Source organism: Ictalurus punctatus, chromosome 24 (assembly GCF_001660625.3).
Source record: "Ictalurus punctatus breed USDA103 chromosome 24, Coco_2.0, whole genome shotgun sequence".
NCBI classification, from domain to species: Eukaryota; Metazoa; Chordata; class Actinopteri; order Siluriformes; family Ictaluridae; genus Ictalurus; species Ictalurus punctatus.
Genome location: NC_030439.2, coordinates 1987843 through 2092842, shown reverse-complemented (window position 1 = coordinate 2092842; position 105000 = coordinate 1987843). Strand labels below are relative to the sequence as shown.

At 42.1% G+C, this 105000-nt stretch overlaps 5 protein-coding genes, 1 long non-coding RNA gene and 7 other non-coding genes across 13 annotated transcripts; 8 read left to right on the top strand and 5 right to left on the bottom strand.

Annotated features, from left to right (window-relative positions):
• The first annotated feature begins 12658 nt into the window (after positions 1–12658).
• LOC128629030 (E3 ubiquitin-protein ligase TRIM35-like) lies at positions 12659–100930 on the top strand. Its single transcript, XM_053675103.1, has 7 exons — positions 12659–13289; positions 97232–98289; positions 98679–98774; positions 98867–99097; positions 99226–99248; positions 99335–99453; positions 99956–100930. Exons 2-7 carry the CDS (start codon positions 97891–97893, stop codon positions 100498–100500), a joined length of 1413 nt encoding a protein of 470 aa, XP_053531078.1. The 5' UTR covers positions 12659–13289; positions 97232–97890; the 3' UTR covers positions 100501–100930.
• LOC128629032 (E3 ubiquitin-protein ligase TRIM35-like) lies at positions 13299–17017 on the top strand. The gene is made up of 6 exons (XM_053675105.1): positions 13299–14338; positions 14728–14823; positions 14916–15146; positions 15275–15297; positions 15384–15502; positions 16030–17017. The coding sequence occupies exons 1-6, from the start codon at positions 13940–13942 to the stop codon at positions 16572–16574; spliced, it is 1413 nt and encodes a 470-aa protein (XP_053531080.1). The 5' UTR covers positions 13299–13939; the 3' UTR covers positions 16575–17017.
• trnal-caa (transfer RNA leucine (anticodon CAA)) lies at positions 17718–17831 on the bottom strand. The gene is made up of 2 exons: positions 17794–17831; positions 17718–17763 (listed from the first exon to the last, which is right to left on the bottom strand). It is a non-coding gene; the product is annotated as a tRNA-Leu (tRNA).
• Positions 34997–35961, top strand: LOC108261122 (uncharacterized). Its single transcript, XM_017461993.3, has 2 exons — positions 34997–35256; positions 35351–35961. The coding sequence occupies exons 1-2, from the start codon at positions 34997–34999 to the stop codon at positions 35700–35702; spliced, it is 612 nt and encodes a 203-aa protein (XP_017317482.1). The 3' UTR covers positions 35703–35961.
• trnal-caa (transfer RNA leucine (anticodon CAA)) lies at positions 38145–38258 on the top strand. Its single transcript has 2 exons — positions 38145–38182; positions 38213–38258. It is a non-coding gene; the product is annotated as a tRNA-Leu (tRNA).
• On the bottom strand, positions 38959–42827 carry LOC108262636 (E3 ubiquitin-protein ligase TRIM35-like). The gene is made up of 6 exons (XM_053675139.1): positions 41371–42827; positions 40886–40981; positions 40563–40793; positions 40412–40434; positions 40207–40325; positions 38959–39945 (listed from the first exon to the last, which is right to left on the bottom strand). The coding sequence occupies exons 1-6, from the start codon at positions 41767–41769 to the stop codon at positions 39401–39403; spliced, it is 1413 nt and encodes a 470-aa protein (XP_053531114.1). The 5' UTR covers positions 41770–42827; the 3' UTR covers positions 38959–39400.
• On the bottom strand, positions 63256–64656 carry LOC124627484 (uncharacterized). The gene is made up of 3 exons (XR_008393367.1): positions 64456–64656; positions 64129–64333; positions 63256–63998 (listed from the first exon to the last, which is right to left on the bottom strand). It is a non-coding gene; the product is annotated as an uncharacterized LOC124627484 (long non-coding RNA).
• trnaf-gaa (transfer RNA phenylalanine (anticodon GAA)) lies at positions 80182–80254 on the top strand. Its single transcript has one exon. It is a non-coding gene; the product is annotated as a tRNA-Phe (tRNA).
• trnaq-uug (transfer RNA glutamine (anticodon UUG)) lies at positions 80392–80463 on the top strand. Its single transcript has one exon. It is a non-coding gene; the product is annotated as a tRNA-Gln (tRNA).
• Positions 81730–81802, top strand: trnaf-gaa (transfer RNA phenylalanine (anticodon GAA)). The gene has a single exon. It is a non-coding gene; the product is annotated as a tRNA-Phe (tRNA).
• Positions 81938–82009, top strand: trnaq-uug (transfer RNA glutamine (anticodon UUG)). The gene has a single exon. It is a non-coding gene; the product is annotated as a tRNA-Gln (tRNA).
• Positions 86853–90077, bottom strand: LOC128629037 (transmembrane protein 59-like). Its single transcript, XM_053675133.1, has 4 exons — positions 89938–90077; positions 89652–89766; positions 89394–89511; positions 86853–88699 (listed from the first exon to the last, which is right to left on the bottom strand). Exons 1-4 carry the CDS (start codon positions 90053–90055, stop codon positions 88541–88543), a joined length of 510 nt encoding a protein of 169 aa, XP_053531108.1. The 5' UTR covers positions 90056–90077; the 3' UTR covers positions 86853–88540.
• Positions 100931–101631: 701 nt separating the features above from the next.
• trnal-caa (transfer RNA leucine (anticodon CAA)) lies at positions 101632–101745 on the bottom strand. Its single transcript has 2 exons — positions 101708–101745; positions 101632–101677 (listed from the first exon to the last, which is right to left on the bottom strand). It is a non-coding gene; the product is annotated as a tRNA-Leu (tRNA).
• Positions 101746–105000: the final 3255 nt, after the last annotated feature.

Here is a 105000-nt window from a genome sequence, read left to right as displayed (position 1 = left end):
CTCAAATGCTACAAGGTCTTTCATCTCTTGGTGAAGCTTAAAATCGATTAGTATCCTAGATTTTAAGAGAATCGCAAGAACCACTAAAACGCTGTCCCCTGAATTTGACTCAATTCTGTTTCTCCTGCTGACATATATGGCCATCTTTGCCTGCCCTATGATCAAATTTATCAACTGACACTTAAACCTTTTTTTTTGAGAGTATTTAAAACCAAAGATAAAAGTTTCGATTGTAAAACTCTCATTAAAATGGCCAAGCAGTCTCTGTAAAACAGTAAAAAGAGGCTTCGATCTCACACAGTGCATAAACATGTGAAACACAGATTCTCTCACGGCACAGAAAGGACATTCATAACTCACATCAGGGTTTAAAACACAGATAAAAGAATTAACAGCCACTGCACCGTGTAAAATCCTCCACTGTAAATCCCCACACTTTTTTATTAATGGTGACTTGTACAAAGCCCTCCATTGTGGCTTTACATGTTCCTTTATTTGTAGAACAGACCGCCAAGGTGTGTCGACTCTTTTGTCCAGAAACTTTTTCTTTAGGGATAGTACGCACATTTTATACAGTTCTTTCCCAGATGGTACCTTGGGACCCACAAAACTTAGTTTTTCAGATTTAAAAAACACACCTGAGCACTCATGTACATTCGCCGAGACACTAAAATCTGGTAAGGGATCTTGGTCATTGGGACTGTTTAGCCCTCCGGAATATTCCTCCAGCATTTTCAAGACCTCTTCAGTCAAGAGGGACCTCCATTCCACAAGGAACTGCGTGACTACACGGACTGACCTCATCTTTATGTGCCCAGCAACTGCCACCGCATTCCCAAAACCCGGTCCTGCTACGGTCAGTAGGTCACCCAGAGTGACGACTCCAGCCCTGTGGAACCCCTCCGTGAGCGCAGGAAACGGCTTCCTCTGAGAGACATCAAAAATGGAACCCTTTATAATCGGCTCCTGCAGCAGCCAGTAGAGAGAACTTGAGCATTGTACTCTCTGCACTGTTAAAAGTCCCCACACTTTAAAAACATTTCGGTAAAAAACAGGAAGTTTCCTGATGTCCATCTTTTTCAGGTCCATCCAGAAAAGAGGTTTATGTAAATCCAGCCCTTCAAGTGTCCGTAAGATGGCACATGCTACACCCTTCCAGTTTGCATTTACAGGTCCTTGTAGCAGCCTTTGCACAAAACGTAACCGAAAGGCTGCAGTCCTGCTCTGCAGGTGTACCAGTCCATGTCCCCCTTCATCCTTGGGGAGAAACAGAACACTCTGTGGAACCCAGTGTAGACTATCCCAGAAAAAATTAACTAAAATTGACTGGATTTTAGATAAAACATGTATTGGAGGATCGATGCACGCAAGCCTATGCCAGAGCGATGATGCTACCAGGTTGTTAATTATAAGTACACGCCCCCTAAAGGACACTTTTTTAACTAAAAAATTCCACTTCTCCAACCGACCCTTTACCTTCTCGACAGTCCCTTCAAAGTTTTTCCTCATAAACCCTTCATCTCCTAAAAACACCCCCAAATACTTAAAACCACCTCTACACCATAGTAAGCGGTCTGGGAGGTTTGGGACGCCGCCTAACCATCCCCCGATTAAAAACGCCACGCTTTTCTCCCAGTTTACCTTGGCAGAAGAAACAATTCTAAAATCGTCAGTGATCTTCCGTATCGTATCAACATCCCTCTGGCTGCCAACAAGTATCGCCACATCGTCAGCGTATGCTGATAGTTTAAAAACACGCTCACACTTTGGAATTGTTATACCTTGTAGTTCAGTTCTCAGTTTAGTTAAAAGAGGTTCAATCGCAAGGGAATACAACATGCCTGATAGTGGGCATCCTTGTCTTATTCCCCTATGAACTTTAAAAGGAGCACACAAGTCACCATTAACCTTCAGTATGCTTTCACTGTCATGGTACAGAACTCTTATTTTTTCAATAAAATCCGAATTAAAACCAAAAGCAGACAAAACGTTCCATAAGTAGGTATGCTCAACCCTGTCGAAAGCTTTTTCCTGGTCTATTAAAATCAAACCACATTCCAAATTAAAAATCCTTCCGACCTCTACAACATCCCTAATGAACGAAATGTTATCGTGAATAAATCGACCCGGCACACAGTAGGTCTGGTCCGGATGGATCACCTCTTCCATGACTTTACTAAGTCGGTTTGCCAATACCTTGGAGAGCAGTCGGTATTCTACACAGAGAACTGAGACAGGTCTCCATGATTTTATGTCGTGTAGATCTCCTTTCTTGGGCAACAGAGTCAAAACTGCTCTGCGACAACTGAGTGGCAGCCGCCCCGTGACTAAACTGTCACCCAGTACTTCCAGTAGGTCTGCACCCATTTCAGGCCAAAAGGACTTATAAAATTCAGCCGGTAGACCATCGATCCCTGGTGCCTTGCCACTCTCCATACCCTGGAGGGCTCGTAGCAGTTCTTCTAGGGTCAACTCCCCTCCGAGGTCTGCATGTGCTTCCTCTGACACCTGAGGGAGATCTTCCAAGAAGACGTTATCATGGGCCTGCTCAACGGAGATTTCACTCATGTACAGTTCCTTGTAGAACCCGACTGCTCTCTTTCGAATTTCTCTGTGGTCCACTAAAAGTGTCCCATCATCAGAAAACAGGCCATGTATCATCTTATTTTGACCATTCTTTTTTTCCAAATTAAAAAAGAATTTTGACGGTGCATCCATACACTCTACAGTCTGAAATCGCGACCTGACCAGAGCTCCTTGTGCGGTAACGTCTAGCAATTTGGTCAATAAATTCTTCTTTGTCCTTAAATTTTCTATGCATACCTGCCATCCTGTGTTTTTCATTGGCTCCATTAGCGCCATTATTTCATCTTCCAAGGATTTCATACGTAGAGTTGTGTCTCTCGTGACACTGGAGGTATACTGTTGACACAGCTGTTTAATTTGCGTTTTGGCAAAATCCCACCACTGTTGCACCGATTTAAAAGAACGCTTTGTTGTTCTAAAATCACTCCAAAAATACTTAAACACATCCTTAAAATGACCGTCTTGCAATAAACTGGTGTTAAAATGCCAATACACACTCTTATGCTTGAGTTTACTTAAATACACAGTAGACAGAACCATACAATCCTACCTCCGGTAAATCCTACCGGTATAATTGCACAACTTCTAAAAGCACTTAACTGGTGTTTAAAACCATAAAATTTATCCAATCTGGCCATAGAGAGCATATTATTATAGGAGTGCACCCAGGTATATTGTTTCTGCATGTGGTGGAAATTTCTCCAAATGTCCACAAGGTCACAGGAATTCATTAATTCGACTAGCCTTCTACGCGATGGCATATGGGGCTCTACATGATTCCTGTCCATATCCAGCTCTGTACAGTTAAAATCCCCCCCTAGAATCAAAAAATCATCAGAGTCACAATTTTTTAGGACATTATCTAGGTTTCGTAAAAATACCATTCTGTCAATGGCCGTGGTCGGGGCATAAACACAAACAAGAACGACCCACCTATTCTCATATTGAGCTCTAACCTTTAACAGTCGACCCTTTATGATTTCATCAACTTGATAAGAACAGGGGATAAAATTATTGGAAAATAAAATAGCTACTCCCCCACTGGTAGATGTCTTATGACTTAAAACGGATAACCCTTTAAACTCCCTGGCCCAGTCCGCAGCATTATTAGCGTCTGTGTGGGTTTCCTGAGCAAAGATTACGTCAATTTTCTTTTGCTTCACCGTTTCAAACAACAAAAATCTTTTATTTCTTTCCCTTGCTCCATTTAAATTCAACGAAGCAACTCGAAACTCACTCATAAAAATGATGAAAACTAATAGATTTACGTACATGATGTCTAGGATTGACTATCACTATCATTATTGTCCAGCATAACATTGACTTTTGTAAGGATTTTTTTTAGACGGTACCCCTCCTGATCAGTGAAACCCCCTTCTGACATAAACCCACGTGTTTTTCTAATGAACTGTTCCACATCTGGGAAAAACTCGTCTATCCTCACATTCCTAGCATGCTTAGTCTTTCTCAGAAACACCTTGATGTCGTCCACGCTATATTCATGGCTTGAAAAGCCACTTAGATTTACACTACATGTTATACTGCAGTCGGAGGCTTCACTCTCACTCTCTACCTCCCCAGAATTCAGCTCCTCTACGCCATCTTTCCTCTTAGCCTGTGCATGAGGGCGATTTCTCCGTCTCTTTCTCTGGGGCACCTTGAACACATTTTCTTCCGTCTCCATATGAGAGCTATCATCCGCAACTTCATCACCAAGGGACGGATCCACACTATCTAGTGACGCCGTACTATCCTGTGTACCCTTATCACCTAAATCCGGCTCAGTCTCAGCCTTCTCTTCTTCACCTGGTTGAACACTGATACCCTGGTGAGAGGGAACAGCTTCAGGTGCCTCCACCTGAGAGGGTACTGCTGTTCCCTCTCCCGGTGTGTGAGTCCCATCCACCCCAACACCCTCTCCAACAGTAATTTCGTTACCAGCGGCTACGTTAGCATTATCACTATTTTCGGGATTTACCCGTTTTTCTGGACAGGCCCTCACCAGATGACCAGATAAACCGCACCCAAAACACTTCATTGTAGTAGTAGTGGCATAAATTACATAATTAAAATCCTCCACCTTTACATTGAGTGTCAGCTCCAGCTCATTATTGTCCTTCAGGACCATGTACACAAATCGTCTAAAAGACACGATATGTTTTACATGAGGGGATTTGCTTGTAATTGCAATCCTCTTGATCTGGGAGACCAGTTTACCATAGCGGGATAGAGCTTGGGACAGAACCTCGTCCTTAATAAAAGGAGGAACATTCGACAGGATTATTTTTTTTGACGGGGTTGACAAAGGAAGCACTAAGTGGAACACATCATCAAGCACAACTCCACTGTCCACCATTTCGTTTACCAACTCCACCGTTTTCAGAAACAGCACAACAGCACTATTCATCCGGGCCGCAGACAGAATGTTGTCGTATCCTACACTCTCTCCCACGGCCAGACACATCTCCTCAACGCTGGCGGTAGTGGCTACTTTAATAGCATGCCGCCGCGTGAGGGAATCATATTTCCCGGTACCTGGGACAGCCATGTTTCCCAAAACACCACGGAAACAGCCGCCCAGGCCAGCGAGAAACACACACAAACACACAGACAAACACACACACACACACGCGCGCGCGCACAACAAACAGTAGTAATTTGAACTCTCTCAGAAACCAAAGACCTAAAGGAAATCGTATTTCTTAAGAAAAAAAAAGATAGAAAAAAGAGATAGAAAAAATGAACAAGCGAACTTGGAGCAGCGGCCTCGGCCACGCTCCGCACACACTCACTCACTTCCGCTCCGACTCCGCCCACTCACTCAGTCCATGAGCACACGAGAGAGAGAGAGAGAGAGAGATAGATAGAGAGAGAGAGCTAGATAGATAGAGAGAGCTAGATAGAGAGAGAGAGAGAGCTAGAGAGAGAGATAGATAGATAGAGAGAGCTAGATAGAGAGAGAGAGAGAGCTAGAGAGAGAGATAGATAGATAGAGAGAGCTAGATAGATAGAGAGAGCTAGATAGAGAGAGAGAGAGAGCTAGAGAGAGAGATAGATAGATAGAGAGAGCTAGATAGATAGCTAGATAGATAGAGAGAGAGCTAGACAGATAGATAGAGAGAGAGAGCTGGATAGATAGAGAGAGAGAGAGCTAGATAGATAGAGAGAAAGCAAGATCGAGAGAGAGCTAGATAGATGGAGAGCTAGATAGAGAGAGAGCTGGATAGAGAGAGAGCTAGAGAGAGAGAGAGAGCTAGATAGATGGAGAGAGAGCGAGCTAGATAGAGAGGTAGATAGATGGAGAGAAAGCAAGATCGAGAGAGCGCTAGATAGATAGAGAGAGCCAGACAGAGAGAGATAGCTAGAGAGAGAGAGAGAGATAGATGGAGATAGATAGATAGATAGATAGATAGATAGATAGATAGATAGATAGATAGATAGATAGATAGATAGATAGAGAGAGTGTAAAGCTCTTCAGGTTGCTCTGGACGGCTGAAAGTACCTGGTTGTTCTGGGGTGACTCTTTCCTCCTCCATGTCTGTGGCGGTTCCTCTCCTGCCGCTCCTTCACTGCACTCTGGGCCCAAGTCCTCCAACATCTCAACATTACGCTGTGCTTGTTCAGACGATTCCCCCACCTTGTCCCTCTCCTCGCTTATTATTTCCGGTTTAGTTTTATTCTTCTCAATGTTCTTGTCCTGTAGCTTCTTCTGCTGCGGTTGTGTGGGGTCACTGTCTCCACCGGTGATAGCGGTGTAGGGCTTGAAGTGAAAACTGTCTGTGGTGTCGGTGTTACTGCTGGTACGGGCGCGGGTGTCGGCGTTACTGCTGGTACGGGCGCGGGTGTCAGTGTTACTGCTGGTACGGGCGCGGGTGTCGGTGTTACTGCTGGTACGGGCGCGGGTGTCGGTGTTACTGCTGGTACGGGCGCGGGTGTCGGTGTTACTGCTGGTACGGGCGCGGGTGTCGGTGTTATCCCTGCTCTCCCACCGCCAGCAGAACCTCCTCCACCTGTTCTCCATTCCCCAGTACACACCTGACGCCATGGCGGAGAGACAGCGTCTCCCCTCCGGCCTTGGAGGCCATGGCGTCCCGCTCACTCTCTCCTGCTCTAAGCTTTCACCGGCCACTGATACTCACATAACTTAACATTCAATAAATTAATGAAAAAAAATTTAAAAAAAACAACAAACTCACAAAAAAGACGAGACGCCAAACAGCTCTCGACTACCATGCATGTCTTGGACTGGGGGAGGAAACCGGAGTACCTGGAGGAAACCCCTGCAGCACGGGGAGAAGATGCAAACTCCACACACACACACAGGGCCACGGTGGGAATCGAACCCCCGACCCTGGAGGTGAATGTGCTAACCACTAAACCACCGTGCGCCACATAAAACTAGTTCTTCTTAAATTACATCTTTTTCTTTTTCATTTGGACCCCCTTATTTCACTGACCCTGTATATCAATAAATGAAAGATACTTTCTAATTCAAAGAGCAACATATTTTAACATCATGAAAAAGTGAGTGTGAGAGTGTGTGTGTGTGAGAGAGAGAGAGGGGGGGGGGGGGGGGATAGATATATTTAGATAAGATATTACGTATATTAAAACTATTTACTTAGATTAATTTTAAAAAGATTTAAACCAGATAGTCACATGTATTTGTTATCTGGCAACCCTACAACTCTCACGTTCCGGAGGCAGTGCGAAGCGATGACGTCATCTGAAAGAGGCGAACCGAAGGCAGGTTTAAAGGGCACTGCGCATGCGCCTCCTTCCTACTCTGCTCTGTGTGTGTGAATGGGTCGCGGTGGCACATAAAGAACCAAAACACACACTCTGACTCTTTAAATCCGGTTCCGTTAAAACCGAGATCACTTCACGAACCCTTTAAACATCCTGAAATCAAAAATATCGACTTTATAAATGGAGAAAGCGTGTGAGTGACCGTGTGTATGACTGGATAAATATAGGAAGTGGACGGAGCGCGGGAGGACACGGACACGTCCGTGGAGAAAAAGTAGTGTGAATCATAGATGTTTAAAGTGTGAGACAATAAGATAACCAATAAGAGAGAGAGAGATAGAGAGAGAGAGCTAGATAGATAGAGTGAGAGAGAGAGCTAGATAGATAGAGAGATAGAGAGATGGAGAGAGAGATAGAGAGATTTGGCCCACCCTTTTTCCACACCAAACCAGCTGGTAATGTGGGCTGCCCACCACCCCACTCTCCAACTAAAATGGCTTCGCTTTTGGCCCAGTTGACCTCTGGTCATGGTGAGTGATTTGCTCCATTACTTTAGTCAGTCTTGAAGCTAGCGCTTTTGAGAGCAGTTTGTAGTCCGTGCACAACAGTGAGACCGGGCGCCAGTTCTTCAAATGCGTCAGGTCTCCCTTTTTCGGCAGTAGGGTCAGGACGGCTCTCCTGCAGCTCAATGGGAGTTCACCTCCCTTCACACTGTCTAGCAACACTTCTAGCACATCCTGCCCTACAACTGCCCAAAAGGCTTTGTAGAACTCTACAGGGAGAACTCTACTGGCGCTCTTCCATTTTCCATCCCTTGGAGAGCCTCATAGAGCTCTGCTAGCGTCAGCTCCACGTGCATGCCTTTGGCCACATGCTCTGGGAGTTTCGGCAGGTTCTTAAGGAAGCTCTCCTCCACTATCTGTGCCCCTGACCACTCCGTGCTGTACAGCTTCAAGTAGAAGCTAACTGTCTGCTTGCGAGTTTCAAATTTCTGACAGAAGATCCCCTCATTCTGTTCACACAGCATTTATGAATCTCTTCTGTCCATTCTTCTGCTCTAGACCAAAAAAGAACTTAGAAGGAGCATCCATCTCATTCATGCTTTTAAAGCGTGAGCGGACCAGCGCCCCAATAAAACATTTAGTAAAAAGTGTCAGCTGATGTTTAAAACCATAAAAGCGATCTAGTCTTGCCAGGGAGAGTGTGTTGTGTATGGAGTGGGCCCACATGTACTGCCTCTGGTTTCTATTTAAATTTCTCCAAATATCAATCAGTTCGTGAGCCTCCATCGTCTCCCACAGGCGCTTACGGGAGGCCACATGAGGTTCTGTGTGGTTCCTGTCAAAGTTATCTGTTGTGCAGTTAAAATCCACACCCAGAATTAAAATATCGGCAGTGTTGCAGTCAGCAATTACCTTGTCTAGTTTATTTAAGAAAACCATTCTCTCCACTGCACTGGAGGGAGCGTACACACAAATAAAAACAAAGCTCTCATTCTCATAGATAGCTCTTACTTTTAAAAGCCTCCCATTTAAAACCTCATCTACTGTATAAGAACTGGGAGTAAAATTGCGAGCAAACAGTAGGGCAACCCCACCACTAACTGATGTATTGTGACTTAAAATTGCCAGCGCACCGCACTCCTTCATCCAGATAGTAGCACTGTTAACATTACTATGTGTTTCCTGCAACATCGCTACATCAATACACTTCTGCTTTAGTAACTCATAGTTTTACACGTTTTTCGTGTTCTCTTGCCCCGTTAACATTTACACTTGCAATACGAATCCCAGTCATAAGAACAAGGTGTAGATAAAACAAGCAGATGATAAAACCCATTCTAATATAAAACACACCAAACACTCTACTGGTCATCATCAGGAGTTTCTCTGCTGACTTTAGTAATGAATTTCTTCAGACGATAGATCTCAGTGTCAGTAAAAGCTCCTTCCCTTCTAAAATGTTTGACATCATGGATAAACTGCTTCAGATCTGCGAAGTGCTCTTCTACTACAACGTTCTTTTGCCATTTGGTATTCCATAAGAACTCCTTAATGCTCTCGGCACGGTATACGACTTCTCGCTTTTCTGTAGATACAAAAATGCTGGAGCCATAGCTTTCTACACTGAATTTAAACACTAGGTTCAGTTCCTCTACACCATCTTTCAGAATCATAAAAACCATTCTTCTAAAAGACACCAAGTGCTTAACTAGTGGGGATTTACAGCCAAGGGGGATTTTCTTTATGGGGAGACCAACCGCCCGGATCTAGACAGTTCTGTGGATATGATCTCATCGGAGATGAAGGGAGGGACGTTAGACAGTATAACCTTTTTGGATGGGGAACGTAGGGAAGAGACCATCGTAAGCTCATTATTGAGTACAGTTCCTTTCTGCACTAGCTTGTTTGCCCTATCAACGTCATTCACAAAGACTACAACTGCATTGTTCATGCGGGAGGCAGAGACAATGTTCTCATGTCCCACCACTTCTCCTCCCGCTAACACACACTCCTCCACACTCGCCCTGCACGCCACCCTCACACCGTGCCGGCGACTCAAACTCTCACACAGCCGCGTGTTCGGAGCCGCCACGCTCCTCCACCGCGACACACACACACGCACGCACTTACTCGCTTTCACACTCGTTCACACACACACACACACACACACGCACTTACTCGCTTTCACACTCGTTCACACACACACACACGCACTTACTCGCTTTCACACTCGTTCACACACACACACACACACTCGCTTTCACACTCGTTCACACACACATTCTTGTGCAAGTCTATATTGGGGACTACATGCTGGATCCTCCAATGCGGGGACCCGTATTTCTAAAAGGTTTAGGAGCAAACCAAAGACAGATTCGTGTTTCTGTTGAAGCTGTAAAACCGTCTGTCACTTCAAATTAAAGAAAAAATGTCAATAAAGCAATGTGACATTTTTCCACATTCTGGGGACAATTTCTGGTAGACCAAACGTTTGAGGACGAGCAGACACACACACACTATTATTCTGGTATTTCTAAATTGTAGGTACTTGTGAACAATCTGGGGACGCAATTTACAAACAATTGGGAAGGTGCTATAATGCATATTTCCAAGATAATTGATTAAGTCACATGAATAACAACATGCCTTTTATTTTAATCTGAAACATCTTGCCATTTGCAATGCAGTATTTTCACACAGATAGTATTTTCACACAGATAGTATTTTCACACAGATAGTATTTTCACACAGATAGTATTTTCACACAGATTGTATTTTCAGGCAGTTACTAATTAACACTCAAATGTTTCTCACGAATGAAATGTAAAAAAGTAGAAAAAATAAAATTGTACAATACAAAATTCCAGCCATAAACTTAATAATAATAATAATAATAATAATAATAATAATAATAAACTAAAATTACCAATGATCTGTGCAAATAAAACCAAATGAAACCATGCAGACTTTTTCTGGGTTACATTTTCCTTTTAAGAGCAGTGATTCGATTTTTTACAAAGAACTTACCGGACAACCGATCCCTGCCTTTCAGTGCAACAGCTCAGCTTTAATACAGGCCTCACCATGTTTTTTTCCTGGCACTGTGCAAGTTTTGATGAACCTGTACAGATGTTTTTCAACTGCTTTCACTTCACTGGTCTCCCATTTCTTTTTCTTTACCACCTTAACACCTGAACAAATGCAAGATGAAGTTAGTCAAAACATATAATGTCTTTCAATTTCATGAAAACAATCATGTTTGTTTATCAGACAATACCTTTGGGAACAGATGTGGTACTGGTTGATTATCAAATTAATTCATACTTATTTCTAGCTACATAGTTACATCCAACATAGATGCCCCTTGCACATGATCTTAGGGCTTCCCAAACTAAACCATGTAAACCAATTAACCCCACATGGGGTCATGACCCCTAATTTGGGAACCCCTGAGATAATGTGAAAAGGGCACTGTGTGGCCAAAAGTATGTGGACACCTGACCAACACACCCTGATGTGAGGGTAATTGGTTGTTCAGTTCAGTTCAATTCAATTTTATTTGTATAGCGCTTTTTAGAATGGACATTGTCTCAAAGCAGCTTTACAGAAACATAAGCCACGGGATACGGATTTTAAATGTGTGAATTTATCCGAATTGAGCGAGCCGGTGGTGAGGGAAAAACTCCCTAAGAAATGTTGTTGTCTGCGTTGTGTGTTTACTTTTAACCAAATAAAAAGGCGGAAGGCAATTGGGCCGACTCTTCATTTACTCTGACAAAGAGATAATACAGTCTTATACAGTGTGTGCATTCTCCCTCAACATTTCTGTGAAATAAATTTCAAGTTCACTGCAGTTAACACGTGCTTCAAGTTCAGCGGGGAGACCCCAATTGATTTCTAGTCCTTCCCTTAACCACTCATCCACAGCTACTGAAAATACCTGTCTCTGCGTGGGCCAATGTCTAAACCTGCTTCACTGTGCGTCTGTTCAGAATTGTCTACAATGACTAGTTTTCACCCATCATCTGGCAAACAGAAATTCAGACCTACTCTTCAGCATTCGAACCTCTGCTGGGAAACCTGAAAGGATTTTTTTTCCATTTCTGAACATGTTTCACTGGGAGTCAGTTCAGAAGTTCTAGGCTTCTGTTGGGACCATGACCCTGATGAGGTTACCTGGGCTGACCTGTGAACAACTTCTTTTGCATATTCGGTGTAGAAAGCCATTAGCCCTCCCACTGCCCACTCTTGATCCAAAACAATAGGCACATGCACTCTTAGATGTCTATTTAATCGTCCATATCAACGGAGCACATGAAAGTGTTTGTGGTTGATGTATACTCAAGACTTAACAGAATCACCTCAAATGACCGAAGTGGTTCGTCACATAAATCACCGTATTTATATTTAATGTACATCATGAAACACATACTACTTAGATATTTTTGTAGGGGAACTTGTGCTGAAGACTAAAAAGTCATGTGACTTTGAAAATAGTGCTTACATTTGTTCAAATTGACAACAATATCAGAGCGTGCCAAAATCATCAGTGTCTGAAAATACCTGGGGTCCCCCAGAGTAAACTGAGACAGAATCCTTTCCTCCAAAGATCAGAGCACTGTGCACGGTGATGTATTTACCTCTGTTTCAGGTCTGCGTGTGTATTTATTAAAGCACGTCTGTAGTGTCAGGATGGCCGAGCGGTCTAAGGCTCCACACTCCAGGTTTAGACCTTTTCCCTGGTAAAAGGAGGATTCTGGTCTCTAAATGGAAGCTTGAGTTCAAATCCCTCTTCTGACATTAATTTTTTAAATGAAAACACCATTAAGATAATGGCTTTTAATTCTTATGAATAGGTTGTCAGATATGGAGCGGGTGGAATTTTGGCCCACTCTCCTTTGCAAAAGTGCTTTGGTTCAGACACATTGGAGGGTTTTGGAGCATGAACTGCCTGTTTAAGGTCCTGCCTCAGCATCTCAGTTGGTTCAAGTCAGGACTTTGACTAGACCACTCCAAAACTTTAATCTCAGAGGTGGACTTACTCCTGTGCTTTGGATCATTGTCTTGCTGCATCATGCAGTTCTGCTTGTACTTCAACTTAGGGATTGAAGACTGGAGATTCTCCTTTAGGATTTTCTGATAGAGAGCAGAATTCATGTTTTCCTTGACTATTGCCGAGGCCCTGAAGCAGCAGAGCATCCCCACAAGTGCCACCTCCATGCTTGACTGTAGGTATGATGTTCTTTTTGTGGAATTCTGTGTTTGGTTTACGCCAGATGTAACGGGACTCCTGTTGTTTAAAGAAACATACCCGGATTAGGAAATGCTTCACAGTTTGTCAAATTTCAGTCGTAGTCGGCAGGATTTGAACCTGTGTGGGGAGACCCTAATGGATTTCTAGTGCATCGCCAAGTCCATAGGGAACATTCTGTGAAATGTTCAACCCTGGAGGTGTGTGCTATCAAAAGTCTTGCATATGTTAGTAGTTTTGTTTTGTGTCATAAAGATGGTTTTAAGATATTGTCGAATCTCAGTAAGAAAAACATCAAACATAGACTACATGTATAGACTACAAACAAAACTTCTTTCCAGTGTAAACAGAAATAAACTTCAATATATTGTTATTAATTTGAACAGACTTTTCCATACGAGCTCAGAACCTAAATAAATGCTCTCTGGCTGTTTACACAGTTAACATTCTGTATTAATATCTCTTCTAAATTTCTTGATATAAACATTGACTGGGTCGACACGATGAATTATCAGAAGTGATCTTTATCTGCTGTTTCTGCTGTCAGTGTTGAGTGGAACAGGTCATATCCTGTCTCTCTAAAACTCCTCCCATTAAGGAAGTACAGAGTCCGAGACGACTGCAGTCCTTTTGCAGTGTTCTGCTCTGGTGAGTTTAGTTTTATTCTCGGTTTATGGAGAATTCTGAGTCTCATTTTCAGCTCTGTGAAAGGAAGTGATTACTAACTGGACCTGCAAACTCGTATATTAACTTTAAACAAACCTGAAATCAGGGTGTGATTACTTTTGATCAAAGTGAAAGTGAATCTGAACATTCGGACCGGAGAGAACAACAGCAGCAGCAGAATAAAATGGCTTCTAAGTTTTCAGAGGAGGAGTTCTCTTGTCCTGTGTGCTGTGAAATCTTCACGGATCCTGTTCTCCTGCGCTGCAGTCACAGTGTGTGTAAAGTGTGTTTGCAGAAGTTCTGGGAGAACAAAGGATCCAGAGAATGTCCTGTTTGTAGGAGGAAGTCGTCTATGGAGGATCCTCCCATATGTCTGGCCTTAAAGAACCTGTGTGAGACTTTCTTACAGGAGAGAAGTCAGAGATCTTCATCAGCGTCTGAAACAGTCTGCAGTCTGCACAGTGAGAAACTCAAACTCTTCTGTCTGGATGATCAACAGCCGGTGTGTTGGGTGTGTCGGGATTCAAAAATACACACCAACCATAAATTCTGCCCCATTGATGAGGCATTAACAGACTGTAAGGTAAATAAAACGTTCCTGTAAAAGGTACATGTAAAAAAGAGTTTATTCTACATATCAATATCTACAGGTTCAATATAAACACAGTGTAATAATTCAATAATAAATGATAATTGCCTTGTGATAAATTTAGTAAATAATAACAAATGTGAGTCTGCTATTCCATCATCTTCAGATTTTCAGCATCTGAAGTGTCTCCTGTATAAACAGGAGCAGATCTTCCATGTTAGACTAAAGCAGTGTACACCAATAAACCCACATCCTATAAGTCTACACTTTTCATTGTTTCTTCTGTACTTGGTGCATTTGAAAAGCTCTAATGAGTGCTTGTAAGAGAGAATACAGCTATTACTAAACACAGAGTCTCCATGCAGTGTGTTGATTTGTTCCAGGAGGAGCTGAAAACTGCTCTGAAGCCCCTACAGGAGAAACTGAAGATCTTTAAAGACTGTAAACTGCACTGGAGTCAGACTGCAGAACATATAAAGGTTAGAATCAATAAGATGGGTTTGATATTAGAATGATATTTTGCATCACTGCAGAATCAGTTCTATTTCATTTGATTTCCTCTTCACTGCAGATTCAGGCCCAACACACAGAGCAGCAGATTAAGGAGGAGTTTGAGAAACTTCACCAGGTTCTACGAGATGAAGAGGCAGCCAGGATAGCTGCACTGAGAGAGGAAGAGGAGCAGAAGAGTCAGATGATGAAGGAGAAGATTGAGAAGCTGAGCAGAGACATATCATCTCTTTCAGACACAATCAGAGGCGTAGAAGAGGAGATGAGAGCCGAAGACGTCTCGTTCTTACAAGTGAGGATCATTTAGTCAGTGTTTATACTGTGAGAAAGTAAAACTTCTTTCCATCATCAGAAACGTCACATTTCAGTGGTGTAAAAATGTCAATCAGATCCACTGATGTTTGCTTTGTTGTTTTACAGAACTACGAGGCCACAGTGAGAAGGTGAGTGATGTGCTTCCTGTCTCTCTCGTTCTCTGTGTTTCTGACTCCAAACCCACAGCAGCACTGACTCCTGAATGTTTTTGCAGAGCTCAGTGCACACTGCAGCATCCAGAGGAGCTTTCAGGAACACTAATCCATGTGGCAAAACATCTGGACAACCTGAAGTTCAGAGTCTGGGAGAAGATGCAGGACGCGGTCCAATACAGTAAGAATCTTCCTTCCTTCCTTTCTTTCTTTATTTCTGTTTCTCTGCCTTTGTTAATTACATTAAAGTGGTCTTTATAGTGATGTTTCATTTGTGTAATGTTTTGGAATTGTTGTTGTTGTTGTTGTTATTATTATTATTATTATTATTATTATTATTATTACACACATATGTGGTGACCTTTTGAACTGATGTAATGTAATATAAGGGAACTTTTATTTTGAAAGGCTTCTGATGCGTCAGACTGTTCAGTGGTTGAAGCGCGAATGTAAAAATGGATTAAAAAAGTTTTAGATTTACAATTCTTTTAAAGATTGTTTACATTTGTAATTTAAATACACCCGGTTATATATGTTTATTCATTAATATTGTAATCACAGTTATCATCTCTTTGGATTAGGCTAATGTTAGCTAGTTCCATACTAACGTAATGCTTAAGTTAGCTTAGCTTATGTGTGTGTGTGTGTGTGTGTGTGTGTGTGTGTGTGTGTGTGTGTGTGTGTGTGTGTGTGTGTGTGTGTTTTCAGCACCTGTAACTCTGGACCCCAACACTGCTCATCCTAAACTCATTGTATCTGATGATCTGACCAGTGTGAGAGTCAGTGGTGAGAAACAGAAGCTTCCTGATAATCCAGAGAGATTTGATTATCGTTGCTGTATCCTGGGCTCTGAGGTCTTTAACTCAGGGACACACTGCTGGGACGTTGAAGTAGGAGACTGTACAGTGTGGTATGTGGGTGTGATGACAGAATCTGCTCAGAGGAAGGGAAAGATATTCTCCAGAAGTGGAATCTGGTATGTGTGGTATTATGGTGGTAAATATGGAACATGTTCTACACCACAGTCACCCACTCTCCTCTCAGTAACACAGAATCTCCAGAGGATCAGAGTGCAGCTGGACTGGAACAGAGGAAAGCTGTCGTTCTCTGACCCTCTCACTAACACACACATACACACTTTCACACACACATTTACTGATAAATTACTGCCATTTATAAGAGTTACTTGTAATAAATCTCCTGTAAAGATCCTCCCACTTCAGTGCTCTGTAAGAGTGAATCAGATCAGTTAGAGCTGATATTGTTTTATTCCAATTCATTAATGAAATATTGCTGATGAAAAGATTCATGTTCTCTGTGAAAGTCTGTTTTTACTGAACACTTCATTGTGGAATTTATTTTGAAGTGTTATATTATTATTTCGACTCACCTTAACAATTACATCAAAATAATAAGATAATATCTGGAATATTAATATATCTTGAAATTCCAAGTTATTAAATGAAATTTTTAAAGTGAAAATAACGACCTACTGTGTTGAAATAATGAATTATTAAATAAAAATAATGTGATAAAGTTCAAATAACTCCATAGTACATTTTCCCCACAATGTTCAGTTCAGGGCTTCCAGAAACAAATAAACCACAGAATGATGTGTAAATGTAGATCTCTATGAGTTAGATTATTACATTTTATTCCTGAATTTAAATCACTGTAAATAAACTGAGGCTTTGAAGACTGGTGTCTTTACTGTATTTGTATTGTTAGCGCTATGCTGTTAATCCTGGGTGAAATGTTTAGCTGGATGTGTGTGTTGTGTGAAACTGTGCAGTGGAGGAGAATTCAAATTGAGCTCTAAGTTTCCCTCCACCAGCAGTTTGTACTTGTGTAAAGATCAGATGGATCTGTACGTTAATCCTGCATTAGGTGCCGATTCACAATTTAAAATGCGATTCAGAATGAAATGAAATCACTTTGTTCACAGTGAGAATGTGGGGCGGATGTGGAAGAGAGAGTGGTGGGGAGAGAGTCAGACATTAAAGGGGCTAAAAACAACAATTTTATAATAATACCGTTCTCTAGAGTCATTTAACCACACGTTCTGTTCAAGTGTCATGTTATTCATCCATATTTCCACAGAGATCATCCAAGAATTAAATCATCTCCAACCCTCAAAAACACAAATGACATCCTGAGGAGATCCACAACTCCTCTTAATGTGTGTATTTATCAGCATTTATCTGAAAGCTACATTCTGAACTACTACTACACTCAGCACAGAACCTCACATATAAATAAGTTCCCTCTCATTTAAACTTCTCCAGTGTTGAGTGTTTTCATCTTTAATTTACTGCATACGTACAAAATACATTTTAGAATCCTAACTTCATTCATTTAATATTCACACATGGGGGTTTTTAGAGGGAATAAAATCCTGTCAGAAGTGGGATTCGAACCCACGCCTCCATTTAGAGACCAGAATCCTCCTTTAACCAGGGAGAAGGTCTGAACCTTGAGTCCGGCGCCTTAGACCGCTCGGCCACCCTGACACTACAGCTGTGTGTTCCCTCCCTTTTTTCCACCTGTTTACAAACATACTCATTAGACTTGCTGACCTGAAACAGAGTGAATACATCACAGTGCACAATACTCTGACCTTTGGAGAAAAGGATTCTGTCCCAGTTTTTAATAAGATCTTCAATAACTACCATGTCAGCTTTTTAAATGTTTAGAGAAGAGGGTTATCACTGCTTGTGTTTTTACATTTTTTTAAACCATTTCCATGGGGTGTACTTGTTTTTTCACGTGATTATAGATAGATAGATAGATCACTTTATTAATCCCAGAGGGAAATCCACATATTACAGCAGCACAGAGAGGTAGAAGTATACTAAAGTTATTTAACATTATAAATGAAGCAAATAAGAATAAATATACGTGTGTATCGACGCGCTCGCTTCGTCGGTCATCATCTTCCAGGACTGAGCCGTTATAAAAGTGAGGGTTGTTACGTTCGCATTCAGACACTGCAGCGTAGGGCGAGAACCGCGACCTCAATATACGAGATATAAACTAATTATTAAAACTACATACATTCATTACTATTTAACAATAACGCAGGAACGCCACCGAGTGTAGAGAAGTAAAGGTACATTTCTGTAATTAAAAATGAACTTGAGTAAGAGTATAAGTACGGCCAGTTAAACCTACTCTTAAGATCACATTGTTTTTGTATATAGAGTGTTACTTCCCACCTCTGGAAATACTGCAGCTGGAAAATATAATCCTTTCTTTTCTCTTTTTGTTTGTCCGGAACATCCAGAGCACATCACATTCATGCAGCACTACAGCTCTGTCCTTTGGGTCAGAGAGAGAGATAGTTTGTATATATTGTAACCTTAGTTTTGACAGGTATAGGTCAAAGGTCAAAAAGATACACATTCTAACTCTCTATATCTAGATCAAAGGTCATGATCATAAACATATTTATAGTTATGTTAAATCTGGATCACATCCATTCGTTACCATACATGGTCCGGTCATGTGTTTTCCACCCACACACGTTGCACACATGTTCTTTCTAACACTCTGTGGTAGGTCATAAGGAGACTTTAATCTTTTGATGGACTCAGTCCTTGATCATAGTGTTACAAAAGTGCGTACGCCCCCTAGAGCAACAGTGACGCTTCACAGGATGTGTAAAAATCTTGGTCTTGCAGATATCTGGAGACTTTTCAACCCATCTGGTAGGGACTATACATATTTTTCATCAGTCCATAAGATTTATTCTAGAATAGATTTTTTTTGATATCCAAATCGCTCATTTCATCTGTTGCCGATTGTTCAATCGGAAAGATTCTAGTCTCACGCCCTGGTGAGTTTAGAGGTGTGGCCACAAACGGAGAAGAAGAAATCATTTAGTTGGCTCTTTAATGTATCCCTTTTACAAAATCCTGATTTCCAACAAATGTTAAAGACTGAACTTGATGTTTATATGGAGACCAACTGGTCCTCGGTATCCTCTGTGGGCGTGGCGTGGGAGGCACTTAAGGCGGTTCTTAGGGGTCGGATCATACAGTATGCCTCATTCATTAAAAAATCCAAAGCACGAGAACTCGTGGCCCACTGGAAGTTTGTTTTGTGATGATAGTGACACCTACAGGTTAAACTAGTGAGCTGCATTTAATTGAAGTTACTGTGGTCATGTGATTAGCCTAACTAATAGCAGTGCTAACATGTGCATGCAGTTTTTTGGTGCTACGCTGTACACGGAGTTAGGTGCTGAAGAAGAGAATAATTAAACAGTAAAGCGTTGCAGCTACTCCTAGATTTCTGGTCGGAAGGCACACACGGTATGTTGGATTGTGATGTTGTGCGTTTCATGTTTGTCTCGTAATGTAATAGTGCAATGTTTCCTGTGGCCATTAATGCTAGTTTAATACGTGAGCAAGATGAATGAATACTCAGGGACTCTTAAGAACATGATTATGTACAATATGCTCATGTGAGAATGTTATGCACTTTATTTCAGTTTTTCACGGTGTTTGATGGTGATTGACGGTGATTGACGGTGTTTGATGGTGTTTTATGGTGTTTTACAGTGTTTGATGGTGATTGATGGTGATTGACGGTGATTGACGGTGACTGATGGTGTTTGACGGTGACTGATGGTGTTTGATGGTGATTGACGGTGATTGACGGTGATTGACGGTGACTGATGGTGTTTGATGGTGATTGACGGTGATTGACGGTGATTGACGGTGACTGATGGTGTTTGATGGTGTTTGATGGTGTTTGATGGTGATTGATGGTGTTTGATGGTGATTGATGGTGTTTGATGGTGTTTGATGGTGTTTGACGGTGATTGAATGCGCTTAAGTTGTGAAGGAATGCAATAAAAGAAACAACAAACATCAGTTGAAGTGTACGTTTTAATCTGACCAGAAGAGTAAGTTTGGGAGCAGCTACACATGGGCAGAAAGTCTTTACGTATACGGGCCAAAGTACGTTCCAAAAAATAAAGCTGTGCTTCTACTAAATTTTATAACGGGCCGAGCCAAGCTCGCTATCTGGCTTTCAAGAAAAAACAAAATGCAGGGAGGAGGCACTCAGGAGATATCTCCCTCTATCTATCTATCTATCTATCTATCTACCTGTCTAGCTCTCTCTCTCTATCTAGCTCTCTCTATCTTTCTAGCTCTATCTCTCTAGCTATCTATCTAGCTCTCTCTCTCAATCTCTCTATCTATCTAGCTCTCTCTCTAGCTCTCTCCATCTAGCTCTCTCTCCATCTAGCTCTCTCTCCATCTAGCTCTCTCTCCATCTAGCTCTCTCTATCTTTCTAGCTCTATCTCTCTAGCTAGCTCTCTCTCTATCTATCTGTCTAGCTCTCTATCTCTCAATTTCGCTATCTTTCTAGCTCTATCTTGCTCTCTCTCTAGCTCTCTCTAGCTCTCTCACTCGCTCTCTATCTCTCTATCTTGCTCTCTCTCTAGCTCTCTCTCTCTAGCGCTCTCTCTTTCTCCATATAGCTCTCTCTCTATCTCTACCTATCTCTCTCTCCCTAGCTCTCTCTCTCACTCTCTCTCTCTATCTCTCTATCTTTCTAGCTCTCTCTCTATCTATCTAGCTCTCTATCTCTCTCTCTATCTAGCTCTTTATCTTTCTAGCTCTCTCTCTCGCTCTCTATCTCTCTATCTTTCTAGCTCTATCTATCTAGCTCTCTCTCTCTAGCTCTCTTTCTCTCTCTAGTGCTCTCTCTCTCTATCTAGCTCTCTCTCCATCTAGCTCTCTCTATCTCTCTATCTTTCTAGCTCTATCTATCTCTCTCTCTCTCTCTCTCTCTCTAGCTCTCTTTCTCTCTCTAGTGCTCTCTCTCTATCTAGCTCTCTCTCTATCTCTCTATCTTTCTAGCTCTCTCACTCTATCCCTCTATCTTTCTAGCTCTCTCACTCTATCTCTCTATCTTTCTAGCTCTATCTATCTAGCGCTCTCTCTCTCTCTCTAGCTCTCTTTCTCTCTCTAGTGCTCTCTCTCTATCTAGCTCTCTCTCTATCTCTCTATCTTTCTAGCTCTCTCACTCTATCCCTCTATCTTTCTAGCTCTCTCACTCTATCTCTCTATCTTTCTAGCTCTATCTATCTAGCGCTCTCTCTCTCTCTAGCTCTCTTTCTCTCTAGATCTAGCTCTCTCTATCTATCTAGCTCTCTCTCTCTCTCTAGCTCTCTTTCTCTCTCTAGTGCTCTCTCTCTCTCTCTAGCTCTCTTTCTCTCTCTAGCTCTCTCTCTCAATCTAGCTCTCTCTCTCAATCTCTCTATCTAGCTCTCTCTCTCTCTCAATCTCTCTAGCTCTATCTATCTATCTCTCTCTCTATCTCTCTCTCTCTCTCTCTCTATCTAGCTCTCTTTCTCTCTCTAGTGCTCTCTCTCTCTCTATCTAGCTCTCTCTCTATCTATCTATCTGTCTAGCTCTCTCTCTAGCTCTCTCTCTCTCTAGCTCTCTCTCTCTCAATCTCGCTATCTTTCTAGCTCTATCTTGCTCTCTCTCTCTAGCTCTCACTCACTCTCTATCTCTCTATCTTGCCCTCTCTAGCTCTCTCTCTCTAGCGCTCTCTCTTTCTCCATATAGCTCTCTCTCTATCTCTACCTATCTCTCTCTCCCTAGCTCTCTCTCTCTAGCTCTCTCTCTCACTCGCTCTCTCTCTCTCTCTCTCTCTAGCTCTCTCTCTCTATCTCTCTATCTGTCTAGCTCTCTCTCTCTCTCTCTCTCCATCTGTCTAGCTCTATCTCTCTCTAGCTCTCTCTCTATCTATCTAGCTCTCTATCTCTCTCTCTATCTCTCTATCTAGCTCTCTCTCTATTTCTCTATCTTTCTAGCTCTCTCTCTCGCTCTCTCTCTATCTCTCTATCTATCTAGCTCTATCTATCTAGCTCTCTCTCTCTCTCTAGCTCTCTTTCTCTCTCTCTCTCTCTCTCTCTCTCTAGTGCTCTCTCTCTCTCTCTCTCTCTCTCTCTCTCTCTCTCTCTCTCTCTCTCTCTGGTGTATGCTGGGAGTGGGTGTGGTTAGCGCGAGAGCTGCGTGTGTGAGAGCATTTGTCCTTCCTTGGACGCTTTATTCTTTAATCTACTTTCTCTATTATTTCTCTTTGTTGTGAGCGAGTGTGCGCGGTGAGGTTTGTAAGTTATCTGATCCTTTTTTTTTCTTAAGGTGGTGTGTGTGTGTGTGTGTGTGTGTGTGTGTGTGTGTGTGTGTGTGTGTGTGTGTGTGTGTGTGTGTGTGTGTGTGTTTGGTGGAGTCGGCGGCTGCCGGCGTGGCCGGTCGGCATGGCGGCAGGTGAAAAGTTTAGCTTTCACAAACTGACTCGCAGACACGCCGTTAAACTGTCCCCACCTGACGGAGCTCGGTGGAGGAGTGTTATTAAACTGTCCCCCCCTGACGGTGCTCGGTGGAGGAGTGATATTAAACTGTCCCCACCTGACGGGTGCTCGGTGGAGGAGTGTTATTAAACTGTCCCCACCTGACGGAGCTCGGTGGAGGAGTGTTATTAAACTGTCCCCACCTGACGGAGCTCGGTGGAGGAGTGTTATTAAACTGTCCCCACCTGACGGAGCTCGGTGGAGGAGTGTTATTAAACTGTCTCCACCTGACGGGTGCTCGGTGGAGGAGTGTTATTAAACTGTCCCCACCTGACGGTGCTCGGTGGAGGAGTGATATTAAACTGTCCCCACCTGACGGAGCTCGGTGGAGGAGTGTTATTAAACTGTCCCCACCTGACGGAGCTCGGTGCAGGAGTGTTATTAAACTGTCCCCACCTGACGGGTGCTCGGTGGAGGAGTGTTATTAAACTGTCCCCACCTGACGGAGCTCGGTGGAGGAGTGTTATTAAACTGTCCCCACCTGACGGAGCTCGGTGGAGGAGTGTTATTAAACTGTCCCCACCTGACGGGTGCTCGGTGGAGGAGTGTTATTAAACTGTCCCCACCTGACGGAGCTCGGTGGAGGAGTGTTATTAAACTGTCCCCACCTGACGGGTGCTCGGTGGAGGAGTGTTATTAAACTGTCCCCACCTGACGGAGCTCGGTGGAGGAGTGTTATTAAACTGTCCCCACCTGACGGAGCTCGGTGGAGGAGTGTCATTAAACTGTCCCCACCTGACGGAGCTCGGTGGAGGAGTGTTATTAAACTGTCTCCACCTGACGGAGCTCGGTGGAGGAGTGTTATTAAACTGTCTCCACCTGACGGGTGCTCGGTGGAGGAGTGTTATTAAACTGTCTCCACCTGACGGAGCTCGGTGGAGGAGTGTTATTAAACTGTCCCCACCTGACGGAGCTCGGTGGAGGAGTGTTATTAAACTGTCTCCACCTGACGGGAGCTCGGTGGAGGAGTGTTATTAAACTGTCTCCACCTGACGGGAGCTCGGTGGAGGAGTGTTATTAAACTGTCTCCACCTGACGGAGCTCGGTGGAGGAGTGTTATTAAACTGTCTCCACCTGACGGAGCTCGGTGGAGGAGTGATATTAAACTGTCTCCACCTGACGGAGCTCGGTGGAGGAGTGTTATTAAACTGTCCCCACCTGACGGAGCTCGGTGGAGGAGTGATATTAAACTGTCTCCACCTGACGGAGCTCGGTGGAGGAGTGTCATTAAACTGTCCCCACCTGACGGAGCTCGGTGGAGGAGTGTTATTAAACTGTCCCCACCTGACGGAGCTCGGTGGAGGAGTGATATTAAACTGTCCCCACCTGACGGAGCTCGGTGGAGGAGTGTTATTAAACTGTCTCCACCTGACGGAGCTCGGTGGAGGAGTGTTATTAAACTGTCTCCACCTGACGGAGCTCGGTGGAGGAGTGTTATTAAACTGTCTCCACCTGACGGAGCTCGGTGGAGGAGTGTTATTAAACTGTCTCCACCTGACGGGAGCTCGGTGGAGGAGTGTTATTAAACTGTCTCCACCTGACGGAGCTCGGTGGAGGAGTGTTATTAAACTGTCTCCACCTGACGGAGCTCGGTGGAGGAGTGATATTAAACTGTCTCCACCTGACGGAGCTCGGTGGAGGAGTGTTATTAAACTGTCCCCACCTGACGGAGCTCGGTGGAGGAGTGATATTAAACTGTCTCCACCTGACGGAGCTCGGTGGAGGAGTGTCATTAAACTGTCCCCACCTGACGGAGCTCGGTGGAGGAGTGTAGTCTAGCGGTCGGCGAGGTTGTCGGTTATGAAAGTATTAAAGCTGCGTCTAGAATGAACAGCGCGGTTGTGATCTTTCTAGATAACATGGATAAAGTAAATCAGCTACTTGTGAACGGAATAGTGATTAAAGGCTCTCACGTGTCAGTTTTGTCCCTCGTAAATCCCGCTAAAAAGGTCATGATCTCAAACGTACCCCCGTTTCTAGAAAACGAGCTTCTGGAGAAAGAGCAGGAGCGGTACGGTAAACTAGTGTCTCCGATAAAGATGATCCCTATCAGCTGTAAGTCTCCCCACCTCAAACACGTCGTGTCTTTCAGGAGGCAGGTTCATATGATTCTTAAAAAGAGCGATGAAGAACTGAACTTGGTGTTTAAGTTTAAAATCCATGACTTTGACTACACCGTGCATGTAACGTCAGAAACCATGAAGTGTTTTGGGTGTGGCGCTGTAGGACACGTGATCCGCTCGTGCCCGGAGAGAGCAGGCGAGAGCCGGCCAGCTGCTCACGCAGAGGAACCCCTGCCCGTCAGAGCCGAAAGCAGGGCCTCGGTGCCGGACGAACCGCAGGGAAGCGTGCAGGCCTCGCAGGAGGAAACCCGAGACCGTAGCGATCAGGAGAATGAGGTGACGGGGAACGTAGAGGGAGAACAGAACGAACAGGGTGGGTTAGATGTGGAGGTGAACGTTGGTCACACCGCAACCAGGGTGGCAGAGTCAGTGTTGGCTAATGAGGAGGAGGTTCACATGGACGCTGACCTCCCTAAATTATCCACCAAGAGGAAAAATCCGGAAAATAAATCAAACACTGAAAAAATTGCAAAAGTGTCAAAGATTAAATCAATGGGCTGTTCGTCTCAGTCAGAGGACGGTCTTACAAACACACAAGAGGGTGAAAGTGTGGAAAGTGATGTAGGCGGAGACTCTCAGATGGAGGTGGAGGGCGCTTACTCTTCCACTGAAATTCAGTCGTTTTTAGACAGGACAAAAGGCATGCGTTTCGTTAAAGTTGAGGATTCTTTCCCAGATTTAAAATTGTTCCTTAATTCTGTTAAAATGTTTATGAAGAACACAGAAAGCACCGATCAACCAACTTTTAGTGAACAAGACGGTTATCGTCTCAAGAAACTGATGACGAAAGTTAGAGAGAAAATGGTGAAAGATGGTTAAATGTCTCACATTCTGTTTCTCCCTATTTTGTCTCAATCTCACGTTTCTGTTCGAATGCAGTTTATCATTTGCCATGTGCGACATAAAGCTGGGATCCTTGAATATTAATGGTGCTAGAGAGGATGTGAAGAGAGCGTCCCTTTTCAGCTTGTTTAAGGCTAAGAAGCTAAATGTCATATTCCTACAAGAAACACATAGCACAGCTGATAATGAAACTGCGTGGAAGAAGGAATGGGACGGGGAAACATTCCTCAGTCATAAGAGCAGTAACAGCGGAGGGGTTGGGATCTTGTTTTCTAGAGATTTTTTACCCATCTCTTGTGTAACTGAGGAAATCATTGAGGGACGTTTGTTAAAGATACAAGCTGTATTCGAAAATGTCAAATTAAATTTGATCAATGTATACGCTCCAACTGTAGGCACAGAAAGGGTGGTCTTCTTAAACACTTTAAACACTGTTATCAGTAATTGTGGTGATGACGGATACATGTTCCTGGGTGGTGATTTTAACTGCACTGCAAACGCAGTGCTGGATAGAAACCACCCGGAGCCACATGGAGCCAGTAAGGGATGTCTGGTGGCTACTGAAGGAACCAGTGGTGCATGGGACTCGCTTCAACGTGGAGCGCGTAGCAGGACCCTCTGTGATGCAGTTGTTCATTTCCGCTGGGATTGTCACGCTTGGACATGTGGTCGAGCGATGTGGACCCGGCCTGATCAGCGCTGCAGGTCTAGCCTCTCATGTAGGAATCACTTCCACCAGGGTCTTAAGCCAACTGCTCAACACATGGAAGCGCGAGCTCACAAAAACGGAACTGTCTCTGCTGAACAACTACTGTAACGGACGCCGTCACCCAAATGCTGACGAGCCCTTCCCTGAAGTGACTCTCCTTCCTGATTTTAAAGACTGCACAGGACAGCTGTTGGAGTCCAGAGAGACCTTCACAAATAGGCTGGAAACCATGGGGGGGAAAATTATGTACTCTGTATATGTAAAAGTGTTGAATAAAGGCAAACTACGTGACAGGGTTGACACTCCTTGGAGAGCCCATTTAGGGCTCGACAGTGAAGTCAAACCTGCATGGAGAGCGCTATACAAACCACCGGTGACAAAAAGGGTTGGAGATTTACAGTGGAGAATTTTACACGGTATTGTTGCAGTGAACGCTTTTATTTCTGTGATCAACCCCAGTGTGAGAGATAACTGTCCTTTTTGCTTGCAGAGGGAAACGGTCTATCACTGCTTTTCAGAGTGCACCAGACTACACACCCTGTTTCAGCTGCTACAACAAATGTTCATGATGTTTGGGGAAAAGTTTTCCAAGCAGCTGTTTATTTTTGGGTTTAGATACAGTCAGAAGGAGAGAAGGAAAGGTCAACTGTTTAACTTCGTGCTAGGCCAAGCAAAAATGGCAATTTACCTTACTAGAAGAAACAAAGTTGAGGAGTCATCAGATTGTGACGCAAACACAGTTTTTGTCAGAATGGTAAAGGCCAGATTAAATCTCCATTTTGCTTTCTACAAAACCACAAATAATGTAGAGGAGTTCACTCATATATGGTGCCTCAAAGATGTCTTATGTTCAGTAGTGGAGAATGCTCTTATTTTTGGGACTGTGTTGGACTAAATCATGTCAATGCTTTGGGGTGTGTGTGTGTGTGTGTGTGTGTGTGTGTGTGTGTGTGTGTGTGTGTGTATATATACGCTCTGCATCAGAGCATCAAGCATGTACATAGTCCTGCTTTGATTCAATAAAGAGGTATTGAATCTCTCTCTCTCTCTCTCCATCTCTCTCTCTCTCCATCTCTCTCTCTCTCTCTCTCTCTCTCTCTCTCCATCTCAATCTCTCTCTCTCTCTCTCTCTCTCCATCTCTCTCTCTCTCTCTCTCTCTCTCTCTCTCTCTCTCTCTCTCTCTCTCTCTCCCCATCTCTATCTCTTACACTCTATCTAGCTCTCTCTCTCTCTCTCTCTCTAGCTCTCTCTTTCTCTCTCTCTCTATCTTTCTCTCTCTCTCTCTCTAGCTCTCTGTATCTCTCTCTCTCTCTATCTAGCTCTCTCTCTCTATCTAGCTCTCTCTCTCTGTCTATCTAGCTCTCTCTCTCTTTCTCTCTCTCTCTTTCTCTCTTTCTCTCTCTATCTAGCTCTCTCTATCCATCTCTCTCACTCTCAATCTCTTTCTCGCTCTATCCATATCCATATCCATCTCTCTCTCTAGCTCTCTCTCTCGCTCTCTCTATCTATCTATCTCTCTATCTAGCTCTCTCTCTGTTTCTCTCTCTCTCTCTCTCTCTCTCTCTCTCTCTCTCTCTATCTCTCTATCTATCTCTCTGCGCATGCGCGGTAGTGGAGCGAGTGTGGCGTGTTGAAGCGGTTGGTCTACAAGTCAATTTTCCAATCTCCCAACAACCAATTAAACTATCTGCATATGCGGATGACGTCACGGTCCTAATTAGAGGTGAAGGTGATGTTGAAGAGGTAAAATGCGCTCTTGAGTGCTATGGAAAGGCATTATCATATAAAGATAACTGGCTTAAAAGTGACGCTGTGTGATGTGGCAGAGTCACTGAAAGTCCATTACTTCCTGGTGGCCTGCATTGGGGAAGGGCAGGTTTTAAATATCTGGGAGTTTTTGGGGGACAAATGAGTATAGACAACAAAATTGGGAGGGCCTGCTGGAGAAAATACGTGCGCGACTGTCTCGTTGGAAATAGTTGATACCGTTGTCATACAGGGGAAGGGTGCTGGTATTTAACAACCTCATAGCCTCTTCCCTTTGGCACAGAACAATGATCCTGCAGCCTCCAGAAGATCTCGTGAGGCAAATACAGAGATTGGCTAAAGGCACCAGTGCTGTATCTACCCAGACAAGAAGGAGGATAAGGCCTAGTAGATGTTGGGTCCAGAGTGAAGACATTCAAACTCCAAGTGGCTCAGAGACTTCTCTACAGGCAGGATGTGAGCTGGGCTGGGATAGCGTGCACCTTACTGAGGAAATCAGGTAATATGGGCCTAGATTGCCACTTGCTCTTGATGGACGTAAACAAGATGGATCTTACAGGACTAACACCATTTTATAGATGGTTAATGAAAGCATGGACACTTTTGGTGTTGTCCCAGTAATAGCAGCGGGCTGTGTGTAGTGCTCTTCTGCATTATAGAACAGTTACCAATGTACTTTAATGCTTTTCCATGTCTGTTTTTTTGAGTGAGAGAGTGCGCTACGATACTCAGTGTCCACTGGTTCAGTTTGTTCTGACTTCAGTCCAAACCTGACACCTTCACATTCATCAGGCACTTGGAGATGTTTTGGGCTCAGCTGGTGCTTTGGGAAATGGTATAGACACTGGCCTATGTGCTGTTTTTGTGGGCAAGGGGTCTCACTGGGGACGCTATTTGGAATGCTATTGTGTAGCTGTGCCTTTACCATTTTGACTCTTGTCCTGGAGTCAGGATCATACTGCTGGTACTGGCAGTGTCAGGTTCTTTTAAGAACACACTTACACATGCTACGCTACTCACGGTAGGCCATTACCATTCCGTTTCTTTCCAACAAAAAACAAGCTTTTTACTGCATTAAAACTCATGTTGTGTTTCAGTAAAAGGAAATGCTGCATCCATGGAATTGTCATTGCCATGTCATTGCACATAGGATTAAAACAAATGCTCTGTTTCTACTTATGTTGCTTGTAGCATTTTAAGATATATTAAGGTGTAAGAGGCTGTGCTACACCCCGCAAAGCCAGCAGAGGGCAGCAGCAGCACACAGTGAGAGTAGCCGTGTGGGGGAACTCAGTTACCCAGATTTCTCATGGCTTATTAACCGGGACTGCCTGCATCTGCCAGGCAGGATACTTAAGGCAAGACTTTGACGCTTCTCCTTGTCATACCTTTGCAGAGGAGTGACTGGTATGGTATGTCAGGGCTTTGCATGAGGTAAGAGTGAAAGGAGAAAGAAAAGGTGTAAAAGAAAATATAAATTAGAAAAGAAACAGGATTGGAAAGTGGAGGAAAAAGAAAGATGAAAAATTAAGATCTAAGACAACTGAAAAGAATGAACTAATGTAGTTTTCATCTTTAGAATTATAAATATTGTGAATCCTGAAGATCGCCAAGTTGTGAAAGATCACTGCTATTGCTGACTTTGTGTTCCTATCTAATTATGAAGACTACGTTGTTTTGATTTTGCCACTTGTGTGTGTGGTCTTTGTTTAGTGTTCCCCACCTTTTTTCTCCTCACTCTGCACTGTACTAAGTTCTGTCCAATCAGTAGTAAGTCCACCTAGTGGCAGGGTAGAAAAGCATTTAATTCAATTTTATTTGTATGACACTCTTTACAATAGATGTTTCAAAGCTGCTCTACAAAAATATCAACACGGTATACAGATATTAAGTGTGAATCAACTGAGCAAGCTGGTGGCGAGGAAAAACTCCCTAAGATGTTTTAAGAGGAAGAAACCTTGAGAGGAACCCGACTCAGAAGGGAACCCGTCCTCATCTGGGTAACAACAGATGGTGTGAAAAAGTTCATTATGGATTCATATGAAGTCTATATGGCGTTAGGAGCAGCCGTAGTCCCAGCAGTCTGGAATTGGAGTAGGTGAGCGCTCCATCCAGAGGTAGGACATCTGAATTGTATCAGGAAGGTCTGGAGAGCAGAAAGGATCAGGATCTCTAGTATCTCCATGAAGTCGCGTGTGGCTCGACAGAACTAGAGAGAGAGAGAGAGAAGATTGGGACTGTGCTTAGCGTAACAAAGTCTAGTCAGGGTTGGCTTGAGTAAACAAATACGTTTTAAGCCTGGACTTAAACACCGAGACTGTGTCTGAGTCCCGAACACTAACAGGAAGACTGTTCCATAACTGCAGATCTGTCATGTCTGCTTTCTGCTGGGCAGCACTGCGAGCAATGCTACGGGCAATACGGCTGGATTCCCCTTCTGAAGGATCAGTGCTAAATAAAAAAAATAATATTTCACATGGATTCATATGTTTACAAATTGTGGATTCTATTAATTGTGTCGACAAGTATAAAACATGCTTACCTCGACTGACCAGCCAGCAAATCCAAGAGCTGACTAGCCCTCACTGCGTTGTCCACCTGCTTCATGCGGTAATGTTTCATTTTCACTTAGGGGTGTACTCACTTTTGTTGCCAGTGGTTTAGACATTAATGGCTGTGTGTGGAGTTATTTTGAGGGGACAGCAAATTTACACTGTTACACAAGCTGTACACTCACTACTTTACATTGTAGCACAGTGTCATTTCCTCAGTGTTGTCACATGAAGAGCTATCATCAAATATTTACAAAAATGTGAGGGGTGCACTCACTTTTGTGAGATCCTGTATATAGGATGAGAATGGTGTCCACTTGTTACTCAAATTCTTTTTCAGCAGAAGGGCTGTCCATCGTCACTGAAGACTTTTGAGTTTGTTCCTCATATAGAAGACACTTCACTCTGTTTTGTTCATATTCTTATTCTGCTCCTGCATTTGCTTGATTTTTTTTCTTGGTGATTATAACATCGTGTCCTTAACTGCATTTTGTGTTACTGGTGTTTTCTTCCTTGTTTCCTTAGTCGTGTTTTTCAACATTGTCCTTCCTGCATCTTCCTGATAGATCTGCTTTACTGAGTAATGGATCCCATTCCGTAAGTGAAGATACATTTTCATTAGTCTACTTGCAACTGTAGAAAATATTGACTCTTAAAAATCCTCCCATCTATGTACGTTTTAATTAAAACCCTTTTAATGTGTACTAAGGCTTGGAAAAACTTTTCTCTGAATAAGATTTAAATGAAGTGTCTTTCTATTTCCAGGAAATTCAAAAGGAACTACCTTCTCTGTCCTGTCTGCAAGAAGACCTGGGACTGCCTGTCAGTGCATCTGCACAGAGTCTGCATGAAGACCGATCCTGAAGAAGCCATTGAAGCAGTAGTGGAGAGGGCGACGGCGGAAATGCGTGTGCTTCTGGCAAAAGGCAGGGTGATTAATTACGACCGGCTGGGTCAGATTTTGGGCTCTGCTGACCCAATGAGCAGGTTGGTGGAAAATCTTTTCAGTCCTTTGAAAACTTCTGGTCTCCTTCTGTCTGAAATGTATTTACAGGCAATCTAAACCTTGTATCTAAACCTTGCCTTCTTGGTTTTTGAAAGGCTGATTGAGGAACTGGAGTCACTTTTGGTGGTGACCGATGTGCCCCCAGCACTACCTACTACCACTGCAAGGGCAGAGCCTTCCTCCTCCAGAGCCACACAGCCAACAGAGTTGGACAGTGAACAGTCAGAGCTCCTGTCAGCGGTGGCAAGAGCAGTTTTGAGACCTTTCAATGGTGAGAATCTCAGTTTTAATAGCTTTACTGATTGTGTTTTTGAATAATTGTCAGACATATGCAGTTTTATAACCAAACACTTTCCTCATTGCAGTAACCCTGGTGTGCAGTGGACCAACCCGGGAAGAAAGCTGATGGCAGAGAAGGGGCTTTACAAGAAGCACTCTATCGACCATGCATTGCTGAAGGGTTTTTCTTCATTTTTGTGGAAAGGCCTTCAAAACCCTAAACAGGAGGTGAGTACTACCATAAAAACATTTTAGAGTTGATTAAAAGTTTGATATCCAAGAACAATATTTTCACAATGCAAACTAGTCATGATGACAAGGTCATCTAACGTGTCCTTTTTTCCAGGTTGAAAACGTTGCACGTTTTCTGTGTTACATGGACCCACGGGCTCCGTCCCTGGAATTTGTCAGACAGAGAAGACGCAGCAGTTTCTCAGGGAGCTGACTGATGTGGGGCTTTCAAAGCAGACTCAACTTATCTACAGGAAAAACCTGAAAAGGTTGGTAGAATTTGGTGTTTTCTTTTTCATATTAAAACTTGCACACACAAGAACTTAATTGCGCTTGAATACATGTACATACTTCTTACTTGTGCTTTCCATACAGATTCCTCACCTACCAGACCATCAACACCAACCTGAGGCATGATGACAAGGACCTGCATACAGACTGTAGGGAGTTCATAGACTACCTCAGACTGCTGCAGAAGAGCTGCAGTGAGAAGGTCAGCGAGGAGATTACCCAAAAAAGGCAAGTTTATTTTTGCACCCATTTGACTGATTTACACCACCTATATGTAAGCACTGTGACAAATATTATGATGTGTTAGTTTGATCTTTTTCACAGGCACGAGAGGTTGACAGCAGATGGAGAACTGACAACGCATGACTGCACAGCTGTGTTCAGGGCCACGTGTGTGCGGCCAGGACTCCGGTCCTGCATCAGGAAGCGGAAGAGGGAAGATCTGGATGGGACTGAAGAGAGATTCTTCATCTCATCCGCGCGTGGAAGAATACACAATCCCTCCAATGACCTCCGACGGCTGCACATAAGGTAAGCTGACCATCACGATTCATTTCACACACACTATGTACGGCGTCTGAGGGTAGATGTGTTTTATATGTATATAAATAAACATCAAATTAATATACGGTTTCGACTTGCACTTTAGGTATGGCGTCAGACCATGGGTGACCAGCCAGAGAGCACGCCGGGCCTTCGAGACAGCCACCAAGAGTCTGACTGACACAGAAGTATCTGGTGGCTGACTACGTAACACATTCGACTGCTACAGCGGAGAAACATTACCGCGTGAAGCAGGCGGACAACGCAGTGAGGGCTAGTCAGCTCCTGGATTCGCTGGCTGGTCAGTCAACGTAAGCATGTTATATATTTGTCGACACAATTAATAGAATCCACAATTTGTAAACAAATTATCACACACACTTTGAACACTAGCCTTGTACTCTTCTCCTAAAAAATCATTTTTACATTTTTTTTTTTTTATTTAGCATTGATCCTTCAGAAGGGGAATCCAGCCTGTAGCATTGCTCGCGGTGCTGCCAGCAGAAAGCAGACACGACAGATCTGCAAACGGATCTTGAGGCAGCGTACGGCCGACTTGTCGAACAGCACCCGGTGACTCTGGGGGGTGAGGCGCCAGATAAGACTCTGCGTGCTGAAATCTCAGCTAGCTTTCAGCGGAAGCTGTACGAGCGATTGTTTGAAGGCACAGATGAAACTGCACAAGCAGCATATTCACTGTATTCACAAGTATTTTTTGAAACTATATTTAAAGATATTTACCAAGTAACATGAAAGATTGTTAGTTAAGACTATACTTGACAACTTTGAACATGGCATGTTTTCTTGATGGCGCCCTTTGGCCCTCGTCTACCCAGTGAGGAAAAGGTCAGCAAGTGGAGGACCAACATACCCAGTGCAGCCCAGTTCATGAAGAATGGAAGCCCCCTGGATACATGGACACAGCAATGGATGCTAAACAAAGCCAGACACGCACCAGGACCCAGAAGTGAAAGGACTTCTTGTGACAGAAGATGAAGGGCAAGGGCATTATTGCAATGTAAAGATTTCTGGCTGGCGAGGTGGTGTGTGACCATCACGGGCAGGTCATGACAGCCTCAGAGGGACACAGCGCTCACAGCACTGTAAGTGTGGAGGACGGTCTTCAGGTTTTTTTCAAGAACATGAATGGACAGGCTAGGTGCATCTATCAAGACTCTAAAATCATGAATCTAATATCACTGTGCCCTGCGAGGGACTGGCACCCTGTCCAGGGTGTACCCTGCCTTGTGCCCGATGCTTCCTGGGATAGGCTCCAGGTTCCCCCGCAACCCTGAAAAGGAGTAAGCAGTTGAGGATGGATGGATCTAATATCAGGTTTATAGTAGCACTTATCGAATATCATAGCTACTATATTGTATCGAATATCGTGAGTCTTAATTGGTCCCATTAGAGCACAGTGAAATTCTTTTCTTTGCCTCCCCTTCCTACCTTCCTGTCAGGAAGCTGGAGATAGCAGACAGGATTAAGGACCTTGCTCAAGGGTCCAACAGTTCCAGCTTGGCATTGCTGGAACTTGGCATTGCTGGAACCACCGACCTTCCCATCAGTAACCCAGAGCCTTAACCGCTATGCCACCAATGCCACATCAATAATAAACTTTGAGCACAGCTTGACTGTAAACTTAAATTCTTGTTATAAATTGTATTTATACACTCATGCACATTTTGTTTACAGAGGAATATTTACACACATTCACACATTTGTAACCAAAGGAAGTCTAACCCCATTTCCTATAAAAGATTTTCTTTGAGCACCGTAATCAAACGCTTGTTTATTTGTGTTTCCTTCAGTGGATTTTCTCTGTATTTTGATCTTCAGAGTTCCTTATTGTACTCATGGTCTCATTTTGAAGGTTTGCTGAGCGCAACATTGTCCACTGCTTGCGGTGCAAGAAGCCGCAGAAGCATCTCGCTGGCCACCTGCTAGAGTGTGTATGAAAGACAGCACAGCAGAAGAAAGGCAAGCTGAGATCCAGAAGGCCAAGGTATCTTCCAGACGGTGGGTCTGCAGGAACAGGACCTGGGACTACCGCCAGCTTTGTTCTATCCTGCCCCACAGTCCGTGTGCTTCTTTACTGGTGGAAGAGTTTCAGAGGCGTGGGTTCTTTATCACCAACATGCCACAAGAGTCAGACATGGCTATGGACTCCGGTGATGCCGCCTCCTCACAACAGGGTTCGCCTTCTGATCAGAGGTAACTACAATAAGTAAAGTGTCCTATATTACAAATTCTGTATTATTACAAATGTCATCGTTCACTACTACAACGCTGAGTACGTTCAAAATAGATATGATGACAGTGTTCGCACCCTGACACAGTACCAGGCCATTTTGGAGGTAGCCAGGATCGACTTCCTGATAATCTTTCGGAAGCTGGTCTCAAGCACAGAGGTCCTCTCGACAGAGGAGACCGGCTATCGCCGCTACTGCACGGCACTTTTGGTGTCGCGTCACTTTCAGTGCCCGGCAGCTGCGCAAGGCCTGACCGTGAGTGCATCTATTAACGGTCTAAATGACTTTTCTCCTTTAATATGCTGTGGTGGTTATTCGGAGATGTGGTCACTAACAAATTCTGCCTTTTCATTGTTTTTCGGGTGTCGGAGCGGGTCAACAGGAAGGAAGTTGACGACAGGGTGGTGATTGGCTTCGGCCGAGACGGAACGATGCAGCAGGCTGCCTGTTTTGCCTTTTAACTTTCCCCAACTTTCTTGTTATTTTAGTAACGAGGGGAGAAGTTGTTATTGCTTAAATGATGGTTTTGCTATTTGTAATTTACCTTCCAACCTAAAAGAAAAAATAAAAACAAAACACTGCTTGTAAACCTGTTGATTTCGTCCTTGTCATCTGATGCATATTGTTTTGTTCTCTTTTGCAGGAGTTGTTGCAACCCAACCCTTTTCCAAGGGTGACATCGTGTGTGATGACCGTGGGAAGGTAATCACAGCGGCCCAGGGAAAAGTCATGATGCAGAATCTACAGGATGAAGCACCAGAGTACCTGTTTTTCTTCAGGACCGGGCAGAGGCATCTCCGCATCGACGCCCAGACTTTTCCCTGTGAATGCCACCCCTGTGCAGACACTGTGGGCAGAAGACTGAAGCATTCATCCAAGCAAGCCGACCTGTGTTCTAAATAAAAACAGCTTTTTTTACTTAAATATACTTGCCTAAAAGGTTTTTTTTTTGGTATCAGTATCCTGCCTTCCTGACCAATCATTAATAAAGTTTATCTATATATTACAGGGTAAACTTAAATTCTTGTTATAAATAGCTCTCTCTCTCTCTCTCTATCTATCTCTCTCTAGCTGTCTCTCACTCTCTCGCTCTAGTTGTCTCTCTGTCTATCTCTCTCTCTCTCTCTATCTAGCTCTCTCTATCTTAATATTTAAATAAGAATGTATATCGATAAGATAAAATTGTGTTGAAACTTCGCGTGTGTGCGCGTGCACGCTACAGGAGATCAATAAAGGTACGTCTTATCTGAATCGTGCTCTTTATAACTTTATTCAACTTCTGAGCTCCTGCGGTTTCTCTGCCTCAGTTACTTCACTCGAGTTTATAATCGCTTTCAACCAAACGCTCTGTTGAACTTTCTGCCATGTTTTCTCTGTAAGGTGGAAGCTATAGGGTCCTGTCTTTCAAAAAAAAAAAAAAAACTGTCTTTCCCAAATCAGGGCACTGTTGTTTATAATTAACAACGATAGCCACCTAATAATGTTTTATCAGATTTCCTTCAGTCTTTGTGTCTTTGACAAACCCAGGCCTACAACCTTTCTCATTAGAGATCTGCAGTGTCCCGTACACATTCTGTGCACCAGCCACGTTGTTGAAGATTATTGCTGTCAGTGAAATTGCTAACATAAAGTTCTCTGGGATCACAGTGTTGCAGCAAAGTGACTACAGTATTCCGCCATCGAGCAATACAATTACAAAAACCATGCCGTGTATTTTGGGGTGTGGGAGATGTTCCATACTGTTTATCTGCTGAGCAAACCCTATTTCTATTGGAGAGACCCTTCTGCTATTTGAGCAGAAATACCCCATGAGCCACACTGACTGCGTCTGCTCTTCCCCTGTCTCTTAGCCTGGGAACACAACTCTCATAGCACTGCTATACTAACAAGATTTAATGGATTATTGTCAGATCAAATAATACGACGGGCTCAGATTTAGTATATGAACAGTCTGGGAGCTCCTCTACTATACTGTGCTTATGGGATCTATAACTTCTGGAACATTTCACAACTGTGTCTGGTCCAAGCTGCACTGCAATCATCTGGCAGTTCCTCCACTTGGTGAACATTTTATACAGAATTGTTAGTGTCAGGTTCTTCCTGCACAGATGAAATGTTTTCTTCAGAAGTGTGCATCTGTGATACGCACAGCTGAGAGAGATCAGCGGTTGTAGGCAGCATTTTTCTGTAGATGTTGAACTGAGCTGCTAAACTGACCTGCGAGGTGAAACTGACCCAAAGGACAGAGCTGTAGTGCTGCATGAATGTGATGTGCTCTGGATGTTCCGGACAAACAAAAAGAGAAAAGAAAGGATTATATTTTCCAGCTGCGGTATTTCCAGAGGTGGGAAGTAACACTCTATATACAAAAACAATGTGATCTTAAGAGTAGGTTTAACTGGCCGTACTTATACTCTTACTCAAGTTCATTTTTAATTACAGAAATGTACCTTTACTTCTCTACACTCGGTGGCGTTCCTGCGTTATTGTTAAATAGTAATGAATGTATGTAGTTTTAATAATTAGTTTATATCTCGTATATTGAGGTCGCGGTTCTCGCCCTACGCTGCAGTGTCTGAATGCGAACGCAACAACCCTCACTTTTATAACGGCTCAGTCCTGGAAGATGATGACCGACGAAGCGAGCGCGTCGATACACACGTATATTCTCTAAACATTTAAAAAGCTGACATTGTAGTTAAAGATCTTATTAAAAACTGGGACAGAATCCTTTTCTCCAAAGATCAGAGTATTGTGCACTGTGATGTATTCACTCTGTTTCAGGTCAGCAAGTCTAATGAGTGTGTTTGTAAACAGGTGGAAAAAAGAGAGGGAACACATAGCTGTAGTGTCAGGATGGCCGAGCGGTCTAAGGCGCCAGACTCAAGGTTCAGACCTTCTCCCTGGTTAAAGGAGGATTCTGGTCTCTAAATGGAGGCGTGGGTTCGAATCCCACTTCTGACAGGATTTTATTCCCTCTAAAAACCCCCATGTGTGAATATTAAATGAATGAAGTTAGGATTCTAAAATGTATTTTGTACGTATGCAGTAAATTAAAGATGAAAACACTCAACACTGGAGAAGTTTAAATGAGAGGGAACTTATTTATATGTGAGGTTCTGTGCTGAGTGTAGTAGTAGTTCAGAATGTAGCTTTCAGATAAATGCTGATAAATACACACATTAAGAGGAGTTGTGGATCTCCTCAGGATGTCATTTGTGTTTTTGAGGGTTGGAGATGATTTAATTCTTGGATGATCTCTGTGGAAATATGGATGAATAACATGACACTTGAACAGAACGTGTGGTTAAATGACTCTAGAGAACGGTATTATTATAAAATTGTTGTTTTTAGCCCCTTTAATGTCTGACTCTCTCCCCACCACTCTCTCTTCCACATCCGCCCCACATTCTCACTGTGAACAAAGTGATTTCATTTCATTCTGAATCGCATTTTAAATTGTGAATCGGCACCTAATGCAGGATTAACGTACAGATCCATCTGATCTTTACACAAGCACAAACTGCTGGTGGAGGGAAACTTAGAGCTCGATTTGAATTCTCCTCCACTGCACAGTTTCACACAACACACACATCCAGCTAAACATTTCACCCAGGATTAACAGCATAGCGCTAACAATACAAATACAGTAAAGACACCAGTCTTCAAAGCCTCAGTTTATTTACAGTGATTTAATTCAGGAATAAAATGTAATAATCTAACTCATAGAGATCTACATTTACACATCATTCTGTGGTTTATTTGTTTCTGGAAGCCCTGAACTGAACATTGTGGGGAAAATGTACTATGGAGTTATTTGAACTTTATCACATTATTTTTATTTAATAATTCATTATTTCAACACAGTAGGTCGTTATTTTCACTTAAAAAATTTCATTTAATAACTTGGAATTTCAAGGTATATTAATATTCCAGATATTATCTTATTATTCTGAAGTAATTGTTAAGGTGAGTCGAAATAATAATATAACACTTCAAAATAAATTCCACAATGAAGTGTTCAGTAAAAACAGACTTTCACAGAGAACATGAATCTTTTCATCAGCAATATTTCATTAATGAATTGGAATAAAACAATATCAGCTCTAACTGATCTGATTCACTCTTACAGAGCACTGAAGTGGGAGGATCTTTACAGGAGATTTATTACAACTAACTCTTATAAATGGCAGTAATTTATCAGTAAATGTGTGTGTGAAAGTGTGTATGTGTGTGTTAGTGAGAGGGTCAGAGAACGACAGCTTTCCTCTGTTCCAGTCCAGCTGCACTCTGATCCTTTGGAGATTCTGTGTTACTGAGAGGAAAGTGTCTGGCTGTGGTGTAGAACATGTTCTATATTTACCACCAGAATACCACACATACCAGATTCCACTTCTGGAGAATATATTTCCCTTCCTCTGAGCAGATTCTGTCATCACACCCACAAACCACCATGTACAGTCTCCTACTTCAACGTCCCAGCAGTGTGTCCCTGAGTTAAAGACCTCAGAGCCCAGGATACACCAATAGCCATCAAATCTCTCTGGATTATCAGGAAGCTTCTGTTTCTCACCCCTGAGTCTCACACTGGTCAGATCATCAGATACAATGAGGAGAGGGTGAGCAGTGTTGGGGTCCAGAGTTACAGGTGCTGAAAACACACACACACACACACACACACACACACACACACACACACACACACACACACACACACACACACACACACACACACACATATTGGAGCTAAGATAACTTAAGCATTACGTTAGTATGGAACTAGCTAACATTAGCCTAATCCAAAGAAGTGATAACTGTGATTACAATAATAATGAATAAACATATATAACCGGGTGTATTTAAATTACAAAGAAAGAAAGAAAGAAAGAAAGAAAGGAAGGAAGATTCTTACTGTATTGAACAGCGTCCTGCATCTTCTCCCAGACTCTGAACTTCAGGTTGTCCAGATGTTTTGCCACATGGATCAGTGTTCCTGAAAGCTCCTCTGGATGCTGCAGTGTGCACTGAGCTCTGCAAAAACATTCAAGAGTCAGTGCTGCTGTGGGTTTGGAGTCAGAAACACAGAGAACGAGAGAGACAGGAAGCACATCACTCACCTTCTCACTGTGGCCTTGTAGTTCTGTAAAACAACAAAGCAAATATCAGTGGATCTGATTGACATTTTTACACCACTGAAATGTGACGTTTCTGATGATGGAAAGAAGTTTTACTTTCTCACAGTATAAACACTGACTAAATGATCCTCACTTGTAAGAACGAGACGTCTTCGGCTCTCATCTCCTCTTCTACGCCTCTGATTGTGTCTGAAAGAGATGACATGTCTCTGCTCAGCTTCTCAATCTTCTCCTTCATCATCTGACTCTTCTGCTCCTCTTCCTCTCTCAGTGCAGCTATCCTGGCTGCCTCTTCATCTCGTAGAACCTGGTGAAGCTTCTCAAACTCCTCCTTAATCTGCCGCTCTGTGTGTTGGGCCTGAATCTGCAGTGAAGAGGAAATCAAATGAAATGGAACTGATTCTGCAGTGATGCAAAATATCATTCTAATATCAAACCCATCTTATTGATTCTAACCTTTATATGTTCTGCAGTCTGACTCCAGTGCAGTTTACAGTCTTTAAAGATCTTCAGTTTCTCCTGTAGGGGCTTCAGAGCAGTTTTCAGCTCCTCCTGAAACAAATCAACACACTGCATGGAGACTCTGTGTTTAGTAATAGCTGTATTCTCTCTTACAAGCACTCATTAGAGCTTTTCAAATGCACCAAGTACAGAAGAAACAATGAAAAGTGTAGACTTATAGGACGTGGGTTTATTGGTGTACACTGCTTTAGTCTAACATGGAAGATCTGCTCCTGTTTATACAGGAGACACTTCAGATGCTGAAAATCTGAAGATGATGGAATAGCAGACTCACATTTGTTATTGTTTACTAAATTTATCACAAGGCAATTATCATTTATTATTGAATTATTACACTGTGTTTATATTGAACCTGTAGATATTGATATGTAGAATAAACTCTTTTTTACATGTACCTTTTACAGGAACGTTTTATTTACCTTACAGTCTGTTAATGCCTCATCAATGGGGCAGAATTTATGGTTGGTGTGTATTTTTGAATCCCGACACACCACACACACCGGCTGTTGATCATCCAGACAGAAGAGTTTGAGTTTCTCACTGTGCAGACTGCAGACTGTTTCAGACGCTGATGAAGATCTCGGACTTCTCTCCTGTAAGAAAGTCTCACACAGGTTCTTTAAGGCCAGATTTGTGGGAGGATCCTCCATAGACGACTTCCTCCTACAAACAGGACATTCTCTGGATCCTTTGGTCTCCCAGAACTTCTGCAAACACACTTTACACACACTGTGACTGCAGCGCAGGAGAACAGGATCCGTGAAGATTTCACAGCACACAGGACAAGAGAACTCCTCCTCTGAAAACTTAGAAGCCATTTTATTCTGCTGCTGCTGTTGTTCTCTCCGGTCCGAACGTTCAGATTCACTTTCACTTTGATCAAAAGTAATCACACCCTGATTTCAGGTTTGTTTAAAGTTAATATACGACTTTGCAGGTCCAGTTAGTAATCACTTCCTTTCACAGAGCTGAAAATGAGACTCAGAATTCTCCATAAACCGAGAATAAAACTAAACTCACCAGAGCAGAACACTGCAAAAGGACTGCAGTCGTCTCAGACTCTTTACTTCCTTAATGGGAGGAGTTTTAGAGAGACAGGTATGACCTGTTCCACTCAACACTGACAGCAGAAACAGCAGATAAAGATCACTTCTGATAATTCATCGTGTCGACCCAGTCAATGTTTATATCAAGAAATTTAGAAGAGATATTAATACAGAATGTTAACTGTGTAAACAGCCAGAGAGCATTTATTTAGGTTCTGAGCTCGTATGGAAAAGTCTGTTCAAATTAATAACAATATATTGAAGTTTATTTCTGTTTACACTGGAAAGAAGTTTTGTTTGTAGTCTGTACATGTAGTCTATGTTTGATGTTTTTCTTATTGAGATTCGACAATATCTTAAAACCATCTTTATGACACAAAACAAAACTACTAACATATGCAAGACTTTTGATAGCACGTTCACCTCATACCTCCAGGGTTGAACATTTCACAGAATGTTCCCTATGGACTTGGCGCTGCACTAGAAATCCATTAGGGTCTCCCCACACAGGTTCAAATCCTGCCGACTACGACTGAAATTTGACAAACTGTGAAGCATTTCCTAATCCGGGTATGTTTCTTTAAACAACAGGAGTCCCGTTACATCTGGCGTAAACCAAACACAGAATTCCACAAAAAGAACATCATACCTACAGTCAAGCATGGAGGTGGCACTTGTGGGGATGCTCTGCTGCTTCAGGGCCTCGGCAATAGTCAAGGAAAACATGAATTCTGCTCTCTATCAGAAAATCCTAAAGGAGAATCTCCAGTCTTCAATCCCTAAGTTGAAGTACAAGCAGAACTGGATGATGCAGCAAGACAATGATCCAAAGCACAGGAGTAAGTCCACCTATGAGATTAAAGTTTTGGAGTGGTTTAGTCAAAGTCCTGACTTGAACCAACTGAGATGCTGAGGCAGGACCTTAAACAGGCAGTTCATGCTTCAAAACCCTCCAATGTGTCTGAACCAAAGCACTTTTGCAAAGGAGAGTGGGCCAAAATTCCACCCGCTCCATATCTGACAACCTATTCATAAGAATTAAAAGCCATTATCTTAATGGTGTTTTCATTTAAAAAATTTATGTCAGAAGAGGGATTTGAACTCACGCTTCCATTTAGAGACCAGAATCCTCCTTTTACCAGGGAAAAGGTCTAAACCTTGCGTGTGGAGCCTTAGACCGCTCTGCCATCCTGACACTACAGATGTGTTTTGTGCCCTTATACCCACCTGTTTACAAGCACAATAAATACACACGCAGACCTGAAACAGAGGTAAATACATCACCGTGCACAGTGCTCTGATCTTTGGAGGAAAGGATTCTGTCTCAGTTTACTCTGGGGGACCCCAGGTATTTTCAGACGCTCTGATGATTTTGGCACGCTCTGATACTGTTGTCAATTTGAACAAATGTAAGCACTATTTTCAAAGTCACATGACTTTTTAGTCTTCAGCACAAGTTCCCCTACAAAAATATCTAAGTAGTATGTGTTTCATGATGTACATTAAATATAAATACGGTGATTTATGTGACGAACCACTTCGGTCATTTGAGGTGATTCTGTTAAGTCTTGAGTATACATCAACCACAAACACTTTCATGTGCTCCGTTGATATGGACACTTAAATAGACATCTAAGAGTGCATGTGCCTATTGTTTTGGATCAAGAGTGGGCAGTGGGAGGGCTAATGGCTTTCTACACCGAATACGCAAAAGAAGTTGTTCACAGGTCAGCCCAGGTAACCTCATCAGGGTCATGGTCCCAACAGAAGCCTAGAACTTCTGAACTGACTCCCAGTGAAACATGTTCAGAAATGGAAAAAAAATCCTTTCAGGTTTCCCAGCAGAGGTTCAAATGCTGAAGAGTAGGTCTGAATTTCTGTTTGCCAGATGATGGGTGAAATCTAGTCATTGTAGACAATTCTGAACAGACGCACAGTGAAGCAGGTTTAGACATTGGCCCACGCAGAGACAGGTATTTTCAGTAGCTGTGGATGAGTGGTTAAGGGAAGGACTAGAAATCAATCGGGGTCTCCCCGCTGAACTTGAAGCACGTGTTAACTGCAGTGAACTTGAAATTTATTTCACAGAAATGTTGAGGGAGAATGCACACACTGTATGAGACTGTATTATCTCTTTGTCAGAGTAAATGAAGAGTCGGCCCAATTGCCTTCCGCCTTTTTATTTGGTTAAAAGTAAACACACAACGCAGACAACAACATTACTTAGGGAGTTTTTCCCTCACCACCGGCTCGCTCAATTCGGATAAATTCACACATTTAAAATCCGTATCCCGTGGCTTATGTTTCTGTAAAGCTGCTTTGAGACAATGTCCATTCTAAAAAGCGCTATACAAATAAAATTGAATTGAACTGAACTGAACAACCAATTACCCTCACATCAGGGTGTGTTGGTCAGGCGTCCACATACTTTTGGCCACACAGTGCCCTTTTCACATTATCTCAGGGGTTCCCAAATTAGGGGTCATGACCCCATGTGGGGGTAATTGGTTTACATGGTTTAGTTTGGGAAGCCCTAAGATCATGTGTAAGGGGCATCTATGTTGGATGTAACTATGTAGCTAGAAATAAGTATGAATTAATTTGATAATCAACCTGTACCACATCTGTTCCCAAAGGTATTGTCTGATAAACAAACATGATTGTTTTCATGAAATTGAAAGACATTATATGTTTTGACTAACTTTGTCTTGCATTTGTTCAGGTGTTAAGGTGGTAAAGAAAAAGAAATGGGAGACCAGTGAAATGAAAGCAGTTGAAAAACATCTGTACAGGTTCATCAAAACTTGCACAGTGCCAGGAAAAAAAACATGGTGAGGCCTGTATTAAAGCTGAGCTGTTGCACTGAAAGGCAGGGATCGGTTGTCCGGTAAGTGCCGAGAGCATTAAGGAGTTCTTATGGAATACCAAATGGCAAAAGGACATTGTAGTAGAAGAGCACTTCGCAGATCTGAAGCAGTTTATCCATGATGTCAAACATTTTAGAAGGGAAGGAGCTTTTACTGACACTGAGATCTATCGTCTGAAGAAATTCATGACTAAAGTCAGCAGAGAAACTCCTGATGATGACCAGTAGAGTGTTTGGTGTGTTTTATATTAGAATGGGTTTTATCATCTGCTTGTTTTATCTACACCTTGTTCTTATGACTGGGATTCGTATTGCAAGTGTAAACGTTAACGGGGCAAGAGAACACGAAAAACGTGTAAAACTATGAGTTACTAAAGCAGAAGCGTATTGATGTAGCGATGTTGCAGGAAACACATAGTAATGTTAACAGTGCTACTATCTGGATGAAGGAGTGGGGTGCGCTGGTAATTTTAAGTCACAATACATCAGTTAGTGGTGGGGTTGCCCTACTGTTTGCTCGCAATTTTACTCCCAGTTCTTATACAGTAGATGAGGTTTTAAATGGGAGGCTTTTAAAAGTAAGAGCTATCTATGAGAATGAGAGCTTTGTTTTTATTTGTGTGTACGCTCCCACCAGTGCAGTGGAGAGAATGGTTTTCTTAAATAAACTAGACAAGGTCATTGCTGACTGCAACACTGCCGATATTTTAATTCTGGGTGGGGATTTTAACTGCACAACAGATAACTTGGACAGGAACCACACAGAACGTCATGTGGCCTCCCGTAAGCGCCTGTGGGAGACGATGGAAGCTGACGAACTGATTGATATTTGGAGAAATTTAAATAGAAACCAGAGGCAGTACACGTGGGCCCACTCCATAGACAACACACTCTCCCTGGCAAGACCAGATCGCTTTTATGGTTTAAAACATCAGCTGACACTTTTTACTAAATGTTTTATTGTTCCAGTGGGCCTCTCTGATCACAGCATGGTGCAGTGTATCGTCAGTAAAGAAAATGTAAAACCAAAAAGTGCTTACTGGCATTTTAATACTACACTTTTAGAGGATACTAATTTTAGAGAATCTTTTATTTATTTCTGGAATGTTTTTAAATATGAAAAGATGGCTTTTAGTTCTATACAACAGTGGTGGGATGTGGCCAAGGCTCAAATTAAAGCATTTTGTCAACAGTACACTCTTAATGTCACAAGAGACATTGTCAGATCTCTGAGAGCCCTGGAGACTGGAATAGTGGAACTCCAGTGTTTGGAGACCGCAGGAGATCGAGGGCAGGTTGAAGCCCTCAAAAGTAAAAAAGCTATAATGAATGACCTGTTGGGCATCACAGCACAGGGGGCGCTGGTCCGCTCACGCTTTAAAAGCATGAATGAGATGGATGCTCCTTCTAAGTTCTTTTTTGGTCTAGAGCAGAAGAATGGACAGAAAAGTTTCGGACATGCTGTGCGAACAGAATCAGGAGATCTTCTGTCAGATCCCGCTGAAATTCGCAAGCAGACAGTTAGCTTCTACTCGAAGCTGTACAGCAGTGAGCAGTCAGGGGCACAGACAGTGAAAGAGAGCTTCCTTAAAGACCTGCCAAAAGTCCCAGAGCTTGTGGCGAGCGATCTGGACATAGAGCTAACTCTAGCAGAGCTCTATGAAGCTCTCCGAGGGATGGAGAATGGAAGGGCGCAGGCATAGACGGTCTCCCTGTAGTGTTCTACAAAGCCTTCTGGGCAGTTGTAGGGCAGGATGTGCTAGAAGTGTTGCTAGACAGTGTGAAGGGAGGTGAACTCCCATTGAGCTGCAGGAGAGCCGTCCTGACCCTCCTGCCGAAAAAGGGAGACCTGACGCATTTCAAGAACTGGTGCCCGGTCTCACTGTTGTGCACGGACTACAAACTGCTCTCAAAAGCGCTAGCTTCAAGACTGACTAAGGTAATGGAGCCAATCACTCACCATGACCAGACGTACTGTGTGCCCGGCAGGTCTATATTTGATAATGTACACTAAATTTGTGACATTTTGGACGTCTCCAGGCTATTGGGATTAAAGACTGGTCTTATTTTTCAAGATCAGGAAAAGGCTTTTGACCGGGTTGAACATGAATACTTGTGGAAGGTGCTGGAAACCTTTGGTTTCAACCCAGGTTTCATAGCCATGATCAAGACTTTGTAGAGTGAAATTGCAAGTGTATTGAAGGTTAATGGTGGTTTGTGTGCCCCTTTTAGAGTCTACAGAGGTATTAGACAAGGCTGTTCTCTGTCAGGCATGCTGTACACCCTAGCGTTTGAACCTCTTTTATGTAAACTGAGAGATCAACTTTCTGGTTTTACGATATCTCACTCCAGCGCTTCTCTGTGTCTCTCAGCATATGCAGATGACCGAGTCGTAATGCTGGGAACACAGACTGATGTGAATATTTTAACTGATGTTTTAAAAGATTTTGAGAGTTTATCATCTGCCAAGGTCAACTGGGCCAAAAGCGAAGCCATTTTAGTTGGAGAGTGGGGTGGTGGGCAGCCCACATTACCAGCTGGTTTGGTGTGGAAAGAGGGTGGTTTTAAGTACTTGGGTGTTTATCTAGGCAGCACTGAGATTTTAACTAAAAATTGGGAAGGTGTCTTTGAGAAGGTGAAGGGCAGGTTGAACAGGTGGAAGTGGTTGGTCCCAAAAATGTCTTACAGGGGACGCACACTGGTCATCAACAACCTGGCAGCATCAACCCTGTGGCACAAGCTGGCATGTGTGGATCCGCCACCAAACCTGCTCTCGAACATCCAGGCCCTGCTAGTGGACTTCTTCTGGGACAGACTACACTGGATCCCTCAAAGTGTCCTTCACCTGCCCAAGAAGGGGGGTCGCAGGGGCTGGTCCACGTAGGCAGCAGAACTGCAACGTTTAGACTCCAGTTCATCCAGAGACTCCTCACTGGACCCAGGAGTTTGGTATGGAGAGCAGCAGCCTGTAGACTGTTATAGAGAGTAGGAGGACTGGGGTTGGACAGAACTTTGTTTTTAATGGACACAAGAACACTAGACTTTGCTGGATTACCAGTTTTTTTTATCGTGGGCTTTTTAAAATATGGAACCTTTTTAAAAAACAAACCAAGGGCTGCAGAACACCACACTGGCTGCTGGAAGAACCCCTGGTTCATGGTGGGCAATTTAACATCTCTGGTGTGACCACTCCTTCATTATCTAGGGTTCTGGTCTCCTCAGGGATTGTGACACTCCGGCAGCTGGTGAACATCACAGGGACAGACCTGTCACGGGCTGAGGACTTAGCAGCACACCTGGTACTATGGTCCCTACACGTTGTGAATAAGCTCCTACATCTCTGGAGGTCCACCCTAACGTCAGAGGAGCGTGCTCAACAAAACAAGCGAGACTGGGCCTACAGAGGAAGAACCTTTTCCCCAGCTGGGCATCGCTCCAGATCTAGATGGGTGTGGGGGCCCCTCCTGGAGTTCACAGGTGACATGAACATTGAGACAGTGTCCGGTAAGCTTCTGTACAAAGCCTGCGTGAAAGTTTTAAATAAGAAAAAACTGAATGGGAGGGTGGACACCCCATGATGAAGTGTACTGGGTTTTAATGATGAGTTAACGATGATTTTAATGTTAACCACCGTTAACCAAAACATTTTCTGACCTCCAATGGAGGATTTTACATGGAACTGTTTCTGTGAATTCTTTCATCTCCATTTTAAACCCTGAGGTCACACAGGAATGTCCGTTCTGTTCACAGAGAAAGACTGTTTTTTCATGCGTTTATACATTGCTCCAGGTTGCAGCTATTGTTTCTGTTTTTAAAACAATGACTTGAGGTCATTTTATGTGGATTTTACTTTTCAGATTTTTATCTTTGGTTTTAAGCATGTTAGAAGAACCAGATTCAAGTGTCAGCTGATCAAGTTGATCAAAAATGGCGATATACCCGAGCAGAAAAAACAAAGTGGCACAGAACATAGACTGCGATGCCATAAAAGTTCTCTCCAGACTGATCAAATCCCGGATTCTGATGGATTTGAACGTTTACAGTAGTATGGGAGACGTGGAGATGTTCAAGGCGGTGTGGTGCTGCGAGGAGGCTCTGTGTTCTGTAGTGGAGGGAGAACTTTGTTTTACGCCAGCATTAGGCTGATAATGTTCTTAACGACTATCCGTTGTTGCGCTGACTTATTTATTTATTTTATTTATTTATGGTTTTTCTTTTTAATGCTCCTTTAAATATTTATTTATTTATTTATTTATTGCGTCACCTTTGACTTTAATGTGTATAGTGTGACGTTTGATAAATAAAGGATTGTAAAAAGTCAAAAGTCTCTCTCTCCCTCCAAGGGTTCTCTCTCTCTCTCCCTCCAAGGGTTCTCTCTCTCTCTCACTCTGTGTGTGTGTGTGTGTGTGTGTGTGTGTGTGTGTGTGTGTTGCATGCTGGGAGTGTGTGTGCGGAGTACGGAGTGTGTTTCTGAGAGCGATTTAAAAAAAACAGTTGTTTATTTCTGTTACTTTCTTAATTTTTCCTTTGTGTTTTTCCTTTCTTTTCCCTCGTTACTCGACTGAAATTAGAACATGTACAAAAGTTTCTATCGTGTGCCCGGGAGAGTTTAGACCCTGGGATGGCGTCTATACCCGGGCAAACACCACCTAAACTAACACTCCGAAATGGGTGCAGGTGTGTACCAGAGCCTGGAGTGACGGTAGATGACTTACTTGTAGTTATGGGAGAGCAGGTAGGATTTGATCATGTAGTTTCAGCCTCACAGATGAGAGAATACACCTCTTGACCAAATTAGAGACTTTATAAGACAACAACATACAGAAGACTTTATCATCCTAGTGGGAGGTTTTAATTGTACTCTGGATTTTACACAGTGTAGAAACAGTGTGAAACCCCATGCAAGTGTTTAACCAATGTTATTAAAAATCTAGACTTATCTGATGTATGGAGAGAACATAACCTGATCACACGTCAGTGTACGTGGGTAAAGATCAGTAACGAGAAGATCTCTGCTGCATGGCTGGATAGATTATATGTATCACGCAATGTGAGGAATAGAGTCTTAAAGTCAAAAATCTTCCCCACCTCAATGTCTGATCATAAACTAGTTACCTTGGAGTGTACCCTACGAAAAAAAAGCATAAGAGTTGTCATTGGCATTTCAATGTCAAATTACTAGAAGATAGAAGTTTTTATGAAACTTTTAAGCTTTTTTTGGACTCATGGAGGAGCAAGCAGAATTATTATGAAAACTACATTCAATGGTGGGAAACAGGGAAGGTACAAATAAGACATTTCTGTCAGCAATTTCATCATATTCTATGTTCTGTATAAAAAAAGTCATTGGAATGTCTTGAAAGAGAAATTATTGGCATAGAACAAAGTATCAATAAAAAGGACTCTGTAAACCTCAAAGATCTAACTTGCTCAGCTCGATTCTAAAAGAATGAGTGGAACAAGCTCTTGTAAGAAGTTGGTTCTTAACAATGAAGGACATAGATGCTTCCACTTCTTTCTTTTTTAACCTGGAGCATACGGAAGGACAAGAGAAATTGATGTACTGTTTAAAGGATTGTAATGATCGAGACACCTCTGACCAAATGGAATGCACAAAATTCCTGTGGATTTTTACTCAAATTTATACACCACTGAGGAAGGGGAGTAGAAGTCGTTCCTGATGGTCATGAAGAGCTGCGGTCATCTGCATCTAAGGGCAAGAAATAATTTTGTTGTAAATAAGCATTCAGATAAACAGGTAAAAAAAAATAATCTGTCTTACAGTACCTTTTCTCTTTTTACTCTGTGGAAGAAAGAATGAGGAGATGGTGCTCTGTTTCGTCACAGGCATTTCCATCTTGGTTTGCGTAAAATTCAGAGGCACTGCCATGCTGTAGCCTCCGGACCGAGCCAGTGGATTCAGGAGTTTAGATATCGGTCGTGCCAGTTTCTGTTAGAAAGAAAACCTTTTCAAAAGATTGCTTACATTTTCACGCCGAAGGTGCGGCATTTTTACACCAGGCGCACTTATTATTGAGTACACAGCAAATACTGTGATTAAATATATATACACCGCCGCTGATTCATGAAGCACAGCCAGGAGGTCCATGATATTTTTTTGTTGATGTTCTCACACTAGTGCACAGGTTCGCAACACAGCTTTTAAAATTAAAAACTTAATTTTAGTTTTTTTCTGCGCACACAAGGCATTCGTATCGCTTCATAAAAATTGGGATTAAACCACTGGAGTCACGTGGATTACTTTTACGACGCCTTCATGAACTTTCCGGAGCTTGAAAGTTTTGGTTACACGGACTGTATATGGAGGGACGGAAATCTCCCAGGTTTCATTAAAAAATGTCTTGATTTGTGTTCTCAAGATGAACGAAAGTCTTATGGGTTTGGAACGACATGAGGAGGAGTAACCGATGACAGAATTTTCATTTTGGGGTGAACTATCCCTTTAACTGTATGACTTGCGGTCACTACATATTACACACGAGGTTAATATAAGACATGTATAGTATTTAGATACTCTAAATATACACATAAAAAGGTACCAAACTGTACTTTTCCTTGAGCTAATACCATCAAACCTACATCATTTGTATGTGTTTTTTCACCTTCACCCTTTTCACCCTCATAGAATTTGTAATGGTTTTAATGGCAATTGTATTGGTTTCGATGGAAACTGTAATGGTCCCTGTGGGTCTTTACTGGTAATTTGTTGCCTTCAAGTGGTGGCATGTTATGTCTAGTGGATACCATTACGGACCAGTAGTGGTATTGGTTTTAATGGTTAGCTGATGGTTTGTAATGGTATGTGTACTGGAAACCATTAGAATTTCAGTGATGGTTTCTATTGTTTTTTGTGTTTCTTTTTTTGCAAGGAACATAATTCACCCTCAAATAAATGATATATGTAGATATATATCAATATTTATTGTTTTTAAACAACTTTTTCCCCAGGTAACAGATACATAATAAAGGGTAGATACATACAGCCTTGATGGTATCACTATAGCAACAAGGAAAGGACAGTGTGATAGATTAGGATTTGTGAGAGAGTAAGAACGTCAGTGGGGTGATACTGATCTGTAAAATCAATGTTAGTGTGTGGAAATTTAAAACGTACTCTCTGTTTCTTCGCCCTTAGTTCATCAGCGTCCAGCCAAACTCCACACTCCTGCTCTGAGGAGAGAGCTTTACATGTCTTACTCTTACTGCTCTTCATGTTTCTTCTTCACCCCACACCACCCAGCAGTGGCAACCTTTCTACACCGTTAACCTTCAACAGAAAAAGATTTACTCACTGAGCAGTGTTACTCATTTTCTGCGCAGATAAGCGAGCTTAATCTGTCTAAAAACAGAGCAGTAGTAGGTCTGACCAAATAAATAAGCTAGTAATAGTGCACTCTAGTTTTCCCGCCCAGTATTTGTTTGAAAGTCTTCGGGTTGCCAAGTTCTCCAAAATTCCTCTTCTTTTTTCTGTATAGTTTTACATCCATTCTGTGGTATTGGCGCCCTCTTCAGCCTATTAGGCTATAACAACATTAATTGAATATGCACCAGGGGTGGAAAATATTCAAATTGAATACTTGTACTCTAATTTAATTACATTTCCAAGTTAAAAAACAAAACAAAAAAAAAAACATTTTTTAAGTAAAAAATACTTTTTGTTTCTTAATGGTATATCTTATGTAGGAAGGAACTGTTCCACAACCTTCCAAGCTTAACCCCGGGGCATAAAGACTTCTTAGAAGCTGGAATCACATACAAAGAAATCACAGCGGTGGCACTGGAACTGTCTGTGGGCCATACACCTGGAGTTGACAGCCTGCCTGCCGAATTTTACGAGGCTTTCTGACCCATTCTTCCACATGATTACTTCAGAGTTCTTCAAATAAGCAATACTGAAAAAGATCCTTCCTAAGAGCGTTCAGCATGCGGTTCTGACACTGCTTCCTAAGAAGTGGGATTTAACACTCCTAAAGAACTGGAGACCTGTGGCAGTCTTGTGCACAGATTACAAGATTATCTCCAAATGCTTGGTAAACAGACTAAATGAGGTGCTGCATGCAATTATACATAAAGATCAGTCTTATTGTGTAAAAGATAGACCCATTGCAGATAACTTGCATTTAGTAAGAGACTTATATGATTGTGCGATTTAAATGGGGTTCTTGTCAATAGACCAAGAGAAAGCCTTTGTTCAGGTAGAACACACATTTATTTTCGATACCTTAAAAGCTTTTGGGTTTGGTGACAATTTTATCTCCGTGATAAGGTTGTTGTACGCTGACTACGTTTACATGGACAGCATTAATCTAATTATTGACCTTACTCTGATTAAGATAATAATGTGATTAAGGTGTTTACATGGGTCACTTTTAGAATACTCTTGTCATGTTCCCGTTTTACATGTTATAGAACATAATTAGATGAACAGCCCGCGTCATTACGTCACCGCGCCACGCCGTCCGACGTCCCTCCAGAATTTCACCTATCAACATACAGTACATCTTCGTTATGGTACCGTATACAGTTTTGGGTGTTTTTATTTAATTTTTTTACGAATGCTTTAAGTGCAGTTAATTATTTGTCATGCTGTATGTGCTAATAGACAACTGCTTGAAGCGGTGGGTGTGTCCCAAATCACGTAGTTACCGTCTATATAGTAGCCGAGATGCATGTATTTTTCCCCACTACAGGCCTATAGTAGGAAAGTATGCGATTTGGGACACAGCCGAACTCTCTTGTTCGCCGTAAAATGTAAAACTGCCGTGTGTGATCGTGTCCTGTCGCAAAATGCGGTGAAAACTCCCACATGACGTTCATAATGTGATTAAGGTGTGTATATGTCTGTAATACACGTCCATAATGCGACTAAAACAGGAGTACTCCACCTGTCTTAATTAGATTATTGCTTACTTCGATTATGACCTTAATTAGATTAAGGTAAGTAAAAATTGCTGTTTACATGGTAGTTTCTTCATTAGAGTATGGTCTTATTCGGATTAAGAGTGGATTATTGTTGTCCATGTAAACGCAGCTACTGATGCTACTTTCATGATAAAAATGGCTGGTGGCCTGAGTACTGCTGTGAAAGCCCAGAGGGGGAGGCTGTCCCCTCTCGGGTCAACTCTATAGTATATTCATTGAGCCTTTGCTACATAAACTTAGAAAAGATCTAATGGGTCTACAAGTCAATTTTCCAATCTCCCAACAACCAATTAAACTATCTGCATATGCGGATGACGTCACGGTCCTAATTAGAGGTGAAGGTGATGTTGAAGAGGTAAAATGCGCTCTTGAGTGCTATGGAAAGGCATTATCATATAAAGATAACTGGCTTAAAAGTGACGCTGCGTGATGTGGCAGAGTCACTGAAAGTCCATTACTTCCCAGTGGCCTACATTGGGGAAGGGCAGGTTTTAAATATCTGGGAGTTTTTGGGGGACAAATGAGTATAGACAACAAAATTGGGAGGGCCTGCTGGAGAAAATACGTGCGCGACTGTCTCGTTGGAAATAGTTGATACCGTTGTCATACAGGGGAAGGGTGCTGGTATTTAATAACCTCATAGCCTCTTCCCTTTGGCACAGAACAATGATCCTGCAGCCTCCAGAAGATCTCGTGAGGCAAATACTGAGATTGGCTAAAGGCACCAGTGCTGTATCTACCCAGACAAGAAGGAGGACAAGGCCTAGTAGATGTTGGGTCCAGAGTGAAGACATTCAAACTCCAAGTGGCTCAGAGACTTCTCTACAGGCAGGATGTGAGCTGGGCTGGGATAGCGTGCACCTTACTGAGGAAATCAGGTAATATGGGCCTAGATTGCCACTTGCTCTTGATGAATGTTCTAGCAACTGTTTGAAAAAGTAGGTTTTTAACATGATTAAAAATGGTGAACAGAATAAATCTCACTGTGGAAAAGTGTAAATCATTGGATTCTGTAGGACTTTTTTCTTAGTTTTGTTATCTTTTGAACATTAGGTGGCACTGGCCCCAAACTTTTAGGGTTCCCTCAGAATATGGTGCTAATGACACATACCAAGTTTCATAATGTTATGCCAATGCAGTCGAAAAATACAGTATTTTATAGCCAAAAATAGCCGACATGGTAATACTGGGTATCAGTCGACTCAGTATACAGTACTGAATCAAATAAGACCAGTCTCATGATTTTTGGCAAAGCTAGTCAAAAGTTGTAAGCCAAAAAATGTATTTCTTGACCAGTAGGTGGTGCCTAGTACCTGTAAATGTGCAAGTACCCTCAGGTCATGATTTTGATGATAAGTACTATGTTTTGTCTTAATACTCCCAAGCATTGCACAGATATAGCCTCCTGTCCATTTTGGCATGCTTGCCATCTAATTCGCTTCTGCATCACTCGAGAACGGTTTAATCAACTTAATTTCCATAGGTTTTGGTTGGGGTGGACTGGCGATGATCTCATCCGATGTTGGTGAAAACCTGAAAAATTATGTAGAAGGAGTTTGAGAAAGAATGTTTTTTTTTTTTTTTTTTTTTTTTTTTTTTTTTTTTTTTTTTTTTAGATATTTCAAAACGGTGGGCAGTAATTTTGGCTGACCATAGCATTATTGGTAACATTGTTCTTGGCATTACCCAAGGATTCTATCAAGACCAGTAGCATGACAATAGGCAAATGTAATCAAAAGCTATTAGCATTTATTGATATTGCGTTATAATCTTTGACCACAAGGTGGGGTTGTCCTGAAACTTTATGACTACCTTCAGGATATGGTGTCACCCATTTTCGTAACAATACACCAAGGTGTTTGTAGAATACAGCATTTGACATCTAATTCAAAATTGCCAACACAAAATGGCTGACCTAAAAAAATGTCTAATCATTCGACTCAGTATGGTGTGGTATCGACAGTATCGACTTTTGTACAGCTGGTGCTATCGTACTAGCCTGCCCTTCATACAGGAAGCCTCAGTCCTCTTATGATTATTGTTAATTTCTTCTTGTGTTTTATTTGACCAATTGCATAGGTTGCTGTTTTGTTTTTTTTAATAATTCTTGGCAAGTCTTTTTAACTTCAAATAAAATGTTTGTATGGAAACCCATGCCTCTTGCCTGTTCTAAGTGAATTGTAGTTGTGTGCCTTTGTTTGGGTTGTTTTCCACGTTCCCTCGGGGTGGCGTAATCATTACAAACGAGCCACTTGTTACATAGGTAAAAGGAGTCGCTCTGCTAACACAGGCTCTAGTGAGGGTACGCCAAGATTGTGCTACATCTGCTACTAGTAGCAGTGGATTGACCAGCTCGACTGGTTCTCGGAGATGATATTTCTGATGGATGGCACTCCTTGTGAGGTTCACGTTCATAGGGATCTATTGTCTGAAGCCAGAGGGCTGATTTATCACCCTCGGTTGGAACTTTGGAAACTGTGAGTCTGGCCCCTGAGCGGCACCAGCTCATAGATTCCAGTCTCTCAACCGAGGTTGTAGAGACCATGTTAAATGCTAGGAATGTCACTGAGACCCAGTAAACTACGCAAAGGCTACAGTCCTGGAGTACTTACAGGAACGTTTCTCAGGTTGGCTCCTTCCACAATTAGGATCTACATGGCCACCATTTCAGTCAGCCATACCCCGATTGATGGAGCCTCTGGGACGAACCATACCCTCAGTATGACGGGGTGAGTATACTCATTCCCACAGTGTGGAGCTCACACAATGTTGAGTTCCCTTTGAAAGGGAACATCTGAGTTTTCCCAGTGATCTGCACTAAGAGAGCATCTCCAGCCACGGCACGCACCGTGCTGGCAATCCTTGTGCCACCGAATCCGATGTTTTCGATACATAAACTACAGCCCTGCAAGCGCCCCACTCTCCTGAGCCGGGACCCCCCCAGCGGCGCCCCCCACCACATATAAGACAAAGTCTTTGTAGACGTTTGCCAGCCATAGTACAGGTGCAGAGCATAAGTCCATTCAATGTCAGGCTGGTCCAAAGAACACCCAGATCTCAGGATGTTGTCATGTAGAGAGCGATCAGTGATCAGTGATCCACTGCAGACCATACTTGATAACGTCCAGGAACATTGTTGTGCTTTATGGGGCGGAGGATGACCCCAATCATGTCCTGTCGGCCTTGGGAACGTGCAAGGGAGTCTATGATCACAGAGGAGTACACCGCAGGGGAGCCCACAGCCCCCGAAGGAGACGCTCCCAGGTGTACTACTGATCTAGGAATGTTAAGGGGAGTAACGGCCTTGAGCTCTCACATGCAGTCATTTGGACAAAGTGCTGATCAATAATATCATGTGGAATGGAATGGGTTACAGCTGGGACATCTTATATATATATATATATATTGTGAGGAATTAGCCCGGGGAAGGGCGGCGTACAGACCCACAGGAGACAGAAGGATGTTCGCAAACGGTGGTTTATTGTGGCTAGGGTGAGGTGAATGGGTTATAAGTGGATGAGTGCGGGGTTTTGTGGAGGCATGACGGCCGGTGGAGTCTACTCGTGGCGGTGGTGGGATTCCCGAGGCGGGGCGGGGGTTTTCCCGGGCCGGCGTCCTCCGTGTGTGCGACTCTCACTATCCGGCGGTCCCGTCCGCGCTTGTGCCTCCTGGAGAGAGGGAGGGACAGAGAGAGAGAGAGAGAGAGAGATTAGCGTGGGGCGTGAGGTTACCGTCGTGATCGGAGGTTGCGAATCGCTGCAAACACGCACGGAGTCCGTCTTGACGCTACGATATTCTCTTCCTCTTCCCGGCCGGAAGCGCGCCCTTTTATCCTCCTCCGCCGTCGCCTGAGTGGTGGGACTTCCCCGTTGGATCCGCCAATCGCTGGCCGGAGTCGTGTCAGTCCCGCCCTGCCGCGGCGGTCCTTCCGGCTGGCGGAATGTTCGGCAGGAAGCTGCCCACGTCATGCCGGTGCGGCAGTTGGAGAAGGAGCGTTTTCCCTCTTGTGTGCGCCGGATCTCTGCCCGTCGCGACAATATATATATATATATATATATATATATTTTTTTTTTTCTATATACAACATACTATAAATAATGGAGCTACTGGGATGACTAGTTAGTTGACTGTGTAACCTTTGTGTAAAATGCCATCCTCTTCCAGCCTTAAGCATTGGTTACTGGGTGGGTGGGTTGTACTGCAGAACTTATCGCAGTTGTTATCACAGCTTGCTGTAATAATGCTAGACTCAGTGGACATGTTCCTTCATCCTTTTCTGAGGATGGAGGATATTGTTTACAGGACCCAGGATGAAAAAAGTGCCTTAACATAAAGACTTCCTGCACATTAAATGACCACAGTGGACTTCTAGTGAATTTGAGGGTGTGTGGGGGGGTGGGGGGGGGGGGGGGGGGGGCTGAGGGGGATCTTTCCTTCTTCTTCTTCTCTTTTTTTTTCTTTTCTTAAATGGAAATATTATTTTAAAAATGTAAATATGTAATTATTTCAAAAAATTGGATATAAAAAAAGTCTATCTCTCTCTCTTTCTCTCTCTCTCTCTCTCTCCCTCTCTCTGAGGATTGTGGGTAGCGGCGAGAGTACAGGTGGTTAGAGCACGTCTGAGTGTTTGTAGTGCTTTTTCAAATACTTTCTTTTCTATTTTCTTATTTAGCTTTTTCTTCTAAAGTAAGAGTTTTAGTGAAGTTAACAGTGTGTGAGCGACTATTGTCGGCAGAACTCACTCCGAAATGGAGTTAAATGGAGATTTCTCTCGTCTGACCCTGAGACATGGGTGTAAATGCACGCCGGATGATTCCATACCACTGAAAGTTCTCACCGCTTTCAGTGATCAGGTTGGTGGTTTAAACATCAGATCAGCTTCTCGGATGAACAAAGCAGTGGTGGTTTTTCCTGCCGAAGTTGAAATGGTTGATGCGCTAATTGAACAGGGGCTAATGATAAACAACGAGTATGTTCGTGTGTTTCCGCTGTCCGGTGTCTCCAATAAAATCGTGCTGTCTAATGTGCCTCCTTTTATTAAAAATAAAACTTTAAAAGTGTGCTCGAGCGCTATGGAAAGTTAACAGCGCCGATCAAAATGATTCCGTTGGGTTTAAAAAACCCGGACATTAAACACGTCATGTCTTTCCGCCGCTTCACTTACATGATCCTAAACACGCAGCACGAGCCACTCTCTCTCTCTGTCAAACTAACGCTGGAGAATAAAGATTACACCATCTTCATCAGCTCCGAGCAGATGAGATGCTTCGTGTGTGGTGAACACGGCCATATCAGACAGACGTGTCCGAGCAGACAGGAGAGCAGAACCATTTTTTAAAACCGTTTTTTAAAATCTTTTGGATAAAGCCATCTCAGATATCCCTCAAGAAAGAATCATCGTTTTAGCTGGAGATTTCAACTGCACTTTGAATCAGAGTGTAGATCGGAATCATGGTGAACCTCATCCTCGCTCAGCAGAGGCACTTAGAACTGTGGTACAAAACCATAATCTAGTAGACGTGTGGAGAGAAACTCTACCCACAGACAGGCAGTACACCTGGCTAAAATCAACTCCCGGAAAGATTCTTACAGCAAGACTCGATAGACTTTATACTAAAAAATTCAACAGAGGCAGATTTTATAACTGTTATATCCATCCCACTCATCTTTCTGATCATCATTACATTTCTGTCGCTGTCACTACCACACTGAGCACTTCCTGTCAACATCACTGGCACTTTAACAACAGGTTATTACAGGATCATCACTTCATTCACGCTTTCACACTTTTCTGGAAGTCCTGGAGAGAGAGAAAGGTTCAGTATGCATCAGTAAACGAGTGGTGGGACATCGGTAAAGTTCAGGTTCAGGTCTTCTGCCAACAATACGCGGAAAATAGCACCAGAGAAATCAAGGAAAAGATCAACTTTCTTGAAAAGGAAATACTGAAACTGAGCAGCTCAATAAGCGAAGAAGAAGAAACAAGAACAAAAGCAACGCTGGAGAAGAACAAAATCCTTCTGAAAAACTTGTATGAAGAGAGAGACCAAGGTGCCATGGTGCGGGCTAAGTTTACACAATACAATAAAATGGACTCTTCTCCATCTTTCTTCTTCACGCTGGAGAAAAAAACCAGAGAAAAGAAGTCCATCAGCCACCTGAAACTACAGACAAAGATGACATCACTTCACAAGCGTTATCTTTTTACGAGAAACTGTACAACAGAGAGCCATGTGAGCCCGAAGCAATTGAAGAACTCCTGAGTGGACTTCCACAGCTGAGTGAGTGCGAGAGGAATGAACTCGAGGAATCGCTCTCGCTTGAAGAGCTCAGCACGGCTGCTCACCAGCTGTCAAACAGAAAGTCACCGGGGCTGGATGGATTAACCTCCGAATTCTATAAAACATTCTGGCCTTTGATTGGCCCAGACCTGCACTTTGTCATACTCAGATGTATGGAATCAAAAGTTTTACCCCTCAGCTGTAGGAGAGCGGTAATTACTCTGCTACCCAAAAAAGGAGACCTTGGCAGCTTAAAGAACTGGCGTCCTGTGTCTCTTCTTGGGACAGACTACAAAATCTTTTCGAAGGCATTAACAAATCGCCTTAAAAGATGTTTGGCCACAGTAGTACATGAAGACCAGTCATACTGCATCCCAGAACGCTCAATCTCTAACAACCTTTTCCTGGTGCGAGACCTGTTACAGCTCACAGAGCTATATAAGGCAGAGATGGGACTAGTGTCACTAGACCAGGAGAAGGCTGACAGAGTAGATCATGGCTATCTCTTTAAGACCCTAACAGCTTTTGGCATTGGTGGACGGTTCATCTCATGGATTAGGCTGCTGTACACCGATGTGCACAGCATGCTGAAAATAAATGGAACACTAACGAGAACGTTTCCCGTGCACAGAGGTGTTCCACAAGGCTGTAGCCTGTCCGGTCTGCTGTACACTCTCTCCATCGAGCCCCTGCTAAGACGCCTGCGAAAAAACCTGCAAGGGTTCTCAGTGTTAAGCCCTGATTTATCTGATGTGACCACGATCAAACTCACAGCATACGCTGATGTGACGGTGGTAATCAGATCCGAGGACGACACTGGTCATATGGTTCCTAGCCTCGATGTCTTTCAGAGAGCATCATCTGCACGCGTAAACTGGAACAAAACTGATGCCTTGCTCCTAGGCCAATGGCAGGAGGAGAATATACCTCCCCTCCCACAGGACTGTTCATGGAGCAAGGAGGGAGTGAGAATACTTGGGATGATCTTTGGCACAGATCGATATATGCAGAAGAACTGGGATGGATTGACCAGTAAGGTTACTGAAAAGCTAAATAGATGGAGATGGATTCAATCACAGCTGTCCTACAGGGGCAGAGTCCTAGTGATGAACAACTTGGCTGCCTCGATGCTATGGCACCGTCTGACGGTATTAGATCCTCCTCAAGAACTTCTACACCAACTTCAGAAGTGCTTTGTGGACTTCGTCTGGAGCGGTCACCATTGGACACCATCCGGCCCACTGAGTTTACCGGTGTGTGAGGGCGGGATAAGTCTGATCCATCTCCAGTCCAAGGTGAAGGCCCTGAGACTACAAACTGCTCAGAAACTGTTGTACTGTCCAAGCACTGTGCCATGGGTTAGTTTTGGGCTCGCAGTACTGAGGTTTGCAGGAAGAATGGGACTCGACAGACAGATGTTCCTAATGTCCAATAGTGGCACAAAGGCCGCTTCTGTCAGTCACCATTACGGAACAGTTTTTAAAATCTGGGCTCAGCTTAGAACGCAACGAAAAGATCATTACGGTCTGAACGAGCCACTTTTTTTATAACACCTGGTTCCCTGAACAAACTGAGTCCAGAAGCGAGATCACTGCCTTCATCTCAGCAGGAGTAGCCAAGGCGGGAGATCTTATTGACCAGGATAAGCGAGAGTGGATACAAGTACACCAACTTTCCAAAGAGATTGGAGGCGGTAAGGACTTTGAAGGCTTCGTTCCCCACACCCCTACTAACATTCATAAACAACTACATGACTGGAGATCCCGACCAAACGTCCTTTCCAGAGTTGTACATAACTCCCAGTGAAGCTCCAGACGACGATGGTGCAGGCCAACTTCTCTCCTACACAAGACTTAGAAACATCCCCTTTTCAACGATAACAAAAGACCAATTGTACAACTTCTGTATAAAAAACGAACTTTCGAGAGAGCTCAAAGGACGGACAGACACAAAGTGGAGAACACACCTATCCAGTGGCAAGGAAAAACTCCCTAAGATGTTTTAAGAGGAAGAAACCTTGAGAGGAACCCGACTCAGAAGGGAACCCGTCCTCATCTGGGGAACAACAGATAGTGTGAAAAAGTTCATTATGGATTTATATGAAGTCTGTATGGCGTTAAGAGCAGCCGTAGTCCCAGCAGTCTGGAATTAAAGAAGATTTGAGCTCCATCCAGTGGCAGAAGGGATCTGGATCTCTAGTATCTCCATAAATTTGTGTGGGGCTCGGCGAAAGGAGAGAGGGAGAAAAAAGATTATTATGACTGCGAAGTAGTAGAACAGAATCTAGTCAGGGTAGGCTTGAGTAAACAAATACGTTTTAATCCTAGACTTAAACACTGAGACTGTGTCTGAGTCCCGAACACTAATAGGAAGACTGTTCCATAACTGTGGGGCTCTATAAGAGAAAGCTCTTCCCCCTGCTGTAGCCTTCACTATTCGAGGTACCGTCAAATAGCCTGCATCTTTTGATCTAAGTAGGCGTGGCGGATCATATAAAACCAAAAGGTCGCTTAGATATTGTGGCGCGAGACCATTTAGTGCTTTATAGGTTAATAAAAGTATTTTATAGTTAATGTGAGATTTTACTGGGAGCCAATGCAGTATTGATAATATCGGGGTGATGTGGTCGTATCTTCTGGTTCTAGTTAGGACTCTAGCAGCTGCATTCTGGACTAACTGGAGTTTGTTTATGCTCCTACTGGAACATCCAGACAGTAAGGCATTACAGTAATCTAATCTAGAGGTGACGAATGCATGAACTAGTATTTCCGCATCATGTAGTGACAATATGTTTCTTATTTTAGAAATATTTCTGAGATGAAAGACGGCTATCCTAGTAATATTCTCTACATGAGCATCAAATGATAGACTGGAGTCAATAATCACTCCAAGGTCTTTAACTGCTGCACATGATGAAACAGAAAGTCCATCCAGAGTAACCATGTGACATGTGTCTAATGTCCTTTGCACAATCCTCTACTTTACTAAGCTTCTGTCTGTCCTCTGGCTTCGCTGAAACATACAACTGTGTATCATCTGCATAACAGTGGAAGCTAATTCCATGTTTACGAATAATTTGACCTAGGGGTAGCATATATAAAGTAAAGAGCAGTGGGCCTAAAACAGAACCCTGTTGATATTAGATGCTAATGATATTAGATGCATGATTCATGATTTTAGAGTCTTGATAGATGCACATAGCCTGTCCATTCATGTTCTCGAAAAAAACCTGAAGACCGTCCTCCACACTTACAGTGCTGTGAGCTCTGTGTCCCTCTGAGGCTGTGATGACCTGCCCGTGATGGTCACACACCACCGCGCCAGCCAGAAATCTTTACGTTGCAATAATGCCCTTGCCCTTCATCTTCTGTCACAAGAAGTCCTTTCACTTCTGGGTCCTGGTGCGTGTCCGGCTTTGTTTAGCGTCCATTGCTGTGTCCATGGATCCAGGGGGCTTCCATTCTTCACGAACTGGGCTGCACTGGGTATGTTGGTCCTCCACTTGCTGACCTTTTCCTCACTGGGTAGACGAGGGCCAAAGGGCGCCATCAAGAAAACATGCCATGTTCAAAGTTGTCAAGTATAGTCTTAACTAACAATCTTTCATGTTACTTGGTAAATATCTTTAAATATAGTTTCAAAAAATACTTGTGAATACAGTGAAAATGCTGCTTGTGCAGTTTCATCTGGGCCTTCAAACAATTGCTCGTACAGCTTCCGCTGAAAGCTAGCTGAGATTTCAGCGTGCAGAGTCTTATCTGGCGCCTCACCCCCCAGAGTCACCGGGTGCTGTTCGACAAGTCGGCCGTACGCTGACTCAAGATCCGTTTGCAGATCCGTCGTGTCTGCTTTCTGCTGGGCAGCACCGCGAGCAATGCTACAGGCTGGATTCCCCTTCTGAAGGATCAGTGCTAAATAAAAAAAATGTAAAAATGATTTTTTAGGAGAAGAGTACAAGACTAGTGGTCAAAGTGTGTGTGATAATTTGTTTACAAATTGTGGATTCTATTAATTGTGTCGACAAATATATAACATGCTTACGTTGACTGACCAGCCAGCGAATCCAGGAGCTGACTAGCCCTCACTGCGTTGTCCGCCCGCTTCACGCGGTAATGTTTCTCCGCTGTAGCAGTCGAATGTGTTACGTAGTCAGCCACCAGATACTTCTGTGTCAGTCAGACTCTTGGTGGCTGTCTCGAAGGCCCGGCGTGCTCTCTGGCTGGTCACCCATGGTCTGACGCCATACCTAAAGTGCAAGTTGAAACCGTATATTAATTTGATGTTTATTTATTTATATACATATAAAACACATCTACCCTCAGACGCCGCACATAGTGTGTGTGAAATGAATCGTGATGGTCAGCTTACCTTATGTGCAGCCGTCGGAGGTCATTGGAGGGATTGTGTATTCTTCCACGCGCGGATGAGATGAAGAATCTCTCTTCAGTCCCATCCAGATCTTCCCTCTTCCGCTTCCTGATGCAGGACCGGAGTCCTGGCCGCACACACGTGGCCCTGAACACAGCTGTGCAGTCATGCGTTGTCAGTTCTTCATCTGCTGTCAACCTCTCATGCCTGTGAAAAAGATCAAACATTAACAGATCATAATATTATTTGTCACAGTGCTCACATACATGTGGTGTAAATCAGTCAAATGGGTGCAAAAATAAACTTGCCTTTTTTGGGTAATCTCCTCGCTGACCTTCTCACTGCAGCTCTTCTGCAGCAGTCCGAGGTAGTCTATGAACTCCCTACAGTCTGTATGCAGGTCCTTGTCATCATGCCTCAGGTTGGTGTTGATGGTCTGGTAGGTGAGGAATCTGTATGGAAAGCACAAGTAAGAAGTATGTACATGTATTCAAGCACAATTAAGTTCTTGTGTGTGCAAGTTTTAATATGAAAAAGAAAACACCAAATTCTACCAACCTTTTCAGGTTTTTCCTGTAGATAAGTTGAGCTGCTTTGAAAGCCCCACATCAGTCAGCTCCCTGAGAAACTGCTGCGTCTTCTCTGTCTCTGACAAATTCCAGGGACGGAGCCCGTGGGTCCATGTAACACAGAAAACGTGCAACGTTTTCAACCTGGAAAAAAGGACACGTTAGATGACCTTGTCATCATGACTAGTTTGCATTGTGAAAATATTGTTCTTGGATATCAAACTTTTAATCAACTCTAAAATGTTTTTATGGTAGTACTCACCTCCTGTTTAGGGTTTTGAAGGTCTTTCCACAAAAATGAAGAAAAACCCTTCAGCAATGCATGGTCGATAGAGTGCTTCTTGTAAAGCCCCTTCTCTGCCATCAGCTTTCTTACCGGGTTGGTCCACTGCACACCAGGGTTACTGCAATGAGGAAAGTGTTTGGTTATAAAACTGCATATGTCTGACGATTATTCAAAAACACAATCAGTAAAGCTATTAAAACTGAGATTCTCGCCATTGAAAGGTCTCAAAACTGCTCTTCCACCGCTGACAGGAGCTCTCTGACTGTTCACTGTCCAACTCTGTTTGCTGTGTGGCTCTGGAGGAGGAAGGCTCTGCCCTTGCAGTGGTAGTAGGTAGTGCTGGGGGCACATCGGTCACCACCAAAAAGCGACTCTCCAGTTCCTCAATCAGCCTTTCAAAAACCAAGAAGGCAAGGTTTAGATACAAGGTTTAGATTGCCTGTAAATACATTTCAGACAGAAGGAGACCAGAAGTTTTCAAAGGACTGAAAAGATTTTCCACCAACCTGCTCATTGGGTCAGCAGAGCCCAAAATCTGACCCAGCCGGTCGTAATTAATCACCCTGCCTTTTGCCAGAAGCATACGCATTTCCGCCGTCGCCCTCTCCACTACTTCTTCAATGGTTTCTTCAGGATCGGTCTTCATGCAGACTCTGTGCAGATGCACTGACAGGCAGTCCCAGATCTTCTTGCAGACAGGACAGAGAAGGTAGTTCCTTTTGAATTTACTGGAAATAGAAAGACACTTCATTTAAATCTTATTCAGAGAAAAGTTTTTCCAAGCCTTAGTACACATTAAAAGGGTTTTAATTAAAAAGTACATAGAAGGGAGGACTTTTAGAGTCAATATTTTCTACAGTTGCAAGTAGACTAATGAAAATGTATCTTCACTTACGGAATGGGATCCATTACTCAGTAAAGCAGATCTATCAGGAAGATGCAGGAAGGACAATGTTGAAAAACACGACTAAGGAAACAAGGAAGAAAACACCAGTAACACAAAATGCAGTTAAGGACACGATGTTATAATCACCAAGAAAAAAAATCAAGCAAATGCAGGAGCAGAATAAGAATATGAACAAAACAGAGTGAAGTGTCTTCTATATGAGGAACAAACTCAAAAGTCTTCAGTGACGATGGACAGCCCTTCTGCTGAAAAAGAATGAGTAACAAGTGGACACCATTCTCATCCTATATACAGGATCTCACAAAAGTGAGTGCACCCCTCACATTTTTGTAAATATTTGATGATAGCTTTTCATGTGACAACACTGAAGAAATGACACTGTGCTACAATGTAAAGTAGTGAGTGTACAGCTTGTGTAACAGTGTAAATTTGCTGTCCCCTCAAAATAACTCCACACACAGCCATTAATGTCTAAACCGCTGGCAACAAAAGTGAGTACACCCCTAAGTGAAAATGAAACATTACCGCATGAAGCAGGCGGACAACGCAGTGAGGGCTAGTCAGCTCTTGGATTTGCTGGCTGGTCAGTCGAGGTAAGCGTGTTTTATACTTGTCGACACAATTAATAGAATCCACAATTTGTAAACATATGAATCCATGTGAAATATTAATTTTTTTTTTTATTTAGCACTGATCCTTCAGAAGGGGAATCCAGCCGTATTGCCCGTAGCATTGCTCGCAGTGCTGCCCAGCAGAAAGCAGGCATGACAGATCTGCAGTTATGGAACAGTCTTCCTGTTAGTGTTCGGGACTCAGACACAGTCTCGGTGTTTAAGTCCAGGCTTAAAACGTATTTGTTTACTCAAGCCAACCCTGACTAGACTTTGTTACGCTAAGCACAGTCCCAATCTTTTCTCTCTGTCTCTCTCTAGTTCTGTCGAGCCACACGCGACTTCATGGAGATACTAGAGATCCTGATCCTTTCTGCTCTCCAGACCTTCCTGATACATTTCAGATGTCCTACCTCTGGATGGAGCGCTCACCTACTCCAATTACAGACTGCTGGGACTACGGCTTCTCCAAACAGACTTCATATGAATCCATAATGAACTTTTTCACACTAACTGCTGTTACCCAGATGAGGACGGATTCCCTTCTGAGTCGGGTTCCTCTCAAGGTTTCTTCCTCTTAAAACATCTTAGGGAGTTTTTCCTCGCCCCCAGCTTGCTCAGTTGGGATAAATTCACACTTTTAATATCTGTATACCCTGTTGATATTTTTGTAGAGCAGCTTTGAAACATCTATTGTAAAGAGTGTCATACAAATAAAATTGAATTAAATGCTTTTCTACCCTGCCACTAGGTGGACTTACTACTGATTGGACAGAACTTAGTACAGTGCAGAGTGAGGAGAAAAAAGGTGGGGAACACTAAACAAAGACCACACACACAAGTGGCAAAATCAAAACAACGTAGTCTTCATAATTAGATAGGAACACAAAGTCAGCAATAGCAGTGATCTTTCACAACTTGGCGATCTTCAGGATTCACAATATTTATAATTCTAAAGATGAAAACTACATTAGTTCATTCTTTTCAGTTGTCTTAGATCTTAATTTTTCATCTTTCTTTTTCCTCCACTTTCCAATCCTGTTTCTTTTCTAATTTATATTTTCTCTTACACCTTTTCTTTCTCCTTTCACTCTTACCTCATGCAAAGCCCTGACATACCATACCAGTCACTCCTCTGCAAAGGTATGACAAGGAGAAGTGTCAAAGTCTTGCCTTAAGTATCCTGCCTGGCAGGTGCAGGCAGTCCCGGTTAATAAGCCATGAGAAATCTGGGTAACTGAGTTCCCCCACACGGCTACTCTCACTGTGTGCTGCTGCTGCCCTCTGCTGGCTGTGCGGGGTGTGGCACAGCCTCTTACACCTTAATATATCTTAAAATGCTACAAGCAACATAAGTAGAAACAAAGCATTTGTTTTAATCCTATGTGCAATGACATGGCAATGACAATTCCATGGATGCAGCATTTCCTTTTACTGAAACACAACATGAGTTTTAATGCAGTAAAAAGCTTGTTTTTTGTTGGAAAGAAACGGAATGGTAATGGCCTACCGTGAGTAGCGTAGCATGTGTAAGTGTGTTCTTAAAAGAACCTGACACTGCCAGTGCCAGCAGTATGATCCTGACTCCAGGACAAGAGTCAAAATGGTAAAGGCACAGCTACACAATAGCATTCCAAATAGCGTCCCCAGTGAGACCCCTTGCCCACAAAAACAGCACATAGGCCCGTGTCTATACCATTTCCCAAAGCACCAGCTGAGCCCAAAACATCTCCAAGTGCCTGATGAATGTGAAGGTGTCAGGTTTGGACTGAAGTCAGAACAAACTGAACCAGTGGACACTGAGTATCGTAGCGCGCACTCTCACTCAAAAAAACAGACATGGAAAAGCATTAAAGTACATTGGTAACTGTTCTATAATGCAGAAGAGCACTACACACAGCCCGCTGCTATTACTGGGACAACACCAAAAGTGTCCATGCTTTCATTAACCATCTATAAAATGGTGTTAGTCCTGTAAGATCCATCTTGTTTACGTCCATCAAGAGCAAGTGGCAATCTAGACCCATATTACCTGATTTCCTCAGTAAGGTGCACGCTATCCCAGCCCAGCTCACATCCTGCCTGTAGAGAAGTCTCTGCGCCACTTGGAGTTTGAATGTCTTCACTCTGGACCCAACATCTACTAGGCCTTGTCCTCCTTCTTGTCTGGGTAGATACAGCACTGGTGCCTTTAGCCAATCTCTGTATTTGCCTCACGAGATCTTCTGGAGGCTGCAGGATCATTGTTCTGTGCCAAAGGGAAGAGGCTATGAGGTTGTGAAATACCAGCACCCTTCCCCTGTATGACAATGGTATCAACTATTTCCAACGAGACAGTCGCGCACGTATTTTCTCCAGCAGGCCCTCCCAATTTTGTTGTCTATACTCATTTGTCCCCCAAAAACTCCCAGATATTTAAAACCTGCCCTTCCCCAATGCAGGCCACCGGGAAGTAATGGACTTTCAGTGACTCTGCCACATCACGCAGCGTCACTTTTAAGCCAGTTATCTTTATATGATAATGCCTTTCCATAGCACTCAAGAGCGCATTTTACCTCTTCAACATCACCTTCACCTCTAATTAGGACCGTGACGTCATCCGCATATGCAGATAGTTTAATTAGTTGTTGGGAGATTGGAAAATTGACGTGTAGACCCATTAGATCTTTTCTAAGTTTATGTAGCAAAGGCTCAATGAATATACTATAGAGTTGACCCGAGAGGGGACAGCCTCCCCCTCTGGGCTTTCACAGCAGTACTCAGGCCACCAGCCATTTTTATCATGAAAGTAGCATCAGTAGCTGCGTTTACATGGACAACAATAATCCACTCTTAATCCGAATAAGACCATACTCTAATGAAGAAACTACCATGTAAACAGCAATTTTTACTTATCTTAATCTAATTAAGGTAATAATCGAAGTAAGCAATAATCTAATTAAGACAGGTGGAGTATTCCTGTTTTAGTCGCATTCTGGACGTATATTACAGACATGTAAACACCTTAATCACATTATGAACGTCATGTGGGAGTTTTCACCGCATTTTGCGACAGGACACGATCACACACGGCAGTTTTACGTTTTACGGCGAACAAGAGAGTTCGGCTGTGTCCCAAATCGCATACTTTCCTACTACAGGCCTGTAGTGGGGAAAAATACATGCATCTCGGCTACTATATAGACGGTAACTACGTGATTTGGGACACACCCACCGCTTCAAGCAGTTGTCTATTAGCACACACAGCATGACAAATAATTAACTGCACTTAAAGTGTTCGTAAAAAAATTAAATAAAAACACCCAAAACTGTATACGGTACCATAACGAAGACGATACTGTATATTGATACGTGAAATTCTGGAGGGACGTCGGACGGCGTGGCGCGGTGACGTAATGAAGCGGGCTGTTCATCTAATTATGTTCTATAACATGTAAAACGGGAACATGACAGGAGTATTCTAAAAGTGACCCATGTAAACACCTTCAGATTAAGATCATGTAAACACCTTAATCACATTATTATCTTAATCAGAGTAAGGTCAATAATTAGATTAATGCTGTCCATGTAAACGTAGTCAGCGTACAACAACCTTATCACGGAGATAAAATTGTCACCAAACCCAAAAGCTTTTAAGGTATCGAAAATAAATGTGTGTTCTACCCGAACAAAGGCTTTCTCTTGGTCTATTGACAAGAACCCCATTTAAATCGCACAATCATATAAGTCTCTTACTAAATGCAAGTTATCTGCAATGGGTCTATCTTCTACACAATAAGACTGATCTTTATGTATAATTGCATGCAGCACCTCATTTAGTCTGTTTGCCAAGCATTTGGAGATAATCTTGTAATCTGTGCACAAGACCGCCACAGGTCTCCAGTTCTTTAGGAGTGTTAAATCCCACTTCTTAGGAAGCAGTGTCAGAACCGCACGCTGAACTCTCTTAGGAAGGATCTTTTTCAGTATTGCTTACTTGAAGAACTCTGAAGTAATCATGTGGAAGAACGGGTCAGAAAGCCTCGTAAAATTCGGCAGGCAGGCTGTCAACTCCAGGTGTATGGCCCACAGATAGTTCCAGTGCCACCGCTGTGATTTCTTTGTAAGTGAGTCCAGCTTCTAAGAAGTCTTTATGCCCTGGGGTTAAGCTTGGAAGGTTGTGGAACAGTTCCTTCCTACATAAGATATACCATTAAGAAACAAAAAGTATTTTTTATTTAAAAAACGTTTTTTTTTTTGTTTTGTTTTTTTTAACTTGGAAATGTAATTAAATTAGAGGACAAGTATTCAATTTGAATATTTTCCACCCCTGGTGCATATTCAATTAATGTTGTTATAGCCTAATAGGCTGAAGAGGGAGCCAATACCACAAAATGGATGTAAATGTATACAGAAAAAAGAAGAGGAATTTTGGAGAACTTGGCAACCCGAAGACTTTCAAACAAATACTGGGCGGGAAAACTAGAGTGCACTATTACTAGCTTATTTATTTGGTCAGACCTACTACTGCTCTGTTTTTAGACAGATTAAGTTCGCTTATCTGCGCAGAAAATGAGTAAGACTGCTCAGTGAGTAAATCTTTTTCTGTTGAAGGTTAACGGGGTAGAAAAGCTGCCACTGCTGGGTGGTGTGAGGTGAAGAAGAAACATGAAGAGCAGTAAGAGTAAGACATGTAAAGCTCTCTCCTCAGAGCAGGAGTGTGGAGTTTGGCTGGACGCTGATGAACTAAGGTCGAAGAAACAGAGAGTACGTTTTAAATTTCCACACACTAACATTGATTTTACAGATCAGTATCACCCCACTGACATTCTTACTCTCTCACAAATCCTAATCTATCACACTGTCCTTTCCTTGTTGCTATAGTGATACCATCAAGGCTGTATGTATCTACCCTTTATTATGTATCTGTTACCTGGGGAAAAAGTTGTTTAAAAACAATAAATAATGATATATATCTACATATATCATTTATTTGAGGGTGAATTATGTTCCTTGTGAAAAAAGAAACACAAAAAACAATAGAAACCATCACTGAAATTCTAATGGTTTCCACTACAAATACCATTACAAACCATCAGCTAACCAATAACATGCCATTTATTAAGGGCCAATTATGTACCTTGCATCCTTGCTAAAAAAACACAATAGAAACCATCACTGAAATTCTAATGGTTTCCAGTACAAATACCATTACAAACCATTCAGCTAACCATTAAAACCATTACCACTACTTGTCCGTAATGGTATCCACTAGACATAACATGCCACCACTTGAAGGCAACAAATTACCAGTAAAGACCCACAGGGACCATTACAGTTTCCATTGAAACCAATACAATTGCCATTAAAACCATTACAAATTCTATGAGGGTGAAAAAGGTGAAGGTGAAAAAAACACATACAAATGATGTAGGTTTGATGGTATTAGCTCAAGGAAAAGTACAGTTTGGTACCTTTTTATGTGTATATTTAGAGTATCTAAATACTATACATGTCTTATATTAACCTCGTGTGTAATATGTAGTGACCGCAAGTCATACAGTTAAAGGGATAGTTCACCCCAAAATGAAAATTCTGTCATCGGTTACTCCTCCTCATGTCGTTCCAAACCCATAAGACTTTCGTTCATCTTGAGAACACAAATCAAGACGTTTTTTAATGAAACCTGGGAGATTTCCGTCCCTCCATATACAGTCCGTGTAACCAAAACTTTCAAGCTCCGGAAAGTTCATAAAGGCGTCATAAAAGTAATCCATGTGACTCCAGTGGTTTAATCCCAATTTTTATGAAGCGATACAAATGCCTTGTCTGCGCAGAAAAAAACTAAAATTAAGTCTTTAATTTTAAAAGCTGGGTTGCGAACCTGTGCACTAGTGTGAGAACTTCAACAAAAAAATATCACGGACCTCCTGGCTGTGCTTCATGAATCAGCGGCGGTGTATATATATTTAATCACAGTATTTGCTGTGTACTCAATAATAAGTGCGCCTGGTGTAAAAATGCCGCACCTTCGGCGTGAAAATGTAAGCAATCTTTTGAAAAGGTTTTCTTTCTAACAGAAACTGGCACGACCGATATCTAAACTCCTGAATCCACTGGCTCGGTCCGGAGGCTACAGCATGGCAGTGGCTCTGAATTTTACGCAAACCAAGATGGAAATGCCTGTGACGAAACAGAGCACCATCTCCTCATTCTTTCTTCCACAGAGTAAAAAGGGAAAAGGTACTGTAAGACAGATTATTTTTTTTTTACCTGTTTATCTGAATGCTTATTTACAACAAAATTATTTCTTGCCCTTAGATGCAGATGACCACAGCTCTTCATGACCATCAGGAACGTCTTCTACTCCCCTTCCTCAGTGGTGTATAAATTTGAGTAAAAATCCACAGGAATTTTGTGCATTCCATTTGGTCAGAGGTGTCTCGATCATTACAATCCTTTAAACAGTACATCAATTTCTCTTGTCCTTCCGTATGCTCCAGGTTAAAAAAGAAAGAAGCGGAAGCATCTATGTCCTTCATTGTTAAGAACCAACTTCTTACAAGAGCTTGTTCCACTCATTCTTTTAGAATCGAGCTGAGCAAGTTAGATCTTTGAGGTTTACAGAGTCCTTTTTATTGATACTTTGTTCTATGCCAATAATTTCTCTTTCAAGACATTCCAATGACTTTTTTTTATACAGAACATAGAATATGATGAAATTGCTGACAGAAATGTCTTATTTGTACCTTCCCTGTTTCCCACCACTGAATGTAGTTTTCATAATAATTCTGCTTGCTCCTCCATGAGTCCCAAATAGCTTAAAAGTTTCATAAAAACTTCTATCTTCTAGTAATTTGACATTGAAATGCCAATGACAACTCTTATGCTTTTTTTTCGTAGGGTACACTCCAAGGTAACTAGTTTATGATCAGACATTGAGGTGGGGAAGATTTTTGACTTTAAGACTCTATTCCTCACATTGCGTGATACATATAATCTATCCAGCCATGCAGCAGAGATCTTCTCGTTACTGATCTTTACCCACGTACACTGACGTGTGATCAGGTTATGTTCTCTCCATACATCAGATAAGTCTAGATTTTTAATAACATTGGTTAAACACTTGCATGGGGTTTCACACTGTTTCTACACTGTGTAAAATCCAGAGTACAATTAAAACCTCCCACTAGGATGATAAAGTCTTCTGTATGTTGTTGTCTTATAAAGTCTATAATTTGGTCAGGAGGTGTATTCTCTCATCTGTGAGGCTGAAACTACATGATCAAATCCTACCTGCTCTCCCATAACTACAAGTAAGTCATCTACCGTCACTCCAGGCTCTGGTACACACCTGCACCCATTTCGGGGTGTTAGTTTAGGTGGTGTTTGCCCGGGTATAGACGCCATCCCAGGGTCTAAACTCTCCCGGGCACACGATAGAAACTTCTGTACATGTTCTAATTTCAGTCGAGTAACGAGGGAAAAGAAAGGAAAAACACAAAGGAAAAATTAAGAAAGTAACAGAAATAAACAACTGTTTTTTTTAAATCGCTCTCAGAAACACTCCGTACTCCGCTCACACACTCCCAGCATGCAACACACACACACACACACACACACACACAGTGAGAGATAGCCAGAGAACCCTTGGAGGGAGAGAGAGAGAGAACCCTTGGAGGGAGAGAGAGAGAACCCTTGGAGGGAGAGAGAGAGAGAACACTTGGAGGGAGAGAGAGACTTTTGACTTTTTACAATCCTTTATTTATCAAACGTCACACTATACACATTAAAGTCAAAGGTGACGCAATAAATAAATAAATAAATAAATAAATAAATATTTAAAGGAGCATTAAAAAGAAAAACCATGAATAAATAAAATAAATAAATAAGTCAGCGCAACAACGGATAGTCGTTAAGAACATTATCAGCCTAATGCTGGCGTAAAACAAAGTTCTCCCTCCACTACAGAACACAGAGCTTCCTCGCAGCACCACACCGCCTTGAACATCTCCACGTCTCCCATACTACTGTAAACGTTCAAATCCATCAGAATCCGGGATTTGATCAGTCTGGAGAGAACTTTTATGGCATCGCAGTCTGTGTTCTGTGCCACTTTGTGTTTTCTGCTCGGGTATATCGCCATTTTTGATCAACTTGATCAGCTGACACTTGAATCTGGTTCTTCTAACATGCTTAAAACCAAAGATAAAAATCTGAAAAGTAAAATCCACATAAAATGACCTCAAGTCATTGTTTTAAAAACAGAAACAATAGCTGCAACCTGGAGCAATGTATAAACGCATGAAAAACAGTCTTTCTCTGTGAACAGAACGGACATTCCTGTGTGACCTCAGGGTTTAAAATGGAGATGAAAGAATTCACAGAAACAGTTCCATGTAAAATCCTCCATTGGAGGTCAGAAAATGTTTTGGTTCACGGTGGTTAACGTTAAAATCATCGTTAACTCATCATTAAAACCCAGTACACTTCATCATGCGGTGTCCACCCTCCCATTCAGTTTTTTCTTATTTAAAACTTTCACGCAGGCTTTGTACAGAAGCTTACCTGACACTGTCTCAACGTTCATGTCACCTCTGAACTCCAGGAGGGGCCCCTACACCCATCTAGGTCTGGAGCGATGCCCAGCTGGGGAAAAGGTTCTTCCTCTGTAGGCCCAGTCCCGCTTGTTTTGTTGAGCACGCTCCTCTGACGTTAGGGTGGACCTCCAGAGATGTAGGAGCTTATTCACAACGCGTAGGGACCATAGTACCAGGTGTGCTGCTAAGTCCTCAGCCCGTGACAGGTCTGTCCCTGTGATGTTCACCAGCTGCCGGAGTGTCATGAAGATCGTCATGAAGTACCTTAGTCATATTATGAAGTCATATTATGAAGTATATAATGAAGTCATTATTATGAAGTATTATGAAGTCATATTATGAAGTATTAGTCATATTACTTAGTCATATTATGAAGTATATGAAGTGATGTATTTGTGGTTAAAGTCAGTCTGTTACTTGAATTGCTCTTGTATCAGATTCACTGAGAGTATACTTTCTCTCTTTTCTATGGAATAATAAACACTTTTTAAAAAACTTTTTTTGAGCTTCTGGACTCTCTTCTGACCTGATTCGCTCCACTGTTCTTCAGGGTTGAAATTTCTCCACCAAAAAGTAAACAATGAAACTAATTACATACATACACTCTTGGTTCGCTACAATACCATCTCTTGGTGCCCTACAATACCATAAGTACAATATATTACAATCCCTACAACAATTGGGCCCTCTCTTCCTTGGTTTGAGTGTCCTGAGTCACTTGATACAACCTATCCATTATAACAAAAAAATTACGTGTTGGACAGTCCAACATTAGGCTGGATTTGCTGACCGTCAATTTATTCTAACTTGGTTGAAGGCATGTCTCAGGGACTTGTTGCACGACTGCTCCAAAGGGCAATCCCTGAGGGGGATTGTCAGAGATTTCTCAGAGTGAGCAGTACGCTCAGCAGCCCGTAGCGTGACGTAGTACGCACGTAGTATTGCCTCAGTGTTTCACCGCCTGTGCATTACAGTGCCATTGTTTCCATGTTTGCCTCCTTGTGTTTTGATCTTGCTTTTGGTTTCTTGACTTGTGTTTCTGGATTTCCCCTGTTGTTTCTGTTTGTACATCACATGACCCTTGACTGTTCCGTGAATTACATTTCGGATAATGATTTTGATTTGTCTGCCTGCCTCTCTTTAAATAAAGCCTTTTACTGGACTTGCATGCGCCTGCTTGCCCATCTCCACCTTTTTTACGTGACAGAATAATAAGCCACCCCCATGGATGCAGCAGGAAGGTGAGAGGGAAACTATGCTGGGATAACAATGCCAGCATTGGATTCTGTGCATTTCCTCCATTGGCTGTTCATGGACACCCCGGCTCCATTTCATGGTTTTGAAAGCCCCATGATGTGGTGGCTTCACCTGCAGAGCACCCTCCAGAGGCTCACGTGGTGGCCTCATCTCTACAGCTTCAGCCTGAGACACATGAGGTGGTCTCCCCTGCAGAGCTCCAGCCAGAGGTCAACGTGGCGACCTCATCTACTGAGCCCCAGTGTAAGACCCACGAGCCAGGTTACTGCCTAAGGTCGGTGGCACGGCCCACCAAGTCATTTTCCAGTAAGAAACTGACGAGACGGCCCACCAAGCCATGTTTCTGCCTGAAACTGACTACATGGCCTACCAAGCGTTATGTGATAGGGATCCTTGCAAAGGGTGGAGCCCTCCCCATCCTTCATGTCCCCTTTATGTGCCTACCCAGCCAATGCTGCACACATTCCACATAATGCCTTGCTTGCAGGACCCATCCAAAAACATTTCTCTTACTGTTTCTTCCTGCTTTGTGCCCCAAGTAACCTGGGATAAGCTCCAGGCTCCCCGTGACACAATGTAGGATAAGCAGTACAGAAAATGGATGTATGGATGCTTGAAACTTGTTTGTCCTGAGAATTAGTGGATGAGTCATGTGAGGATTAACTGCCACATCTAGTCAATGCTTTTGCCATTTATTGACGATTAGAACCAGTGGATACTCATGAATGCTTACACCTCATCTTCACCAATCGTGCATTTCCCAATGCCCCGCATTGAAACAGGTGTTGATGGATGGTGGTCTGATTACATCCTGAGTCCAGCAAAGACTGATGTGTACTTCCTTTATACTCACTGACACACAGCACATTCTTGCTTGATCCGGGGAAGCCTGTGGCGTGTCAGGGATCAGGATCAGTGTTCCCAGTTCCATGAGGGAATGCTGATCCTGGAAATGCCCAGTTTTCCTGCTGTACCTGCATACCTGCCCCAGTCCTGGTGGGTGTGGAAGGTTCTACCTGAGTAGAGAGAGAGGGAGCTGGGGATATCAGAGGAGAAATAGAAGGTTGTTTTTGAACCCCAGTACCTCACTGCCAAGGGATCCTGAACAGCTGAACGGCTTTGTCCATGGACGCAAGCTGATGGCACTGGACCCACTAAACCATTCCTGCCGGGAGTCGAGCAACAAATTGCTGCAGTACCACCAGCTCAATAACCTGTTCGGTGTCCTGCTCCTCTGCCATCAACCACTAGTGACAGGAGTCCTTCAGCTGTTGCAAGTAGGCAAAGGAGTGGCTGACCTCAGGGAGCTACAGTGACCAGAAGAGCTAGCGGTGCTCCTCAGGTCAATGTGCTACAAGACTGGCTTCTTGATGCTGGAACCCTCCGGGTGCATACATGACAGCACCGGCTGGGCAGCGATCAAGGCTTCCCCTGATAGCAAGGGGAGGAGTCAAAAATCCAGTTCTCCTCTGGTCATTCCCACGCGGTTGACGCATTCTCAAAAGGTTGCAAGAAGGCCTCTGGATTTTCCATGGAGGCCATCTTGGTGAGTGTCATGTGTAGACCGGTGACAGGGAATGCAGCTGGAGATATGGTGGGCTGCTCATGCCACAGGTTGAGGATCACTTGATGTTAGGTTTGGTGCTGGCTGGTGAAGTCCTTTATTTGGGAGGCTTCCATGGTGATGTCTTTCCAGTTTCGGCATCACTGTAGAACCCCAGTGTGGATGTGTGTGGAGGGAGACTCGGGGGGTAGGTGGTATGTCAGCAGAGCTCCTGTCTCACGTATATTTTCACCGCACTTTTCAGGGCACTTTCCAGGGCACTTTCCAAAACTCAATCAGAAAAATGCAAACCAACAGAAAAGGGGGCTGTCACTAGCTCACGGCTTTCACCCTGTTCAAGCTCAAGGTTCACTTTCATACGCACATGTATGGGTGTGGGTTTGTGGGTGCATGTGTGTGCATGCTTGTCTTGCAAGCTGCACCAGCTAAGCCACTCTCTATGTCTTGTGACACTGAAAGCACAAAGACACACACAAAAGTAGACTGGCGGTAATCAGACACAATTGGGAATCATATCACGTTAACTTCTGGTTCAACCTGCCTCCTCTCCATCCACAACAGACACTCAACTATGTCCCTGCTGCCACACTGGCCAAAATGTGTTAATGGAAATGGTGACACCTTGTCAACAGCAATTACATCTAAGACCTGGTGTGACAGTGAGACAGTGATTTGAACAAAAGGAAGGTGCCTTATGTCATTTAATTTATTCACCACAGAGAGAGATCTTGCAGCTGATTCTTTCTCAGGAACTGTGAAGAGAGCTATTCCATAGTGTCCATGATGCCCAGGCCACCAGAGAATAAAGCAAAACCTCAAGCTCATGAAAGCAATGTTACTGTGACTAGAAACTATTTCAACTGTGATGCAAGCAGTGCAAACAATTCATTTTGTCTAAAGCAGGTCAACCTAACATTTGTTATTTTATGGGAAACCTGCTGGCATCGAAACCCCAAGAGATTGTGGCAAGAGATTTACTGTTATGGAATGAGCAAGTAACAGCAGGGAGAATGTTCTAAAACTCACTGATGTATTCTTTAAGTACACCCAAACAATATCACAAAAATCAGTGTGCTTTGACAGTAGCTGATATCTTAGTGAAGAACTGGTTCTATCAGTTTGGTGTGTCAACAAACATCCATTCTGAACAAGGCTGCAAATTTGAGATGTTTGACATGTTTGGTATTTGGAGAAAATATGGCATGAACCAAGTTGAGCATTACAGACTTGAAACACTCAACAATTATAAAGCACTAATGCTTGGGATGCTCCGATCGATAGGCCGCCAATCAGTATCGGCCGATAATCACATTCTATGACTCACTCGGTAGTCTCTAAATTTGGCCAATCTCATGAACTGATCACAATTTGAGGATGTAAAACATGAGAGGACATTAAACTTTAGTGCTGCAGTCATGTCATCACCAGTATGGAAGTATTACGAGGTCTCAAGAAACAATGAAAAATTCACCATTTTCAGTGTATTTTTAAAAGTCTATTAAAATGTTCATTGTAAAATGAATATCTGTTGTGCTTATTTATTTGATTCTCATTTAAAACAATAATCTACAACATAACTATAAAAAATATAACCAAGGCAACATCTGTGGTATTACTTTATTTGAAAAAAGGTTAAGAGTGACGGTCAACAGAAAGCTTACATATCAGTTATATAAAGCTTTAACGATCGGGATCGGCCGATTAGACATTAGACTTTCGGGTTCCGAACAATTGTAAAACCGACGAGGGAACCACTTCTTTGGAAGATGAATGTCGGCCAAGGCTGAAACTTGTGCTTCGTGCAGTTAAGCCCATGTGCTCACTGGCTGACATATCATGGCTGGGGTAAGGTTAGACCCGAGTTCCGATTGTGGCAGCTTCTTGCTTGCTCTATGTAGGATGTTGCCGAGAAAAAACTAATGAAGAGAGATTTATCCAAAATCCGAAGAGCCAGCCGAAGTAGCTCAGTTGGGAGAGCGTTAGACTGAAGATCTAAAGGTCCCTGGTTCAATCCCGGGTTTCGGCATTAGGTTTGATGTTTTGATGACAACGGCCTACTCTCTGACCTTTCGGGGTACTTTCTGGATGCCAGAGACTGTAGTTGCTGGTCGGCCAGTACGTGGCAGTAATTGGCTGGGAAAATCACAGCACTTAAGCTCGTCTGGTTCCATGGTGTAATGGTTAGCACTTTGGACTTTGAATCCAGTGATCCGAGTTCAAATCTTGGTGGAACTGGCTCTGAGTTTGTTGAGGTTTCTGTAATAAAGCTGCCAAGTTGTCCCATCTGAAATGTAAGTTTGCACCAACTTATTTTTAACATCCCAGACAACTGAAACTGTGCATGTGGTGTTATTACTTTGCAGGAAGAATATTGGCTGAAATATCAGTTGTGGGGGAACATTAGACTAAGGTTTGTGCTTCCCTGCTTGTTCTATGCGGGATGTAGTCCACCAAAATGATAACGTACATTGATCGTTTCATTTTGTTGTTTTTGCAAATTACCATTTTGCAAAGTACCATTTTGCAAATGGTACTGCGTTTGTGTGCATTGGACGATCCGAGTTCAAATCTCGGTGGAACCGGCTCTGAGTTTGTTGAGGTTTCTGTAATAAAGCAGGCAAGTTGCCCCATCTGAAATGTAAGTTTGCACCAAGTTATTTCTAACATCCCAGACAACTGAAACTGTGCATATGGTGTTATTACTTTGCAGGAAGAATATTGGCTGAAATATCAGTTGTGGGGGAACATTAAACTAAGGTTTGTGCTTCCCTGCTTGTTCTATGCGGGATGTAGTCCACCAAAATGATAACGTACATTGATCGTTTCATTTTGTTGTTTGACAGTACTGCGTTTGTGTGCATGGGCCGAAATAACTTTGGAGATTCCAACTTTGGAGACTTTGAATCCAGTGATCGCATTTCGAATCTCTTGTAAAGATGACTCTGGGGCCGATTCTGTTGAATATAAACATGGGCCATGGCTGAATTCTTGGTCCATGAAGTTGAGACCATGTGCACTTTTCCTGAAGTAACATGGCTGCGGGAACGTTAGACCGGAACACTGATGGTGACAGGTTCCTGCTTGCTCTAAGTACAAAATTCCAGTCCAGATGTACATGGACCGTTTCCGATTTTTGTTTGATACAGTGCTGATTTTGTGCGCCTTGCCCAAAACAACTCAGCTGGGAGACACTGAATCCATCGATCCGATTTCAAATCTCGGTGGAACCTACAAAGACTTTCGGGTTCCGAACAATTGTAAAACCGACGAGGGAACCACTTCTTTGGAAGATGAATGTCGGCCAAGGCTGAAACTTGTGCTTCGTGCAGTTAAGCCCATGTGCTCACTGGCTGACATATCATGGCTGGGGTAAGGTTAGACCCGAGTTCCGATTGTGGCAGCTTCTTGCTTGCTCTATGTAGGATGTTGCCGAGAAAAACCTAATGAAGAGAGATTTATCCAAATTTGTGGCTGAAAACGTAAGCTTCATCCGAAGAGCCAGCCGAAGTAGCTCAGTTGGGAGAGCGTTAGACTGAAGATCTAAAGGTCCCTGGTTCAGTCCCGGGTTTCGGCATTAGGTTTGATGTTTTGATGACAACGGCCTACTCTGACCTTTCGGGGTACTTTCTGGATGCCAGAGACTGTAGTTGCTGGTCGGCCAGTACGTGGCAGTAATTGGCTGGGAAAATCACAGCTCTTAAGCTTGTCTGGTTCCATGGTGTAATGGTTAGCACTTTGGACTTTGAATCCAGTGATCCGAGTTCAAATCTCGGTGGAACCGGCTCTGAGTTTGTTGAGGTTTCTGTAATAAAGCAGGCAAGTTGCCCCATCTGAAATGTAAGTTTGCACCAAGTTATTTCTAACATCCCAGACAACTGAAACTGTGCGAATGGTGTTATTACTTTGCAAGAAGAATATTGGCTGAAATATCAGTTGTGGGGGAACATTAGACTAAGGTTTGTGCTTCCCTGCTTGTTCTATGCGGGATGTAGTCCACCAAAATGATAACGTACATTGATCGTTTCATTTTGTTGTTTTTGCAAATTACCATTTTGCAAAGTACCATTTTGCAAATGGTACTGCGTTTGTGTGCATTGTATATTTTATTGGTCTGGTAGTTCTACAAACAATGACAGCTCTCAAGGCAAGTTTTATAATAAATCCAACTTTTTCTGATCATGTCAGTCATTGACAGCTAAGTGATAGCTTCCCTAGAACAAAACTTAGGCTACTAGCTGAGCTGGATAAAATGCACGGAGAAGAATCTTTATTTAACTATGAAAAGGTACGTTCAAAATAATAAAATGAAAAGTTTCCAAGTGTAAAAATGATTACTATGTTGTGTACCAAACAATAAAGCAAGCATTAAAGAATTACACCAAACCATAATTGGCCTTTGCATTTAAAACTGTATAAATTTTTATAGGTTCACTCTGCACCCAATTCTCTAAGGAAATTCACTGGTTGGCTGTTTCAGATTTGTTTTCTTACTGAATAGAATATAAATGAATGACGTGAATAATTCAAATTCAAGTACTTTTGTTGTCTTCCAAATGGGCAGAGTCTTTTTTTGTGAGTTGGTCAATCTCTGGAACACAACTGAGTAAAAACTGGCTCATATTTTATTCATTTAATGTGATTGCAATGTTGACTTTTGACATTCTGAATTTGATTACAATTTTGTACATGTTTTTGTAAACTTTATAAAGCACAATGTTAATTGTTTCAAGCTAATCGTTGTCTGCCTCTCCTTTCCTCCCTTAGACACTCATGTTTTTGCTCTGATCTCAACATGTTGGTCCATTTCTATTCACATGGCCACTCAGGTGCTTGTTCAGTCCTAAGTTGTTCTCTCCCTTGTCATTTTGAGACGGGATTACTGCAACTCGCTCCTGGCAGGTCTGCCTCTGCGCTCTGTTCACACTCTGCAGCTGCTCCAGAATGCAGCTGTATGACTTGTTTTCAACCTTCCCAATTTCTCCCACACCACCACAAACCTACACTCGCTCCACTGGCTTCCTCTAGCTGCCCACATCAGATTTAAAACACTGATGCTTGCCAAAAAAAAGTGGACCAGCTCCCACTTACCTTAAAGCACTTATCACAACCCACACTGCACCACCCTCCCTCCGATCCTCTAGTACTGCTCAACTGATCCCACCATCTCTCAGGGTACAAGGAAGGCATGCATCAAGACATTTCTCTGTTCTGGCACCTGGTGGTAGACTGGTTTGGGAGGGTTACTTTAAAAATGTATTCTGTTACAGTTACAAATTACTTAATAAAAAATGTAATGAGTATCACAATATGAAATTAATGTAATCTGATTACTTTTGGATTACTTCAAGGTCACATATGTAAATGAAGGCAAGAGAAATGCAATATGATCTACAATACTTTTATTTATAGCTTATTATCCTGTAGCCGCCCGTATCAAATTCAAGGCCTTGATGCTGACCTACAAGACCTTGTCTGGAACAGCACCCTCCTACCTCAACTCTCTCCTGAAGGCTTATGTTCCCTCACGCTATCAGTGATCAATCAACAATTGACACTGAGTAGTGCCTACTCAGTGTGACTTAAGGTCTCTTTCAAGAACCTTCAAACTAACTGTTCCTCTGTGGTGGAATGAACTTCCAACCTGAAACTCGACAGCAGAATCTGTCACTATCTTCAAGAAACAGCTAAAGACCCACCTCTTCCGTGAACACCTAACCAACCCCTAAATTAAAAAAAAAATTTTAATAAAAACTTACTCTGGCTCTCACATCTCTACTTTGCACACTTTGCTTCTTCTGGAACTCAATTAATGGATCTTGTATGGTAGCCACTTAACTACTTGTATTGTTCTCTGCTTGATATCACTTTGCTTGTATTTTCTCATTTGTAAGTCGCTTTGGATAAAACCGACTGCTAAATGAATAAATGTAAATGTATTTTAAGCTTAAAAACATGTTCAATGTTTGAATTTGTTTTAATAAAATAAATAAAGAAATAAAAGATCACTGTACCTGATGCGGGTAACATTACATCACAAAAGTTAGGGTGACCATATTCTGAGAACACCTTTTTTGGTGTTTTCTGCCATCATTTACACATTTGAATGGCCATGTAATACAAACCATGTGATAACATGAAATTAAAAATGACCTTATATGGCCATGGGCATTGTTTTGACTCAGGACAAACAAACAGTCATTTGCTGCCAAGCAAGTGATTGATGCCAACAGCGCTTCGCCTTTGTGCATTCGCTGAGAGCAGGCTAATGGTTGGGAGGCAGGAATTTGGCCAATAGTTGGTGAGCAAGAAGGTTGGAATTACAGAGATTGTTAAAGCTTGCAAACATGCACACACATGATGCAGTATTAGACCATAAGCACATCATGATGAAACTAAAGTCGAATCCGGTACTTTTTCTAAAAAATTTTAAGGTCCCAAAAAGAGGACATGTCCAGGAAAAAGGGGACTTTTTCCTCTTTTTTAAATTTATTTGCCCATGTAGCAAGAAGTTGCTCATTTGAGCCACGGCTGGCAAGAGAAAACCAGAACTATAATCAATCACTTGTCTATACTGTATATCATGTTAAAAGATTAATTTATGTGGTTTTAAATGAAAAAAGTGTAATCCTGATAGTATTTCCTTTTTTTTTTCTTTTTCTTTTTTTTTTACAAAACATACCTGTAATCTGATTACTTTGTTTTTTGACGCAACTGTTAAGGATTACAACCCTTAACCCTCTCTGCTCCAGTGGCGCTGTATCATGGCTGACCCTGCATTCTGACCCCAGCTTCCTGACATGCTGGGGTTTGTGAAGAATTTCACTGTGCATATGTATATGTGGCCAATAAAGACTCATTATCATTATCATTACTCCCCAAGCCTGGTGATGGATTCTAGTGAACTCTCTCTAGATGTGAAAACAGCTGAGTCACTGGCAGTCTTCCAACATCTGCTAAATACCTTCCTTTTCATTCTTGTGTTTTCTGTGTGTTTTTCATTTTATTTTACCTTTAAAGACTCTGGAAACCAATAAACCAGGAGTTGTTTACTTAGGTAAACAACGGGAGAACATGTGAAACTCGGCACAGACAGAAGCCCAAGCTAAGGATTGAACCAGAGACACTGGAGCTGCAACAAAAGAAACTTAATATATACAAAATATTCCAACAGCTATGAACAGGGTGTCCCATAATTGGGGGAAATTAACATTTTTAAAATAAAAATATCTTCCAAAACTTTTCATACTTTATATGGTTTATATTATATATTTTTTCAGATAGCCTGTAAGAATGCCTTTGATAAAAGAACATGTTGAAATCCTTGGCTGGATTGGGAAGCTACTGCAAGGTTGTGATGGACATGAAATTACATGCATAGCACCAGATATATTAACACAACTTCAACACTAGTGGGTTTACAAAGAAATGGCATTTCATGTAGAGGATGGTCTGTAAATGAAGTTACATTTTGCTCAAAAGTGTTAATTTCCCCAATGCATGGAGACTTTGGACATTGAACTCCTAATAAACTAAGCCTAAGGGAAAGAACACAAACCTGAGTCAAGAAATTAGCACGCACAAAGAAGTTCACAAGCAAGTCAAACAATCAGTAAAGTAAAAAAAGGCAACAGGCAGCAAGTTATCAGAGTGAGTGTGAGTCCATTCTGCCAATGCCTTAAGTAGCTATGCAGTGATGGGGAGTAATAAGCCACAGGGAACACTGGAAGTGGTGGACTGGAGCACAGGCATGGACCAGAAATGGACTGCAACTTGAAAACCTGAAATGGCATGAACACACAATAAACAGAGAAAGAAGAAACACAAAAATTACAAAGAGGGGGCCAAAACAACCTGCTGCACCACCATACTACCCACGGGCAATTGTTCTCTCTATATGTTTATCATTGCAGAAGTTGCAACCACGACCATTTTAAAACAATTTTGGCACTTCCTTAGAAATGTGCTCTGCACCAAAAAGTCCCAACCACAGCATTTGATGATGGTTTTTGTTAATTGTATTTAATAGTTGTTATGCACTATTGGAAGTTTAACATTGATCTTTATTATTGATAATAAATGTATTGTTCCGAAACACATTAATTCATGTAAGTCGTTGACAATATACTTTTGTAATGACTGCAGTCATTTTAGTGGAGAAGAGGAAGATATGTACACTGCACAGTTTTAATGGGCAATGATGGGCCCATGGGTAAAGACAGCCTATATAAAGTTTGAGCTTCTTGCAGGTTGTGAACCGGCAGTCCAGAGTTGGTGAAGGGCCAAGACTACGTAGCAAACCATCTGCCAAAGAAGAAATTCTCATGGGCCCATGTGGGCTAAGGGAAAGTCCTTATCACCACTGATGCTGGATTATACTGTATACTTGCATGTATAGTCACAGCTTATTGCCAAGTTGACAGTTTATTACATTTATAAATAACTATCAAACATTTTACTTCCTCTTAGTGAATTTGCTGTTTGTGCAGAGGTGTCAACATTGCTAATAAGAAAATCCTAGCAGGTAAAACAAAATGTTGCAACAAAACCCACTAGTGTATGTTGGTAGATGGGGTGGCTCCATGCTACAGGCATAAATAAAAATAAAAATAAAATCTTGACTGATATTAAATAATTAGCATAAATGCTTGGATTTATTAATAGCCAATAGCCAATTGATATATAAGCTAAGTTTTTACAAATGTTATAAAATTCACACAAATGCATGCCATCATACTTGCATGTACATAAATGTGTTCACTAGGGGGCACAGTCACATGTAACAAACCAGAATGTATGAAAAAATAAAAAAAATAATAGAAGAAAGGATGTGATTAGAGTTGTTTATAATTCGCGGCAATATTACCCTGAAACATAGCACGCATTGCCTTAAATTAATCGCTTAAATATCATACTTGAGGCAGTTAGTATTAAAGATTGTGACACAAAGAGAGAGATGTGGCACTATATAGCTACTTGATTAATGAATTGACTTTTATCCATGCAAATGTTATTCATGTTCAGTCTGGCTGCTGATTTAGCTGAAAAACCAGAAAAGTCAAATACATAAATGCTATGGTTAAACTGTAAGAGATAGCACCCTCTTTGTGGCTGCCTTTGAAAATGGCAAAGGAAAACTGAGAATTTCAATAAACTAGTATATTCTCTCTCTTTTCTTATATTGTTTTGTGTACTTCATGACATGCGGACACAGAGAAAATCTGTATTAATAATAAATAACTAATGAGTTCTGAAGCAAATCCTGTAGATCAAACAAATTTCTAACAGCCAGATAATTATGTGGAAAAAATATGTTCATTATGTACTATGGATTTGGTCATGCAACAATCGTGTACCTAAAAAGCAGTTAACATCTTTGTGATATTTATTTACTTAACTCATCTGTATTTTATAATTGCATTGCCTCTTCAACATTAAGCTATGAACACAAATATTAACAGCATATATTAGTCTATTGCCATAAGTGGGTAGGCAGATAGGTCTCAAAACATATTAGCATGCACTGCAATTAGGACCACATGGGTAAAAGAAACACAATCAGCACTAGAAGAGCCATGAGGCTAGTGAGCTCTACGGCTGGTAACATATGATCTATTTGTCAAACCCTAGCACTAAGCAGAAGTAGGAGAATCATCCCATTCGACAATCTTAAGAATAAAAGAGATATTTACATTCTTACTTTACCTAGGTATCACTCAATCTTATTAGAAGCTTTCTGTAAATACTACTTAATCACAGCATCTTATCTATTAGCATCTAAATGAGAGATAAAGTACAATAAGATCTTATACATAAGTGATATACATTAGTGATGGAGATAAATAAATAACTACATGTATGTACACATGATTATTCCATGAGTAGGGCCTGTCTCCTGTTGTGGCAAAATCAAGTGTCAAAATCTCTATTCAAACATAACTAATCAAATTGAAAATGATGCTGTCAATGTTTGTCTTTTGCTCACTGTAGTAAGGAGTACCTTGGCTGCGTTACAGACATTCTAGTTCAAAGAACATCCTAGCATCCCAAATCCCTTAAGTGCTACAATCACAGCTTGGTTAATCATGTTCTTAATGTTTTTGAAAGCAGCACTGTCTAGTGAACACAATAAACACCTATATCAATATTACTTATTACTCAATGGCTTCACTGTGTGTAACCTGTTCCTATATATAGGAATATCAATAAGAATAAATAAACCATGCATTTTTATTTTAAAAAAACTTAAAAGTGATGATTTCTTCCTCTATTTGAGGGACAGAAATACTAACAGATTACACACGTTATAATGGTTTTATAGTGAGGTTTTGTTCAGGTCAACTTTGACTGGCAGAGGCCCTGCCTCTTTTTCTTCATCATGATGACCAACTGCTACAGCAATCACTGAAGTCAGATGGTAGGGGTTGACTTTTGGCATGTAGTCTAGGAACTCCTTATCTCCATTGATGCTCAACTGCAAAAGAAAACAGACCAATGAAAATAGACTTCATAGTGTAATTCCAAACAAGGCAAACACTAAAAAAAAGATGTAGGTCTCGATGCATGTCTCAGATATGTGCTCTTCGGATGAGGCCATGTTACACATAGTTTAATGTCAAGTTGGCCGTGCCAAAACAAAAATTCAGTTAAGTGACCAGTAACCAACACCAACACCTCCTGTTAAATGTTTTCTTTTATCGGAATTTATCTGAAAAGTATAGTCTGAATGCATAAAACAAATTAAACATATATCATCTTCAAAAAACAGTAATAACAACAACACAATAGTTTTACACAGTGGCTTCCATAAGTATTCACATTCATAAGATTATTAACCTAGACATTTAAAGGCACTTTGTGCATATTTCAAAAAAAAAAAAGAAAGAAAGTGACAATGATTTGAAATTCTCCACACACTCCTAAACACAATTTTCACAATGAGCAGTAAAATAGTTGCAGGTAAGATACAAGATTACATGTTCTGGTCTCTATCAGGTCTTTGTGTCAGCATAAACATTGCTTGATTATCAGTATATTAAAGTATCAAAAAGCATTTGGGGACTTTAGAAGTATGCACATAAAATCATACTGTGCAAGACAAAAAAAAAGTGTTCCAATTAGGATTAGGATCTTGCCAGAATAATAGGTTTGTTCCTATGAATAGGTACCTGAGTCTTTACATGTTGCTCAGGTGCTGTTACCAGGCTGGCACAGCTCAGCCACAGCATCACCATGATTGACAACAGGAGACATGTAGCCAAGATCCAACGTGGCAGACCTGAACGCCTGCAAGAGGGAAAGAGCAAAATCACAACTGCCATATATAAACTAATTAAAATCTAAACATTTAAAAAAAAAACTCTTCACGTGATTAACCATCAAACTGTTTATAATATCTTAATGTGACTGAATCTGGGCCCTCTAACCTTGACATGCAGCCCAGGAAGTCGTGCTCTGCAACCGTGTCCTCAACATGCTGACTGCTGTGTTTTCCCTTGCTCTCAGCTTTAAGCTCATTTCTCTCTCCATGCAATCGCTCTCCTAGAAGGCAGGGGGTGGCCATTGTTTTAAATAAACAACAGAATCCATGGTCTCTTTCAAGTTACAGTCATGCCAGAAGACAGAGTCAGTTATGTGTATGTAGAAGCATTGATCTTATAGAGGAAAATACAGTTTTTGATAGCTCTCTAAACTAAAGGTGCTCCATCTCACCAGATTGTAGCCTCTGTGTCTGAGGATTTCCTTCAGTCCAAGGTTTGTTTGCAACACTGGTGTGTGGGGCTTGCAACTCAGGTAAATAATACTCAATCTCTGGCTCGCTCTGAAACATTTGACAATTTAGGACAAACAGGTGTCAGTTAGGAAGCTGGACATGTGCTAACAAGAGATATATACATGGTGTCCCAAAAGTCTGCACACATAAGGGAAATTAACACTTTTTAGCAAAATGTCTTCCAGATTTTTCATACTTATATATATATATATATATATATATATATATATATATATATATATATATATATATATATATATATATATAAAAATATTAGATTTTTTTTCAGACAGTTTATAAGAATGCCTTTGACAAAAGATGAACATATTGAAATCATTCTCATGGCTGGATCACGAAGCTGTCGCAAGGTTGTGATGGACTGTAACAGGACACATGACAAGCACATCATACACGACACTGTTGCCAATTCAAAAAGACTGGAAGTGTTGCAGACCAACCGAGAAAGTGACGTCCACGAACATCCACTTACGAAGGCACAACTGGCATGCTGCTGGCCTACATAGTCCCCTATGTATGGAGATTTTTGGGACACCCAGTATACATACACACACATGCATGCACACACGCACGCACGCACACTTGGGTCCATAGGTATTTGGAGTGAGAGGAATTTGAGGCCGTCATACACAGACTCACAGGAGTGGAACCTGATGTGACCTGCTACCTGTTAGCTCATCCACCTCAAGGTTCAAATGTTTTGTGCATGCCGAGATGCCTTTCTGCTCAACATGGTTGTAAAGAGTGATTATATGAGGAAATACGTATTGGATCAATCGGAAAGAGCTCCAGAAACACTTGGAGGCAGCACGTACTATTGTCACAGAGAAAACAATAGGTAATGCACTGCACTGCTCACGCTCACAAGACTCCATTACTAAAGAAAAGGCATTTCAAGGCTCGTTTAGAGTTTGCTACAACTGGCCTGGTCAGAGGAGAGCAAAATTTTACTTTTTGGCTGTCATACTACACACCATGTTTGGAGAAGAAATGGCACTGCACATTAAAACATTATACTAACAGTGAAGTTTGGAGGTGGAGGCATCATGGTGTGGGGCTGTTTTTCATCACATGGTACTGTCAGACTTCATCTAATTGAAGGAACGATGAATGGAGCCCTTTACTGGGAGATTCTTGAGAAGAATCTGCTGTCATCCACCAGGATGATGATGAGACGTGAGTGGACTTCCAGCAGGACAACGATCCAAAGCATACAGTAAAGGAAACTCTACTTCATGACTTAGTCAGCACCTTAGTCTAATGGCCGATCATGATCACAAAAAATCGGTAATCTGTATCGGCTGCAAAAATCCTAATCGGAGCATCCCCAACTAATGCAGATCTCTATCTGCCTTTAGGTGTGTGTAATACTTTATTACTGGAGTGGCTTGTATCACTGGACTAGCAAGTTTTAAAAATCAGTGTAAAAGGTTTCATTTCTGGCACCTAAATCATTTTATTTGAGGATAACAAATGTTTTAAAAAGGATTATTTTGAGGTTTTTTGTGTGAAACTGAGTGGAACAGCACCAACAGCAGTTGTAAGACAAACACAGAGAATGAAATGAAGTATCAAAAAGAAGTACAGCTGCCGGAGTGTCACAATTCCTGAGGAGACCAGAACCCTAGATAATGAAGGAGTGGTCACACCAGAGATGTTAAATTGCCCACCATGAACCAGGGGTTCCTCCAGCAGCCAGTGTGGTGTTCTGCACCCCTTGGTTTGTTTTTTAAAAAGGTTCCATATTTTAAAAAGCCCACGATAAAAAAAAACTGGTAATCCAGCAAAGTCTAGTGTTCTTGTGTCCATTAAAAACAAAGTTCTGTCCAACCCCAGTCCTCCTACTCTCTATAACAGCCTATAGGCTGCTGCTCTCCATACCAAACTCCTGGGTCCAGTGAGGAGTCTCTGGATGAACTGGAGTCTAAACGTTGCAGTTCTGCTGCCTACGTGGACCAGCCCCTGCGACCCCCCTTCTTGGGCAGGTGAAGGACACTTTGAGGGATCCAGTGTAGTCTGTCCCAGAAGTCGTCCACTAGCAGGGCCTGGATGTTCGAGAGCAGGTTTGGTGGCGGATCCACACATGCCAGCTTCTGCCACAGGCTTGATGCTGCCAGGTTGTTGATGATCAGCATTCGTCTCCTGTAAGACATTTTTGGGACCAGCCACTTCCACCTGCTCAGTCTGCCCTTCACCTTCTCAAAGACACCTTCCCAATTTTTAGTTAAAATCTCAGTGCTGCCCACATAAACACCCAAGTACTTAAAACCACCCTTTTTCCACACCAAACCAGCTGGTAATGTGGGCTGCCCACCACCCCACTCTCCAACTAAAATGGCTTCGCTTTTGGCCCAGTTAAAATATTCACATCAGTCTGTGCTCCCAGCATTACGACTCGGTCATCTGCATATGCTGAGAGACACAGAGAAGCGCTGGAGTGAGATATCTTAAAACCAGAAAGTTGATTTCTCAGTTTACATAAAAGAGGTTCAAACGCTAGGGTGTACAGCATGCCTGACAGAGAACAGCCTTGTCTAATACCTCTGTAGACTCTAAAAGGGGCACACAAACCACCATTAACCTTCAGTACACTCGCAATTTCACTCTACAAAGTCTTGATCATGGCTATGAAACCTGGGTTTGAAACCAAAGGTTTCCAGCACCTTCCACAAGTATTCATGTTCAACCCGGTCAAAAGCCTTTTCCTGGTCTTGAAAAATAAGACCAGTCTTTAATCCCAATAGCCTGGAGACGTCCAAAATGTCACAAATTAAATGTATATTATCAAGTATAGACCTGCCGGGTACACAGTACGTCTGGTCAAGGTGAGTGATTTGCTCCATTACCTTAGTCAGTCTTGAAGCTAGCGCTTTTGAGAGCAGTTTGTAGTCAGTGCACAACAGTGAGACCGGGCACCAGTTCTTCAAATGCGTCAGGTCTCCCTTTTTCGGCAGTAGGGTCAGGACGGCTCTCCTGCAGCTCAATGGGAGTTCATCTCCCTTCACACTGCCTAGCAACACTTCTACCACATCCTGCCCTATAACTGTCCAGAAGGCTTTGTAGAACTCTACAGGGAGACCGTCTATGCCTGCGCCCTTCCATTCTCCATCCCTTGGAGAGCTTCATAGAGCTCTGCTAGAGTTAGCTCTATGTCTAGATCGCTGGCCACATGCTCTGAAAGTTTTGGCAGGTCTTTAAGGAAGCTCTCTTCTACTGTCTGTGCCCCTGACTGCTCACTGCTGTACAGCTTCGAGTAGAAGCTAACTGTCTGCTTGCGAATTTCAGCGGGATCTGACAGAAGATCTCCTGATTCTGTTCGCACAGCATGTACGAATCTTTTCTGTCCATTCTTCTGCTCTAGACCAAAAAAGAACTTAGAAGGAGCATCCATCTCATTCATGCTTTTAAAGCGTGAGCGGACCAGCGCCCCCTGTGCTGTGATGCCCAACAGGTCATTCATTATAGCTTTTTTACTTTTGAGGGCTTCAATCTGCCCTCGATCTCCTGCGGTCTCCAAACACTGGAGTTCCACTATTCCAGTCTCCAAAGCTTTCAGAGATCTGACAATGTCTCTCGTGACATTAAGAGTGTACTGTTGACAAAATGCCTTAATTTGAGCTTTGGCCACATCCCACCACTGTTGTATAGAACTAAAAGCCATCTTTTCATATTTAAAAACATTCCAGAAATAAATAAAAGATTCTCTAAAATTAGTATCCTCAAAAAGTGCAGTATTAAAATGCCAGTAAGCACTTTTTGGTTTTACATTTTCTTTACTGACGATACACTGCACCATGCTGTGATCAGAGAGGCCCACTGGAACAATAAAACATTTAGTAAAAAGTGTCCGCTGATGTTTAAAACCATAAAAGCGATCTAGTCTTGCCAGGGAGAGTGTGTTGTGTATGGAGTGGGCCCACGTGTACTGCCTCTGGTTTCTATTTAAATTTCTCCAAATATCAATCAGTTCGTGAGCCTCCATCGTCTCCCACAGGCGCTTACGGGAGGCCACATGAGGTTCTGTGTGGTTCCTGTCCAAGTTATCTGTTGTGCAGTTAAAATCCCCACCCAGAATTAAAATATCGGCAGTGTTGCAGTCAGCAATGACCTTGTCTAGTTTATTTAAGAAAACCATTCTCTCCACTGCACTGGTGGGAGCGTACACACAAATAAAAACAAAGCTCTCATTCTCATAGATAGCTCTTACTTTTAAAAGCCTCCCATTTAAAACCTCATCTACTGTTTAAGAACTGGGAGTAAAATTGCGAGCAAACAGTAAGGCAACCCCACCACTAACTGATGTATTGTGACTTAAAATTGCCAGCGCACCCCACTCCTTCATCCAGATAGTAGCACTGTTAACATTACTATGTGTTTCCTGCAACATCGCTACATCAATACGCTTCTGCTTTAGTAACTCATAGTTTTGCACGTTTTTCGTGTTCTCTTGCCCCGTTAACGTTTACACTTGCAATACGAATCCCAGTCATAAGAACAAGGTGTAGATAAAACAAGCAGATGATAAAACCCATTCTAATATAAAACACACCAAACACTCTACTGGTCATCATCAGGAGTTTCTCTGCTGACTTTAGTCATGAATTTCTTCAGACGATAGATCTCAGTGTCAGTAAAAGCTCCTTCCCTTCTAAAATGTTTGACATCATGGATAAACTGCTTCAGATCTGCGAAGTGCTCTTCTACTACAACGTTCTTTTGCCATTTGGTATTCCATAAGAACTCAATGCTCTCGGCACTTACCGGACAACCGATCCCTGCCTTTCAGTGCAACAGCTCAGCTTTAATACAGGCCTCACCATGTTTTTTTCCTGGCACTGTGCAAGTTTTGATGAACCTGTACAGATGTTTTTCAACTGCTTTCACTTCACTGGTCTCCCATTTCTTTTTCTTTACCACCTTAACACCTGAACAAATGCAAGACGAAGTTAGTCAAAACATATAATGTCTTTCAATTTCATGAAAACAATCATGTTTGTTTATCAGACAATACCTTTGGGAACAGATGTGGTACTGGTTGATTATCAAATTAATTCATACTTATTTCTAGCTACATAGTTACATCCAACATAGATGCCCCTTACACATGATCTTAGGGCTTCCCAAACTAAACCATGTAAACCAATTAACCCCACATGGGGTCATGACCCCTAATTTGGGAACCCCTGAGATAATGTGAAAAGGGCACTGTGTGGCCAAAAGTATGTGGACACCTGACCAACACACCCTGATGTGAGGGTAATTGGTTGTTCAGTTCAGTTCAATTCAATTTTATTTGTATAGCGCTTTTTAGAATGGACATTGCCTCAAAGCAGCTTTACAGAAACATAAGCCACGGGATACGGATTTTAAATGTGTGAATTTATCCGAATTGAGCGAGCCGGTGGTGAGGGAAAAACTCCCTAAGAAATGTTGTTGTCTGCGTTGTGTGTTTACTTTTAACCAAATTAAAAGGCGGAAGGCAATTGGGCCGACTCTTCATTTACTCTGACAAAGAGATAATACAGTCTTATACAGTGTGTGCATTCTCCCTCAACATTTCTGTGAAATAAATTTCAAGTTCACTGCAGTTAACACGTGCTTCAAGTTCAGCGGGGAGACCCCGATTGATTTCTAGTCCTTCCCTTAACCACTCATCCACAGCTACTGAAAATACCTGTCTCTGCGTGGGCCAATGTCTAAACCTGCTTCACTGTGCGTCTGTTCAGAATTGTCTACAATGACTAGTTTTCACCCATCATCTGGCAAACAGAAATTCAGACCTACTCTTCAGCATTCGAACCTCTGCTGGGAAACCTGAAAGGATTTTTTTTCCGTTTCTGAACATGTTTCACTGGGAATCAGTTCAGAAGTTCTAGGCTTCTGTTGGGACCATGACCCTGATGAGGTTACCTGGGCTGACCTGTGAACAACTTCTTTTGCGTATTCGGTGTAGAAAGCCATTAGCCCTCCCACTGCCCACTCTTGATCCAAAACAATAGGCACATGCACTCTTAGATGTCTATTTAAGTGTCCATATCAACGGAGCACATGAAAGTGTTTGTGGTTGATGTATACTCAAGACTTAACAGAATCACCTCAAATGACCGAAGTGGTTCGTCACATAAATCACCGTATTTATATTTAATGTACATCATGAAACACATCCTACTTAGATATTTTTGTAGGGGAACTTGTGCTGAAGACTAAAAAGTCATGTGACTTTGAAAATAGTGCTTACATTTGTTCAAATTGACAACAATATCAGAGCGTGCCAAAATCATCAGTGTCTGAAAATACCTGGGGTCCCCCAGAGTAAACTGAGACAGAATCCTTTCCTCCAAAGATCAGAGCACTGTGCACGGTGATGTATTTACCTCTGTTTCAGGTCTGCGTGTGTATTTATTGTGCTTGTAAACAGGTGGGTATAAGGGCAAAAAACACATCTGTAGTGTCAGGATGGCCGAGCGGTCTAAGGCTCCACACTCAAGGTTTAGACCTTTTCCCTGGTAAAAGGAGGATTCTGGTCTCTAAATGGAAGCGTGAGTTCAAATCCCTCTTCTGACATTAATTTTTTAAATGAAAACACCATTAAGATAATGGCTTTTAATTCTTATGAATAGGTTGTCAGATATGGAGCGGGTGGAATTTTGGCCCACTCTCCTTTGCAAAAGTGCTTTGGTTCAGACACATTGGAGGGTTTTGGAGCATGAACTGCCTGTTTAAGGTCCTGCCTCAGCATCTCAGTTGGTTCAAGTCAGGACTTTGACTAGACCACTCCAAAAGTTTAATCTCAGAGGTGGACTTACTCCTGTGCTTTGGATCATTGTCTTGCTGCATCATCCAGTTCTGCTTGTATTTCAACTTAGGGATTGAAGACTGGAGATTCTCCTTTAGGATTTTCTGATAGAGAGCAGAATTCATGTTTTCCTTGACTATTGCCAAGGCCCTGAAGCAGCAGAGCATCCCCACAAGTGCCACCTCCATGCTTGACTGTAGGTATGATGTTCTTTTTGTGGAATTCTGTGTTTGGTTTACGCCAGATGTAACGGGACTCCTGTTGTTAAAAGAAACATACCCGGATTAGGAAATGCTTCACAGTTTGTCAAATTTCAGTCATAGTCGGCAGGATTTGAACCTGTGTGGGGAGACCCTAATGGATTTCTAGTGCATCGCCAAGTCCACAGGGAACATTCTGTGAAATGTTCAACCCTGGAGGTGTGAGGTGAACGTGCTATCAAAAGTCTTGCATATGTTAGTAGTTTTGTTTTGTGTCATAAAGATGGTTTTAAGATAATGTCGAATCTCAGTAAGAAAAACATCAAACATAGACTACATGTATAGACTACAAACAAAACTTCTTTCCAGTGTAAACAGAAATAAACATCAATATATTGTTATTAATTTGAACAGACTTTTCCATACGAGCTCAGAACCTAAATAAATGCTCTCTGGCTGTTTACACAGTTAACATTCTGTATTAATATCTCTTCTAAATTTCTTGATATAAACATTGACTGGGTCGACACGATGAATTATCAGAAGTGATCTTTATCTGCTGTTTCTGCTGTCAGTGTTGAGTGGAACAGGTCATATCCTGTCTCTCTAAAACTCCTCTCATTAAGGAAGTACAGAGTCTGAGACGACTGCAGTCCTTTTGCAGTGTTCTGCTCTGGTGAGTTTAGTTTTATTCTCGGTTTATGGAGAATTCTGAGTCTCATTTTCAGCTCTGTGAAAGGAAGTGATTACTAACTGGACCTGCAAACTCGTATATTAACTTTAAACAAACCTGAAATCAGGGTGTGATTACTTTTGATCAAAGTGAAAGTGAATCTGAACATTCGGACCGGAGAGAACAACAGCAGCAGCAGAATAAAATGGCTTCTAAGTTTTCAGAGGAGGAGTTCTCTTGTCCTGTGTGCTGTGAAATCTTCACGGATCCTGTTCTCCTGCGCTGCAGTCACAGTGTGTGTAAAGTGTGTTTGCAGAAGTTCTGGGAGACCAAAGGATCCAGAGAATGTCCTGTTTGTAGGAGGAAGTTGTCTATGGAGGATCCTCCCACAAATCTGGCCTTAAAGAACCTGTGTGAGACTTTCTTACAGGAGAGAAGTCCGAGATCTTCATCAGCGTCTGAAACAGTCTGCAGTCTGCACCGTGAGAAACTCAAACTCTTCTGTCTGGATGATCAACAGCCGGTGTGTTGGGTGTGTCGGGATTCAAAAATACACACCAACCATAAATTCTGCCCCATTGATGAGGCATTAACAGACTGTAAGGTAAATAAAACGTTCCTGTAAAAGGTACATGTAAAAAAGAGTTTATTCTACACATCAATATCTACAGGTTCAATATAAACACAGTGTAATAATTCAATAATAAATGATAATTGCCTTGTGATAAATTTAGTAAACAATAACAAATGTGAGTCTGCTATTCCATCATCTTCAGATTTTCAGCATCTGAAGTGTCTCCTGTATAAACAGGAGCAGATCTTCCATGTTAGACTAAAGCAGTGTACACCAATAAACCCACATCCTATAAGTCTACACTTTTCAGTGTTTCTTCTGTACTTGGTGCATTTGAAAAGCTCTAATGAGTGCTTGTAAGAGAGAATTCAGCTATTACTAAACACAGAGTCTCCATGCAGTGTGTTGATTTGTTTCAGGAGGAGCTGAAAACTGCTCTGAAGCCCCTACAGGAGAAACTGAAGATCTTTAAAGACTGTAAACTGCACTGGAGTCAGACTGCAGAACATATAAAGGTTAGAATCAATAAGATGGGTTTGATATTAGAATGATATTTTGCATCACTGCAGAATCAGTTCCATTTCATTTGATTTCCTCTTCACTGCAGATTCAGGCCCAACACACAGAGCGGCAGATTAAGGAGGAGTTTGAGAAGCTTCACCAGGTTCTACGAGATGAAGAGGCAGCCAGGATAGCTGCACTGAGAGCGGAAGAGGAGCAGAAGAGTCAGATGATGAAGGAGAAGATTGAGAAGCTGAGCAGAGACATATCATCTCTTTCAGACACAATCAGAGGCGTAGAAGAGGAGATGAGAGCCGAAGACGTCTCGTTCTTACAAGTGAGGATCATTTAGTCAGTGTTTATACTGTGAGAAAGTAAAACTTCTTTCCATCATCAGAAACGTCACATTTCAGTGGTGTAAAAATGTCAATCAGATCCACTGATATTTGCTTTGTTGTTTTACAGAACTACGAGGCCACAGTGAGAAGGTGAGTGATGTGCTTCCTGTCTCTCTCGTTCTCTGTGTTTCTGACTCCAAACCCACAGCAGCACTGACTCCTGAATGTTTTTGCAGAGCTCAGTGCACACTGCAGCATCCAGAGGAGCTTTCAGGAACACTGATCCATGTGGCAAAACATCTGGACAACCTGAAGTTCAGAGTCTGGGAGAAGATGCAGGACGCGGTCCAATACAGTAAGAATCTTCCTTCCTTTCTTTATTTATTTATTTCTGTTTCTCTGCCTTTGTTAATTACATTAAAGTGGTCTTTATAGTGATGTTTCATTTGTGTAATGTTTTGGAATTGTTGTTGTTGTTGTTGTTATTATTATTATTACACACATATGTGGTCACCTTTTGAACTGATGTAATGTAATATAAGGGAACTTTTATTTTGAAAGGCTTCTGATGCGTCAGACTGTTCAGTGGTTGAAGTGCGAGTGTAAAAATGGATTACAAAAGTTTTAGATTTACAATTCTTTTAAAGATTGTTTACATTTGTAATTTAAATACACCCGGTTATATATGTTTATTCATTAATATTGTAATCACAGTTATCATCTCTTTAGATTAGGCTAATGTTAGCTAGTTCCATACTAACGTAATGCTTAAGTTAGCTTAGCTCCTGTGTGTGTGTGTGTGTGTGTGTGTGTGTGTGTGTGTGTGTGTGTGTGTGTGTGTGTGTGTGTGTTTTCAGCACCTGTAACTCTGGACCCCAACACTGCTCACCCTCTCCTCATTGTATCTGATGATCTGACCAGTGTGAGACGCAGTGGTGAGAAACAGAAGCTTCCTGATAATCCAGAGAGATTTGATGTTTGTTGCTGTATCCTGGGCTCTGAGGTCTTTAACTCAGGGACACACTGCTGGGACGTTGAAGTAGGAGACTGTACACTGTGGTATGTGGGTGTGATGACAGAATCTGCTCAGAGGAAGGGAAAGATATTCTCCAGAAGTGGAATCTGGTATGTGTGGTATTATGGTGGTAAATATGGAACATGTTCTACACCACAGTCACCCACTCTCCTCTCAGTAACACAGAATCTCCAGAGGATCAGAGTGCAGCTGGACTGGAACAGAGGAAAGCTGTCGTTCTCTGACCCTCTCACTAACACACGCATACACACTTTCACACACACATTTACTGATAAATTACTGCCATTTATAAGAGTTACTTGTAATAAATCTCCTGTAAAGATCCTCCCACTTCAGTGCTCTGTAAGAGTGAATCAGATCAGTTAGAGCTGATATTGTTTTATTCCAATTCATTAATGAAATATTGCTGATGAAAAGATTCATGTTCTCTGTGAAAGTCTGTTTTTACTGAACACTTCATTGTGGAATTTATTTTGAAGTGTTATATTATTATTTCGACTCACCTTACATAGTAAGATAATATCTGGAATATTAATATATCTTGAAATTCCAAGTTATTAAATGAAAATTTTTAAGTGAAAATAATGACCTACTGTGTTGAAATAATGAATTATTAAATAAAAATAATGTGATAAAGTTCAAATAACTCCATAGTACATTTTCCCCACAATGTTCAGTTCAGGGCTTCCAGAAACAAATAAACCACAGAATGATGTGTAAATGTAGATCTCTATGAGTTAGATTATTACATTTTATTCCTGAATTTAAATCACTGTAAATAAACTGAGGCTTTGAAGACTGGTGTCTTTACTGTATTTGTATTGTTAGCGCTATGCTGTTAATCCTGGGTGAAATGTTTAGCTGGATGTGTGTGTTGTGTGAAACTGTGCAGTGGAGGAGAATTCAAATCGAGCTCTAAGTTTCCCTCCACCAGCAGTTTGTGCTTGTGTAAAGATCAGATGGATCTGTACGTTAATCCTGCATTAGGTGCCGATTCACAATTTAAAATGCGATTCAGAATGAAATGAAATCACTTTGTTCACAGTGAGAATGTGGGGCGGATGTGGAAGAGAGAGTGGTGGGGAGAGAGTCAGACATTAAAGGGGCTAAAAACAACAATTTTATAATAATACCGTTCTCTAGAGTCATTTAACCACACGTTCTGTTCAAGTGTCATGTTATTCATCCATATTTCCACAGAGATCATCCAAGAATTAAATCATCTCCAACCCTCAAAAACACAAATGACATCCTGAGGAGATCCACAACTCCTCTTAATGTGTGTATTTATCAGCATTTATCTGAAAGCTACATTCTGAACTACTACTACACTCAGCACAGAACCTCACATATAAATAAGTTCCCTCTCATTTAAACTTCTCCAGTGTTGAGTGTCTTCATCTTTAATTTACTGCATACGTACAAAATACATTTTAGAATCCTAACTTCATTCATTTAATTATTCACACATGGGGGTTTTTAGAGGGAATAAAATCCTGTCAGAAGTGGGATTCGAACCCACGCCTCCATTTAGAGACCAGAATCCTCCTTTAACCAGGGAGAAGGTCTGAACCTTGAGTCTGGCGCCTTAGACCGCTCGGCCATCCTGACACTACAGCTGTGTGTTCCCTCCCTTTTTTCCACCTGTTTACAAACACACTCATTAGACTTGCTGACCTGAAACAGAGTGAATACATCACAGTGCACAATACTCTGACCTTTGGAGAAAAGGATTCTGTCCCAGTTTTTAATAAGATCTTCAATAACTACCATGTCAGCTTTTTAAATGTTTAGAGAAGAGGGTTATCACTGCTTGTGTTTTTAAATTTTTTTAAACCATTTCCATGGGGTGTACTTGTTTTTTCACGTGATTATAGATAGATAGATAGATCACTTTATTAATCCCAGAGGGAAATCCACATATTACAGCAGCACAGAGAGGTAGAAGTATACTAAAGTAATTTAACATTATAAATGAAGCAAATAAGAATAAATATACGTGTGTATCGACGCGCTCGCTTCGTCGGTCATCATCTTCCAGGACTGAGCCGTTATAAAAGTGAGGGTTGTTGCGTGCGCATTCAGACACTGCAGCGTAGGGCGAGAACCGCGACCTCAATATACGAGATATAAACTAATTATTAAAACTACATACATTCATTACTATTTAACAATAACGCAGGAGCGCCACCGAGTGTAGAGAAGTAAAGGTACATTTCTGTAATTAAAAATGAACTTGAGTAAGAGTATAAGTACGGCCAGTTAAACCTACTCTTAAGATCACATTGTTTTTGTATATAGAGTGTTACTTCCCACCTCTGGAAATACCGCAGCTGGAAAATATAATCCTTTCTTTTCTCTTTTTGTTTGTCCGGAACATCCAGAGCACATCACGTTCATGCAGCACTACAGCTCTGTCCTTTGGGTCAGAGAGAGAGATAGTTTGTATATATTGTAACCTTAGTTTTGACAGGTATAGGTCAAAGGTCAAAAAGATACACATTCTAACTCTCTATATCTAGATCAAAGGTCATGATCATAAACATATTTATAGTTATGTTAAATCTGGATCACATCCATTCGTTACCATACATGGTCCGGCCATGTGTTTTCCACCCCACACACGTTGCACACATGTTCTTTCTAACACTCTGTGGTAGGTCATAAGGAGACTTTAATCTTTTGATGGACTCAGTCCTTGATCATTGTGTTACAAAAGTGCGTACGCCCCCTAGAGCAACAGTGACGCTTCACAGGATGTGTAAAAATCTTGGTCTTGCAGATATCTGGAGACTTTTGAACCCATCTGGTAGGGACTATACATTTTTTTCATCAGTCCATAAGATTTATTCTAGAATAGATTTTTTTTGATATCCAAATCGCTCATTTCATCTGTTGCCGATTGTTCAATCGGAAAGATTCTAGTCTGACGCCCTGGTGAGTTTAGAGGTGTGGCCACAAACGGAGAAGAAGAAATCATTTAGTTGGTGCTTTAATGTATCCCTTTTACAAAATCCTGATTTCCGACAAATGTTAAAGACTGAACTTGATGTTTATATGGAGACCAACTGGTCCTCGGTATCCTCTGTGGGCGTGGCGTGGGAGGCACTTAAGGCGGTTCTTAGGGGTCGGATCATACAGTATGCCTCATTCATTAAAAAATCCAAAGCACGAGAACTCGTGGCCCACTGGAAGTTTGTTTTGTGATGATAGTGACACCTACAGGTTAAACTAGTGAGCTGCATTTAATTGAAGTTACTTTGGTCATGTGATTAGCCTAACCAATAGCAGTGCTAACATGTGCATGCAGTTTTTTGGTGCTACGCTGTACACGGAGTTAGGTGCTGAAGAAGAGAATAATTAAACAGTAAAGCGTTACAGCTACTCCTAGATTTCTGGTCGGAAGGCACACACGGTATGTTGGTTTGTGATGTTGTGCGTTTCATGTTTGTCTCGTAATGTAATAGTGGAATGTTTCCTGTGGCCATTAATGCTAGTTTAATATGTGAGCAAGATGAATGAATACTCAGGGACTCTTAAGAACATGCTTATGTTCAATATGCTCATGTGAGAATGTTATGCACTTTATTTCAGTTTTTCACGGTGTTTGATGGTGATTGACGGTGATTGATGGTGTTTGACGGTGATTGATGGTGATTGACGGTGATTGATGGTGTTTGACGGTGACTGATGGTGATTGACGGTGATTGATGGTGTTTGACGGTGACTGATGGTGTTTGATGGTGATTGATGGTGTTTGACGGTGACTGATGGTGTTTGACGGTGTTTGATGGTGTTTGACGGTGACTGATGGTGTTTGATGGTGATTGATGGTGTTTGACGGTGACTGATGGTGTTTGACGGTGTTTGATGGTGATTGACGGTGATTGACGGTGACTGATGGTGTTTGACGGTGATTGAATGCGCTTAAGTTGTGAAGGAATGCAATAAAAGAAACAACAAACATCAGTTGAAGTGTACGTTTTAATCTGACCAGAAGAATAAGTTTGGGAGCAGCTACACATGGACAGAAAGCCTTTACGTATACGGGCCAAAGTACGTTCCAAAAAATAAAGCTGTGCTTCTACTAAATTTTATAACAGGCCGAGCCAAGCTCGCTATCTGGCTTTCAAGAAAAAACAAAATGCAGGGAGGAGGCACTCAGGAGATATCTCCCTCTATCTATCTATCTATCTATCTATCTACCTGTCTAGCTCTCTCTCTCTATCTAGCTCTCTCTATCTATCTATCTATCTATCTATCTATCTATCTAGCTCTCTCTCCATCTATCTCTCTCTCTCTCTCTAGCTATCTATCTAGCTCTCTCTCTATCTATCTCTCTCTCTCTCTCTCTCTCTCTCTCTCTCTCTCTATCTAGCTCTCTCTCTCAATCTCTCTATCTTTCTAGCTCTCTCTATCTTTCTAGCTCTATCTCTCTAGCTATCTATCTAGCTCTCTCTCTCTATCTAGCTCTCTCTCTCTATCTAGCTATCTATCTAGCTCTCTCTCTAAATCTCTCTATCTTTCTAGCTCTATCTCTCTAGCTAGCTCTCTCTCAATTTCGCTATCTTTCTAGCTCTATCTTGCTCTCTCTCTAGCTCTCTCTTTCTCCATATAGCTCTCTCCCTATCTCTCTCTCCCTAGCTCTCTCTCTCCATCTCTCCATCTGTCTAGCTCTATCTCTCTCTAGCTCTCTCTCTATCTATCTAGCTCTCTATCTCTCTCTCTATCTCTCTCTCTATCTAGCTCTCTATCTTTCTAGCTCTCTCTCTCGCTCTCTATCTCTCTATCTTTCTAGCTCTATCTCTCGCTCTCTATCTCTCTATCTTTCTAGCTCTATCTATCTAGCTCTCTCTCTCTAGCTCT

Excerpts from the sequence above, each read along its gene's own strand:
- LOC128629037 (XM_053675133.1), bottom strand. The coding sequence starts at position 90,055 with ATGTTTCAGAGCGAGCCAGAGATTGAGTATTATTTACCTGAGTTGCAA. Across the intron at positions 89,767-89,937 it reads GACACAGAGGCTACAATCTG|GAGAGCGATTGCATGGAGAG; the intron begins GTGAGATGGAGC and ends CCTGCCTTCTAG. Across the intron at positions 89,512-89,651 it reads TTCCTGGGCTGCATGTCAAG|GCGTTCAGGTCTGCCACGTT; the intron begins GTTAGAGGGCCC and ends TCCCTCTTGCAG.
- LOC128629030 (XM_053675103.1), top strand. The coding sequence starts at position 97,891 with ATGGCTTCTAAGTTTTCAGAGGAGGAGTTCTCTTGTCCTGTGTGCTGT. Across the intron at positions 98,290-98,678 it reads AGGCATTAACAGACTGTAAG|GAGGAGCTGAAAACTGCTCT; the intron begins GTAAATAAAACG and ends GATTTGTTTCAG. Across the intron at positions 99,098-99,225 it reads AAGACGTCTCGTTCTTACAA|AACTACGAGGCCACAGTGAG; the intron begins GTGAGGATCATT and ends GTTGTTTTACAG.
- LOC108262636 (XM_053675139.1), bottom strand. The coding sequence starts at position 41,769 with ATGGCTTCTAAGTTTTCAGAGGAGGAGTTCTCTTGTCCTGTGTGCTGT. Across the intron at positions 40,982-41,370 it reads AGGCATTAACAGACTGTAAG|GAGGAGCTGAAAACTGCTCT; the intron begins GTAAATAAAACG and ends GATTTGTTTCAG. Across the intron at positions 40,794-40,885 it reads AGACTGCAGAACATATAAAG|ATTCAGGCCCAACACACAGA; the intron begins GTTAGAATCAAT and ends TCTTCACTGCAG.
- LOC108261122 (XM_017461993.3), top strand. The coding sequence starts at position 34,997 with ATGAAAGACAGCACAGCAGAAGAAAGGCAAGCTGAGATCCAGAAGGCC. Across the intron at positions 35,257-35,350 it reads GGTTCGCCTTCTGATCAGAG|ATATGATGACAGTGTTCGCA; the intron begins GTAACTACAATA and ends CGTTCAAAATAG.
- LOC128629032 (XM_053675105.1), top strand. The coding sequence starts at position 13,940 with ATGGCTTCTAAGTTTTCAGAGGAGGAGTTCTCTTGTCCTGTGTGCTGT. Across the intron at positions 14,339-14,727 it reads AGGCATTAACAGACTGTAAG|GAGGAGCTGAAAACTGCTCT; the intron begins GTAAATAAAACG and ends GATTTGTTCCAG. Across the intron at positions 15,503-16,029 it reads GCAGGACGCGGTCCAATACA|CACCTGTAACTCTGGACCCC; the intron begins GTAAGAATCTTC and ends GTGTGTTTTCAG.